At 47.4% G+C, this 144,179-nt stretch overlaps 1 protein-coding gene across 1 annotated transcript; it reads right to left on the bottom strand.

Annotated features, from left to right (window-relative positions):
• Window positions 1–45,464: 45,464 nt before the first annotated feature.
• On the bottom strand, window positions 45,465–136,938 carry AK7 (adenylate kinase 7). Its single transcript, XM_068254787.1, has 18 exons — window positions 136,726–136,938; window positions 126,920–127,105; window positions 123,204–123,312; window positions 110,049–110,143; window positions 89,508–89,618; window positions 87,746–87,829; window positions 84,702–84,790; window positions 82,234–82,324; window positions 82,067–82,144; window positions 79,747–79,896; window positions 73,488–73,616; window positions 72,497–72,605; window positions 66,725–66,853; window positions 66,569–66,640; window positions 64,511–64,708; window positions 57,441–57,661; window positions 55,522–55,680; window positions 45,465–46,036 (listed from the first exon to the last, which is right to left on the bottom strand). The coding sequence occupies exons 1-18, from the start codon at window positions 136,909–136,911 to the stop codon at window positions 45,998–46,000; spliced, it is 2,235 nt and encodes a 744-aa protein (XP_068110888.1). The 5' UTR covers window positions 136,912–136,938; the 3' UTR covers window positions 45,465–45,997.
• Window positions 136,939–144,179: the final 7,241 nt, after the last annotated feature.

Below are 144,179 nucleotides of genomic sequence, written 5' to 3'. Positions count from 1 at the left end.
GAGAGGAAGAATAATGGCGGCACTATAACAGGTGGCACTGTAACTAAGGAAAGAGGAAGAATAATGGGGGCACTATAACGGGGGGCACTGTAGCTGAGGAGACAGGAAGAATAATGGCGGCACTATAACGGGGGGCACTGTAGCTAAGGGGAGAGGAAGAATAATGGCGGCACTATAACGGGGGGCACTGTAGCTAAGGAGAGAGGAAGAATAATGGCGGCACTATAACGGGGGGCACTGTAGCTAAGGAGACAGGAAGAATAATGGGGGCACTATAACGGGGGGCACTGTAGCTAAGGAGACAGGAAGAATAATGGCGGCACTATAACAGGGGGCAATGTAACTAAGGAGACAGGAAGAATAATGGGGGCACTATAACGGGGGGCATTGTAGCTAAGGAGACAGGAAGAATAATGGCGGCACTATAACGGGGGGCACTGTAGCTAAGGAGACAGGAAGAATAATGGCGGCACTATAACGGGGGGCACTGTAGCTAAGGAGAGAGGAAGAATAATGGGGGCACTATAACGGGGGGCACTGTAGCTAAGGAGACAGGAAGAATAATGGGGGCACTATAACGGGGGGCACTGTAGCTAAGGAGAGAGGAAGAATAATGGCGGCACTATAACGGGGGGCACTGTAACTAAGGAGACAGGAAGAATAATGGCGGCACTATAACGGGGGGCTTTGTAACTAAGGAAAGAGGAAGAATAATGGCGGCACTATAACGGGGGGCACTGTAACTAAAGAGACAGGAAGAATAATGGCGGCACTATAACGGGGGGCACTGTAGCTAAGGAGAGAGGAAGAATAATGGCGGCACTATAACGGGGGGCACTGTAGCTAAGGAGACAGGAAGAATAATGGCGGCACTATAACGGGGGGCACTGTAGCTAAGGAGAGAGGAAGAATAATGGCGGCACTATAACAGGTGGCACTGTAACTAAGGAAAGAGGAAGAATAATGGGGGCACTATAACGGGGGGCACTGTAGCTAAGGAGACAGGAAGAATAATGGCGGCACTATAACGGGGGGCACTGTAGCTAAGGGGAGAGGAAGAATAATGGCGGCACTATAACGGGGGGCACTGTAGCTAAGGAGAGAGGAAGAATAATGTGGGCACTATAACGGGGGGCACTGTAGCTAAGGAGACAGGAAGAATAATGGGGGCACTATAACGGGGGGCACTGTAGCTAAGGAGACAGGAAGAATAATGGCGGCACTATAACAGGGGGCAATGTAACTAAGGAGACAGGAAGAATAATGGGGGCACTATAACGGGGGGCATTGTAGCTAAGGAGACAGGAAGAATAATGGCGGCACTATAACGGGGGGCACTGTAGCTAAGGAGACAGGAAGAATAATGGCGGCACTATAACGGGGGGCACTGTAGCTAAGGAGAGAGGAAGAATAATGGGGGCACTATAACGGGGGGCACTGTAGCTAAGGAGACAGGAAGAATAATGGGGGCACTATAACGGGGGGCACTGTAGCTAAGGAGAGAGGAAGAATAATGGCGGCACTATAACGGGGGGCACTGTAACTAAGGAGACAGGAAGAATAATGGCGGCACTATAACGGGGGGCACTGTAGCTAAGGAGAGAGGAAGAATAATGGCGGCACTATAACGGGGGGCACTGTAACTAAGGAAAGAGGAAGAATAATGGCGGCACTATAACGGGGGGCACTGTAACTAAAGAGACAGGAAGAATAATGGCGGCACTATAACGGGGGGCACTGTAGCTAAGGAGAGAGGAAGAATAATGGCGGCACTATAACGGGGGGCACTGTAGCTAAGGAGACAGGAAGAATAATGGCGGCACTATAACGGGGGGCACTGTAGCTAAGGAGACAGGAAGAATAATGGCGGCACTATAACGGGGGGCACTGTAGCTAAGGAGAGAGGAAGAATAATGGCGGCACTATAACAGGGGGCACTGTAGCTAAGGAGACCGGAAGAATAATGGCGGCACTATAACGAGGGGCACTGTAGCTAAGGAGACAGGAAGAATAAGGGCGGCACTATAACGGGGGGCAATGTAGCTAAGGAGACAGGAAGAATAATGTGGGCACTATAACGGGTGGCACTGTAGCTAAGGAGACAGGAAGAATAATGGGGGCACTATAACGGGGGGCACTGTAGCTAAGGAGACAGGAAGAATAATGGCGGCACTATAACAGGGGGCAATGTAACTAAGGAGACAGGAAGAATAATGGGGGCACTATAACGGGGGGCACTGTAGCTAAGGAGACAGGAAGAATAATGGGGGCACTATAACGGGGGGCACTGTAGCTAAGGAGACAGGAAGAATAATGGCGGCACTATAACGGGGGGCACTGTAACTAAGGAGACAGGAAGAATAATGGCGGCACTATAACGGGGGGCACTGTAGCTAAGGAGAGAGGAAGAATAATGGCGGCACTATAACAGGGGGCACTGTAGCTAAGGAGACAGGAAGAATAATGGGGGCACTATAACGGGGGGCACTGTAGCTAAGGAGACAGGAAGAATAATGGCGGCACTGTAACGGGGGGCAATGTAGCTAAGGAGACAGGAAGAATAATGGCGGCACTATAACGGGGGGCATTGTAGCTAAGGAGACAGGAAGAATAATGGGGGCACTATAACGGGGGGCATTGTAGCTAAGGAGACAGGAAGAATAATGGCGGCACTATAACGGGGGGCATTGTAGCTAAGGAGACAGGAAGAATAATGGGGGCACTATAACGGGTGGCACTGTAGCTAAGGAGAGAGGAAGAATAATGGGGGCACTATAACGGGTGGCACTGTAGCTAAGGAGAGAGGAAGAATAATGGGGGCACTATAACAGGGGGCACTGTAACTAAGGAGAGAGGAAGAATAATGGGGGCACTATAACGGGGGGCACTGTAGCTAAGGAGACAGGAAGAATAATGGGGGCACTATAACGGGGGGCATTGTAGCTAAGGAGACAGGAAGAATAATGGCGGCACTATAACGGGGGGCACTGTAGCTAAGGGGAGAGGAAGAATAATGGCGGCACTATAAAGGGGGGCATTGTAGCTAAGGAGAGAGGAAGAATAATGGGGGCACTATAACGGGGGGCACTGTAGCTAAGGAGACAGGAAGAATAATGGCGGCACTATAACGGGGGGCACTGTAGCTAAGGAGACAGGAAGAATAATGGGGGCACTATAACGGGGGGCACTGTAGCTAAGGGGAGAGGAAGAATAATGGGGGCACTATAACGGGGGGCATTGTAGCTAAGGAGACAGGAAGAATAATGGCGGCACTATAACAGGGGGCAATGTAACTAAGGAGACAGGAAGAATAATGGGGGCACTATAACGGGGGGCATTGTAGCTAAGGAGACAGGAAGAATAATGGCGGCACTATAACGGGGGGCACTGTAGCTAAGGAGACAGGAAGAATAATGGCGGCACTATAACGGGGGGCACTGTAGCTAAGGAGAGAGGAAGAATAATGGGGGCACTATAACGGGGGGCACTGTAGCTAAGGAGACAGGAAGAATAATGGGGGCACTATAACGGGGGGCACTGTAGCTAAGGAGAGAGGAAGAATAATGGCGGCACCATAACGGGGGGCACTGTAACTAAGGAGACAGGAAGAATAATGGCGGCACTATAACGGGGGGCTTTGTAACTAAGGAAAGAGGAAGAATAATGGCGGCACTATAACGGGGGGCACTGTAGCTAAGGAGACAGGAAGAATAATGGCGGCACTATAACGGGGGGCACTGTAACTAAAGAGACAGGAAGAATAATGGCGGCACTATAACGGGGGGCACTGTAGCTAAGGAGAGAGGAAGAATAATAGCGGCACTATAACGGGGGGCACTGTAGCTAAGGAGACAGGAAGAATAATGGCGGCACTATAACGGGGGGCACTGTAGCTAAGGAGACAGGAAGAATAATGGCGGCACTATAACGGGGGGCACTGTAGCTAAGGAGAGAGGAAGAATAATGGCGGCACTATAACAGGGGGCACTGTAGCTAAGGAGACAGGAAGAATAATGGCGGCACTATAACGGGGGGCACTGTAGCTAAGGAGACAGGAAGAATAAGGGCGGCACTATAACGGGGGGCAATGTAGCTAAGGAGACAGGAAGAATAATGTGGGCACTATAACGGGTGGCACTGTAGCTAAGGAGACAGGAAGAATAATGGGGGCACTATAACGGGGGGCACTGTAGCTAAGGAGACAGGAAGAATAATGGCGGCACTATAACGGGGGGCACTGTAGCTAAGGAGAGAGGAAGAATAATGGCGGCACTATAACGGGGGGCACTGTAGCTAAGGAGACAGGAAGAATAATGGGGGCACTATAACGGGTGGCATTGTAGCTAAGGAGACAGGAAGAATAATGGCGGCACTATAACGGGGGGCACTGTAGCTAAGGAGACAGGAAGAATAATGGGGGCACTATAACGGGTGGCATTGTAGCTAAGGAGAGAGGAAGAATAATGGCGGCACTATAACGGGGGGCACTGTAGCTAAGGAGAGAGGAAGTATAATGGCGGCACTATAACGGGGGGCATTGTAGCTAAGGAGACAGGAAGAATAATGGGGGCACTATAACGGGGGGCACTGTAGCTAAGGAGAGAGGAAGAATAATAGCGGCACTATAACGGGGGGCACTGTAGCTAAGGAGACAGGAAGAATAATGGCGGCACTATAACGGGGGGCACTGTAGCTAAGGAGACAGGAAGAATAATGGCGGCACTATAACGGGGGGCACTGTAGCTAAGGAGAGAGGAAGAATAATGGCGGCACTATAACAGGGGGCACTGTAGCTAAGGAGACAGGAAGAATAATGGCGGCACTATAACGGGGGGCACTGTAGCTAAGGAGACAGGAAGAATAAGGGCGGCACTATAACGGGGGGCAATGTAGCTAAGGAGACAGGAAGAATAATGTGGGCACTATAACGGGTGGCACTGTAGCTAAGGAGACAGGAAGAATAATGGGGGCACTATAACGGGGGGCACTGTAGCTAAGGAGACAGGAAGAATAATGGCGGCACTATAACGGGGGGCACTGTAGCTAAGGAGAGAGGAAGAATAATGGCGGCACTATAACGGGGGGCACTGTAGCTAAGGAGACAGGAAGAATAATGGGGGCACTATAACGGGTGGCATTGTAGCTAAGGAGACAGGAAGAATAATGGCGGCACTATAACGGGGGGCACTGTAGCTAAGGAGACAGGAAGAATAATGGGGGCACTATAACGGGTGGCATTGTAGCTAAGGAGAGAGGAAGAATAATGGCGGCACTATAACGGGGGGCACTGTAGCTAAGGAGAGAGGAAGTATAATGGCGGCACTATAACGGGGGGCATTGTAGCTAAGGAGACAGGAAGAATAATGGGGGCACTATAACGGGGGGCACTGTAGCTAAGGAGACAGGAAGAATAATGGCGGCACTATAACGGGGGGCACTGTAGCTAAGGAGACAGGAAGAATAATGGGGGCACTATAACGGGGGGCACTGTAGCTAAGGAGACAGGAAGAATAATGGGGGCACTATAACAGGGGGCAATGTAGCTAAGGAGAGAGGAAGAATAATGGGGGCACTATAACGGGGGGCACTGTAACTAAGGAGACAGGAAGAATAATGGGGGCACTATAACGGGGGGCATTGTAGCTAAGGAGAGAGGAAGTATAATGGGGGCACTATAACGGGGGGCACTGTAACTAAGGAGACAGGAAGAATAATGGGGGCACTATAACGGGGGGCACTGTAGCTAAGGAGAGAGGAAGAATAATGGGGGCACTATAACAGGGGGCACTGTAACTAAGGAGAGAGGAAGAATAATGGGGGCACTATAACAGGGGGCACTGTAGCTAAGGAGACAGGAAGAATAATGGCGGCACTATAACGGGGGGCAATGTAGCTAGGGAGAGAGGCAGAATAATGGCGGCACTATAACGGGGGGCACTGTAGCTAAGGAGACAGGAAGAATAATGGGGGCACTATAACGGGGGGCACTGTAGCTAAGGAGACAGGAAGAATAATGGGGGCACTATAACGGGGGGCACTGTAGCTAAGGAGAGAGGAAGAATAATGGGGGCACTATAACGGGGGGCACTGTAGCTAAGGAGACAGGAAGAATAATGGCGGCACTATAACAGGGGGCAATGTAACTAAGGAGACAGGAAGAATAATGGGGGCACTATAACGGGGGGCACTGTAGCTAAGGAGAGAGGAAGAATAATGGCGGCACTATAACGGGGGGCACTGTAGCTAAGGAGACAGGAAGAATAATGGGGGCACTATAACGGGTGGCATTGTAGCTAAGGAGACAGGAAGAATAATGGCGGCACTATAACGGGGGGCACTGTAGCTAAGGAGACAGGAAGAATAATGGGGGCACTATAACGGGTGGCATTGTAGCTAAGGAGAGAGGAAGAATAATGGCGGCACTATAACGGGGGGCACTGTAGCTAAGGAGAGAGGAAGTATAATGGCGGCACTATAACGGGGGGCATTGTAGCTAAGGAGACAGGAAGAATAATGGGGGCACTATAACGGGGGGCACTGTAGCTAAGGAGACAGGAAGAATAATGGGGGCACTATAACGGGGGGCACTGTAGCTAAGGAAAAAGGAAGAATAATGGCGGCACTATAACAGGGGGCAATGTAACTAAGGAGACAGGAAGAATAATGGGGGCACTATAACGGGGGGCATTGTAACTAAGGAGAGAGGAAGAATAATGGGGGCACTATAACGGGGGGCATTGTAACTAAGGAGAGAGGAAGAATAATGGGGGCACTATAACGGGGGGCACTGTAACTAAGGAGAGAGGAAGTATAATGGGGGCACTATAACGGGGGGCACTGTAACTAAGGAGACAGGAAGAATAATGGGGGCACTATAACGGGGGGCATTGTAACTAAGGAGAGAGGAAGAATAATGGCGGCACTATAACGGGGGGCACTGTAGCTAAGGAGACAGGAAGAATAATGATGGCACTATAACGGGGGGCACTGTAACTAAGGAGAGAGGAAGAATAATGGGGGCACTATAACGGGGGGCACTGTAAGGAGACAGGAAGAATAATGGCGGCACTATAACGGGGGGCACTGTAACTAAGGAGAGAGGAAGAATAATGGGGGCACTATAACGGGGGGCACTGTAGCTAAGGAGACAGGAAGAATAATGGGGGCACTATAACGGGGGGCACTGTAGCTAAGGAGAGAGGAAGAATAATGGCGGCACTATAACAGGTGGCACTGTAACTAAGGAAAGAGGAAGAATAATGGGGGCACTATAACGGGGGGCACTGTAGCTAAGGAGACAGGAAGAATAATGGCGGCACTATAACGGGGGGCACTGTAGCTAAGGGGAGAGGAAGAATAATGGCGGCACTATAACGGGGGGCACTGTAGCTAAGGAGAGAGGAAGAATAATGGCGGCACTATAACGGGGGGCACTGTAGCTAAGGAGACAGGAAGAATAATGGGGGCACTATAACGGGGGGCACTGTAGCTAAGGAGACAGGAAGAATAATGGCGGCACTATAACAGGGGGCAATGTAACTAAGGAGACAGGAAGAATAATGGGGGCACTATAACGGGGGGCATTGTAGCTAAGGAGACAGGAAGAATAATGGCGGCACTATAACGGGGGGCACTGTAGCTAAGGAGACAGGAAGAATAATGGCGGCACTATAACGGGGGGCACTGTAGCTAAGGAGAGAGGAAGAATAATGGGGGCACTATAACGGGGGGCACTGTAGCTAAGGAGACAGGAAGAATAATGGGGGCACTATAACGGGGGGCACTGTAGCTAAGGAGAGAGGAAGAATAATGGCGGCACTATAACGGGGGGCACTGTAACTAAGGAGACAGGAAGAATAATGGCGGCACTATAACGGGGGGCTTTGTAACTAAGGAAAGAGGAAGAATAATGGCGGCACTATAACGGGGGGCACTGTAACTAAAGAGACAGGAAGAATAATGGCGGCACTATATTGGGGGGCACTGTAGCTAAGGAGAGAGGAAGAATAATGGCGGCACTATAACGGGGGGCACTGTAGCTAAGGAGACAGGAAGAATAATGGCGGCACTATAACGGGGGGCACTGTAGCTAAGGAGAGAGGAAGAATAATGGCGGCACTATAACAGGTGGCACTGTAACTAAGGAAAGAGGAAGAATAATGGGGGCACTATAACGGGGGGCACTGTAGCTAAGGAGACAGGAAGAATAATGGCGGCACTATAACGGGGGGCACTGTAGCTAAGGGGAGAGGAAGAATAATGGCGGCACTATAACGGGGGGCACTGTAGCTAAGGAGAGAGGAAGAATAATGTGGGCACTATAACGGGGGGCACTGTAGCTAAGGAGACAGGAAGAATAATGGGGGCACTATAACGGGGGGCACTGTAGCTAAGGAGACAGGAAGAATAATGGCGGCACTATAACAGGGGGCAATGTAACTAAGGAGACAGGAAGAATAATGGGGGCACTATAACGGGGGGCATTGTAGCTAAGGAGACAGGAAGAATAATGGCGGCACTATAACGGGGGGCACTGTAGCTAAGGAGACAGGAAGAATTATGGCGGCACTATAACGGGGGGCACTGTAGCTAAGGAGAGAGGAAGAATAATGGGGGCACTATAACGGGGGGCACTGTAGCTAAGGAGACAGGAAGAATAATGGGGGCACTATAACGGGGGGCACTGTAGCTAAGGAGAGGGGAAGAATAATGGCGGCACTATAACGGGGGGCACTGTAACTAAGGAGACAGGAAGAATAATGGCGGCACTATAACGGGGGGCACTGTAGCTAAGGAGAGAGGAAGAATAATGGCGGCACTATAACGGGGGGCACTGTAACTAAGGAAAGAGGAAGAATAATGGCGGCACTATAACGGGGGGCACTGTAACTAAAGAGACAGGAAGAATAATGGCGGCACTATAACGGGGGGCACTGTAGCTAAGGAGAGAGGAAGAATAATGGCGGCACTATAACGGGGGGCACTGTAGCTAAGGAGACAGGAAGAATAATGGCGGCACTATAACGGGGGGCACTGTAGCTAAGGAGACAGGAAGAATAATGGCGGCACTATAACGGGGGGCACTGTAGCTAAGGAGAGAGGAAGAATAATGGCGGCACTATAACAGGGGGCACTGTAGCTAAGGAGACCGGAAGAATAATGGCGGCACTATAACGGGGGGCACTGTAGCTAAGGAGACAGGAAGAATAAGGGCGGCACTATAACGGGGGGCAATGTAGCTAAGGAGACAGGAAGAATAATGTGGGCACTATAACGGGTGGCACTGTAGCTAAGGAGACAGGAAGAATAATGGGGGCACTATAACGGGGGGCACTGTAGCTAAGGAGACAGGAAGAATAATGGCGGCACTATAACAGGGGGCAATGTAACTAAGGAGACAGGAAGAATAATGGGGGCACTATAACGGGGGGCACTGTAGCTAAGGAGACAGGAAGAATAATGGGGGCACTATAACGGGGGGCACTGTAGCTAAGGAGACAGGAAGAATAATGGCGGCACTATAACGGGGGGCACTGTAACTAAGGAGACAGGAAGAATAATGGCGGCACTATAACGGGGGGCACTGTAGCTAAGGAGAGAGGAAGAATAATGGCGGCACTATAACAGGGGGCACTGTAGCTAAGGAGACAGGAAGAATAATGGGGGCACTATAACGGGGGGCACTGTAGCTAAGGAGACAGGAAGAATAATGGCGGCACTGTAACGGGGGGCAATGTAGCTAAGGAGACAGGAAGAATAATGGCGGCACTATAACGGGGGGCATTGTAGCTAAGGAGACAGGAAGAATAATGGGGGCACTATAACGGGGGGCATTGTAGCTAAGGAGACAGGAAGAATAATGGCGGCACTATAACGGGGGGCATTGTAGCTAAGGAGACAGGAAGAATAATGGGGGCACTATAACGGGTGGCACTGTAGCTAAGGAGAGAGGAAGAATAATGGGGGCACTATAACGGGTGGCACTGTAGCTAAGGAGAGAGGAAGAATAATGGGGGCACTATAACAGGGGGCACTGTAACTAAGGAGAGAGGAAGAATAATGGGGGCACTATAACGGGGGGCACTGTAGCTAAGGAGACAGGAAGAATAATGGGGGCACTATAACGGGGGGCATTGTAGCTAAGGAGACAGGAAGAATAATGGCGGCACTATAACGGGGGGCACTGTAGCTAAGGGGAGAGGAAGAATAATGGCGGCACTATAACGGGGGGCATTGTAGCTAAGGAGAGAGGAAGAATAATGGGGGCACTATAACGGGGGGCACTGTAGCTAAGGAGACAGGAAGAATAATGGCGGCACTATAACGGGGGGCACTGTAGCTAAGGAGACAGGAAGAATAATGGGGGCACTATAACGGGGGGCACTGTAGCTAAGGGGAGAGGAAGAATAATGGGGGCACTATAACGGGGGGCATTGTAGCTAAGGAGACAGGAAGAATAATGGCGGCACTATAACAGGGGGCAATGTAACTAAGGAGACAGGAAGAATAATGGGGGCACTATAACGGGGGGCATTGTAGCTAAGGAGACAGGAAGAATAATGGCGGCACTATAACGGGGGGCACTGTAGCTAAGGAGACAGGAAGAATAATGGCGGCACTATAACGGGGGGCACTGTAGCTAAGGAGAGAGGAAGAATAATGGGGGCACTATAACGGGGGGCACTGTAGCTAAGGAGACAGGAAGAATAATGGGGGCACTATAACGGGGGGCACTGTAGCTAAGGAGAGAGGAAGAATAATGGCGGCACCATAACGGGGGGCACTGTAACTAAGGAGACAGGAAGAATAATGGCGGCACTATAACGGGGGGCTTTGTAACTAAGGAAAGAGGAAGAATAATGGCGGCACTATAACGGGGGGCACTGTAGCTAAGGAGACAGGAAGAATAATGGCGGCACTATAACGGGGGGCACTGTAACTAAAGAGACAGGAAGAATAATGGCGGCACTATAACGGGGGGCACTGTAGCTAAGGAGAGAGGAAGAATAATGGCGGCACTATAACGGGGGGCACTGTAGCTAAGGAGACAGGAAGAATAATGGCGGCACTATAACGGGGGGCACTGTAGCTAAGGAGACAGGAAGAATAATGGCGGCACTATAACGGGGGGCACTGTAGCTAAGGAGAGAGGAAGAATAATGGCGGCACTATAACAGGGGGCACTGTAGCTAAGGAGACAGGAAGAATAATGGCGGCACTATAACGGGGGGCACTGTAGCTAAGGAGACAGGAAGAATAAGGGCGGCACTATAACGGGGGGCAATGTAGCTAAGGAGACAAGAAGAATAATGTGGGCACTATAACGGGTGGCACTGTAGCTAAGGAGACAGGAAGAATAATGGGGGCACTATAACGGGGGGCACTGTAGCTAAGGAGACAGGAAGAATAATGGCGGCACTATAACAGGGGGCAATGTAACTAAGGAGACAGGAAGAATAATGGGGGCACTATAACGGGGGGCACTGTAGCTAAGGAGACAGGAAGAATAATGGGGGCACTATAACGGGGGGCATTGTAGCTAAGGAGACAGGAAGAATAATGGCGGCACTATAACAGGGGGCAATGTAACTAAGGAGACAGGAAGAATAATGGGGGCACTATAACGGGGGGCATTGTAGCTAAGGAGACAGGAAGAATAATGGCGGCACTATAACGGGGGGCACTGTAGCTAAGGAGACAGGAAGAATAATGGCGGCACTATAACGGGGGGCACTGTAGCTAAGGAGAGAGGAAGAATAATGGGGGCACTATAACGGGGGGCACTGTAGCTAAGGAGACAGGAAGAATAATGGGGGCACTATAACGGGGGGCACTGTAGCTAAGGAGAGAGGAAGAATAATGGCGGCACCATAACGGGGGGCACTGTAACTAAGGAGACAGGAAGAATAATGGCGGCACTATAACGGGGGGCTTTGTAACTAAGGAAAGAGGAAGAATAATGGCGGCACTATAACGGGGGGCACTGTAGCTAAGGAGACAGGAAGAATAATGGCGGCACTATAACGGGGGGCACTGTAACTAAAGAGACAGGAAGAATAATGGCGGCACTATAACGGGGGGCACTGTAGCTAAGGAGAGAGGAAGAATAATGGCGGCACTATAACGGGGGGCACTGTAGCTAAGGAGACAGGAAGAATAATGGCGGCACTATAACGGGGGGCACTGTAGCTAAGGAGACAGGAAGAATAATGGCGGCACTATAACGGGGGGCACTGTAGCTAAGGAGAGAGGAAGAATAATGGCGGCACTATAACAGGGGGCACTGTAGCTAAGGAGACAGGAAGAATAATGGCGGCACTATAACGGGGGGCACTGTAGCTAAGGAGACAGGAAGAATAAGGGCGGCACTATAACGGGGGGCAATGTAGCTAAGGAGACAAGAAGAATAATGTGGGCACTATAACGGGTGGCACTGTAGCTAAGGAGACAGGAAGAATAATGGGGGCACTATAACGGGGGGCACTGTAGCTAAGGAGACAGGAAGAATAATGGCGGCACTATAACAGGGGGCAATGTAACTAAGGAGACAGGAAGAATAATGGGGGCACTATAACGGGGGGCACTGTAGCTAAGGAGACAGGAAGAATAATGGGGGCACTATAACGGGGGGCACTGTAGCTAAGGAGACAGGAAGAATAATGGCGGCACTATAACGGGGGGCACTGTAACTAAGGAGACAGGAAGAATAATGGCGGCACTATAACGGGGGGCACTGTAGCTAAGGAGAGAGGAAGAATAATGGCGGCACTATAACAGGGGGCACTGTAGCTAAGGAGACAGGAAGAATGATGGGGGCACTATAACGGGGGGCACTGTAGCTAAGGAGACAGGAAGAATAATGGCGGCACTGTAACGGGGGGCAATGTAGCTAAGGAGACAGGAAGAATAATGGCGGCACTATAACGGGGGGCATTGTAGCTAAGGAGACAGGAAGAATAATGGGGGCACTATAACGGGGGGCATTGTAGCTAAGGAGACAGGAAGAATAATGGCGGCACTATAACGGGGGGCATTGTAGCTAAGGAGACAGGAAGAATAATGGGGGCACTATAACGGGTGGCACTGTAGCTAAGGAGAGAGGAAATATAATGGGGGCACTATAACGGGTGGCACTGTAGCTAAGGAGAGAGGAAGAATAATGGGGGCACTATAACGGGTGGCATTGTAGCTAAGGAGAGAGGAAGAATAATGGGGGCACTATAACAGGGGGCACTGTAACTAAGGAGAGAGGAAGAATAATGGGGGCACTATAACGGGGGGCACTGTAGCTAAGGAGACAGGAAGAATAATGGGGGCACTATAACGGGGGGCATTGTAGCTAAGGAGACAGGAAGAATAATGGCGGCACTATAACGGGGGGCACTGTAGCTAAGGGGAGAGGAAGAATAATGGCGGCACTATAACGGGGGGCATTGTAGCTAAGGAGAGAGGAAGAATAATGGGGGCACTATAACGGGGGGCACTGTAGCTAAGGAGACAGGAAGAATAATGGCGGCACTATAACGGGGGGCACTGTAGCTAAGGGGAGAGGAAGAATATTGGGGGCACTATAACGGGGGGCATTGTAGCTAAGGAGACAGGAAGAATAATGGGGGCACTATAACGGGGGGCATTGTAGCTAAGGAGACAGGAAGAATAATGGGGGCACTATAACGGGTGGCACTGTAGCTAAGGAGAGAGGAAGAAAAATGGGGGCACTATAACAGGGGGCAATGTAGCTAAGGAGAGAGGAAGAATAATGGCGGCACTATAACGGGGGGCACTGTAACTAAGGAGAGAGGAAGTATAATGGCGGCACTATAACAGGGGGCAATGTAGCTAAGGAGAGAGGAAGAATAATGGCGGCACTATAACGGGGGGCACTGTAGCTAAGGAGACAGGAAGAATAATGGGGGCACTATAACAGGGGGCAATGTAGCTAAGGAGACTGGAAGAATAATGACGGCACTATAACGGGGGGCAATGTAGCTAAGGAGAGAGGAAGAATAATGGGGGCTCTATAACGGGGGGCATTGTAGCTAAGGAGAGAGGAAGTATAATGGCGGCACTATAACAGGGGGCAATGTAGCTAAGGAGAGAGGAAGAATAATGGGGGCACTATAACGGGGGGCACTGTAGCTAAGGAGACAGGAAGAATAATGGGGGCACTATAACGGGGGGCACTGTAGCTAAGGAGACAGGAAGAATAATGGGGGCACTATAACGGGGGGCACTGTAGCTAAGGAGACAGGAAGAATAATGGGGGCACTATAACGGGGGGCACTGTAGCTAAGGAGAGAGGAAGAATAATGGGGGCACTATAACGGGTGGCACTGTAGCTAAGGAGACAGGAAGAATAATGGGGGCACTATAACGGGGGGCACTGTAGCTAAGGAGACAGGAAGAATAATGGGGGCACTATAACAGGGGGCAATGTAGCTAAGAAGAGAGGAAAAATAATGGGGGCACTATAACGGGGGGCACTGTAACTAAGGAGACAGGAAGAATAATGGGGGCACTATAACGGGGGGCATTGTAGCTAAGGAGAGAGGAAGTATAATGGCGGCACTATAACGGGGGGCACTGTAGCTAAGGAGACAGGAAGAATAATGGCGGCACTATAACGGGGGGCACTGTAGCTAAGGAGACAGGAAGAATAATGATGGCACTATAACGGGGGGCACTGTAACTAAGGAGAGAGGAAGAATAATGGGTGCACTATAACGGGGGGCACTGTAGCTAAGGAGACAGGAAGAATAATGGGGGCACTGTAACAGGGGGCAATGTAGCTAAGGAGAGAGGAAAAATAATGGGGGCACTATAACGGGGGGCACTGTAACTAAGGAGACAGGAAGAATAATGGGGGCACTATAACGGGGGGCATTGTAGCTAAGGAGAGAGGAAGTATAATGGCGGCACTATAACGGGGGGCACTGTAGCTAAGGAGACAGGAAGAATAATGATGGCACTATAACGGGGGGCACTGTAGCTAAGGAGACAGGAAGAATAATGGGGGCACTATAACGGGGGGCACTGTAGCTAAGGAGACAGGAAGAATAATGGCGGCACTATAACAGGGGGCAATGTAACTAAGGAGACAGGAAGAATAATGGGGGCACTATAACGGGGGGCACTGTAGCTAAGGAGACAGGAAGAATAATGGGGGCACTATAACGGGGGGCACTGTAGCTAAGGAGAGAGGAAGAATAATGGCGGCACTATAACGGGAAGCACTGTAGCTAAGGAGACAGGAAGAATAATGGGGGCACTATAACGGGTGGCATTGTAGCTAAGGAGATAGGAAGAATAATGGCGGCACTATAACGGGGGGCACTGTAGCTAAGGAGACAGGAAGAATAATGGGGGCACTATAACGGGTGGCATTGTAGCTAAGGAGAGAGGAAGAATAATGGCGGCACTATAACGGGGGGCACTGTAGCTAAGGAGAGAGGAAGTATAATGGCGGCACTATAACGGGGGGCATTGTAGCTAAGGAGACAGGAAGAATAATGGGGGCACTATAACGGGGGGCACTGTAGCTAAGGAGACAGGAAGAATAATGGCGGCACTATAACGGGGGGCACTGTAGCTAAGGAGACAGGAAGAATAATGGGGGCACTATAACGGGGGGCACTGTAGCTAAGGAGACAGGAAGAATAATGGGGGCACTATAACAGGGGGCAATGTAGCTAAGAAGAGAGGAAGAATAATGGGGGCACTATAACGGGGGGCACTGTAGCTAAGGAGACAGGAAGAATAATGGGGGCACTATAACGGGGGGCATTGTAGCTAAGGAGAGAGGAAGAATAATGGCGGCACTATAACGGGGGGCACTGTAACTAAGGAGACAGGAAGAATAATGGGGGCACTATAACGGGGGGCATTGTAACTAAGGAGAGAGGAAGAATAATGGCGGCACTATAACGGGGGGCACTGTAGCTAAGGAGACAGGAAGAATAATGATGGCACTATAACGGGGGGCACTGTAACTAAGGAGAGAGGAAGAATAATGGCAGCACTATAACAGGTGGCACTGTAACTAAGGAAAGAGGAAGAATAATGGGGGCACTATAACGGGTGGCACTGTAGCTAAGGAGACAGGAAGAATAATGGCGGCACTATAACGGGGGGCACTGTAGCTAAGGAGAGAGGAAGAATAATGTGGGCAGTATAACGGGGGGCACTGTAGCTAAGGAGACAGGAAGAATAATGGGGGCACTATAACGGGGGGCACTGTAGCTAAGGAGAGAGGAAGAATAATGGCGGCACTATAACGGGGGGCACTGTAGCTAAGGAGAGAGGAAGAATAATGGCGGCACTATAACGGGGGGCACTGTGGCTAAGGAGAGAGGAAGAATAATGGCGGCACTATAACAGGGGGCACTGTAGCTAAGGAGACAGGAAGAATAATGGGGGCACTATAACGGGGGGCACTGTAGCTAAGGAGACAGGAAGATTAATGGCGGCACTATAACGGGGGGCAATGTAGCTAAGGAGACAGGAAGAATAATGGGGGCACTATAACTGGGGGCACTGTAACTAAGGAGAGAGGAAGAATAATGGGGGCACTATAACGGGGGGCACTGTAACTAAGGAGACAGGAAGAATAATGGCGGCACTATAACGGGGGGCACTGTAGCTAAGGAGAGAGGAAGAATAATGGGGGCACTATAACGGGGGGCACTGTAGCTAAGGAGAGAGGAAGAATAATGGGGGCACTATAACGGGGGGCACGGTAGCTAAGGAGAGAGGAAGAATAATGGCGGCACTATAACGGGGGGCATTGTAGCTAAGGAGACAGGAAGAATAATGGCGGCACTATAACAGGGGGCACTGTAGCTAAGGAGAGAGGAAGAATAATGGGGCCACTATAACGGGGGGCACTGTAGCTAAGGAGACAGGCAGAATAATGGCGGCACTATAACGGGGGGCACTGTAACTAAGGAGAGAGGAAGAATAATGGCGGCACTATAACGGGTGGCACTGTAACTAAGGAGAGAGGAAGAATAATGGGGGCACTATAACGGGGGGCACTGTAGCTAAGGAGACAGGAAGAATAATGGGGGCACTATAACGGGGGGCACTGTAACTAAGGAGAGAGGAAGAATAATGGCGGCACTATAACAGGGGGCTTTGTAACTAAGGAGACAGGAAGAATAATGGGGGCACTATAACGGGGGGCACTGTAGCTAAGTAGAGAGGAAGAATAATGGTGGCACTATAACGGGGGGCACTGTAGCTAAGGAGACAGGAAGAATAATTGGGGCACTATAACGGGGGGCACTGTAACTAAGGAGACAGGAAGAATAATGGGGGCACTATAACGGGGGGCACTGTAACTAAGGAGACAGGAAGAATAATGGGGGCACTATAACGGGGGGCACTGTAACTAAGGAGAGAGGAAGAATAATGGGGGCACTATAACGGGGGGCACTGTAGCTAAGGAGAGAGGAAGAATAATGGGGGCACTATAACGGGGGGCAATGTAGCTAAGGAGACAGGAAGAATAATGGGGGCACTATAACGGGGGGCACTGTAACTAAGGAGACAGGAAGAATAATGGGGGCACTATAACGGGGGCATTGTAGCTAAGGAGACAGGAAGAATAATGGCGGCACTATAACAGGGGGCACTGTAGCTAAGGAGACAGGAAGAATAATGGGGCCACTATAACGGGGGGCACTGTAGCTAAGGAGACAGGAAGAATAATGGCGGCACTATAACAGGGGGCACTGTAGCTAAGGAGAGAGGAAGAATAATGGGGCCACTATAACGGGGGGGCACTGTAACTAAGGAGACAGGAAGAATAATGGCGGCACTATAACGGGGAGCACTGTAACTAAGGAGAGAGGAAGAATAATGGCGGCACTATAACGGGGGGCACTGTAGCTAAGGAGACAGGAAGAATAATGGCGGCACTATAACGGGGGGCACTGTAGCTAAGGAGACAGGAAGTATAATGGCGGCACTATAACGGGGGGCACTGTAGCTAAGGAGACAGGAAGAATAATGGCGGCACTATAACGGGGGGCACTGTAGCTAAGGAGACAGGAAGAATAATGGCGGCGCTATAACGGGGGGCAATGTAGCTAAGGGGAGAGGAAGAATAATGGCGGCACTATAACGGGGGGGGGGGGCACTGTAGCTAAGGAGACAGGAAGAATAATGGCGGCACTATAACGGGGGGCAATGTAGCTAAGGAAAGAGGAAGAATAATGGCGGCACTATAACGGGGGGCACTGTAGCTAAGGAGACAGGAAGAATAATGGCGGCACTATAACGGGGGGCAATGTAGCTAAGGGGAGAGGAAGAATAATGGCGGCACTATAACGGGGGGCACTGTAGCTAAGGAGGAAGAATAATGGGGGCACTATAACGGGGGGTACTGTAGCTAAGGAGAGAGGAAGAATAATGGCGGCACTATAACGGGGGGTACTGTAGCTAAGGAGAGAGGAAGAATAATGGCGGCACTATAACGGGGGGCACTGTAGCTAAGGAGACAGGAAGAATAATGGGGGCACTATAACGGGGGGCACTGTAGCTAAGGAGAGAGGAAGAATAATGGGGGCACTATAACGGGGGGCATTGTAACTAAGGAGAGAGGAAGAATAATGGGGGCACTATAACGGGGGGCATTGTAACTAAGGAGACAGGAAGAATAATGGGGGCACTATAACGGGGGGCAATGTAGCTAAGGAGAGAGGAAGAATAATAGCTAAGGAGGATGCCAGCAGCAGATTGATTTTCCTTCCTGTCAGATAGATCTGATCCATCGAATTTGGACGCAAATCGATCGATAGATTTTATAGAATTTCCGATTAATTCAATAGAATCGATCGATGGCTGAAATCGACCAGTGTATGGGCCCCTTTACTGGGTGTTGTTATCTGTTACTGGTGGATCATTGTGTGGCATCATCCGCCCTAATCTCAGTTCACAGCACCCACCAGACGGCCTCCTTCACACTGGGATTCACACATCGCTGGAAAATTCATTCGCGTTTTGCAGAGCGATTCTCCAGTGATTTTTAACTGTAAAGGAAAGCGATTTTGGAGCGATTGTATTTTGCGATTCTATTACATTGAAAAGCAATCGCTCCAAAATCGCTAAAAAAATGCAGCGCTTTTGTGATTGCAGCAAATCGCTGGCGATCGCTAAGTGTGAACACTGCCATACACATTACACTGCAGTCCTGTTTTTCAAAACTTTAGCAATTGCCAACGATTGAAAAAGCTGCTGAAATCTCTAGTAAAATACTCCAGTGTGAATGAGGCTGGGCATACAAGGCTCAATTTTACCGCTCGATTCTTCCGCTCTATCGATTCCCCGCTCGGTTCTGCAGGCGATTCTCTAATCTTCCGCTCGTTTTTCTTATATTTTTGCATTGTCCTCAATGCGGAATTGAGCGGCGAAACGATCGGGCGGGAGATCGGACGTGTCGGAAATTATCTATCGAGCAATCTAAATGACTCAGAATTGAGCCGTGTATTCCCAGCATTAGGCCTACACAGTGGAGTGTCATTATCTAAAATGCAACTTAGGCAGGTGTCTAGGGCCTGTAGAGCATCTAGGGGCCTGGTTTTTGCTAGCTCCCAACAAATCTTACCATAAGGGCCCATTCACGGACGATTCCCACTAATCGACAAAGCGCTGCCGCTTTTTAAAAACACTAATGCTTTTCTACCCTATGGCAGTGTTCTCACTGCTGCGATTGGTGCCAATCACGACCATTTTACGATTGCCGCCAATCGCAAACGAGTTACCTGCAGCATTTTTGGAGCGATTCTGGAGTGATCTCAGTACAGTGCTTATAAAGCGCTGACCGTGATCGCTCTGAAATCACGGAAGTCTCCAGTGATTTTTACCGCGCTAATCACGGTAAAATCACTCAAGCAAAATGCTATCGCTAAGCACTAGCGTTCTGCAATTTCTAGTGTGAATGGGCCTTAAAAGCCAGGTGGCCATCAAGGGTGGGCCCAAAGTTTTTGATTGCCCAGAGCCCCTCAATCCGCCAGTCTGTGTGCAGGGTTACTCTGATTACCTTACCTCAAGGAGTTCAAGGTGGTGGATTATTCCGTATCCAGCATGGTGGCAGCAGACAGGCAAATACGTAGAAAGAAATCTTTCAAAACTCTCCCAGAAATGCGTAGGCATTCGGTCAACAACTAGCAGTTACCCAACAAGCACAAAGCTATTCTGAGGAATGTGTCTGCCCAGGCATAGCCGGTACAGGCCAGACAGCAGAATGACAGTGTCAGAACCCTGGCTTCTGTCACCCAAGTTAGAGGGACCCAAATGCCCCATTCATTAGTCCAGACAGGCTCGGACAGATTTACCCCGGTGCCCATAGAGAGGAAAGATCTTGGCATCAACTCTCCCTCATTTATTAATTAAGAAGTTGGGTGTAGGGAAACCAGTTTAAATTTACCGTAAATAAGGGCCAACCATAAAAATGATTCAGGGATTCTAATCTATCCCTTCTACACAAACAATGTTTTATTTGTAGCTCTTCCACTTATGCTTGGATCAGAGGGGGGTGCAAAAAATGTCTTGTTCCCCGGGCACTGAAAACCCTAGCTATGCCTCTGGCTTGGATATATTTTTCCATTTCCTGTGTGCACAGGAAGTAAAAGAAATTCATACAGAAGGATATATAGGACAGAATAAGTTGTAATCATTTACCACACTACTCAAGAACATTTTTTTTCCTTAAGTAAACCTGAACCAAACTTTCAACCACATCTCTGACATATTCTAAATGCAGACGTAACACTGTTCATGAATGCACAGCAATGTCATCTCACCTCGCTGGCCTGAGCTCTAAAAATACCACTTCCTGCGTAGTTTATGCTTCTTAGTATCAGCTCCTTCTTGCTAGAAACATGAAAGGTCTATCTCTGCCTGTGACACTCCCCTGAGATCAGTGGCGTAACAAAATCCCCTGTGAACCCTGCCATTGCAGGGGGGTCCAGGGCTAAGGGGGCCCACTCCTGTGGCAATCTTGCAGAGCGTTGGCAATGGAACATCATAGTTGCTGAAATACATTCAAAAGAATAAAGAGGTGTGTGCTCAGACCAGGGATCACCTGACTTATATACAGTACTGGCTGCCAATTGTCTGCTGACAAATTTAGGGCACAACAAACGCATATTGCATCTGCTTGCCAGAATGTGCAGTATCTAAGCTACCTCACTGCTGTTCCCTGCAGGAGTGGCCCACACAAATGTATATATTTCACCTCAATCTGCTCACTGGAAACCAGTCCGATGTTAAACACTATCGATTAACATATTTTTTTAACCTGGGATTGAGAGAGTTCCTGAAGTGTTGGTAAATAATGATGTATACATTTAATTTGCTTATCTGTTTTGTTTACGGTATCAAATTCCTTTCACTCTTAACTGCCAGCAGTCTGCTCTAACCTGACTGCAGAGTGAGGGGAAGGGGGAATTTCCTCGCAGTGCATCTGTTCACCCTGTGTGTGAGAGAAAGTCCTGTGTCTCTGGCTGAAGTGTCTACAGAGAGCAGAGGAAATGTAACTTGTTATAAACATTTGAATTGTCTGTGACACCACAGCTTTTCATATTTTTTTTTTGCTTTTAGAGAAAAATACTCTGTTGTCTGATGTGCAAAAAAAAATGATTTGTTCCAATAGAGCTAAATCCTACACACCATGAATTGCAGCTTTTGCCTTTGATATTTAATATGAAATGTAGAAAAATGTTTACACAGCTTCTTAGACATGATTTGTACATTATCTTTGTAGAACACTTAGGGCCATATGCAATTCACTTTTTCACCCGAGTTTTCTCCCAGGTGATAATTTCACAACTTGTAAACAAAATGCCCTTTTCACCACCAGCAAGCAAATAAATACTCAAAATAATTTTGACAGTACTTTTTCACCAACTTTATAGTACTTTTCCATTGCAAAGTGCTAAAAGGTTAATCTAAACTGAAGATGAAAAATGATCCCCTAGGAGAAAACACAGGTGTGAAAGTGAATTGCATATGGCCCTTGGTTTGATAGTTTTCATTTAAAGGTCCTCTGTCTTATGGACAGGTGGCGCTGTGCTACGGGCAAGCACACATACATCATGAATATTTACACATTAAAATATAGTCCCAAAGGTATTAGGCTGGAGTCACACTGTACCGGATGAAAAATCGATCCTTCAAAATTCATTTTTTTTTTTTTTACGTTTCAACGGCTCAGTTTCTTACATTGCGCATCAGTTTTTCACCCAATTCTCTGATCCGTTATATACAGGCTCGCCGCACTCCCTAGCCGCTGCTGCTTTCATCCAATCGCGTCCGCAACTGCCACTGCCCATTCGGGTCCCTGCATGCTGGAAATGCCGGTATACCAATCCCAGAGCACCAGCAGAAGCATCTCAGGCTCCCATTGGGTTGCAATAGACCAATAAGGCTTGTCCTTCCCCAGGGAAGATTTTCATTGGTCCACTACTGAGTGAAGGGAGGGACAACTCCCCTTGGTTTATTGCAACCAATGGGATCCTGTGATGCTTCTGCTGAGGTTCTGGGATTGATAGGCTCTGGGAACGGTGTTTCCACTGTGCAGGGACCCGAATGGACAGCGGCAGGTGAGTATCTTCCAAAAGGCATGTGATGAGCAGCCTAGTGAGAGCGGACACTGTCCATTTTCATAGGATATTGTTGATTCCATTGGCCTCTGTCACCATCCGTTGCATCCTGTGGATCTGGAAAAAACTGTTATTTCAGAAAGCTGAAGCTGATTTTTTAATCATTTACAGAAATGACATTAAACAGATTACTCTTCCACAAGTATCTGGGCATCTATGATATATGGAAAGGCTATTCTGTGCCAGGCAAAGTTTTATTCATTTTGGTGAAGGAAGTGACAGCTTTACTTTGCGTCACCAGTAGCAGTAGGTTGCTCTTTGACTACAGGTCCACTTTAAAACACTAAAACAGTGAGCTCCCCATGGGGCATAGAGCGGTTCTGTTGCCGTGATGAAATATGGCGGAGTGCTTTGATTATCCAGCCAAACGACGTTAAACTCCATTGAATCTCATTAATGAAGTGTTAAAGTTCTTGTGTTCATCTACAAAGCTCAGAGTCACTGGGGTATATACAGCACATTAAGCCTGATAACTGAGGGTATGCATGCTATATAGACTACAGAATGCTTGTTTGGTTTGGCTTGTATAGGTTAAGCTACGTAAAGTACCCTGACTCCCACCGGCAGGAAGCGCCAGAGATATGTCATACCCATTGGTGCCACATTTGTAAGATTACTCTAGGTCAAGACCGGTTCTAGGCTTTTTGCCGCCTGAAGTAATATATTGTGAGTAGCCCCTCCCCCCCAACTGACGTGTGTGTGCAAAAGCCAGACCGGAGAGGGGAAACACATCAGGCTGTGCACTGCAGGCACTACGCTTACGTAGCATTTTACTCTACAAGGGGCGGGGCACAGACAACTCTCTGAAAATTGTAGGCTGCAGCTCTGTAAGTCTGAAGTACAGAAGGTGCTCCATGACGAGAATCCTGACCACGCCCTTTTAGAGTGACGCAAGCCCATTACACACGCTCAACATCGGTCTTTTATGCAGCACAATTATCAAACAACTTTTGCTGTGAAACAAGTTAAAACAACCAAAAACAAGTTGCTTGCTATTGTACACACAACTGATAACACTGATAAGACGTCAATCCAACAGATGGATTGACCTCTTATCAGTCTTATCAGTTGTGTGAACATTAGCAAGCAACTTGTTTTTGGTTGTTTCAACTTGTTTCACAGCAAAAGTTGCTTGACAGTTGTGCTGCATTAAAGACCGCTGTTGAGCGTGTGTAATGGGGACTTTATTTCAATCAAGGAAAGTCTACAGAGATAAAAATAACTGAAACCTCCTCAGCTGCTCCTCTATTGGCAATGATGCCATGGAATAGGCAACCATGTTGAGCTCTTTGGTTCTTGGATCTTGTCATTTTGGCAAATTTGTCCTTGCATTGTCACTGTTTGATTTTGTGGTCGCTCATCCCCTCTTTGGGATTTTCTCCTATTTACATATGATAGTTTTTGTGTACCACAACTTTTACTTTATGTCATTTAATTCTCGTATTTGTATGGATCTATATTAGTGGCATTTGATGCATGCAAAGAGTGTACAACTGGTTGGCCAAAGTTAGGCACCGGCTGGCTGTAAGGATGTTAACAGTTGAAAGGGAATTTCTGGCCAAATAGCAAATAGTATTTAAAAAATAGGAGAGGTAAATAGTAAGGTACATCAACCTGGGAATAAAAAGCCCTATCAAACCTTCTATGTCAATGTTGTCCAACTGCAGTCCTCAATGGCTGAGGTTCTCACACACTATTGATAGGACTAAATCAGGAAAGGTGTGGGACATCAAGTAGAACACCTTTCTCCATTTCTAAGTCCATCCCAAACACTGACATGGATATGGACCTCCAGGATTGGAGTTGGAAACCCCTGTACTGTGTAAACTAGTGGGAACCTGGGAGAAACCAAGGACAGATGTGCGCTCTTGCTAATGCTGGGGTCCCAAGCTGGCCTCGAGCTGATGAAGGCTGATACCACCCTGTCCAGGTCTTAGAAAAATAGAGATGTTTTGCAGAGAAAGAGAAACATTTTTTTCAAAGCATGACATTTATGATGACCAGTAAAAATATCCATGTTAAGCAATAACAAATTCTAGAGACCTATTTTGGAAGAACTTAAGAAGACGTTATAGGTGGATTTCACTGAAGAGTTAAAGAGCTGGTACTAAAGCCAGATGGCACTACAGTGGACACATGTACAAACAATCTGCCCAACTATTGTCTAAACTTGGTCTATTGGAAGATGGGCATGCGTACGGCTGGCGAACAACAAGACGACCAACCAGTGGCAGACAAAGCCAACGATGGGCCCCTGTGCCGAATAAATGGAGCAGGCCCAATATGAGTGGGCGTGGTCATAAAAGATTTAAAAAAACCTGAACTGAAAATTAAAAGTCAAAATAAGCATACACAAGTCATACTTACCTTCCATGTAGTCTACTCCTCAATCTCTTTCTCCTGTCCCGCGTCCTGTTTGTTCACTGTGATTAAGGGAATTTTCCGTCCTCCATTTTGATAATGGCCATTACCCATAACCACTTTCTGGTTAGCACACAGTTAAACTGTAATATTGCCCACTTGAGCCATACGGAAACATGGACATTACCTGGTACATCAGTTTTCCTCTCAGCTATAACTGACAGCAACTGATATTTTACTGACAGCAACTGATATATTTCAGATCTGACAAAATATTGTCAGAACTGGAAGGGATTATTGTCGGAAGAAAATAGTGAGCTTCTGAGAGGAACTGATGGCAAGGTAACTATGTAATGTTCATTTCAAGTTACCTCATGTGTTTATTTTAAATAATTTTACTCAGTACAGGTTCTCTTTAAAGAGAACCTGTACTGCGTGCTGACCAGAAAGCTGTTATGGGGTAATGGCCATTTTCTAAATGGAGGACGGAAAATTCCCTTGATCACAGTGAACAAATAGGAGGCAGGAGAGGAGAAAGACACTGAGGAGTAGACTACATGGAAGGTAAGTATGACTTGTGTATGCTTATTTTGACTTTAATTTTCAGTTCAGGTTTTCTTTAAGGTTGGATCCAAACAATGCTGATAACATAAAAGTACATGAACCTTGGTCACATTCTGTAGGCACTGTATTAATGTAGCACACATTTTAAACTTGTATATGACTGGCGCAAAAGTTATTATTACTGTTTCTCTTGCGTTTCAGAGAGAAATACATGGAGAAAAGGCCTAGAGGATAATCGGGCCCTAACTGGTGCAATTGCATGGGCCCTAGAGGACAGGGGGCCCCTGTGCGGCTGCACGGGCCTATGTCCGCCTCTGCGACCAAGTGATAACAGATTGTTTGCCAGATCCAACCAAAGATCAACCTGCCCAACTATCATGCAGGTTGGGGTGTGTGTACAAGTCTTTTGATCAACTTTGGTGTTTCTGAATGTTGTGCAGTTTGTTGTTTAGCTTGCACGCATAGTGTTTAAGTGAGTTGGCTGCTTAGTTGGTTGGCGTGTGTGTGTACATACTCAGGGGCGCCTCTGGCCATTTTGTCACTCCAGGCAAGGAAACCTGTGGCGCCTCTCCATGAAAATATTCGCAATGCGGCAGCTTTTCACCAGAAAATAATCGTAGTACAGTAGTGGTTCAGTGCAATACTACGAGCCGACGATCTATCGCCACTATACCACTGTGTCCAATTGTAAAAATGTACTGCTTGATTGTACTTTTGGTACATTTTTGCCATGGATTGATTGAAATTCTGATCGATGTGGTGGTTGATAATCACCAGATTCTATCATTTTGAAAGAATCTGTCTGTAAAAATGAATGCATGTATTGACAGCTATAGGCTAGGGTTACTAATAACAAGATTGGGTGATTCAATTGTAAGGGTAAGATTGGGGGGGCAAAGTAGAGAGTAACAAGGAACATTTATAATTACTTTTCTCCTGGCGGACTCAGTGCTGACTTGCTCAGTAGGCAGTAGCAGTGTTAGGGAGTCTTGCCCAAGGTCTTCTACTGAATAGGTGCTGGCTTACTGAGTAGAAAGAAGCAGAGATTTGAACCCAGGTTGCCTGCGCCAGAGCCCTTAACAATTACACTATCCAGAGAGAGGAGGAAAAGACAGCCAGCACTAGGGGAAGGGGGGGAAACAAAGGTGAATGAGGGAGAGAGGAGGAGTGGAGAGAGACTGAGAATAGCCTGACATGGAGCAGAGAACTTATCTGTATTGCAGCCACATAACACAGAGGCGACTTGCCTGTAATGTGACTCCTGTCCTGCCTGTCTCTCACACAAGGCTGCAGCAGCCCACATGGAGTCTAGGGACTGTCGAAAACTTTTCAACCTGTGTAATACCTTATCTAGCTGACTACATGCAGTCTTTACAATGATGAGAAAGCAGACAGAGTTTTTTTCTAAGGACACTGTAGGAGGCAAGCCTCTCTTTTCCATCATGCTGTGTACATTTACCAGCTTGCCATCAAATTGTACATTTATTTCCCTCAAACAGCCTAGTGCTTCACATTGCCTTATATATTGTACCAGCAGCCTGGGGGAAATCTCCCTCCTTCCTCCTGGCTAGTCCGTTCTGGAATGCACACAGAAGCCATCCTACTCTCTTCTTTTCATGTCATAAGGAGGGCAGGACAGGAGTCACACAGACACACTCTAGATCTCGAGATAGCACTAACATTAGGGAATGCCATACAAAGTGTTGTAGACAAACGGTTTGTAGATTCCTTATTTGAGGTTGAGCAACAGAGGCTTTCATTAGAAATTTTTATCTCCGTTCCCTAAGTTTTCAGTCTCTAAGGACAGGAAAAATAAACTTTTTTTTCCCTCAAAGCGCCCTGCCATAAATCTGCGCTCTAGGCAATTAGCTTATCAGCTGGTCTCTAGAGGCGCCTCTGTACATACTTGTCATGTAAACAACTCGTTGTGCGGTTGGTCATATTGGTCATGTTATGCGGCTGGTTGTGCATTATGGTGGATGTGTGTATGAGCCTTAACACTCCTCCAATGTCATGAGTAGATGAGTCAATAGAGAAGTTGGAACACCTAGAAACATGACCTCACTGGATCTTACAGTCGATACTGGCAAATACCCTTGGCCAAGGAGGCCAAGAATATAAATGCATTCTTCATTGTGAAGGTGGCCTTCAGTATAAAAGAGAGAATTTCTGCTCTGCTGAAGTCCCAGCCGAATAAGGTGAAACCCATGCAGAATTAGCTCCATGACCTTGACCATGACCATGAAGCTTGAATGACCAATGTGCTAATATAAACACAATATTTTATCATTTTGAAGGTAAGCTCACCTTCACTTCAACACATCAAATTTGAGGTGCCTTTCTACCCGACATTGTTTAGTAAGAGAAGTCCAATCCTTTTAGTTCAGTGCCTGCAGAACTGAAAAACATGTACAAACTTTAAAACAAGATTGAAAATACCGTAAAGAGGAAGTAACGATATCTTCTGTGCAGTTATCCATTCCTGAAGATGCTCCTCTACGGTGCTACCATCTCTGGACATCACCCAGATTCAGTCTCTTTGAAAAGTTTTGTTCTAGCATTTGGTGAGCTTTTATGCTTTATTTTACTATACTGAGCGTAGTTGTTAGGAGTCGTTCAGATGTAGCTAAATGATGTATTGGGCCAAACAACAAGCCCCCCGAATATCCCGTAGATAGATTATTTACATGTGTGGAAGTTTGGGAAGGGGTTTAGGTGTGTTTGTGTATTTATAGATGTATAGTATCCATATATAGAAGGATTGGGCTGGGGCAATGCATCATGCGCAGCACAGATTGCTAATGGTACACTTGGGAGGGGACGATGGGTCTCTCCAGAGTGGGGCTCCTACTAGAGCCTAAATGACGCCTGTATATTAGTCATTGTACTGCGCTGTGTCTGCCGCACCAGAGAGAGGAGGGAACCTACTTTACAGACTTTCCAAGATGTATAAATAGATTTCTCCAAGAAAATGTAGTGGCTCTGAGAATACAGAGGAGTGAGGAAGACACAAGGGGCTGTAACACTTCATCACAGAAGGGAAACTCCATTTAAGAAAAAAAATCTGCCATATATGCATTATTGCAGTTCATTTCCAAACATCTTTTTTTCCCTTTGCTTACATTCCCCACGGAGAGTCTCTTTAAGAGCTTTTTTTGTGCCCCTAAAAAGTTCTGTCTTGTCCTAAGTTTAAAGTGGAGCTGAACTCTTGCACAGGACAGAAGGAAAACAGAGAAATGCACCCTGTATGTATTTAGAGAGTTTAGCCTGTCTAATTCTAATCTGTCTAATTCCCCCTCATCTGTAACTAATCACAAGTTGTAATTTGACCCCACAGCTGTGTCATGCCTGCCATGACAATGAGCCAATTGATAAACACACTGCTTCCATGAAAGCAGGAAGTAGAAACACTGCACATTTATTGCATTTATTACTACAGCCCCCTTCCCCACTGATGCCCAATCCTAACCGATCCTTGGACACAAAATGTGCCGATATTTATGACTAACCCTAACCTACTCTCACATGAGCCCTCCCCCGACACATAACTCTAACCAAACCTTCGCAGCTAAATTCACCAATATTTACGGCTGACCCTAACCTACTTCCTCTACCGCCTCCTAATCCCTCCCTCTACCGATGCCTAACTCTAACTGATCTCCCAAAGCAAAATTCACCAATATTTACTCCTGACGGGCATCTAAGCTGAAATGATCTAGTGTTTATACCAGGCCTCATCCTTCAGCTCCTGCCTTGTCCATTCTGCTTTGTTCTAGTAGCTGGCTGTCCCGGTTCCTCAGCTTCTGATGTGGACCTTGTTAATCCGAGTTATGTCTGAGCCAGCATGACTCTCAAAGTTTATATTTTCTCATATTTGAGGTAAGCATTTTAAATATCAGGGAGTCAAGCAGGCATTGTGGTTGTAGGCAAGGACTAGAAGACACACTGATAATAGATGACCAGAACTTCAGGAATAAGAAGTAGGAGGAGATGGAGAAGAGAAACTGTGCCTAGAAGAGGAACTAGATTATTTGTGGAAGTTGAAGGCCAAAGTGGCCCCAGTAGTGACAGGAGTACTCTAAGCGGTGGGAAGAGAGGAGATTATGCTTGTTATATCTTAATATAAGGCAATAATGCACTTGTGTGTAGTGTGAGATCTGTAGAGCTTTGCAGGTGAAGGTTTGGTTTTCTCCTTTAGTTATCCTAGATTTAGGGACCTAAAACTAAGACTGAAATCTGCTTGGTAAGGATAAAATGGTAATAATTTTAAATGAAAGAAGACCATTGGTGAAAACTGCTGCAAGGATTTGCAGGTGGTGGAGCCCATTATTCATAAATGTAAAAAACTCTGCGCCCCCCTCCTCTTTTCAAAGTCCTCCGAAACTGTGGCGATTCGACCTGTGACACCTGGGCCCGACCCCCAGCTCTGCTGCCGTGGCCCAATTGGTTGCTGCCGAGCTGGGGTGGGATATTTAAGGCATATTTTTGCCACTTATGAGGCTCAGTGATGAACCAATCAAATCAGATAACTTACTTCCAAGGTGCGTAAATTTGCTTAGAATTAAAATATAACTTGCAACAACTCTAAATGATTATCATCTCACTGACCATCTCTGATTACCGCACACATCGTTACGCTCGTCTGTACGTTTCGCTGCATAAATCTGAGAGACGACAATAAGGACATAAAACTCTGCATAGATTAAATCCCCAAATGATTTTCCCTTCCGGCCTGTCAATACATATGTATATAAGCTGAGCGGCGGCAGCCTGTCCCGGCGGCGTATAGCATAACCGCGGCGTTAATATTTAGACAAGCGAGAAGCGAGCTGTTTGCCTTTAATTGATTAAATGTCGCTTTAAGAATTTGTCCTAAAATATCCATATGTATGCGTGCGGCTGGCCGCGCCACGCAGACAGCACATGGCCAGAGAGTCAGTTGGAAGGGATGCGGAAAGCAGCAGTGACATATGGAGTGCAAGGAGCGGATTGCGTACCATCGCTGCCATTCCTTCATTGTGGCTGAATAAAATTATCAGCCAGACCCGTGGCTAGAACACTCAACGCCTCCAGCCATCTGGGAGCCGCTTTGCTTCCAACGCTGTCATCCCAGGATTATTTTTTTTTCTAATGGACTAATGGCACCCTCGGCATGGCTGAGAATATCAGCGCTGTTATACTATCGCTTCAAGAGGACCTGTAACCATGGGAATGGTGCGAGCATTCAACCCGCCATTCTTAAATTATGAGAAGCTGCTCAGGCACACTCATGATTTACATTCTCTCCTTTCTCTAATGACGGGGCGAGGAATCTGCGGGGAGTGCTGCTGCTGGGACAGTGATGACCTGTTTGTATCGCACGCTTCGGTAGTCATCAGATGACGCACGCGCCTCACGGTGTAATCGTGCGCAATGTGCTTTATTAACATCATGGAATTCAGCACCATTAGAACCCAATTAAAGTGCATTCAAAAAGGGTGCCGGGCTGGAGAAAGTCCCTAGTGGAAAATCGTTAAAATTAGCAATATTGCAGATTTTACGCCGTAAACTGCCCCAACCGATGCCTAACCCTAACCAATCTCTGCCGCAAAATTCCAAACCAACCCCCCAACTGATGCCTAACCCTAATCAATCCCTACCACAAAATTCCTAACCAACCCCCAACCGATTCCTAACCCCAACCAATCCCTGCCACAAAATTCCTAACCAACCCCCCAACCGATTCCTAACTCTAACCAATCCGTCCGCAAAATTCCTAACCAACCCCCCAACTGATGCCTAACCCTAACCAATCCCTACCACAAAATTCCTAACCAACCCCCCAACCGATTCCTAACTCTAACCAATCCCACCGCAAAATTCCTAACGAACCCCCCAACCGATGCCTAACCCTAACCAATCCTTGCCGCAAAATTCCAAACCAACCCCCAAACCGATGCCTAACCCTAACCAATCCTCTGCTGAAAAACTCATAACTCTAACGAACCCCTTAACTGATGCCTAACTCTAACCAATACCTGCCACAAAATTCCTAACCTGCAAAACTCCATAACTGACCCCCAAACCGATGCCTAATTCTAACCAATCTTCTGCTAAAAAATTGCTAACTCTAACCAACTCCCCAACCGATGCCTAACTCTAACCAATCCCTGCCGCAAAATTCCTAACCAACCCCCTAACTGATGCCTAACCCCAGGGCCGGTTTAAGCAACAATGGGGCCCCAGGGCAAAATAAACCTGGGGGGCCCCCCCAACATATACCCCGGAACAAAAATTGGCATTAGGGGACCTTTTCTGCAGCTGGTATAGTCAGGGTGTGAAGTCCCAATCGGTCGGAGCTCCACATTCTGGCTATCCCAGCCTGCATGGGGGACAAGGGGTTAAAAAGTTTCAGGAGGGTGGACCCCACATATTTTTTTTTTTTAAATTCCCACACTCATAAAAAAAAAATTGGGAAAATAGGAAAAAATGCCAGGAATCTTCATACAGCCATATTGCGGCTGTATAGCGATTCCCTGGCCAAAGCGCTGTGGCTGCTTATAGACCCCCGGGAAACCCCGTCAGGAAATTTATTGTGCTTTCGTTTGATGCATGTAAAATTACACTACCGTTAGGTTTGATACTAAAAGTTACATTTACCGCATATAAAAGTATACTTTTTTCCTTCGAAACGTTAAAATCGATTTTCTCAAAAACTAGAAGGTCTTTTTGAAAAATAGTTTTTTCCTCTTATTTCTAATGATCCCCTTAACATATCCTGCAAATTTAGGGTTTCTAGCATTTAAGGTGGATTTGCTATTAACCATTAAAGTCGGCAGGTTTTTAAATGTGTATTTTTTTTCCTTTGAAACTTTAAAATCGATTTTCTCAAAAACTATAAGACCGATTTGAAATTTTTTTTTCCTCTTGTAGCCACTGGGGGCCCCTACAAGCTCTGGGGCCCTGGGGCAGCTGCCTCCTTTGCCTCTAGGGTAGCGCCGGCCCTGCCTAACCCTAACCAATCCCCCCACGCAATGTTCTTGACCGTAACCAACCAACCGATGCCTAATTCTAACCGGCACCGGCTGGCTGGGGGACGGTGATGTCAGTGCAGCTCCAGGAGGGTGAGCCAGGGCAATGGAAATGAACAAGCAAACCCACATTGGTGTCAGGATTGGCGGGTTCACCGATGCAGGAACGCCAGCTTACAGGTTCAACCAACAGCCAACGAACCAAAACGCAACAAGTTCCACCATCATGCTCCCCGGTGAACTGCACTGCAGCAAGCAACTTCAGCTTAACTCATTGACATGGTAAAACTCTGTGTGGCGAAGAAACAGAAAAGTTCACTATTTCATGATTTGTCTGTATGGGTGCTGAAAAATATTTTCGATTAAGGTTTGCTTTAAAGCAGTAGGATCAGCCATACTATGCCAGGGGAAAAAAACACATATGTAGATAAATACTTGATCTACTTACATAACACATCTATTGTACTGTCCACATTTTGATTTCAGTGAATGTTATATAGTAAATGAAGAGAATTCTGTTCCTGGTGGGGGCCATGTGTTTTGCCCACAGTTTGAGGCTAAATCCTGATGTAATTTCTTCCCTTTACATTTTTTTTTTCTCCTCCAATCCTGAGTCACCTCAGCCTTGCTTGTAAACACAAGTGAGCAGGGGATCGTGTTTCAGATAGGCAGCTAGTCAGGGAAATAAAGGGAAGAGGAGAAATATATATATTATAGATAAAAAGAACCCCCAGCATGCAACTGAATGGCAATGGCTATTAAAGGGCCAGTGCTCCTAAGGTATATATGGTGATAACTCCACACCATAACAGCAGAAAAAGTTTTGAAAGTTTTGAATGCAGGATTAGAATCTTTATCACTTAATACACTTGGACCAGTTGCTGTTGAAATTTGATTTTTATGGTGACGATCCCGCTTTAAGTCTAACGTTTATCAAGGCAAATTGTGATGCCAATCAGGAAGATATGCAAATATATACAGTGTATAGAAGTAAGTGGTGGACAATAGACTTGTCTTGTGGACGAAATGAGATTTCAAAACTCCTTTTCTTTTTACCTCTATATGGTGGGTGATTATGTGACTCTCAAAGTAAGAAGAACAATAGGTTCCAGGCTACATTTCTCAGCATCCCTACATTACAGTATAAAAACATGTGGCAGAAGGTGATGGCAACGGGTGGTGACTGAAGTAGTGAGTATGGAACTTGCACCTGCATCATGCTGGAGAGGTGATCAGAGCTTATCTGTGCCCTTGCCAGTTGTTTCACTGTTCCATAATGTACATTAAGTAGATCATACTGATGAGGTAACCGCACTCAAAGAGCAACTGCAGTGAAAATAATGCAATAAATGATGATGTCGCGAGGTGGCCGGCGTGGTGACGACTGACGTCATCTTTCTGGAAGAGGGAGCCCGACGCTCAGTCCGAGTGTCGCCGGGAGCCATCTCTGAGCAGGCACCGGGAGAGGAGCCAGAAGGACGTCGAGGGACCTCCCGACCTGCGGTGGGCTGGAGAAAGCCCCAGGTAAGTTCAGATTTGTATTTATTTACTGCTCGGAGTCCCTTTAAATCTACTTTTAAGTTTTAACTGTTTTAATGTTTTTGCTCAATGACACATTCATTGAAGTATGCCAGAGCTAAAATCTATGAACTGTTGACCCTTTTGATCTCTTTCCTGCTCTTAGAAGCCATTTTCTGCTAGGAAAGTGTTTTATAGTTGGAATTTCTCATCAGTGAGGGTCACACTGTAGTTACTTCCTGTCTGAGTCAGGACTGAGTCAGCCACTTACATACCTGATATTTAACTCTTTCAGGCAGAGAAAGAAAAAAAGGAACACAGCATAGTTATTTGTGTGCTAGGCACTGTACATACCCATGTCTATCTCATCATGTCACATGTCACTTCGGGTATTCTTTAATCATCTTAGCAGCACACCCTGGTTGAGGCAGAGTGTACCACTCACCTGCAATAAAAGTTGGATGCAGTGTCGTGCGCTGGTCTAGCAATATTTCCAGGGACAGATCCTCTATGCCACGGGCGGTCCCTGGACATTGGGGGGTGGCTGGCACTTGGCTCAGGCCGCGCTGTCCACAACATGTACAGAACGAGGGATCAGCCATTATTATTCATGAAGGCAGAAGCACAGTATTAATAGAGATACGAAAGCTTGTCTTTCCTCCTGCTACTTCTAACAGTCTTGGCACGGTGTCCAGGCACTGTCGGCACACTGCTGGAGGCGGCGTTCTTGGCTGCGAACGCAGGGCATGCCCTCTGTCACTCATGGAGAGCTGCCTTCTCCAACTGTCTCTTTTCAACAACTTTATCATCAATCTCATTATTAACAGCTTCACTGCAGACAGAAAATGCAAACAAGGGCTGCCGTCCGTGCCAAATCTCTGCCACATACAAGACACCAGGCACCGCGCAATGGGAGGTTCTGGAACAGGGGCCGCGTGCCAGATAGCAAAACATTTCAAGGAATCGGAGAGAGGTTTTCGGTCAGCGGCGTTATGTGTTTTCAGGAGTTTACAGATGCATGATTTATATCTGTGTTTAATTATTGGGGATAAAAGTTTTACGAATCGGCAGGGTGCAGCCATACTGCGAGCGCAGAAAAGTATTCTGGGTTTTCTATGAGGAAAGGCCAGCACTCTGAGTGCCTTGAGGCATCTGGGACACTGGCAAACCTCCCAACTGTCCCGGTTTTGGAAGCCAATCCCCGCGCCCCTCTCCTTGACCCTTTTATCCCTCTGTTAAGTTTTATGTACAGATCTAGGGCATTAAAGGTGCCATTTATTAATTAAAAGTGTAAGAACTTTATGGGAAACAAGAGCCGTTCAGACGGAGGGCATCCATCTCCATCGTTCAAGACAAACACAGAACATTTATATCGCGCTTTTCTCCTGGCGGACTCAAAGCGCCAGAGCAGCAGCCACTAGGACGCGCTCTATAAGCAGTAGCAGTGTTAGGGAGACTTGCCTAAGGTCTCCTACTGAATAGGTGCTGGCTTACTGAACAGGCAGAGCCGAGATTCGAACCCGGGTCTCCTGTGTCAGAGGCAGAGCCCTTAACCATTACACTATCCAGCCACTGCCGGTATCCACCGAACAGGAGCGTTCATCTCAATACGTTTACCGTAGATGGCAGAAGCACCGCAGCACGGGATGAGGAATTGACAGGAATCAATGCCAACCGTGCAAAACAATCCGCCAGCAGCTGATCATGTGAACCTGCGCCCTTCATTTTGTGTTGGAGTACTGTGACACTGAAGCGGAAAATAAACGTATGAATTCTATGCATAGTACAGATAATTAATAGAATATTAATAGCAAAGTAAAGAGTCTCATATTTTTATTTTCAGGTATTTAGCTTTTTGTTTTTATAACATTGCATCATTCTTTAATATGTGCAGTTTACACAATACACTCAGCATTCTACATGGTTTCACATAGCAGGCTAATGACTTTTTGAGCTTTCCTCTACAGGAAAATCATAAACAAACAAGAAACAATGAGAGACATTTGAGATAAGGGCTTCAAAAGACAGTGCTGTCCAGGACTTTTTGGGTCATGGAGCTCAGAGAAGCTCTTTTGCATAGATAACAAATGAAATTTCTTAACTCTTCCTGTACTGGAAACAATATGAGACTCATATCTTTGTTACTAATGTTCTATTTCTTAGCTGTACTACACATACAATGCATTACATCATACGTTTATTTTCAGTTCAGATTCCCTTTAAATCCAGTATAGTTATCACCAGTATATTGTTTTTTGTTGTTGTGGATCATTCTATAAATACACGAAAGTCTTCTTTCTTTTCTTTCTATTATGACAAGTTGGGTACTTACATCATTCGGGGGAAGCCTCTGGTTCATTCAGAGGTTTTTGATCCCCACCGTTGCCGTGCCGGGACCGTCTAAACATATCCGCTGATGAGAGCTGGCTGTTCATGCGCAGCTCTGTGCTTCCGTGCACTGCAGCTGTACTCACACATGTACAGTGTGCCCGCACTTGTACATGGAGGGGAGCGCAGCCGTACTCACACATGTACAGTGTGCCCGCACTTGTACATGGAGGGGAGCGCAGCCGTACTCACACATGTACAGTGTGCCCGCACTTGTACATGGAGGGGAGCGCAGCCGTACTCACACATGTACAGTGTGCCCGCACTTGTACATGGAGGGGAGCGCAGCCGTACTCACACATGTACAGTGTGCCCGCACTTGTACATGGAGGGGAGCGCAGCCGTACTCACACATGTACAGTGTGCCCGCACTTGTACATGGAGGGGAGCACAGCCGTACTCACACATGTACAGTGTGCCCGCACTTGTACATGGAGGGGAGCGCAGCCGTACTCACACATGTACAGTGTGCCCGCACTTGTACATGGAGGGGAGCGCAGCTGTACTCACACATGTACAGTGTGCCCGCACTTGTACATGGAGGGGAGCGCAGCCTTACTCACACATGTACAGTGTGCCCGCACTTGTACATGGAGGGGAGCGCAGCTGTACTCACACATGTACAGTGTGCCCGCACTTGTACATGGAGGGGAGCGCAGCCGTACTCACACATGTACAGTGTGCCCGCACTTGTACATGGAGGGGAGCGCAGCTGTACTCACACATGTACAGTGTGCCCGCACTTGTACATGGAAGGGGGCGCAGCCGTACTCACACATGTACAGTGTGCCCGCACTTGTACATGGAGGGGAGCGCAGCCTTACTCACACATGTACAGTGTGCCCGCACTTGTACATGGAGGGGAGCGCAGCTGTACTCACACATGTACAGTGTGCCCGCACTTGTACATGGAGGGGAGCGCAGCCGTACTCACACATGTACAGTGTGCCCGCACTTGTACATGGAGGGGAGCGCAGCTGTACTCACACATGTACAGTGTGCCCGCACTTGTACATGGAAGGGGGCACAGTCATAATAAAGAGGAAGAAGGTCCGGCAAGCAGCGGTGGGCTTGAGAAGGAGAAGGGAAGCTTACTCTACAGAGGCTTTCGTTACTTAGGAAAAGCAAGAAGTTTTGAATCAGGATGATACCATTTATTGGCTAACTTAGAGATGGATAAACAGTGAGCTTTCAGCTTATAAAAAGCCTTCGTAGGACTGGTTCCTGACCAGAACTGAAAAACACAGCTTATATACACTGACATACAGAGGAGAAACATTCTTTAGCAAACATGAATGTAATTAGATGCCTCAACTGTTACTGAGGAGGCTTTGCCAGGCATCCTGGCTAACATGATAAGATCAATATCAACATGACATAAAGCAGACTCTGGTGATGGGGAGACATCGTAAATTCCGAGTTCAAATTGTAACTGGCCTGGTTACATGCACCATTAATTCTAAGCTTAAGAGAATTGTGGCATTTAAAGCCAGCACCTGAAAGCAAATAAACTGAATAGTGACAGTGAATACCATCTTACACAGCAAAGTAACAGTAGGAAAGTAACCATTGCCTAGGGCCTGGAGAGAGTCTAGGGGCTCCAGAGGATGCTACTTTGTTCTTTTTTTATCTGTGACCCCAGCCATAGAGAACTAATGAAAACTGTCAGGAAAGGACAGGACTGGACTGGAATGGGACTGTACACCTTTAATGTGTGACCCCAGCCATAGAAAACTGCTGCAAACTGACAGGGCTAGAATGGAACTGTACATTTGTAATATGTAGAGTGTAGAGGTGCAGTTGGGCGTATCTTAAAGTGCCCCTTTGTCTTATCTCAGAAAGCCGGGAGTCATGGGTATTTGTTAGGGAGAAGCATGTGATCTGTATGATCAGGTGACAGATTTGCAGGCTCTGATTGGCTGCTCCTGATCACGTGTCCTTTCTGTGTAGGAGAAAGAAGGGAGTGATTACAGCAAATCGGTGACTCACACATCAGTCACGTGATCACATGCTTCTCCATCCACACCCCCTCCAACAATGCGCCCTGAGGCTGGAGCCTCTCTCGCCTCTGCCTCGGCCCGGCCCTGCACACAGGCAACACTACTAGTCTTCCCCTTTAAAGTGAATGATAAGAAATACATTTCCCTTTTTTCCCCTCCTTCTTTATTCCCTTCTAACAGCTTTATTAGAATATCCAGTTCCTGTAGCCTCCAGCCTTAATTTAGGAATAATCGAAAGCTCCAGCTGATTCGGAAAATCAATTTTGAAACTTGCAGTGGAAGAAAGTTCACAAACTATCCCCTAATCCGTTCCTGCATCAAACTCATTCTGCAGAAATCATATTAGTCAGGGATACATTATCTAATATAGCGTTTGGCTTTAATAATTCAGCATCTCTATGAAGGGAAAAAAAGGTATTTTATATGTTTTAAGTGCCGGAGGAATGCGGACGATTGCGGGGAGCGGGAGAGGGGGGTGCAGATAATTGGCAGCATCGAGGGGGGCGAATCTGCAGGTCTGGGGACAAATAACGCTCTATGGAACCCCTCTGGAGAGACTTGTTATCAGCAAAGTCGGGGAAATGCAGAAACTCTTCTCTGACTGACACACAGAGAGCTTTATCCTGACAGCGGATATTGTCTCACCCAATATATGGGCAGATCGGCCAAGAGACAGATCTTTGTGTGATCCAATCTGATCAGAGACAGATCTGTTGCCAGCCATACACCGCAGACCGATTCTCGATAGGGAATGCCAGGGACAAAATTCTCCCCAGCAGCTGAGCGAGATTCTTGTCAAAATCCCAATCAGTCCGCGAGAATCTTGCAAATCAGTTTTTTGTAAGCTGAAGGGAAACAATCGATAAATCCTGTTTTTGATTGCAATTAACAGCTAAAAAGATCTAAAGATCGTACTAACATTTAATATTCACAGTTGTTGTCACTTCTACCTAATCTTTTACGGAAGATCCTTATTCTCGCCTGATATGGCTTCATGGTGAAAACGGGCTGCTGATGTCACCAGAATGTCACTAAGCGAGGTTGGGGGCGATTCGCTGCAAGACTGATCTTGAAAACTTTGCTCATTTATCCCTAGTGTGTAGTGCATATCTTGGCCAGGACATCACCTGCATGGGAGTTGTATGGGCAGTGGTGCAGCAATAAGCACGTTGCACATTTTCTGCAGCTCAAAGATGGTGAGTATGGATTTGCAAACCAACAACAGCCACCTCTCGGCACACTGGTGCCTCTAGGCTCCTGCCTAGGGTGCCTAATGCTAAAAACGGCCCTGGCATGTGCATCTTTACTAAAGCCCTGTCCACATGCTCACCCAACAACACTTGATCGTCAGGTCAACAATGCAGGGAACAAGTCCTGAACATACTGTTCTGAACAGATGGTAGGGGGGCGACTAGCACTGCACACGGATTGGCATTCTGCGGCGTGGGCAAGTAACTGAGACAATGCACTTCTTTGTTATTTGACTTTGGGAAAGTGAATAGTTCACCACTGAGGGTTTTTTCCGCCTAAGGACCAGAGCAATTTTCACCTGTCAGTACCTCTCCCAATCATTCACCAATAACTTTATCGCTACTCATCACAACAAAATGATCTATATCCTTTTTTTTGCCATCAATTAGGCTTTCTTTGGGTGGTACATTATGCTAAGAATTGTTTTATTCTAAATGCATTTTAATGGGAATAATAATAAATAAATTGAAAAAAAATGTTCTCAGTTTCCTCTATTATAGCTTTAAATAATACATGCTACATTAATTAAAACTCACGTATTTTATTTGACCATTTGTCCCAGTTATTACACCATTTAAATTATGTCCTTATCACAATGCATGGCGACAATATTTTATTTGGAAATAAAGGTGTATTTTATCAATTTTTCATCCATCACTAATTACAAGCACTTTTTTGTGTGCAAATAAAGCAGTAATATACACACTTGACATACATATTAAAAAGTTTAGTCCCTAAGGTAACTATTTATGTATTTTTTTTAAATGTAACTTTTTTTTTTAATTAAAAGTTTTATTTGGGTAACTATGGGAGGGGTTAATCAATGCTATTTTAAATGTATTTAAAACAGCATTGACATTTTAAGGTGAAATTTTACTTTTTGGCCACTAGATGCCCCCACACTTTATTTTGATTTTACTTTTGACGGCGGGCACGCGTTACAGGGAGTAACGCATGTACGCAATACATTGATTTTTTAAACTGAACTCCGGCATACATGTGCAGTAGCCTCCGACCCGTACATCAAAAAAGGGCGCCTGGAAAAAAGGGCGCATGGTGTAGCCAAAATTTAATGATTTTGTCAAGAACCATATTTTATTGTTTCTTGTTGTATAAAAAAATCTGAAAATATCGTTTATAACACTGGAAATGATAAGATATGTATATTTGTATAATATTGTGTATAACCTTTTTTTATCCTTTCTTCATGTAATAAAATCTGAAAATATTGTTAACACTGAAAACGATAATAAATGTATAATAGTTATAATTGTATAATATCATATATAACCTTCATTTATCGTTTCTTTACGTAATGAAATGTGAAAATATCGTTTGTAACAATGAAAAAATATATATAAGTACTTTCCTAACCCTAAGACCCCCTGGGTGGTTTCTAACCTTAAGACCCCCCTGGTGGTGCATAACCCTAAATCCCCTCTGGTGGTGCCTTAGCCTAAGACTTCCCCTGGTGGTGCCTAACCCTAAGACCCCCCTGGGGGAACCTAACCCTAAATCCCCTCTGGTGGAGCCTAACCCTAAATCTCCCCTGATGGTGCCTAACCCTAAGACCCCCTGGTGGTGCCTAACCCTAAATCCCCTCTGGTGGTGCCTAACCCTAAATCCGCTCTGGTGGAACCTAACCCTAAGACCCTGCTGGTGGTGCCTAACCCTAAATCCGCTCTGGTGGAACCTAACCCTAAGACCCCGCTGGTGGTGCCTAACCCTAAATCCGCTCTGGTGGAACCTAACCCTAAGACCCCGCTGGTGGTGCCTAACCCTAAATCCGCTCTGGTGGAACCTAACCCTAAATCCCCTCTGGTGGTGCCTACCCCTAAAACTCCCCTAGTATTGCCTAACCCTAAAACACCCATATCGTTTAAATATATTGATTTGAAAAATAATTTGATAGTTATTTGAGGAATTTTGTATTTTCCACTAAATATCTTTTTATTATGTTTATCAACGTTATTATATGGTATGTTTGTAAACGTTATTATTTACCAGGCGCCCAAATTTCCCGTTGGGCGCCCATCAAACCATATTTAGCATGAGAGTGAATGGCGGCGCCCTTTTTGTCCACTTGCCTCATGCGCCCACATTTCCTGCTTCTGCCTCCGACTGGCTGTGACCGGCCAGCTTTGAGGTCGCCGCTGCTGACTGGAGGGTCGCCGAAGGACAGCGCAAGCACAGGATGACTGCCGGGGGCTGCAAGAAGCCCCAGATAAGTTACTTTTTTCCGCTTAAATAACCCTTTAAATTGCCTGTAAGAGACTGCAGTCACTCAATAACGGATTTACTAACCTTTGAGCAACCTTACTGTGGTCCAGTATGTTCCAGGTGAGTCTATTATCACCTAATACCATTCAGATCCAGTCCAGGAGACCCCCTGTGGGTACCGCCAGCCTCCCATCTCTGCTCCCCATCAATGCAAACCGGCCAGTTCTCTCAGCTCAGACAAGACTCCAGATGTGTCGCTGATTACACAATCACTTAGCGCCATCTTGTGGACAATAAGCAGCACTGCGGCTGCTCAACCTCTCAGAAGCAATTAAGATGATTTTTAAGCTGGTGATAAAAGCCATAAAATGTTCCTGAACTGTCTCAGTGAAAGTATCTTTACAAATTAAAACAGATCGCAGATCAGAAGGCTGTCTCTGGCGATCAGCGGAGAGAGTATCGCGCAGGGGCTTCATCAGTAGCGATGTAAAGTGGTGATTTCTGGGGAATAACACAACTTGGGTTTATTTTCTGTTGTTTTAGCTGATTTTCTATGCAACATAATTCCGTTATTACTCTGAAAACAGCATGGTGAAAAAGCAAACAAACACCGGGTGTATACAGTCACACTGCGCCATTGTGGCTTACAGGACAATAAGGGCTGCGCTCAACAGCAGAGCAGAGGCAAGTGCTACACGGGTGAGGTCAGCCACTAGTGATAAAGACATCTAGGCCTCATTCACATAGGAGGTTAGGTGCTCATTTTCCTGCCCATTGTAACCATAGTACTCTGTTGGCAGAGAAATTACTATGTACTCTGTACAGTGGTTCAGCCTGCAGATGTCAGTGTTATATAAATACATAATAATAATATGGTAGGACATTAGACTATGAGTATGTTAGGATTAGAGTGTGAGCTCCTCTGAGGACAGTCAGTGACATGACTATGTACTCTGTAATGTGCTGCAGAAGATGTCAGTGCTATATAAATACATAATAATAATATGGTAGGACATTAGACTATGACTATGGTAGGATTAGAGTGTGAGCTCCTCTGGGGACAGTCAGTGACATGACTATGTACTCTGTAATGTGCTGCAGAAGATGTCAGTGCTATATAAATACATAATAATAATAATATGGTAGGACATTAGACTATGACTATGGTAGGGATTAGATTGTGTGCTCCTCTGAGGACAGTCAGTGACATGACAATGTACTCTGTAATGTGCTGCAGGAGATGTCAGTGCTATATAAATACATAATAATAATATGGTAGGATATTAGACTATGATTATGGTAGGATTAGATTGTGTGCTCCTCTGAGGACAGTCAGTGACATGACTATGTGCTCTGTAATGTGCTGCAGAAGATGTCAGTGCTATTTAAATACATAATAATAATATGGTAGGACATTAGACTATGACTATGGTAGGATTAGAGTGTGAGCTCCTCTGAGGACAGTCAGTGACATGACTATGTACTCTGTAATGTGCAGCAGAAGATGTCAGTGCTATATAAATACATAATAATAATATGGTAGGACATTAGACTATGAGTATGGTAGGATTAGATTGTGAGCTCCTCTGAGGACAGTCAGTGACATGGCTATGTACTCTGTAATGTGCTGCAGAAGAGATCAGTGCTATATAAATACATAATAATAATATGGTAGGACATTAGACTAGGACTATGGTAGGATTAGAGTGTGAGCTCCTCTGAGGACAGTCAATGACATGACTATGTACTCTGTAAAGTGCTGCAGGAGATGTCAGTGCTATATAAATACATAATAATAATATGGTAGGACATTAGACTAGGACTATGGTAGGATTAGATTGTGAACTCCTCTGAGGACAGTCAGTGACATGACTATGTACTCTGTAATGTGCTGCAGAAGATGTCACTGCTATATAAATACATAATAATAATAATATGGTAGGACATTAGACTATAGCTATGGTAGGATTAGATTGTGAGCTCCTCTGAGGACAGTCAGTGACATGACTATGTACTCTGTAAAGTGCTGCAGAAGATGTCAGTGCTATATAAATACATAATAATATTATGGTAGGACATTGGACTATGGCTATGTTAGGATTAGATTGTCAGCTCCTCTGAGGACAGTCAGTGACATGATTATGTACTCTGTACAGTGCTGCAGAAGATGTCAGTGCTATATAAATACATAATAATAAAATGGTAGGACATTACACTATGACTATGGTAGGATTAGATTGTGAACTCCTCTGAGGACAGTCAGTGACAGAATTATGTACTCTGTAATGTGCTGCAGAAGATGTCAGTGCTATATAAATACATAATAATAACCGAACCGGACCAAAGCAGTACGAATCTACGTCCAGCAGGTGGTGCTGTGGTTCTGACTGGATGTAGATTCTATTGCTTCAGTATTCCACATCCCCGCCACAGTTTTCACGCTTCAATTCGCTCGTTCTGCCGTCTATAAGATGGCAGAGCTCTGTGAGCAGGTCAGGTCAACTGCTTTCATTGGCACCTGACCACGTGATCACGGAGAGCCAGTCACATTAGATAGACAGTGTCAGGAGCCAATGAAAGCGGCTCCTGACAGCGTTTTGGCGTCATAGAGAGAGGAGCCTGCGGCAATGGGACAGCGTTGTGACCGGTGAGTATGTATGGCGATTTGTCGGGAAGTGGCGTTTTGCGGTACCAGCAGTCCGCCCTGGGGGGTACTCACCTGGGGGTGGGGAAGCCACCGGATCCTATTGAAGCTTCTCCCGTCCTCCTCGGTCCCACGGAGACGGCGATAAAGCTGCCAGAACAGCGGGGATGTAAATATTTACCTTCCCGGCTCCAGCGCAGGCGCAGTATCTGTTCTCCGCTCGGAGATAGGCAGAAATAGCCGATCGCTGTCGGGCCGCTCTACTGCAGAGGTGCAAGTCTCCTGCAAGTCTCCTGCGCAGTAGAGCGGACCCGACAGAGATCAGCTATTTTCGCCTATCTCCGAGCAGAGAGCCGCAACAGCGCCCCCGCTGGAGCCGGGAAGGTAAATAAATCAGCGCTTGTCAGGCTTGTTGGGGAGGATTCCGGGATACTTCGGGGGAGCCAGCGCTGGACTGCCTGCAGCTACAGGGGTGGGGGAAGTCTCATTGGGACCCTGAGACTTTCCCCTCCCGAGGTGAGTACCCCCCAGGGGAACTTTTTTTTTTGTTACAGGTTCTCTTTAAGGGACAAGAGACTGCTGGCACAGAAGTGGTTAATAGGAAGATCAAAATATTTATTGTGCAATAAGGCCAGACAATGTGTTTTGCGGCCTAACAGCTGTTTTGTAGGTGTCCCCATAAAGTGGCTGTTAGGCCAGCATCTCTGGTGCCTGTTTTGTATGTCTTGTACACGCTGGATTGCTGAATGAATCATAAAGAGCAGTGGATGGAGCCTTGTCTATCTTCTCATTTGCACAGATAAAAAAGATCAATAGTTCATATATTTTAGCTCTGTACACTTGAAAGACTGTGTCATTGAGACAATAAAAACATTTAATATATTTTTCATGTTTTAAAACTGTGGCATGTCTAAGAAAAAGTCATTTTTAGGAGTAGGAGGATAGATACAATTATCTCATCAGGTTTTTTTTTTTTTCATCTCAGGTGCTCTGAGAGTTGTGCTCTTCCTCTACACCCCTTCCTATTCTGAAGGGCGGAGCTCTGTCGCAAGTCAGTGACACAGCACACCTTTGCCTCCTGCAGGGCTTTATGGGAATGGGTGTGGTCAAGCCAGCCAGGCTCTCTCCTCTTCAGTACAGTCTAGAAGAGGGGGGTGTGGCAGAGACTTCCAAACTCTTGGAGAATTCAGTCCCCTCTGTTCCTGGCTGCAGAGGGGAACTTGATGTTGGTTATGTGACTGTGGGCTCCTAAAGCTGAGATAGCCATTTTATGGTACATTTATTTTTAACTAAAGACGTTCCAGTATTATGTGTATGTTGAAAGGGAGCATTAGAATTTTTTTTACAACAGGCAATGTAAAAACTTGGAAGATGTCTTCACTCCAGTTGGGGGTTATTCTTGAAGAGATATTCCGCCTTTAGGAAAAACAAAAACATGGCAGGAGATTAAAGAGTATCACCAATAAAAAGGGGCCTCTAATAATGCTGCCAGGATCAACGGGTGTCAACGGCAATAACTAGTCCCTAAATCATTAGAGGTATGCCACTCTGCCCCGTCTATCAGCAAAACCGCAGTGCCATTCTTTTACCAGTGATGTCACGTAACTAAGTAGCTTGGGGTCCCGTTGCGAGTTTTACATGGGGCCCCAAGCATTCTATTGATATGGAGCACCAAAACCTACCAAGGACAGCTGCAGTGTCAGAGGGGTGTAAGCAGGGGAGGAGACAGACGCAGTATCGGAGAGGTGTAAGCAGGGGAGGGGACAGCTGCAGTGTCAGAGAGGTGTAAGCAGGGGAGGGGACAGCCGCAGTGTCAGAGAGGTGTAAGCAGGGGAGGAGACAGACGCAGTATCGGAGAGGTGTAAGCAGGGGAGGGGACAGCTGCAGTGTGAGAGAGGTGTAAGCAGGGGAGGGGACAGCTGCAGTGTCAGAGAGGTGTAAGCAGGGGAGGGGACAGCTGCAGTGTCAGAGAGGTGTAAGCGGGGGAGGAGACAGCTGCAGTGTCAGAGAGGTGTAAGCAGGGGAGGGGACAGCTGCAGTGTCAGAGAGGTATAAGCAGGGGAGGGGGGTAGCTGCAGTGTCAGAGGGGTGTAAGCAGGGGAGGGGACAGCTGCAGTGTCAGAGAGGTGTAAGCAGGGGAGGGGGGTAGCTGCAGTGTCAGAAAGGTGTAAGCAGGGGAGGGGACAGCTGCAGTGTCAGAGAGGTGTAAGCAGGGGAGGGGACAGCTGCAGTATCAGAGAGGTGTAAGCGGGGGAGGAGACAGCTGCAGTGTCAGAGAGGTGTAAGCAGGGGAGGGGGCAGCCGCAGTGTCAGAGGTGTAAGCAGGGGAGAGGACAGCTGCAGTGTCAGAGAGGTGTAAGCAAGGGAGGGGACAGCTGCAGTGTCAGAGGTGTAAGCAGGGGAGGGGACAGCTGCAGAGTCAGAGAGGTGTAAGCAGGGGAGAGGACAGCTGCAGTGTCAGAGAGGTGTAAGCAGGGGAGGGGACAGCTGCAGTGTCAGAGAGGTGAAAGCAGGGGAGGGGACAGCAGCAGTGTCAGAGAGGTGTAAGCAGGGGAGGGGACAGCTGCAGTGTCAGAGAGGTGTAAGCAGGGGAGGGGACAGCTGCAGTGTCAGAGAGGTGTAAGCGGGGGAGGAGACAGCTGCAGTGTCAGAGAGGTGTAAGCAGGGGAGGGGACAGCCGCAGTGTCAGAGAGGTGTAAGCAGGGGAGGGGACAGCCGTAGTGTCAGAGAGGTGTAAGCAGGGGAGGGGACAGCTGCAGTGTCAGAGAGGTGTAAGCGGGGGAGGAGACAGCTGCAGTGTCAGAGTGGTGTAAGCGGGGGAGGAGACAGCTGCAGTGTCAGAGGTGTAAGCAGGGGAGGGGACAGCTGCAGTGTCAGAGAGGTGTAAGCAGGGGAGGGGACAGCTGCAGTGGCAGAGAGGTGTAAGCAGAGGAGGGGACAGCAGCAGTGTCAGAGAGGTGTAAGCAGGGGAGGGGACAGCTGCAGTGTCAGAGAGGTGTAAGCAGGGGAGGGGACAGCAGCAGTGTCAGAGAGGTGTAAGCAGGGGAGGGGACAGCTGCAGTGTCAGAGAAGTGTAATCAGATTAAGAAAATAGATTGTTAAGGATTATCACTATGCACATATAGAGGTGTTAATGATTTGTATAGCACCAATAAAAAAAGCTAATAAGATGGATGAAGGAGGACCCCCAGTGGGCTCCAATGCAGTTGCAACCTCTGCATCCCCTATTGCTACGCCACTGGTTGAATCCATGCTTTCCCCTCGCCATTGGTTATTCTGTATCACATGATGCAGAGACCCTGGAAGTAGGTAAACCTCACAAGATTGTGAAAACAGTATTTATTACCTATCTCCACCAACGATTAGATTGTAAGCCTATTTGGCAAGGCCCTCCTCCCCGAGCGCTCTTCTCCCCCACCATACAGACTCAGGGCTGGTGCACACCAAGGTCTTGATTCACAAAGCTGTGATAACTTATCACGGTCGCGCTATAACGTGAATTTTCCCACTCAAACACGAATTTTCACTCGAAAACGGAGGCGATTGCACACGAAACTTCGCAATTGCGTGTGGAAACAGTTACGCGCATCATAGCGCGCAAAACGCTAGCACAACCGTGAGCAAAGTTAGCACGGCTTTGTGAATCAAGCCCCAAGAGCGGTTCTGAGCGTTTTTTAAAAACGCTTGCGAGCTGAAAACTGCTTGGCTAATGAAAGTGAATGGGATGGTGCACACCGGAGCGGCTCGTTTTTCCCCAAACGCAAACTCCCGGGCTGCAGCATTATTTAGATTTCTGAGGCGTTTCTGCCTCAATATAAAGTATAGGAAAGTGGAAAACTGCTCTGAGAAACGCCAGATCAGAGCGGCTTTCCAGGCGTTTTGTTACAGGAGCTGTTCAGTAACAGCTTTACTGTAACAATATTTGAAATCTGCTACACAAAAACGCTCCAAAACCGCTAGGTATGTTTAGGAAACCTCTCTACATGCCTAGAATCGCACTGAAAAACAGCTCCATAAACCTCTAGCGTTTGCAGATACGCTAGCGGTTTTTGGTGTGCACTGCCTTAGTGACTGTTCTACGTATATCCCTACTTTGCAATCTGCGCACCATCGATTATTGTGACATCACTATCCTGTGTGCACTATTGTTTATCAAAAGTCCCTGTGTAACATTGTCTAATGCTGTAATGCCCCCCCCCCCCCCCCAATATATTGTACAGGGCTCAGAAATATGTTAGCTCCTCTTTATAAATAAATACCGTAAGTAATAATCTTCACTCATAGGCTACCATTCATAAAGTGTTCCTGCATGCGGAAATGCTAAAAATAGCCGACTTTACCGAGCACTGAGCAAAATGTGTATTCATAAAGGCTGTTTCCGCTTGCGAAGCTGACTTTTCCGAGCAGAGCGGTAAATCACCGCCTTGTGCGGTGATTCCATGCGGAAATGTAACAAAATGTCAATTCATAAAACTTTACGCAAGCGGTATGCGGACGGGGATTACCGCTCCCCTGGATGTAGCGATAAGCATGCGGAGTACATGTAAGTGAATGGGACAGACCTCCCAAGCAGCAGCAGAGAGAACAGCGCAAGGAGGGACTCGGCCAGCTTCTCCTGTTTCTGCATGCCTACCGACAGCCTACAGCGGGATATCTCCGCACTCCTATCGCAACAGGCAACTTTTTTATGAATGACCACCCAGGAGGCTGAAATACCGACAGCGGTATTTTCCTGCACGGATTATAGTTACCGACAGCACTTTTATGAATGATAGCCATAGTGTCAGGAAAGACCTGTGAGATACCCATTTTGTCCAGTAGATGGCAGCAGAGTTCAGAAATCTACCATGTGCCAATACAGACACAGCTCTTCAAATAGCTCACAGCTCCCTGCAGAATGTTTGTGCCATTGCAGCTCCCCATGAAAAATACTCAGGGGAAGGGGCCGGATTCATCAAGGTAAGTATATAAACTTGGAGCAAAAATGGAAAGGATTATAGAGTCAGACTTTAGTCTAAAATAAAGCTGTTCTAGGCAACTATAGGACTTATAATTCAGTATTTGAGTCTTAAAAAATCAGCCTCTGTCCTGAAAATGCTATTGAAGAGTTATTGTCATAGTTACACTATGAGGCCGTAGTCAAGTACAGCAGTAGCTTTATGTCCTCCTGCTGGTCCTTTTAATAAGCTGAGGTGAGAAAGGGGTAAAGGAGGTGGTAGAAGGGCCCCTTGACCTCTGCTAGGCCCCAGGCACCTACCTAGGTTGTCTTGTGCATGATCCTGTTCTGGTTCACATCAAAGTAGTTTTTTGCATGGCAAACCAATGTACAGTGTCCTGGAACTATATGGCAGCAGAGTACCGCAGTCAGGCACTCGCCTGATCTCATTGCATTGCAGCATTTGCAAGCTTTCAAATGCTGCACCAGTTTAGCCTGCTGCTTTGGTGCCCTTGCTGCTGTGGTGCCCTAGGCCATGGCCTAAATCCGGCCCTGCCTCCCCCTTCTGCGGAGTAGCACAGTGGAGCAGTTTAATATTTACCTGCTTCAGGTCTCCTCTCCTCTGATCATGTGACAGTGTCATACCTTATGTTGTATATCTCTGGCTCCTGAGGCATGTCATGTGATCAGACTCTGTGCTGCATACCTCTGGCTCCTGAGGCATGATTGGGAGCTGGAGGTATGGACGTACAGAGCGTGCAGCTGCTGGGATGAACAGAAGAGACACGACGCATCGTTGGAGAAGGTAAGTATTGTACTGCTGCGCTAGGCTTCTTTGCACGGTGAGGAGAGGGTGTTGAGGGGTAGTAGTGTGTCGATGTGCGTGTTGTACCAGCCACAAGGGGAGTTTGGATCCCAGGAGGGGTCCCCATGATAAATATGCTGCAGGGTCATGTGGGTGGTTTCTGCACCTGGGCTGACACTGACAATGTTTCAGCTAAGAGCACTGCCACCGGTGGGCTCCTCTGGAGGGGAAGGCATGTGCTGTCATTCTGTTACTGCTTACAGTGATGGACATTGGAAACTCTGGAGGCACCTGCGTAGCCACCGGGGATGCGACCCCCTCAGCCGCAGGGGTGCCCGGGGCCGCTCCGGGGCCCTCCAGCCATGTGCGGGGGGGGGGGGGGGTCGGGGAGCGCTGCCGCCCGCCCGATTCTAGGACCCCCCAGCCAGGTGTGGAACTGGCCGCAGCATCTAATAGACGCCCAGCCAGTTCATTCCCCGCAGCCGCAGTCTCCCGGGAGGCAGAGCAGGGCTACGGCAAGATGGCTGCCGAAGCCCTGCTCTGGCGACTATTTGTGTCTCCTGTACAGGGCTTCGGGAACCATCTTGCCGTAGCCCTGCACTCTGCCTGTCAGCGCGGGAGATGTGCTGCAGGAGTATCGTCGGGGGATCTGAGGCCAGGAGAGGAGACTTCTGCCAGGCAGCTGCGTGAATTGTTTTTTGTTTTTTTTTTCTTACAGGTGCTGCCCACTGTACTATTTTCTGTTGACTGCTGCCCACATTGTGATTTTCTGGTGCCTGCTGACCACATTGCGTTTTTCTGGTGCCTGCTGCCCACATTGTGATTTTCTGGTAACTGCTACCCACATTGCGTTTTTCTGGTGCCTGCTGCCCACATTGCGATTTTCTGGTGACTGCTGCCCACATTGCGTTTTTCTGGTGACTGCTGCCCACATTGTGATTTTCTGGTAACTGCTACCCACATTGCGATTTTCTGGTAACTGCTACCCACATTGCGATTTTCTGGTGCCTGCTGCCCACATTGCGATTTTCTGGTGACTGCTGCCCACATTGCGATTTTCTGGTAACTGCTACCCACACTGCGATTTTCTGGTGCCTGCTGCCCACATTGCGATTTTCTGGTGCCTGCTGCCCACATTGCGATTTTCTGGTGACTGCTGCCCACATTGCGATTTTCTGGTGACTGCTGCCCAGACCCACATTGCGATTTTTATGGTGACTGCTGCCCACTGTACGATTTTCTGGTGACTGCTGCCCACTGTACAATTTTCTGGTGACTGCTGCCCACTGTACAATTTTCTGGTGCCTGCTGCCCACTGTATGATTTTCTGGTGAACGCTGCCCACTGTACGATTTTCTGGTGAACAGGGATGAGCAGAAACTATGCCAGTGCGAATTTACGCATCGTAGTTCGCATCTACGCATCGTAGTTCGTAGGTGAAGTTTCAAAAGTACGCTTACGAATTTACGCGTAGCGAAGTACCGATACGCGTAGCTTACACCCACTATGTGTAGTTAACATGTGTATTGCGTAGTGAACTACGAATGCGTTACTCGCGTCTAATTTTCCGCGTGCGATTGTATGCTTACAAATTTACGCATTGGAAAGGGGAATGTACACATAGAAGAGTTCCCGGTATAAGCATTTAAAGAGAAATTCATGCGTAAAATTTTCTGCATACGGGCATAAGCATCCGCATACACTACGCTTCGCACTACGCGTGATTGCGTAATTTAACGCGTAGTCTACGAAATGCATACGAAGCGAATATTTGATTTCGAAGCAGTAGTTTGGCGAAGCGTAATTGCGTAAAACTACGCCTAGTTCCAGCGTAGCGAAGTTGGCTGACTACGACCATCCCTGCTGGTGAACACTGCCCACATTGCGATTTTCTGGTGACTGCTGCCCACTGTACGATGTTCTAGTGACTGCTGCCCACATTGCGATTTTCTGATGACTGCTGCCCACTGTACAATTTTCTGGTGAATGCTGCCCACATTGCGATTTTCTGGTGCTGCTGCCCACTTTACGATTATTTTATGGTGAAATGCTGCCCACTTTAAGATTAGTGTATGGTGAAATGCTGCCCACTTTAAGATTAGTGTATGGTGAAATGCTGCCCACTTTACAATTATTTAATGGTGAAATGCTGCCCACTTGACAATTAATTTCTGGAGAAACGCTGCCCACTTTACAATTATTTTATGATGAAATCCTGCCCACTTTACGATTAATTTCTGGTGAAATGCTGCCCACTTTACGATTATTTTACGGTGAAATGCTGCCCAATTTACGATTAATTTCTGGTGAAATGCTGCCCACTTTATGATGAATTTCTGGTGCATTATGATTATTTTATGGTGAAACACTGCCCCATTACAATTATTTGGTACCTATGGGGGGGGGGGGCCCATCCAAATTTTCGCAGGGGGCCCAGTGATTTCTAGTTACGCATAGAAGAGTTCCCGGTATAAGCATTTAAAGAGGAATTAATGCGTAAAATGTTCTGCATGCGGGCATAAGCATCCGCATACACTACGCTTCGCACAACGCGTAATTGCGTAATTTACCGCGTAGTCTACAAAATGCATACGAAGCGAATATTTGATTTCGAAGCAGTAGTTTGGCGAAGCGTAATTGCGTAAAACTACGCCTAGTTCCAGTGTAGCGAAGTTGGTTGACTATGACCATCCCTGCTGGTGAACACTGCCCACATTGCGATTTTCTGGTGACTGCTGCCCACTGTACGATGTTCTAGTGAATGCTGCCCACATTGCGATTTTCTGATGACTGCTGCCCACTGTACAATTTTCTGGTGAATGCTGCCCACATTGCGATTTTCTGCTGCTGCTGCCCACTTTACGATTAGTTTATGGTGAAATGCTGCCCACTTTACGATTATTTTATGTCGAAATACTGCCCACTTTACGATTATTTTATGGTGAAATGCTGCCCACTTTACGATTAGTTTATGGTGAAATGCTGCCCACTTTACGATTATTTAATTGTGAAATGCTGCCCACTTGACAATTAATTTCTGGAGAAACGCTGCCCACTTTACAATTATTTTATGATGAAATCCTGCCCACTTTACGATTAATTTCTGGTGAAATGCTGCCCACTTTACGATTATTTTATTGTGAAATGCTGCCCAATTTACGATTAATTTCTGGTGAAATGCTGCCCACTTTACGATGAATTTCTGGTGCATTATGATTATTTTATGGTGAAACGCTGCTGGAATTAATGCGTAAAATTTTCTGCATGCGGGCATAAGCTTCCGCATACACTACGCTTCGCACTACGCGTATTTTAACGCGTAGTCTACGAAATGCATACGAAGCGAATATTTGATTTTGAAGCAGTAGTTTGGCGAAGCGTAATTGCGTAAAACTACGCCTAGTTCCAGTGTAGCGAAGTTGGCTGACTACGACCATCCCTGCTGGTGAACCCTGCCCACATTGCGATTTTCTGGTGACTGCTGCCCACTGTACGATGTTCTAGTGAATGCTGCCCACATTGCGATTTTCTGATGACTGCTGCCCACTGTACAATTTTCTGGTGAATGCTGCCCACATTGCGATTTTCTGGTGCTGCTGCCCACTTTACGATTAGTTTATGGTGAAATGCTGCGCACTTTACGATTATTTTATGCCGAAATACTGCCCACTTTACGATTATTTTATGGTGAAATGCTGCCCACTTTACGATTAGTTTATGGTGAAATGCTGCCCACTTTACGATTATTTAATGGTGAAATGCTGTCCACTTGACAATTAATTTCTGGAGAAACGCTGCCCACTTTACAATTATTTTATGATGAAATCCTGCCCACTTTACGATTAATTTCTGGTGAAATGCTGCCCACTTTACGATTATTTTACAGTGAAATGCTGCCCAATTTACGATTAATTTCTGGTGAAATGCTGCCCACTTTACGATGAATTTCTGGTGCATTATGATTATTTTCTGGTGAAACGCTGCCCCATTACAATTATTTGGTACCTATGGGGGGGGGCCCCATCCAAATTTTCGCAGGGGGCCCAGTGATTTCTAGTTACGCATAGAAGAGTTCCCGGTATAAGCATTTAAAGAGGAATTAATGCGTAAAATTTTCTGCATGCGGGCATAAGCATCCGCATACACTACGCTTCGCACTACGCGTAATTGCGTAATTTAACGCGTAGTCTACGAAATGCATACGAAGCGAATATTTGATTTCGAAGCAGTAGTTTGGCGATGCGTAATTGCGTAAAACTACGCCTAGTTCCAGTGTAGCGAAGTTGGCTGACTACGACCATCCCTGCTGGTGAACACTGCCCACATTGCGATTTTCTGGTGACTGCTGCCCACTGTACGATGTTCTAGTGAATGCTGCCCACATTGCGATTTTCTGATGACTGCTGCCCACTGTACAATTTTCTGGTGAATGCTGCCCACATTGCGATTTTCTGCTGCTGCTGCCCACTTTACGATTAGTTTATGGTGAAATGCTGCCCACTTTACGATTATTTTATGCTGAAATGCTGCCCACTTTACGATTATTTTATGGTGAAATGCTGCCCACTTTACGATTATTTTATGCCGAAATACTGCCCACTTTACGATTAGTTTATGGTGAAATGCTGCCCACTTTACGATTATTTAATGGTGAAATGCTGCCCACTTGACAATTTCTGGTGAAACGCTGCCCACTTTACAATTATTTTATGATGAAATCCTGCCCACTTTACGATTAATTTCTGGTGAAATGCTGCCCACTTTACGATTATTTTACGGTGAAATGCTGCCCAATTTACGATTAATTTCTGGTGAAATGCTGCCCACTTTACGATGAATTTCTGGTGCATTATGATTATTTTATGGTGAAACGCTGCCCCATTACAATTATTTGGTACCTATGGGGGGGGGGGGGGGGCATCCAAATTTTCGCAGGGGGCCCAGTGATTTCTAGTTACGCCCCTGTCTGGAGGGCCACATAAAATGGCAAGGAGGGCCGCATTCAGCCCGCGGGCCTCGAGTTTGACACCTGGGCACTAACCCATGACCGTAAGTTTACCCAGAAAAGTGCCAGTTATTTGATGAATTATATGTGAAAGAACTTGATACAGCCAATCATGGCCAATCTTCACAAGCGAAGCCTCCACCAGCCCCTCTTACCAGGAAATCCACGGGGTCATCGGGGCGAGCCTTACAGCATTCGTTCAGCCCCTGGATCAGGGTCGGCATGACGTTCTTCATGAGATAATTCCTCAAAGGCACAGACTGGGCCTCCAGTAACTCCCGTTCTTGGTTCTTTACCTCTTCCAGGCGGCTGTTCTGTAATATAACCGAGAGGTGAGACCTTCACATGGAATAACGGTGGGCTTAACTCCGCCCAAACAGTAAGAATACAATCATAGCTGCTCCTTCTGCTCCCGCGTTTCACCCAAACGTACTCTGTGATGAATGATCTCATGTTTTACAAATATTAACAACTCCCGATCCATAAGCTGGCTGCACAGGCTAGACACATTCATGAGTGTTCAGATGACAGTCTGGCCTGTGTAAAGTGTCCCCAGACATTGGTGGCCTCCCCTTCTGCAGCCCAATAACTTGAATGAATCCTCAGCTGACTAATATGTAAAGAGGAACTGTAACCCAGGACTGAACTCCATCCCAATCAGCAGCTGATACCCCCTTTCCCACCAGAAATATTTACCTTTTTCTTAAATAGATCATCAGGGATGTCTGTATGGCTGATATTGTGGTGAAACCCCTCCCACAATGTGATGTCATGACCATGGTTCTGACAGTTTCCGGTCTGTGAACCCTGTTGCATTGTGGGACATAATGGCAGCTTTTACCATCTGCCAAGCAAGCGGTATCTCCCTCTGTACAAATGCACATCTATAAAAAAACCTTTTAGCCTATCGCATTGTTAGGGGGCGTGGTTATAGATAACAGCAGTTGGTGCTAATTTTTTTCATGTCTGCCAGTAGTAAAGATGATGACCTGCAGGCTGATTGTGGATCAAACAATGTGAACACATTACATGGTGAATATCGATCATTTCTTGATCTCTCTTCTATTTTGTAACTCCTCACTTTGCAATGTATGGATTTATTTTCCCCCTTTTCCTCTATAAGTGTCTGCTGAGAGCTAGTGAAATCCCTCATGTGTACCGACCTCTCCCCATAAGGCACAATGGGCCCATAAACTCATCTGTACACCGATTCAAAGGTAAACAGTCACCCGAAGCGTTCACAAAAAAATCACTTTGTGGCAACATTTATTCTGGGTATAGACGATGCTTAGAAGACCTAAACCACCCCCTGGGCAACACTACAAGACTGAACTGCAGGATCACCCAAATTCACTCTAGACTGCATCTCCATGGTAATCCCTCCAGTGAGACCTCAGCCATTCTACACAGATGGAGACGCCGAGCTCACCGAGGGTACCCCTGAGTTCAGATACATCCTGAGGAAGCAGGTGTGTCCCGCAAAACGCATGTGGAATTTTCTGACAAAAGCTGTGTCTTCTATTGGGAGGTAAGTCCACCGCTATCTTCTTCTTAAACTGTTTTTAGTGTAATCTGGTTAGCACCTCTGGTTCTACCTACAGTTACATTCTAAAATGTTGAAGAGAACAGAAGGTTGTTTATATTATACCCAAATATAATCCATTTCAAACATAATCTAAGTCTTGAATGCTGGAGTTCCACTTTAAAGCAAACCTGTGACTTTTGTAAAAGTTAGCTATTAACCTCAGGAGACGCCTCTGGGTCCTTCAGAAGCCTCCCTCGTCCTTCTCCAGACCCCTCCTACACGCGGGGACCCCCTGGAACTTTGCGGCCATGCTCCCCGATGCGAATGAGTGCGAACGCACAGCGCCTGTGCAGTAGCATGGACCCGGTCTGGCTTCATAAGGGAAAAGCCAAGCTTGGTCAGGTCCAGCGACTATGCAAACATGGCTTGTAGGGTTAGGAGACGATTGTACAGACGGCTGTTCTGGTGTCAGAGGTTGGTTAGAAGAGGAGAAGACTGACTGGATTGGATATTTCCAGAAGTTATAAAGCATACTTGTAGCCAACGTACCCACTCCTCCCAGCGAGCCACCCTCTCCGCCTCCTCCTCCGCCTCTCTGCGCTCTAACTCCGCCTTCTTCCTGGCTTCCTGACTGAGACTTTGCTCCGCCTCTCTGAACTCCATCTCTGCTTGTTCTTCTGAAGTCAAGCCGTAGTTTCGGGGTTCTCCCACAGCTTTCCTGATCTGCTTTAAGACATCTCTGTACAGAGGATCCTCGTCTTTGGAGACATCTGTGGGGACAAAAAGTTGGGGTGATAATTTTCGGGGTTCAGTGGATCATTTTCCTGGGAGACTGACAACAGCCGCCCCCCTCAAAGATCTCAGGACTTACATGAACTGGTTGTTGTACAGACTTTATAGTTAAAGTTATAGTTAAAAATGGTAAATGGTAAACCACATACATATACAATGTACATATCTCCCAGAGTGAAATACACTTTAAAGTGAACCTCCAGACTAAAAATCTACTCAGCAGCACTGAAATGGCTTTGTGTTTCTTTAACAGTTTCACAGCATCAGAACTTTGTTTTTCTTACCCAAGCTTCATTTTTAGCTGCACAGAAGCCAAGCTCCGCCCCATCAAAGAAAACTGCCCGGGCATTTTTCCCCTGATGCTGTGCAGAGCATGATGGGATTTCCTATGTTATTCAGGTTGCCTAGCAGCTGGGAGGGGTGATCAGCACACAGGACAGTTGGAACTGTGTCTCATGCTCCCTGTCACCTCCTTTAAACCAAAAAGATGTCTGCCATCATTAAATCAAACATTTGCCTTTTCTTTTAAAACAGGGTGGGTAAGAGATTATATTACCTATCTATTTTCATTAACATAACTAATGTAACTTAATGACAGTATGTTTGCTTAGGCTGAAGTTCCTCTTTAAATGACTTTTTTCCTATGTTGCTGTCATTTACAGTAGGTAATGAAAAGCTGACAGATCTGACAGGTTTTGGACTAGTCCATCTCCCCCGGGACAATCTCAGTATTACCTTCATTCTTTACAAAATCACTCTCTGGAAAGGATTATACAAAGATGTCAGCCAATTTCCCTAGTTTGCACACTATTCTTGCAGTTGGACGGAGCAACTGCAGTTCAGTAAGTGCTCTTGTGGATAAAGAAATACCTGAGAATCCTTAAGAGGTGACGAACTAGTCCAAAACCTGTCAGATCTGTTAGATTTTTACTGCCTACTGTAAGTGACAGCAACATAGGGAAAAAGTAATTTACAGTGCATTTTACTATGAGAAAAATGTACATTTACATGTATGTATTTTTCACGGTAGTTGTTCTTTACAATACATTTTCAGTTGTATCATATGTGCTCCGGTTTTAGTCATGGAGAGAGCCGCACACGCGTCACATTCATCTGCTGCTCCGGCCATTGCCACTCGGGTCCAATGGAGAAATGGAGGTATATGGACCTCAGGAGCATTGTGACTCCCACTAGATTGCATGCAGGCCCGGATTTACCTCACAGGAGCCTATAGGCACAGATGTCCTGGCACCCTAGACTCCGCCCTCCATGCATGCAGGCCCGGATTTACCTCACAGGAGCCTATAGGCACAGATGTCCTGGCACCCTAGACTCCGCCCTCCATGCATGCAGGCCCAGATTTACCTCACAGGAGCCTATAGGCACAGATGTCCTGGCACCCTAGACTCCGCCCTCCATGCATGCAGGCCCAGATTTACCTCACAGGAGCCTATAGGCACAGATGTCCTGGCACCCTAGACTCCTCCCTCCATGCATGCAGGCCCGGATTTACATCACAGGAGCCTATAGGCACAGATGTCCTGGCACCCTAGACTCCGCCCTCCATGCATGCAGGCCCGGATTTACCTCACAGGAGCCTATAGGCACAGATGTCCTGGCACCCTAGACTCCGCCCTCCATGCATGCAGGCCCGGATTTACCTCACAGGAGCCTATAGGCACAGATGTCCTGGCACCCTAGACTCCGCCCTCCATGCATGCAGGCCTGGATTTACCTCACAGGAGCCTATAGGCACAGATGTCCTGGCACCCTAGACTCCTCCCTCCATGCATGCAGGCCCGGATTTACATCACAGGAGCCTATAGGCACAGATGTCCTGGCACCCTAGACTCCGCCCTCCATGAATCTACAACCCCCGCCGAACCGCACCGCAAGTGTGCTGGCTGTCCCAGCTGTCACTTCTCCCATACTTCCCTTGCCTGTTTTAGGCAGCTGCAGGTGTCCCTTAGTATTAGGGAACATCATACAAGAGAAAAGCTGGTTTGGCACTGTAGCTTTAATTGATATCAGCAAGCGTACAATGGTGGAAACAGTGATGTGGCAAAGTAATACATATGTCTCACAAGTACTTATCGTGCTGCTGCTGAGGTGGGGGAGACGTCTGTGGGCGCCAGTGGGTGCACAGCCTTACGACCGTTTCGCTGTGGAATGAGCCTTGCTTCTTCGGAGGCCTGTGTGCACACTGGCGCCCACAGACGTCTCCTACACCTCAGCAGCAGCACGATAAGTACTTGTGAGACATATGTATTACTTTGCCACATCACTGTTTCCACCATTGTATGCTTGCTGATATCAATTAAAGCTACAGTGCCAGACCAGCTTTTCTCTTGTATGATGTTCCATGACACTGCCCTACACAGTCTAGAGCACGTAGCACCTGCTGAGGGACAACTTTACAGCTAACAATAGTTTTGAATCCACGGGCTACATTGAGAGCCTGCCTAACCTTTCTTCCATTGATAAACATTTCCCTTAGTATTAGGTAGCCAGAGCTATCCTCAGTATTAATTAGCTAGAGGTGCCCCCCAAGCATTAGGTGGCCAGAGGTACCCTCAGTATTAGGTAGTTATTGGTGCCCTCTGGCTGAAGGGAGATCTCAGCAGTAGAATGCAGAGAGCAGAGTGAGTAACTTCTCATTTACATTCTTATCAGGACTCTGCACAGGGAAGGAGGGAGGGAGGCGCTCGGGGAGGGGAATGAGCCCCTTTTCCATCATGAGGCGCCTGTAGGCACGTGCCTATAGTGCCTTATGGTAAATCCGGCCCTGACTGCAAGAGACCAATGGGAATCCTCCCTCAAACCATGGCTCTCATTGGCCTGATGCTCCTGATGGGGCTCAGATCCGTATATTGGCGCTTCTCTTGTGCGGTGGACCAAGCGGCCCAGCAGCAGCGGAGGAATGAGATTGTGACAGCGACGGGTGAGTAAGAACTGGGGAAACGTACACGGCGACCAGCCTAGTGACAGCGGTCACTGTCCATTCTCATAGCTAGCCGCTGATTCCGGCCGATCTGGAGTCCTGCAGGACACACACTGGCATTCCGCTCATTGGAACAGACTGAAGAGATGTGTTACAAACTGACTAATTCCTTTGCAAAGGATCTGTTTGCTTCTGTTTTACTCTGTTTGCGGTGTTATGCTGGGCATACACGGATGCAATTCCGCGTCGGATCGAGCTGCTGGCTCAATGCCAGCGTGTCCCCGCGTGCGCCCGGATCGATTCCCGCGGGCGCTTCCTTATCTTCCACTCGATTCTGTCCATTGTCCGCCCGCAGGGATCGAGCGGCGAATTGATCCGCGTGGTGATCGGACCTGTCGGAAATTATCAGTCGAGCCATCAGCGGCTCGATTGATAAGGAAAAACTGTCCGTGTATTCCCAGCATAATAGTGCGATACAGAAGCTGCCTTTATATACAGATTCCATGCTGTACTTGGCTGGACATACCAATGGGTTATAGTGCGATACAGAAGACTGCCTTTATACACATATTTCATGCTGTACTTAGCTGGGTGTACTGATGTTTAGCGGTAAGGGCTTGTTTCCACTGTTGCGACGCGATTTCGCCGGCATCCCGACGCTTGTAAAAACGCATGCAGATGCGTTTCCGCCTGCGTTTTTACCCGCGATTTCGCGTGCGAAATTAACCATGACACTGCCAGGGCAAAATAACATTGAAAAAGGTGCGAAATCGCACGCGAATCGCGGGTAAAAACGCATGTAAAAAACGCATGTGTTTTTCCTATTAAATACATTAGCGGCGATTCGCACGGATTCCCGACGCAGGCGAATTCGGTGGGTCCCGTCGTGCAGATTTGGCCCGCCGCCAAATCGCTCCCGCACGCCGCACATATGGAAACAGCCCCGGCCACTTCAATGTACCAAGCGAATCCGCATGTCGGCGCTGCATGCGGATTCGCTATGGTGGAAACGAGCCCTAAAAGGAGCGCGGTGTAATAGTGCGATACAGAAGCTGCCTTTATATACAGATTCTGTGCTATACTTTGCTGGGCGTACTGATGTGTAGAGGTAAAGGAAGCGCAGTGTAATAGTGCGATACAGAACCTGCCTTTATATACAGATTTTATGCTGTATTTTGCTGGGCGTACCAATGTGTAGCGGTAAAGAAAGCGCGGTGTAATAGTGCGATACAGAAACCTGCCTTTATGTACAGATTCATGCTGCACTTAGCTGGGTGTACCGATGTGTAGCGGTAAGGGGAGCACAGTGTAATAGTGCGATACAGAAGGATGCATTTAAATACAGATTTTGATGAGCATACAGATGTGTAGCGGTAAGGGGAGCGCGGTGTAATAGCGCGATACAGAAGCTGCCTTTATATACAGATTTTGCTGGGCACACCGATGTGCAGCAGTAAAGGGGGCGCGGTGTAATAGTGCGATACAGAAGCTGCCTCTATATACAGATTTCGCTGGGCGCACCGATGTGCAGCAGTAAAGGGAGCGCGGTGTAATAGCGCGATACAGAAGCTGCCTTTATATACAGATTTCGCTGGGCACACCGATGTGCAGCAGTAAAGGGAGCGCGGTGTAATAGTGCGATACAGAAGCTGCCTCTATATACAGATTTCGCTGGGCGCACCGATGTGCAGCAGTAAAGGGGGCGCGGTGTAATAGTGCGATACAGAAGCTGGCTCTATATACAGATTCCGCTGGGCGCACCGATGTGCAGCAGTAAAGGGAGCACGGTGTAATAGTGCGATACAGAAGCCTGCCTCTATATACAGATTTCGCTGGGCGTACAGATGTGCAGCAGTAAAGGGAGGGCAGTGTAATAGTGCGATACAGAAGTTGCCTCTATATACAGATTTTGCTGGGTGCACCGATGTGCAGCAGTAAAGGGGACACGGTGTAATAGTGCGATACAGAAGCTGCCTTTATATAAAGATTTCATGCTGGGCATACCGAAGCATGCCCCCACTCCACCCCCACAGCACATTGGAGGAACGGTGGTGGAAAAAGTGTCCTGTGTCCGCCTCCTGGGCACCACCATCTCCAACACCCTGAAGTGGAAGGAAAACGCTGTCTTCACCCAGAGGAAAGCTCAGCAGAGGCTTTACTTCCTCCGCCAACTGAAGAAGTTCGGCATGTCACAGAATCTCTTGACGAACTTCTATACCGCAACTATCGAATCCGTCCTCTGTTCCTCCATCCTTGTCTGGTATGCTGGCTCCACCGAAAGCGACAGACGCAAACTACAGAGGGTGATCAGGTCAGCGGAAAGGGTCATAGGGAACACACCTAGACCACCTCTATAATGCCAGGTTACGCTCCAGAGCATTGAAGATTGCAAATGATCCCTCTCACCCTGGCCACCAGTTTTTCAGTCAGCTCCCCTGGGGGCGGAGGTATCTGAGGTACCGGTCCATCTCCACTAAGACCACGAGACACAAAAATAGCTTCTTCCCCTCAGCCGTAAAGTTCTGAACTCTACAAACGCTGCTTATTCTCTCCCCCCTTAGGCTGCCCCCTCCAGGCCGATCTTCTGCCTACAACTCACATGGCTGGGGTAAATGTGCTATGCATATGCTTTGAAATGATGTGATGTCTAACATGTTCTATGTCTCTTATGTTTCTATGTAATGCCCTGTATCTATGTGCCAAACCCAATTCCGGGCACGATTCAGTCGTGCTTGGCGAAATGAAAGCGATTCTGATTCTGATGTGCAGCAGTAAAGGGGCACGGTGTAATAGTGAGATACTGAAGCCTGCCTCTATATACAGATTTCGCTGGGCGTACTGATGTGTAGCAGTAAGGGGAGCGCGGTGTAATAGTGCAATACAGAAGCTGCCTCTATATACAGATTTCGCTGGGCGTACCGATGTGCAGCAGTAAAGAGAGGGCAGTGTAATAGTGCGATACAGAAGCTGCCTCTATATACAGATTTCGCTGGGCGTACCGATGTGCAGCAGTAAAGAGAGGGCAGTGTAATAGTGCGATACAGAAGTTGCCTCTATATACAGATTTCGCTGGGCGTACCGATGTGCAGCAGTAAAGGGAGGGCAGTGTAATAGTGCGATACAGAAGTTGCCTCTATATACAGATTTCGCTGGGCGTACCGATGTGCAGCAGTAAAGGGAGGGCAGTGTAATAGTGCGATACAGAAGCCTGCCTCTATATACAGATTTCGCTGGGCGTACAGATGTGCAGCAGTAAAGGGAGGGCAGTGTAATAGTGCGATACAGAAGCCTGCCTCTATATACAGATTTCGCTGGGCGTACAGATGTGCAGCAGTAAAGGGAGGGCAGTGTAATAGTGCGATACAGAAGTTGCCTCTATATACAGATTTCGCTGGGCGCACCGATGTGCAGCAGTAAAGGGAGCGCGGTGTAATAGTGCGATACAGAAGCTGCTTCTATATACAGATTTCGCTGGGCGTACAGATGTGCAGCAGTAAAGGGAGGGCAGTGTAATAGTGCGATACAGAAGCCTGCCTCTATATACAGATTTCGCTGGGCGTACAGATGTGCAGCAGTAAAGGGAGGGCAGTGTAATAGTGCGATACAGAAGTTGCCTCTATATACAGATTTCGCTGGGCGCACCGATGTGCAGCAGTAAAGGGAGCGCGGTGTAATAGTGCGATACAGAAGCCTGCCTCTATTTACAGATTTCGCTGGGCATACCGATGTGCAGCAGTAAAGGGAGGGCAGTGTAATAGTGTGATACAGAAGCCTGCCTTTATATAAAGATTTCATGCTGGGCGTACAGATGTGTAGCGTTAAGGGGAGCACAGTGTAATAGTGCGATACAGAAGCTGCCTCTATATAAAGATTTCGCTGGGCGTACCGATGTGTAGCGGATGAATTTCGGCCTCATCGAAGTAGTTGAGAACGGTTTCATCCTCGGTGTTGAGTTCGCGGAACATGGCGAGGGCGCGCACGAAGCGCTCCTGGCTGTAATGTGTTCCGGCCACCACGCTCTCCGGGAGATTAATCACTCGATTTTTAAGGAATTCATCAGATGCATCCAGAGAAATAACGTAATCTGTAAAAGAAGGAAGGAACAAGTATCACACACAGCTCATTCTGCTGCATGGACTGAGCTGCAGTCACACCTTATACTGGATGTCAGGCAGAGATTCCCGTTATCAGATTTTATTTCTGTTCTGGTCCCTGTTTCCAGGCTGCACTGCTGATCCGCTGGATGCACTACTTCCTAATGACTCACCATGTACCAGCCTGCAGTGACCGTCCTCAGAGTCAGGGCAAGGCTTCATTCACAGTCACAGGATATGGCGGTGCTCAGGAGGATACCAGCTCAAGATCCAAACCGGCGAACTATGTTACCATCTGTGTGTTTGCTGCTTGCTATGGGCAGCAACTGAAAGCTTGGATTTTACTTGAGGTTTTTAAGCAGGCATAATCCTTGGCATTAAAAGACAAATCCTTGCGCTCTTTCCTGGAAGCTACAGACACTCTCACGATCCCTTCTTCCTCCTTGACTCTTTCCACTATGCTGCTCCGTTATTCAAAAGGCAGAGTAAACAGATCTAGATACAAATGGAGCGCTCAATGGTGAAATAACAAGGGGTAACTTTATTCGCAAGGTGATGAGGTACTCACAAGATTAAGATGAACTCTCGCATATCAGCGGTACAGCCAACCGCTTCCAACCCTGGCAGGCAGATGACAACGCGCTGTGGCCAGCAGCGTGAGCTCCGATGGACCGGGATGTCGTCTCGCTGGGGGGGTGGGCGTGGCTGTGGGCAGCATGCGTCTAACTTCATTACGCGTTTCGGTGCTCTGCGCCTTCATCACTTTGCGAATAAAGTTACCCCTTATTTCACCATTGAGCGCTCCATTTGTATCTAGATCTGTATAACCCTTGGCATTATTGCTTTTATTAGCACTGCAATACAAGGGGCTGCTGTGAGTGTTCAACACATTTGGAAGTCAGGAAGTCATTTTTCTTTAGTATTAACCTCCTTAGTGGCTCCCCCGAGTCAGGCTCAGGCTGGAAATCTGCAGCTCAGAGCGTTATCCCGAGCCTGACTCGGTGGAGCCGCCAGAGAGTGATGCAGTCTTTGCACAATAGGCGTTTGCAGCTCACCTCCACATGATCCAGATGCTGGCAAGCCATTCTTCTTCCCGTCCTCTGAGGCTCTCGATCTCTCTGATCCTCTCACTATAGGGGTAGACCGCCACCCGCTGGACGGAGACAGTATTGGATCCAGGTCAGGTAAGTGCAGGGCTGCTGCAGATCTATCCAGCTGTATCATTTTTTCGTTTTTTTACAGTCTAAAAGCTTATGAAAAATTGCACCACTTTTAGGCCCTAAAAACCGGAAGTAATCATACTGCCAGGGGGGTTATTACCTGTAATCTGCCTTTATACGGAGTAATGTATCACTCTACCGATCTTTCATAGGATTAAGTAGTCACATTTCAGCTGTGTATTAAAGAGGCCCAGTAGTGACACATATTATTCAGGATTCCCACTTTTATGTTAATTTTCCTAGTTTCAGCATCAGAAACGCTTCATATATATTTATATATTGCTGTATATTGGCATGTAACCCCGCCTTCCCAGTGATGTCACAGCCTAGGCAGAATTAGTCTATCAGAGCATTCTGGGAGACAAGGTATATTATGTACTGGCTTAGGAACTCCATACACAATCATTCTGCAGAGGAAAGATGTCGCCACCTGTGTACATTTCAGGATGTAAATCTTTTACAGTGGGCAAACACTGACTAAATAACTTCAATGTAAATATTAAAAAAAAAATAAGCGATTGTATTCATGAGGTTATTTTCACTAGAGTCCCTCTTTACTAATCACTTTGCCTGGAACAGTCCAGCACAGGGCACTCCCCTCCCCCACGTCCCGTCATAGTGATGCGGCACCTGGAGTGATGGTCTTGTCGAAGCGCGGCGCCTTACTCCGGCTCTCCTCCTCCTCCTCCTCTCCGTCTTCCGCTGAAAGCACAGGAACAGCGGTTATTCCACACCTCATACTGACACCTACAGCAGTCTGCCTACTGACAAGGGGGAGGAGCTTACCGCTGAAGAGTTCCTTGGCTTGCTCGTACGTCTTGGGGTACCCGTCAAGGACGTAGCCCTGGTTCTGGCATGGCATAGACTTCAGCCTCTCCTTCATGAACCTGATGACGTAGCTGTCGTCCAGACGCCCTGCATGCACACACTCCATCAGTCTAATCACAGTCCAAGCTGATGTCATCTTATGCACAGCTCATTAAAGACATAATACCTGGTTCTGAGGGCCCCGCTCCCACTGAACAGCTAGCGTTAAAGGGAACCTTAACTGAGAGTGATATGGATGTTTCCTGTTAAACAATACCAGTTGCCTGGCAGTCCAGCTGATCTCTGTGCCTGCAATAGTGGTTGAATCACACCCTGAAACAAGCATGCAGCTAATCCAGTCTGACTTCAGTCAGAGCACCTGATCTGCATGCTTGTTGAGGGGCTGTGGCTAAAAGTATTAGAGACACAGGCAGTGGCGTACCTAGGGCATTTGACACCCGGTGCTGGGTATTAAAAAGACACCCCCCCCCCCCCCCCATAAAAAAACCAAAAAACAGCAAATGTGGCATGCTAAACGTGACACGGCGGGTAATGCCAGGTGTAGGCTCGCTCCCCCCCTAAAGTTGTCCTTAGTATAGTATAGTGGCACCAGTATAGCTAACAAAAAATGGGTGCGGCTATAACATGCGGCGCGCATTGCGCGCCGCGGCGAAAAATGGGCGTGGCCATGACCGGATGAGGGCAGAGCTAACTAATTTAAAGTGAACCCGGGATAAGAGTGATATGGAGGCTGCCATATTCATTTCCTTTTAAACAATAGGCAGCCCTGCTGATCTATTTGGCTGCAGTAGTGAACTGAATTACACCAGAAACAAGCCATGCAGCTAATCTTGTCAGTTCTGACAATATTGTCAGAAACCCCTGACCTGCTGCATGCTTATTCAGGGTCTATGGTTGAAAGAATTAGATGCAGAGGACCAGCACAGCAGCCAGGCAGCTGGTATTGCTTAAAAGGAGATAAATATTGCAGCCCAATATTATTCTCACCTCGGGTTCCCCTTAAAAGTGCAACACAAAGACAGTGGGCCTTTCCCCAGAAAATTCACATAATTGTTCAGGTTTTCTCAAGAAAATACACGTAATGTGAACAGATTTGACCAGAAAATAGTTCAATCATGTCGGCAGATTTGCCCAAAAAACACGTTCAATCACGTCGGCAGATTTGCCCAAAAAACACGTTCAATCATGTCGGCAGATTTGCCCAAAAAACACGTTCAATCATGTCGGCAGATTTGCCCAAAAAACACGTTCAATCATGTCGGCAGATTTGCCCAAAAAACACGTTCCATCATGTCGGCAGATTTGCCCAGAAAATACATGCAATCATGTCGGCAGATTTGCCCAGAAAATACATGCAATCATGTCGGCAGATTTGCCCAGAAAATACATGCAATCATGTCGGCAGATTTGCCCTGAAAATACATGCAATCATGTCGGCAGATTTGCCCAGAAAATACATGCAATCATGTCGGCAGATTTGCCCAGAAAATACATGCAATCATGTCGGCAGATTTGCCCAGAAAATACATGCAATCATGTCGGCAGATTTGCCCAGAAAATACATGCAATCATGTCGGCAGATTTGCCCAGAAAATACATGCAATCATGTTGGCAGATTTGCCCAGAAAATATATGCAATCATGTGGCCAACCTGGCCAGAAAACACTTCAATCATGTAGCAGACCTGGCCAGAACAGTCGATACACCTGCTAATATAAATTAAATAAAAGTTTACTCACCTGAAGCAGCAGCAGACCTCCTGTCCCGGCCTCCGTCCGGCGCGCAGCTCTCACGATCCTCTGCAGCCAGCCAGCAACTGAAACTCCCGCGCTGAGAGCAGGGCTACGGGAAAATGGCGCTCGAAGCCCTGCATTGCAGACTCCGTCTCCAGAGCAGGGCTTCGGACGCCATTTTACTGTAGCCCTGCTCTGCCGCTGTTGGAGCTGCGGGCTGCTGCTGTCAGTGAACTGACACAGCGTCTATTAGACGCCGAATAGCAGTTCACGCTGGGGGTGCTTCAGCACCCAAACCACCCCCCTGGCACCGCCACTGCCCCAGTATAGCTAGTATAGTTGCCCCAGTATAGCATAGTGGCCCCAGTATAGTTTAGTGTAGCATAGTGGCCCCAGTGTAGCATAGTGGCCCCAGTGTAGCATAGTGGCCCCCAGTGTAGCATAGGTGCCCCCAGTGTAGCATAGGTGCCCCCAGTGTAGCATAGGTGCCCCCAGTGTAGCATAGGTGCCCCCAGTGTAGCATAGGTGCCCCCAGTGTAGCATAGTGGCCCCCAGTGTAGCATAGGTGCCCCCAGTGTAGCATAGTGGCCCCCAGTGTAGCATAGTGGCCCCCAGTGTAGCATAGTGGCCCCCAGTGTAGCATAGTGGCCCCCAGTGTAGCATAGTGGCCCCCAGTGTAGCATAGTGGCCCCCAGTGTAGCATAGTGGCCCCCAGTGTAGCATAGTGGCCCCCAGTGTAGCATAGTGGCCCCCAGTGTAGCATAGTGGCCCCCAGTGTAGCATAGTGGCCCCCGGTGTAGCATAGTGGCCCCCGGTGTAGCATAGTGGCCCCCGGTGTAGCATAGTGGCCCCCGGTGTACACATAGTGGCCCCCGGTGTACACATAGTGGCCCCCGGTGTAGCATAGGTGCCCCCGGTGTAGCATAGGTGCCCCCCGGTGTAGCATAGTGGCCCCCGGTGTAGCATAGTGGCCCCCGGTGTAGCCAAGGTGCCCCCGGTATGAGGGAAGCTTGGAAGGTGGGGTGGCGGGGTCCCCTCCTTCCGGCGCTTCCCCCTCCTAATTAGCAGCAGCCAGCAGCTTAGCGAAGCGGGCGGGGAGGACTTACTCACCTGCTCCAGGCGATGGCGCATAACGTTATCCTCACGTGACGCTGGTCTCTCTGTCGCTCACTGTGCTTCCGCAAATCAGGAAGCACAGTGGGCGGTGGAGAAGGTGGAGACCAGCGTCAGGTGACGATGACGCTATGCGCCATCGCCTGGAACGCAGGAAGTAGGTGAGTAAGGCCCGCTCCTGCCCGCTCATCAAGCTGCTGCTAATTAGGAGGGGGAAGCGCCAGAAGGAGGGGACCCAGGTGAGGGAGGTGGGGGGTCCGGCCCCCCTCCCCGCCGCTTTCCCCGCCACCCCTCCTTTCCGGGTTGCTTCCCCCTCCTGTCCTGCCTGCATAGTGCCCAGGCCTCTGTGGGAGGCCTTGGTGACACCCCCTGGGGCACCCGACACCCGGTGCGGGGCGCCCCATGCCGCCCTATGGTAGGAACGCCACTGGACACAGGATCAGCAGGCGATTCAGGCAACTGGGATTATTTTAAAAGGAAAAATCCATATCCTTCTCCGTTTAGGTTCCCTTTAAGGTGCATACACATTTTCTGTCACCTGAAGGTGTCAGGACTGCATCGCATAGCCAACAGTATTGCTCGAGAATTTTCGCATCAAACATGGAATTTTAGAATTCAAGAACATGCGAAAAATCGCTATTTTTACCACGATTAATCACAAAGTATTACAAAAGGATTTTTGATGGTATTTTCGCTCAAAAGTCGAACTTAACATTATTTTTGGGAAAATTAATGTGAAAAGAATATCGGCATTTTTGCTCATCATTGATTGGCCCAATGTTGTACAAAAGCATCGCTAGCCTCCCGGTTGCGTTGCTATGGAGAGGAGTGGAGGGCTGATGTTGTGAACAATAGAGTGGGCACAGCTAGTAGAAGGACAATCCCCTCGGCCCGCCAGGCTGATCACTAGCTGATGCATCAAGGTAAATCGAGGGCCGCTGTACACCTTCTAGATTCCATCTAACGTGTGTACGAGGCTTAAATCTATGGAATCACTGAAACTAAATGCTTGAATGCTCCAGTACTATTTCCTGTGGTGTTCTTGACGAAGAGGACAAGCGAAACCAGTCGGATGAGGTGGACGGTGACTGGACAGCAGTGGTGTTTCATATGTGTGATTTGTACATTGGCTCCATATAACGTGGACCTTGATGTGAGCGACCTTTTAATGTTATGGATTATTTTTAGAGATTGAAGTTTCTATTTTCCATGGTATACACTTGGAGGTCTCTCCTCGTTTTTTGGTGCTATTGCACTTTTAATCTGATTAAGCTCAGGCGCTTGGCTTTGATTTAGACCTGCGTTTGTTATATGCTCCACCTTATTGCCTGAGGAAGCAGGCTCAATCCTGTGAAATGCGTTGTACTGAACCTGGAGTGTGCAAATAAAATTTATTTGTTGAAACATCAACAATATCTTTTGTCTACTTGGACGAGGTAATTCCACCACTGCCTCCTCTATTTTTAAACTTTTTAGCTATTTTTATCCTTCTTGTGCCTTTGTTTATATGAACATTATATAAGTCCACTTCTGGTGGAGTGGTGTTACCCCCCCTTTTTTCCTAATCTACGGAGAGCAACTTCTTAAAGAGACTCTGAAGCGAGAATAAATCTCGCTTCAGAGCTCATAGTTAGCAGGGGCATGTGTGCCCCTGCTAAACCGCCGCAATAGCGCCGCTAAACAGGGGGTTCCTTGACCCCCAAACCCCCCACTGCGACACTTGGTCGCAGACTTGGTCGCTCCTGGAGGCAGGGCTAACGGCTGCAGCCCTGCCTCCAGTCGCGTCTATCAGCGGCGGATCTCCGCCTCTCCCCCGCCCCTCTCAGTGAAGGAAGACTGAGAGGGGCGGGGGAGAGGCGGAGATACGCGCTGACAGACGCGCGTGGGGCAGGGCTGCGGCGGTTAGCCCTGCCCCAACCAGGAAGCGCTCCCCCACATTACGGAGGGGATTTGGGGGATCAGGGACCCCCGGTAAGCCGCGGAATTGCGGCGGTTTAGCAGGGGCACACATGCCCCTGCTATCTATGAGGTCTGAAGCGAGATTTATTCTCGCTTCAGACTCTCTTTAACTACTTGCGGACCACAGTGTTAAACCCCCAAAAGACCAGGCCTTTTTTTTTTGTAAAATAGGCCACTGCAGCTTTAAGGCCAAGCTACAGGGTCGCACAACACAGCACACAAGTGATCCCCCCCTTTTCTCCCCACCAACACAGCTCTCTGTTAGTGGGGTCAGATTGCCCCCCAAATATTTGTTTGTTTATTTATTGTCATGTGTTTGTTTTTTTTATAAAAAAATTTCTGTTTCTTTATGTGTATATCCCCCCTCCCTCCCCCCCGCCAGTCAATCCCCGTGATCAGCTGTCATAGGCTTCTGCCTATGACAACCGATCACCGCCGAGACTCAGGAAGAGACAGCCGTGTCACACAGCTGTCACCAGTACAGCGCTGCTGCAGATCGCAGCGCTGTATGGGTAATTAGACATCGGTTTTGCCGTCTAACAGCTCCACTCAGCCCACCAAGCAGGAGATACGTGCGCAGCCTGTGCGCAATCTCCTGCAAAACAGAGCCCCAGGACTTTACACCGATCGGCATTAGGCGGTCCTTTGAGGCTGCCGGCGTGGCCACGCCCATGGGCGTGACGCAGTAGGCTAGAGGTTAATCCTGAGTGGGGTCAGGATTAATCTCACCTGCATTTACAGTGGTTGCTTGAGAGGTAACCCATGTTTGTGAGTACAACTACACTTGCTTTGTCAATATTCCTTTTATAACCAGTACTTACTACACTATATTGGGCTCTCAGTGCTCTCTTTTATATTTCTGATTACGCTCAGTGCTACATGGCAACCCCAGGCACCTACCTCTATGGTAACACCGGGCACTCACCTCCATTCTGCTCCATGTTCTCTTTCACAGAGTCCAGCAGCTCCTGCCAGGATTCTGGACCCTCTTCTGCCTCCTCTTCCTCCTCCGGAGGAGACTTCAGTAGCCTTTCCTGCATGCAGAGAGATATGAGAGCACAGAGGTGATGGTGAACCAAACCTGACCAAACTAGCGGCATTTCCAAAACTCAAAATCTTAGTAAGGGCTTAGATGTGTGTAGTGTGTGTAGTGTGTGTGTGTTTAGTGTGTGTGTGCGTGCGTGAGTGTGTGTAGAGTGTGTGTGCGTGTGTGTGCGTGTGTAGTGTGTGTGTGTGTGTGTGTGTGTGTAGTGTGTATGTGGTGTGTGCGTGTGTGTAGTGCGTGCGTGTGTGTAGTGTGTGTGTATGTGTGGTGTGTGTGTGTGTAGTGTGTGCGTGTGTGTGTGTACAGTGTGTGTGTGCGTGTGTATACAGTGTGTGTGTGTGTGTGGGGGGGGGGGGGACGGATTTAGGCACCTATGGGGGGTTAGGCATTAGAAGGGGGGTTTATGTTAGGCATTAGGAGGTAGGGGGCGGGATTAAGCATCAAGAGGTGGGAGGCAGGGTTAGGCACCTACAGGAGGGGTTGGGGTTAAGTATTATATAAGGGTTTAGGGTTAGGCATTGACAGCACAGGGTTCAAGTGTGAATGATTCCCGGTTAGTGCATAGTACAAAGTACAATCTCAGTAATCTGAATTACGGATATTTTACTACTAGCGACACCACCTGGCGTCCAACTCATGCAGCGGTGCTGCAATACAAACTCCTTGTAAAGGGGTACAAACTTTTGTTGCCCAATAATAAAATGTAAAAAAAAATCCATGGTTGTTGGATTATGTTGCCCAGTTTTCGACGACGATCTCCAGACCTAATAAACAACCCCCCACAGACATCAGCTGCCTGGTGACATTGCCGGGTGACACTGCTGGGTGACATGCAGGAGAGATCCGGGATCACCGAGAATCCAGCACATACCAGATTATCGATGGCTTCTGTGATGACATCCTTTATATGGATGTGATGCAGCTTGTAGTGCTGGCAGAGCAGTTTGGACACGGTTGTCTTGCCCACGGCTGGGGGACCCAGAATACAGATCCGGATGGGCTGAAAGAAAGAGGATGAATATGGTAAAAAAAAAATGTATATGGTATTATAACGAGATTATACTATTATTATTATTATCAGCTTTTCACCTCGAAACTCCTTTATCGCATTTTCACAGCAACGTTCATGGTACCCATGTGCTGCGGGTCGAGCTAACTGTGCAACGTGCGGTACTCTGCTGGCGGCAGTACTGGTAATATTACTCAGCACTGCCTGCGTACTGCAATATTACCAGCAGTTTGTGCATCAAGCCCTTTGTCACCAGTTACATGCTGGCAAAGGAAACATCTGTTTTCTTTTACTAATCTTGTTCATTTGATAATATTGCTGTATGTATGCTTCATTTTAGTCTGCTAATGTCATCCTGGGTCATCCTAGCAGGTCTCAGGAGCTCCGTCCAGCAGCTGGACACCTCCCTGTTGCATCATTGGTAACTCTGTATCACATGATGCAAGGAACCCAGCTCTACAGTTGACTCCTTTAGGGCCAATCAGATTAATTCAAGAACCATTTTTACGGCTACTCTTGAAAAAGGCCCCTAAAACTTATCTGGCTTTTACTTCGCAATAAAAAAAAATTCCTTCCAAAATGACTGACTGCGCTGAAATATGAAAACTGAAATGGATTATACAGCTTGTATCATAATAAATAACAAACCCCTGACAAAGCTAAAGCGAAACCAGTTGGGCGGAGTGTAGGCAGCTGTAGTAATGTATACAATTTGCTTTACACATGCATGTTTTCTGTTCGGGTCCATTGCTTTATGGGCCCATGATGCAAGTTGTGTTATTAAAGAGAATCTGTACCTAAGAAAAGTGAATAAAATAAACATATCACCCTGTCTGTAGCGCTCTCCTCTCCTCCTCTGTAAACAACCAATATGGCCGCCAAAGCAGGAAGTACATCGGGCAGAGATTGCCGGTGTAATGTCTGATTGCGCTGCCCGGAAGCTCCCTTCCACACTGAGTAGCACACATGCTCAGTGTGAAGTTAATGACGCTGCTGGAGGTAAAATACTAAATATCTCCGCTCCCACACCTCTTACACTCCCCAAATTTTCAGGGTAAGGAGGGAACCCCCCAAACAACCTCTATGCCAAATTGCAGCCCCCGAGACCCGCTGGTTCAGAAGATAGATTACAGAAACCTATCTCGGGAACCAGCGGGTCTCGGGGGCTGCAATTTGGCATATAGGTCGTTCGGGTGGTCCCCTCTCTACCCTGAAAATTTGGGGAGTGTAAGAGGTGTGGGAGCGGAGATATTTCGTATTTTATCCCCAGCAGCATCATTCTATAGGAAATGTGTCCGCACAGTCTCCTACTGCGCATGCGGGGCAGTGCAAATCCACAGGCAGCGTAATCAGACACAACACCTGCTTTCAGTCAGTGTGCACGAGATGTATAGGTTGCTGTACAGTATGCCAACACATAAAAAAAAAGAAACATCTATACACAAGCAGGCTGTATGCAGGCTTTGTTTTGAACAGCAAGAGATTGAATCTCAAGAGGTCATTAGTTTGTTTACCTTCTTTCTCCCAGCCTCTCTGATGCACTGCAGAATGACAGGCTGTTTCATCCCAGCCTGCAGACTGGAGCCCTCTGCCTGTGTCAGGAATCACTCACCATGTAAAAAGCCCCAGGAGCTCCTTCTAAAGCCAGAGGAAGATATCACACTGGCAAAGATTGTAATCACCTCTCTCCCTGGTCAGCAGCCTAGCAGCCAGAGAGAGCAGAGACTGCCTAATGTAACTAAACTCTCACAGAGGGAGCATAGAGGGGCGTGGAAGGGGGGGCCTGCCTAACAGATGAACAACACTGAAGAGCCAGCCCCTTCCAGAGACAGGGGGACAAGTCCACAGAAGACAGATAAGTTGATTTATTACACTGACTCTGCAACTACAAAGGGCTGCAGTAAGCCAGATCACATTAGATTAGGTTTAGGAACCTGTAGGATAGAAGAAATAGGGCTGAAAATTTTGTTACAGAGCCTCTTTAAGAATGATGTGAATAAATCGTGCCCCTTATTTATGCATACGGTGTGCACTTCATGTTTTTTCTATTTTTATGCCCCTTGCCAATTTATTACCGACTATGCAGCAAATGGGAGAGCTGTTTGCTGAGGGGGAAAATGTATAGTAGTAAGAGCCACTGCACCAATGGTAAAATGAATATGTGAAGAAAGATGGGATATTGACCACTGACCTGTATGTGAAAGATACGGATAGAAATTCTATCCTCCATTTTGAATCCTTTCACCTCATACCCTATATAACATACCAAAGGGCCAATTTAAGCGTAAAGAAAGAATAGTGGGGGATCCTATGGTGAGAGATAAACGAATGGAGGAGATGAAATATAAATTTCTAGCGAGAAAATATCCTATATCATGTTTGAAGGAAGATTTCAAATTTAGATCGAAAGGTTATACCTGTGGGAAACGAGGAACAATCAAGCTGGGGATTTCTGAGAGGATACCCTGTGTAATGACCTACAATATATTATCTGACAAAATTGCACATATCATTAATAGACATTGGCCGATTCTGAGACAGGGGCTTCCTACAGTGAAAGAATTCCATGACTATCCTCTCTTTTCTTATAAAAGAGCTCCATCATTAAGGGATAAATTGGTGAAAAATGACCTGGGCCCAACGGAAGCTATTGGCAGTAAAAGAAATGGGAATTATCCATGCCTTAATTGTCATTTGTGTAGTTATATGGTCAAAGGAGATGTTTTCACCCACCCCAGCTGGGGGACTAAATATAAGATCAAAGGTCTTTATAATTGTGATTCGAAATTTGTTATTTATTTATTGAAATGTCCCAGCGGCTTGGGGTAAGTGAGGAAGACAACTCAACCGTTAAAAGACCGTATGGCTTCCCACAAATCCAACATTAGGAATAAAAATAGGGATCTAGCTGTGTCTGACCATTTTTGCAGTAAAAACCATTCCCTATCCCAATTGTGAGTCCAGGTTATAGAAGGGATACCTCACCCATGGAGGGGGGGGGGGGGGAGATAGACATAGATTGCTAGCTTTGAGGGAATTTTATTGGATAAACAAACTGGAAACTTGTGAACCTAAGGGCCTCAATAGGGACTATGATCTTACTGCTATTATTTAATACTAATGTGCATTACTCTTTTTCTCCACTAGAGGCCACCGTGTGCCGGGACAAGTTGGTGAGATTTGTATTTTTATTATATTTTTCCACTATTCTGTGTATTATGTTCTTGCCTCCTTTACCCGACATATGGTTGCCTGTTGGTGGATATTCATGTGGTCTCAAGTTTATACACATAGTTCATATGATTTAATCTCGTAGGGGTTGTCTAAAAGGCTTCCACATGGCTAATTTAAATATTAGTGTTGATTGGCCAAGTGCGCTCGTCTTTATAGTTATACGCTCTGTCCTCTTTGTTTATTATGCGGACGTTATAGGCTACTTTCTGATTGGTCTAAGGGAGCATGTGACGCGGACTTCCGCGATCACGTGTTCCTAGGACTGCGGGTAGTGGACGCTGTATGCTGTCACGCTGTTGGTTATGGCGTGCAGTCTTTGTTCCCTTTGCGGATGGTGTCGGCGGGTACACTATTGGTTGGGAGATGTGTTCTCCCTATTGGCTGATGCTTCTGACAGTTTTTCTGTCTTGCCATATTAGACGGTAGCGGCGTATTCTATTGGCCAGCATACACGCTCTGTTGCCAGTGTGGAGGGCAGCTTTTCAGGCATCCCCACTTGTATTGAATCAAGTCCTACGGCGGACGTTGTAGGCACTCCTGTGACTGGTTACTATGATCCGTCTTTACAACTTTGCTTTTGCGTGTATTTATACATGTAAGGCACCTTGGTGAGTACCCATTACACAGGTAGTTTGATGAGATTATAATATTTTGTGTTATGGACTGTGTGTTATGAGACTTTGTGGATATGTATAACAAACTTATATTGCGATTTTGATTGGTGGTTTAGGTTACATGAATATGCATATATGCTAATGTTGTAGTCTTCTGTGTGGTCCTCTTTGGGACTTTAAATGAACTGCTCTGTGGACTGGTTACCATTGTGGGCTGGTCATGATTTGATAAAGGACCTGCTACGGCCTGAAACGCCTGTGTGTCATCATATTGCACAGACCCACTTATGGATTTTAATCTGTTTATTATATTTTAAACTGAGCTAATAAAAAATCTATTTTTGATGGTGCGGATCGTATGGAATATATTGCTGAGGGGGAAAAGACATCTGGGACATCATCTATAGAGAGAAATGACTAATGTGCTCTTGACCTGATAATCTGGGTCACTACAATTGGGGTCAGAGTTTATGGCTGCTCCTGGTGAGGGGACACGGGTTTATGCCTGAGGCCATCATCATAGCCGGCCTTTGACCTGAGTGACTGGAGCGGTCGCTCAGGGCGCCGGCTTCCAAGTGGGTGCCTATAGCTGGCTAACTATACTGAGGGCACCTATAGCTGATTTCCTATACTGGGGGCACCTATAGCTGGCAGCCTATACTGAGGGCACCAACACCTGGCTATCTATACTGGGGGCACCTATAGCTGGCTACCTATAATGGGGGCACCTACACCTGACTTCCTAATACTGGGGGCACCTATAGCTGGTTTACCTATACTTAGGGCACCTATAGCTGATTTCCTATACTGGGGGCACCTATAGCTGGCAGCCTATACTGAGGGCACCAACACCTGGCTATCTATACTGGGGGCACCTATAGCTGGCTACCTATAATGGGGGCACCTACACCTGACTTCCTAATACTGGGGGCACCTATAGCTGGCAGCCTATACTGAGGGCACCAACACCTGACTTCCTAATACTGGGGGCACCTATAGCTGGCTACCTATACTGAGGGCAGCAACACCTGACTTCCTAATACTGGGGGCACCTATAGCTGGCAGCCTATACTGAGGGCACCAACACCTGACTTCCTAATACTGGGGGCACCTATAGCTGGCAGCCTATACTGAGGGCACCAACACCTGGCTATCTATACTGGGGGCACCTATAGCTGGCTACCTATACTGGGGGCATCTACACCTGACTTCCTAATACTGGGGGCACCTATAGCTGGCTACCTATACTGAGGGCAGCAACACCTGACTTCCTAATACTGGGGGCACCTATAGCTGGCTACCTATACTGAGGGCAGCAACACCTGACTTCCTAATACTGGGGGCACCTATAGCTGGCAGCCTATACTGAGGGCACCAACACCTGACTTCCTAATACTGGGGGCACCTATAGCTGGCAGCCTATACTGAGGGCACCAACACCTGGCTATCTATACTGGGGGCACCTATAGCTGGCTACCTATACTGGGGGCACCTACACCTGACTTCCTAATACTGGGGGCACCTATAGCTGGCTACCTATACTGAGGGCAGCAACACCTAGCTACCTATATTGGAGGCACCTACGCCTGGCTACCTATGGGGGCGATGGAGACTTTCAATTGACTTCCTATACTGGGTGCACCTATGCTTGGCAACCTATATTGAGGGCACCTACACATGAGACCCTATACTGGGGCACCTATACCTGGCTGCCTACCTATACTGAGTCTGAGGGCGGTTTTTTTGCGGGGGCGCACTGAGGCTATACAGTAATACATGGTGCAAATTATCAGTGCTGTGCTATCATTGTAAATGAGGGGATAACTGCCCCACTGATTGTTTTTATTAATATTCCTGAAAGGTTCCAGCCTTAATTTTTAAGTGTATTCAGGATAATGCACTCTTTCCCTCCATTCGTGGTTATTAATAGTATTTTTTCTACTATACATATGTGACGTGTCACGGAGATCTGAGCATTTGGCGTGATGTGTCATGACGCCAAAAAGGTTGGGAACCGCTGTCCTAGGAGATATCTCAGGAGAAAAAGGGAATTGCATATGGGCCTGTGTGTGCGTGCATGTGTGTGTGCGTGCGTGCGTGTGTGCGCATGTGGGAAGAGGATGAAGGGGGGGACACAAAAATCAGGTTTCGCTCAGGGCGATGTGAAACCTAAAGCCGGCCCTGGCCACCATGGTGTGAGAAGAACTAAGCCCGGAGTCTTTTTGTATTCTAAATAACACAAATATCTCTGTTCTCCTTCTGGAGCCACGTACCAGAAGTCCCCGGCTTTCTTTGAACTCCTTTACCACGGCTTCCACATTTTCCACCAGGCCGCTCTGAGACACCCAGTTAATGTTAAAGTTTTCCTTTAGGAATACGGCCTCCATCCTCAGATTCACCAGTAAGTGGTCAATCTCCGTTTGCTGAAAGGAAAACAGAATATTCATGAGAGATAATGAGGGGCTCTGTATGGTTACAGCTGAATATACAGTGTTCTGTCGCTGGTCACTGAGAATTTCCCGTCACTGCGCCCCCATACATATTCATGATAAAGTATTGTATCGCTATCTTAAACGGAACAAGTCACCGCAGGTTACCACTTCCTACATGTGTCCAGGAATCACTAAAAGCACAACTAGAATTATAAACTAAGCACAGAGGTACAGTATGTTCTGTTTGCTGGTACATACCTTTGTCCATTGCCCTGCGCACCAAGCCCCCCCCCCCCCCCCATCATGGCAGAAAAGTGTGACTTTCAGAGAAAGTCAAATATTTATGGTAAACAGGAAGAGGCGGGCTTCCCACTTTGTCCGTCCCACTTCATCACACTAAGTAAATCCAGTCACATTACTGCAGGATCTGCACAAAAAATGATGGAGTTCTCCTTAAGCCAATTTAATTACAGGATTGCAAGTGCTGCAGGCCAATTGTTTCCTAGCTCAATATTTTGTCCCTTCTAAGTAGCACACATAGGTAGGGTGCAAACATGGCAAAACTTTGCCTATTTTGCTGCCTAGTGTGAAATCACATACCGCTGCAAATATAATGAAAGTCAATGGACCCGTCCCGATTCAGGATTTTTATCCATTCCATTTTTTATTAATGCGCAGGAAACGCAAAAGAGAAAGATTCTGCCTTCTCCTTCCCGCATAACATGTATGTTGCTAATCCTATTGCAGTTGAGCATAATTTCAAAACCACACATGAAATGAAAAATCGCACATGGAAAAGACAAATAAAAACTAAAAACTATCCGTGAACTGTGATATCACAAAGTCAAGCTACAATTCTTGGATAGTAGCATAAAAACCCCCTAAGCTGTGGGCAATGTAATACTGCTTCCCCCCACTAGATGGCAGTATTGAAAGCAGGATGGATAGTAGAGGACTTGGACTATCTATCCCTATTTAGCCTAAAGTCATGTGATCAGAAGATCTGCTCTAAGACAACTGCTGTACGGAGCACAAAAGGTTAATTGTGAAACACCCACAACTGTCCTGGGGAGGAAAGGGTGGCTGTTATCTAATCTAGAAGTCAAATGACTCAGAACTAGGAATAGTAATTTGCAGAAAACTGCCATTTTTCTATAGCTGATAATGCTGGAATCTGTCGGTGACCACGCCGACCCTGCTTCATGTGAAATTTACTAATGAGCGAGTTTTATGCGAAGTAACGTATATCCTCAAATATAAGTCGACCTCGTGTATAAGACGACTCTAATATTTGTCCCTCTAAAGCTGGAATTTTTTTATTGACTCAAGTATAAGTCTACCCATCAAAGTTAATGGCTGCACTTGGGAACAAGGGGGCATTAACTGCTGCACTTGGAGGAGGGGTTGATGACTGCACTGCATACAGTATTGCAGCCATTAACCCCTCCTGTCCCTTAAAGCGGACCCAAACCAAACATTGTTTAAATTCAAAATATTTAGTTGCACCACATACAAATATAAATAAACACTCCTTCAAGCCTATGAGCATTTCAGTGCATGCTTTTCACCCTACTCTTTTCATAACTAGGGTTATACAGGTGGCAGCAATTAGCAATTCCTTTGCCGGACACCACCTACTCCACAAGTTTGCTGGATTCTGTCCCGGCAATATGAAAGGAAGGGAGGGGTTCCTCCATTAAATGTAAAATATTTTATATTTGTCATCATGCAGCTGAAAAAAGGCTGCTATTTATTATAATAATTTAGAAAATAGATTTTATTTCTGAAATCTTGTATTTTTAATTTCGGGTCCACTTTAAGTGCAGCCAGTACCTCCTCCAGGCCCTGAAGTGCTGCAATTATTCACTCTCCTTCTTGCAGCCCAGCATCCCCCCCCCCCCCCCCTTCCTTGTTAATTGCTGTGGCCTGGACTTTCACACCTGTGTTTTCTTGGTATTTCCTTTATCAAGAAAGTGTCACTTACCCCAGGGTACATTGCTGCAAATGGGAGTGTCACTATTAGTACACACATTACTCAGTGTGCTCAGTGTTGACTTATACGCCCATGACTCGCGTATAAGTCGCCCCCCTATACTTTTATTTAGTGAGTCAGAATTACATTTCTAGACTTCTAGTCAAGTATATACAGTAATTTACTGACCGTTAGCTCTTTATTGAGGAAAGCGGCTTCTCTGGAGACCTTCTGCACTTTGCCGGGGCCGAGGTGTGTGCTGATACTCTGCCGGGGGACACAGAGGAACACCGTCAGGTAATACATATTATATTATATAATTATATTATGTCAGAGAGTAGTATTATAATTCACACCTTCACCACTTCCTCCAGTGTGAGAGCCGACTCATCCGTGGCGAGCAGGTAGTGGGTCCGCGGCCGGTGGTCCACAATGTTCTGCACCACGCTACAACCAGTCCACAGGAATACACGTTACACCTCAGATAGGCAACTTGTACACTTTACATTTCAGCTAGGCAGGCAGGACTGATGTTATACAACACATGGAGCATCTGCCACATTGTCACACTCAGGATCTGATGTCACTCGCACTGCCTGATGCACTACAAAGCTAATGCAGCCCCAGTCTTGCACTGTCCTTCCCCAGTAAATAGCTAGAGGCCACAGAGGAGGAGGAGCAGGCAGCAAGGGGTTGCAGAGGAGCAGGAAGCTAGGGGCCGCAGAGGAGCAGGAAGCTATGGATCGCAGAGGAGCAGGCAGCTAGGGGCCGCAGAGAAGCAGGAGCAGGCAGCTATGGATCGCAGAGGAGCAGGAGCAGGCAGCTAGGGGCCGCAGAGAAGCAGGAGCAGGCATCTAGGGGCCGCAGAGAAGCAGGAGCAGGAAGCTAGGGGTCGAAGAGAAGCAGGAGCAGGCAGCTATGGATCGCAGAGGAGCAAAAGCAGGAAGCTAGGGGTCGCAGAGGAGCAGGAGCAGGCAGCTAGGGGTCACAAAGGAGCAGGTAACTAGGGGTTGCAGAGAAGCAGGCAGCTAGGGGTCGCAGAGGACCAGGAGCAGGCAGCTAGGGGTCACAAAGGAGCAGGCAAGTAGGGGTTGCAGAGAAGCAGGCAGCTAGGGGTCGCAGAGAAGAAGGAGCAGGCAGCTAGGGGTCGCAGAAGAGCAGGCAGCTAGAAGTCCCAGAGGAGCAGGCAGCTAGGGGTCGCAGAGGACCAGGAGCAGGCAGCTAGGGGTCACAAAGGAGCAGGCAACTAGGGGCTGCAGAGAAGAACACAGCTAGGGGTTGCAGAAGACCAGGAGCAGGCAGCTAGGGGTCACAAAGGAGCAGGCAACTAGGGGTTGCAGAGAAGTAGGCAGCTAGGGGTCGCAGAGAAGCAGGAGCAGGCAGCTAGGGGTCGCAGAGAAGCAGGAGCAGGCAGCTAGGGGTCGCAGAGAAGCAGGAGCAGGCAGCTAGGGGTCGCAGAGGAGCAGGCAGCTAGGGGTCGCAGAGGAGAAGGAAGCTGGGGTTGCAGAGGAGCAGGAAGCTAGGAATTGCAGAGGAACAGGAAGCTAGGGTTGCAGAGGAGCAGGAAGCTGGGGTTGCAGAGAAGCAGGAGCAGGAAGCTAAAGATCGCAGTGCAGCAGGAGCAGGAAGCTAGGAATTGCAGAGAAGCAGGAAGCTGGGATTGCAGAGGAGCAGGAATTGTAGAGGAGCAGGAAGCTGGGGTTGCAGAGGAGAGGAGCAGGAAGCTGGGGTTGCAGAGGAGCAGGAGGAGGCAACTGGGGTTGCAGAGGAGCAGGAGCAGGCAGCTGGGGTTGCAGAGGAGCAGGAGCAAGAAGCTGGGGTTGCAGAGGAGCAAGCAGCTTGGGGTTACAGAGGAGCAGGAGCAGAAAGCTGGGGTTGCAGAGAAGCAGGCAGCTAGGGGTTACAGAGGAGCAGGAAGCTAGCGGCCGCAGAGGAGCAGGAAGCTAGGAATTGCAGAGGAGCAGGAAGCTGGGGTTGCAGAGGAGAGGAGCAGGAAGCTGGGGTTGCAGAGGAGCAGGAGCAGGAAACTGGGGTTGCAGAGGAGCAGGAAGCTGGGGTTGCAGAGGAGCAGGAGGAGGAAACTGGGGTTGCAGAGGAGCAGGAGCAGACAGCTGGGGTTGCAGAGGAGCAGGAGCAGGAAGCTGGGGTTGCAGAGGAGCAGGAAGCTGGGGTTGCAGAGGAGCAGGAAGCTTGGGGTTACAGAGGAGCAGGAGCAGGAAGCTGGGGTTGCAGAAGAGCAGGCAGCTAGGGGTTACAGAGGAGCAGGAAGCTAGCGGCCGCAGAGGAGCAGGAAGCTAGGAATTGCAGAGGAGCAGGAAGCTGGGGTTGCAGAGGAGAGGAGCAGGAAGATGGGGTTGCAGAGGAGCAGGAGCAGGAAACGGGTTGCAGAGGAGCAGGAAGCTGGGGTTGCAGAGGAGCAGGAGCAGGAAGCTGGGGTTGCAGAGGAGCAGGCAGCTAGGGGTTACAGAGGAGCAGGAAGCTAGCGGCCGCAGAGGAGCAGGAAGCTAGGAATTGCAGAGGAGCAGGAAGCTGGGGTTACAGAGGAGAGGAGCAGGAAGCTGGGGTTGCAGAGGAGCAGGAGCAGGAAACTGGGGTTGCAGAGGAGCAGGAAGCTGGGGTTGCAGAGGAGCAGGAGCAGGAAGCTAGGGGGTTACAAAGGTATAATAAACTGGAGCAATTATTTTACAAAAATAGCAACTTTTTGTCAATGTCATTGACTCCTGACCCTGTGGTCATTGTGAGCCAGTGATCACAGAGGGAGAATTATTATACTTGTGAAATCAATGCAGATTTCCCGCCGTAACACGCTGGCAGATACACTTACCTGGCCAGATCTCTGATGTGTATCAGCGGGAGGATGTTCTGGCCGTCACCAAATACTGGTAGGGCGGGGGTTTCTCCAAGCCACGCCTCCTGCACGCAGGAAACACAAACGCCATAATAAGCAAATCTGTATGGAAACGGTGCTGGATAATCTAGATAGATAGTCTAAACTGTTACTTTTAGTGCTTTTAAAGTCTCCTAAAATAAGTCCATGATTAGTAATGCAATATGCATTGTATTACGGTGACCATACGTCCCGCTTTACCCGGGACGCGTCCCGCCTTCGGGGGGCGCTGTCCCAGGCTGCATGAGGTCCCGGGAAACGTCCCGCTTTTAGCAGTGGGACGTCCCGGCCTCGGGACTCTGGCCACCGTACAATGAACTAGCCGCAGCGTCTCCTAGACGCTGCGCTAGTTCATTCCCCGCAGCCCCGCTCCAGCCTGCATTGTCCTCCACCGGCAGGCACAGGCAGAGCAGGGCTACGGGAAGATGGCGTCCGGAGGCGGAGCCCTGTACTGGAGACTATTTGTGTCTCCAGTACAGGGCTCCGCCTCCGGACGCCATCTTGCCGTAGCCCTGCTCTGCCTGTGAGAGGCTGAGCGGGAGATTGAAGATCGTCCAGGCCAGGGGGAGCTGCACACACCAGAGGCACCAGAGGCCGGCTGCGTGAGGGGACGTCTTCTGCCAGGTGAGTAAATGCTTTTTCTTGCAGGTGAAGTGTTTGCCCACATTGTGTACTTTTTGTACTGACATGTTTGCCCGCAGTGCGTTTATCTTGTACTGACATGTATGCCCGCAGTGTGTTTATCTTGTACTGACATGTATGCCCGCAGTGCGTTTATCTTGTACTGACATGTTTGCCCGCAGTGTGTTTATTTTGTGCTGACATGTATGCCCGCAGTGCGTTTATCTTGTACTGACATGTTTGCCCGCAGTGCGTTTATCTTGTACTGACATGTTTGCCCGCAGTGTGTTTATTTTGTGCTGACATATATGCCCGCAGTGCGTTTATCTTGTACTGACATGTTTGCCCGCAGTGCGTTTATCTTGTACTGACATGTTTGCCCGCAGTGTGTTTATTTTGTGCTGACATGTATGCCCGCAGTGCGTTTATCTTGTACTGACATGTTTGCCCGCAGTGCGTTTATCTTGTACTGACATGTTTGCCCGCAGTGCGTTTATCTTGTACTGACATGTTTGCCCGCAGTGCGTTTATCTTGTACTGACATGTTTGCCCGCAGTGCGTTTATCTTGTACTGACATGTTTGCCCGCTGTGCGTTTATTTTGTACTGACATGTTTGCCCCCATTGCGTTTATTTTATGCTGACATGTTGCCCGCAATGCGATTATTTTGTGCTGAAATGTTGCCCGCAATGCGTTTATTTTGTGCTGAAATGTTGCCTGCAATGCGTTTATTTTGTGCTGACATGTTGCCCATTGCGTTTATTTTGTGGTGTCTGGGGTAACTGTTGCTGCATTTATTATTTAATGGTCATAGTTGGCTGTGTTTGCTGCTTTGGGGTTATAGCATACTATTAAATAGCATCACACAGTTTCTGCACACCCATGATGTGAATCCACGTTTGACCACATCACGGCGTAAACACTGCTTTCTTATGCCTCGCTGTTGCATCATTACGTTAGCTCCGCCCATAAAATGTCATGGCCACGCCCATTTTTCGCGCACGCTGCAGACAACACATTTTTCGCCGCCGCACCCCCTATTTTTCGGCACGGCGCGCTCCGCGCGACGCAGCCGCCCCCCCCCCCCCCGTCCCAGGTTGAGCCTACAAAAATCTGGTCACTGTAATTGTATACTTGTTGCTATATACATTGCAGCCATGCCAGCAATGATAAGAGGAGTCATTTCTCCCAGGAAGGACCTGTTGTCTGAAACATGAACTCTACCATCATTGCTTCCTGGCTTATAGTCACACACTATCAGAGGTCCACAGGTCCCCAGCGCTCCCACCACCTGGTCCGGCGTCCGCAATCTACACCCGGAGGGCAGGCAGTCCACCAGGGAGACCACTCACAACCAGGAATGCTATCACGAGTGTGTAAACACCTGTATTCGTAATTTAAATGAGCTTTAATTAGTTTAGGAGTGTGGCGGGGACATAAGGGGCTATTTACCCATAAATCCGCGTCCTGCCTGCTTTCCAAATACCTAGCACGCGTCCCATTGGTTGCGTTACAAGCCTCGCCAACCCGCACTTCCTCCTTCCGGCTTGAAGGAGGAAATGCGAACAGTGAGGCTTGTAACGCAACCAATGATGTTTAAAGAATAAAACACCATCATCCAACAGCTCTGGATAGAGTTCTGCTTTAGCCAGTGTGGGAGGCATATATGACAGTCATGTGATGTAATGTGACAGTCATGTGATGTAATGTGACAGTCATGTGACGTAATGTGACAGTCATGTGATGTAATGTAATGTGACAGTCATGTGATGTAATGTGACAGTCATGTGATATAATGTGACAGTGATGTGATGTAATGTGACAGTCATGTGATATAATGTGACAGTCATGTGATGTAATGTGACAGTCATGTGATATAATGTGACAGTCATGTGATATAATGTGACAGTCATGTGATATAATGTGACAGTCATGTGATATGCTGCAGTCCTTTTTATTCTTTTTCAAAATTGGCATGCTAACATTGAAATCCCTACACCTAGGCCCCGAACACCTGAAGGATTTGTTGCAAGTTACTGCGTCACACCTCTCACAACCTCAGATCAAAAGAATCCATTAACTTGACCACGCCCAGAGTTCAACTAAACACCTTGGGAGCCAGAGCTTTCTGTCATGCTGCCCCTACCCTGTGGAATGCCTTGCCAAACTTAATCAAGACAGCTCCAACCCTGGACACGTTTAAATCATCAAAACTAAAAAAAAACCTGGTTAGTCTGGCATTTATGATCACATAACATTTCCCCTGTACACATCACTATGTACTGATCTGAGACATAACTATGCGTTTTGGGTCCTCGGGGAGAAAAGCGCTTTTTTTCGTTGCTGTTGCAAAAGCCCACCTTGAAGAAAGTGTGCAGGATTCCTTCTTCTGCCCCATATGGGAGGCCGGCAGCAATCACATAGGTGGAGAACTTGCCTTTATTCTAGGAAAGAAACACAACAAAGCTGCTCACATGTAGATAACACCTCCTGACAGCCTGTGGTCCAGCAGAATTCTCACATTCCTGGACCTAAATCATCTGTAAAGGGCACTTTCCCTTCCATTATAAAACAGCCATGAACAAGGACGGCTTCTTCCTGCTGGACGCACACTGGGGAAAATCACGGCTGTTTAGCTGCTACACAATGAACACTGAGAGGTGGGCACACAATGCATTCCTGATGGCCGCTCACAAATTGGCAATTTTCTTGCATTCGTTCACATTTCTATTTTTTGCGCCTGGAAAAATACTGCTTATGTTTTGCTCTCTTCTGCATGACTCAAGCGTTTTAACGTCAATGCCACAAACTTGTGTAAAAATCACACTTGTAAATGCAAATACAGTGAAATGTGATTTCAGTTCTTTGTAACCACAGCAATAGCTCTCTGTTTGGTGTACAGACTGCCCAGAAAATCCCACCTTGCAGCATGTATAATAAGCCACATAGAGCAGAAGCAAAAATTTCCAGAGAAATTCCAGTGGAAAAGACAAAGGGCTTGATTCACAAAGCTTTACGCGCGCACTGCACAGAGCGCAGGGCGCTCCGCGCAAAGTACCCATTACAGCCTATGGGACTTAGCGCGCAAAGCTTAGCGAGCTATCTAATGGAGAAATTCGGTGCTAACCTACTTAGCACCCTGGTTAGCACATCTAAAGACTATAGACGTGCTAAGTAGGTTAGCACCGCTTTGTGAACCAAGCCCATAGCCTGCCATGAAAGGCCCTGTCCTAATGCTGCCAAGACTGGTGGGTCTCAGGGTATAAAAAGTAGGGAAGCAAGTTGCAATAATGTTTGGCATTGGCCAAACTAAACCGAGAGAACTTAAAGGACAACTGAAGCGAGAGGGACATGGAGGCTGCCATGTTTATTTCCTTTTAAGCAATACCAGTTACCTGGCTATCCTGCTGATCCTCTGCCTCTAATGTGTTTAGCTATAGACCCTGAACAACCATGCAGAAAATCAGGTGTTTCTGACATTAATGTCAGTTCTGACATGATTATCTGCATGCTTGTTTCGGGTGTGATTCGGATACTACAGCAGCCAAACAGACCAGCAGGGCTGCTAGGCAACTGGTATTGTTTAAAAGGAAATAACTATGGCAGCCTCCATATACTTCTCACTTCAGTTGTCCTTTAAAGAGAAACAGTAACCAAGAATTGAACTTTATCCCAATCAGTAGCTGATACCCTCTTTTACATGAGAAATCTTTTCCTTTCCTCAAATGGATCATCAGGGGGCGCTGTATGGCTGATATTGTGGTGAGACCCCTCCCACCGTGTGATGTCAGGGCCATGGTCCTGGCAGTTTCCTGTCTGTGAACCTCACTGCATTGTGGAAAATATCTGTTTACAGCTGTTTCCAACTGCCAAAAAAGCAAGCAGCATCTCCTTCCACTGACATCACATGCTAGCAGTAAAAATGTCACCACCAGTGATAAATGTCAGAATGTAAATCAGGGAGAGGAAAGATTTTACAATGGGCAAACACTGACTAAATCATTTATACATAATTATTGTAAAAATGAAGCACTTTTTTTATTACATTATATTCACTGGAGTTCCGCTTTAACTAAAGGGATAATAGTATTGTGTTGCAGCATTGACTCTGCAGGTACTCACTGACTTCCCCATCTTAATGACGAGCTTTTCAACATTGATGTGATCCTTAAAGTTTAAGTGGCATTTCCTTCTCCGATAATCATCTTCAGTGAACGGGATTTCCGGATCATCCTGTAAAGAGAAGGCAGACGCTATTGTACATTGCATGTCACAGACACAAGGCAATACTGAGACAACACTCAATATTACGCAAAATCTCCCGCCAATCGGACCGATTCCCATCTGCATGAAATCACAACACGCGTATGATTCCCATAGACTGATAGCCGGTGCCGGTAGTCTATGGTGGGCGACACGCGCATGGAAACACGCTAAGGATGCAAAAAATTGTGCACAGGAAACCGCTGGTGTTTTCTGCAGACACTAGAGTGGCCTCTCCCTCTCTTACTGCTGTTCTGTTACCTCACATCTGTGTTCTGAGGTGACAGGAGCTGCTGTGAGGGGTGTGGCCTCTCCCTCTCTCACTGCTGTTCTGTGTTACCTCACATCTGTGTTCTGAGGTGACAGGAGCTGCTGTGAGGGGTGTGGCCTCTCCCTCTCTCACTGCAGTTCTGTGTTACCTCACATCTGTGTTCTGAGGTGACAGGAGCTGCTGTGAGGGGTGTGGCCTCTCCCTCTCTCACTGCAGTTCTGTGTTACCTCACATCTGTGTTCTGAGGTGACAGGAGCTGCTGTGAGGGGTGTGGCCTCTCCCTCTCTCACTGCAGTTCTGTGTTACCTCACATCTGTGATCTGAGGTGACAGGAGCTGCTGTGAGGGGTGTGGCCTCTCCCTCTCTCACTGTTCTGTGTTACCTCACATCTGTGATCTGAGGTGACAGGAGCTGCTGTGAGGGGTGTGGCCTCTCTCACTGCAGTTCTGTGTTACCTCACATCTGTGTTCTGAGGTGACAGGAGCTGCTGTGAGGGGTGTGGCCTCTCCCTCTCTCACTGCAGTTCTGTGTTACCTCACATCTGTGATCTGAGGTGACAGGAGCTGCTGTGAGGGGTGTGGCCTCTCCCTCTCTCACTGTTCTGTGTTACCTCACATCTGTGATCTGAGGTGACAGGAGCTGCTGTGAGGGGTGTGGCCTCTCTCACTGCAGTTCTGTGTTACCTCACATCTGTGATCTGAGGTGACAGGAGCTGCTGTGAGGGGTGTGCCTCTCCCTCTCTCACTGCTGTTCTGTGTTACCTCACATCTGTGATCTGAGGTGACAGGAGCTGCTGTGAGGGGTGTGGCCTCTCCCTCTCTCACTGCAGTTCTGTGTTACCTCACATCTGTGATCTGAGGTGACAGGAGCTGCTGTGAGGGGTGTGGCCTCTCCCTCTCTCACTGCAGTTCTGTGTTACCTCACATCTGTGTTCTGAGGTGACAGGAGCTGCTGTGAGGGGTGTGGCCTCTCCCTCTCTCACTGCTGTTCTGTGTTACCTCACATCTGTGATCTGAGGTGACAGGAGCTGCTGTGAGGGGTGTGGCCTCTCCCTCTCTCACTGTTCTGTGTTACCTCACATCTGTGATCTGAGGTGACAGGAGCTGCTGTGAGGGGTGTGGCCTCTCTCACTGCAGTTCTGTGTTACCTCACATCTGTGATCTGAGGTGACAGGAGCTGCTGTGAGGGGTGTGCCTCTCCCTCTCTCACTGCAGTTCTGTGTTACCTCACATCTGTGTTCTGAGGTGACAGGAGCTGCTGTGAGGGGTGTGGCCTCTCCCTCTCTCACTGCAGTTCTGTGTTACCTCACATCTGTGATCTGAGGTGACAGGAACTGCTGTGAGGTGTGTGGCCTCTCCCTCTCTCACTGCTGTTCTGTATTACCTCACATCTGTGATCTGAGGTGACAGGAGCTGCTGTGAGGGGTGTGGCCTCTCCCTCTCTCACTGCTGTTCTGTGTTACCTCACATCTGTGATCTGAGGTGACAGGAGCTGCTGTGAGGGGTGTGGCCTCTCCCTCTCTCACTGCTGTTCTGTATTACCTCACATCTGTGATCTGAGGTGACAGGAGCTGCAGTGAGGGTGTGGCCTCTCCCTCTCTCACTGCTGTTCTGTGTTACCTCACATCTGTGTTCTGAGGTGACAGGAGCTGCTGTGAGGGGTGTGGCCTCTCCCTCTCTCACTGCAGTTCTGTGTTACCTCACATCTGTGTTCTGAGGTGACAGGAGCTGCTGTGAGGGGTGTGGCCTCTCCCTCTCTCACTGCAGTTCTGTGTTACCTCACATCTGTGATCTGAGGTGACAGGAGCAGCTGTGAGGGGTGTGGCCTCTCCCTCTCTCACTGCTGTTCTGTGTTACCTCACATCTGTGATCTGAGGTGACAGGAGCTGCTGTGAGGGGTGTGGCCTCTCCCTCTCTCACTGCAGTTCTGTGTTACCTCACATCTGTGATCTGAGGTGACAGGAGCTGCTGTGAGGGGTGTGGCCTCTCCCTCTCTCACTGCTGTTCTGTGTTAGCTCACATCTGTGTTCTGAGGTGACAGGAGCTGCTGTGAGGGGTGTGGCCTCTCCCTCTCTCACTGCAGTTCTGTGTTACCTCACATCTGTGATCTGAGGTGACAGGAGCTGCTGTGAGGGGTGTGGCCTCTCCCTCTCTCACTGTTCTGTGTTACCTCACATCTGTGATCTGAGGTGACAGGAGCTGCTGTGAGGGGTGTGGCCTCTCTCACTGCAGTTCTGTGTTACCTCACATCTGTGATCTGAGGTGACAGGAGCTGCTGTGAGGGGTGTGGCCTCTCCCTCTCTCACTGCTGTTCTGTGTTACCTCACATCTGTGTTCTGAGGTGACAGGAGCTGCTGTGAGGGGTGTGGCCTCTCCCTCTCTCACTGCAGTTCTGTGTTACCTCACATCTGTGATCTGAGGTGACAGGAGCTGCTGTGAGGGGTGTGGCCTCTCCCTCTCTCACTGTTCTGTGTTACCTCACATCTGTGATCTGAGGTGACAGGAGCTGCTGTGAGGGGTGTGGCCTCTCTCACTGCAGTTCTGTGTTACCTCACATCTGTGATCTGAGGTGACAGGAGCTGCTGTGAGGGGTGTGCCTCTCCCTCTCTCACTGCTGTTCTGTGTTACCTCACATCTGTGATCTGAGGTGACAGGAGCTGCTGTGAGGGGTGTGGCCTCTCCCTCTCTCACTGCAGTTCTGTGTTACCTCACATCTGTGTTCTGAGGTGACAGGAGCTGCTGTGAGGGGTGTGGCCTCTCCCTCTCTCACTGCAGTTCTGTGTTACCTCACATCTGTGTTCTGAGGTGACAGGAGCTGCTGTGAGGGGTGTGGCCTCTCCCTCTCTCACTGCAGTTCTGTGTTACCTCACATCTGTGATCTGAGGTGACAGGAGCTGCTGTGAGGGGTGTGGCCTCTCCCTCTCTCACTGCTGTTCTGTGTTACCTCACATCTGTGATCTGAGGTGACAGGAGCTGCTGTGAGGGGTGTGGCCTCTCCCTCTCTCACTGCTGTTCTGTATTACCTCACATCTGTGATCTGAGGTGACAGGAGCTGCTGTGAGGGGTGTGGCCTCTCCCTCTCTCACTGCTGTTCTGTGTTACCTCACATCTGTGATCTGAGGTGACAGGAGCTGCTGTGAGGGGTGTGGCCTCTCCCTCTCTCACTGCTGTTCTGTATTACCTCACATCTGTGATCTGAGGTGACAGGAGCTGCAGTGAGGGTGTGGCCTCTCCCTCTCTCACTGCTGTTCTGTGTTACCTCACATCTGTGTTCTGAGGTGACAGGAGCTGCTGTGAGGGGTGTGGCCTCTCCCTCTCTCACTGCAGTTCTGTGTTACCTCACATCTGTGTTCTGAGGTGACAGGAGCTGCTGTGAGGGGTGTGGCCTCTCCCTCTCTCACTGCAGTTCTGTGTTACCTCACATCTGTGATCTGAGGTGACAGGAGCAGCTGTGAGGGGTGTGGCCTCTCCCTCTCTCACTGCTGTTCTGTGTTACCTCACATCTGTGATCTGAGGTGACAGGAGCTGCTGTGAGGGGTGTGGCCTCTCCCTCTCTCACTGCAGTTCTGTGTTACCTCACATCTGTGATCTGAGGTGACAGGAGCTGCTGTGAGGGGTGTGGCCTCTCCCTCTCTCACTGCTGTTCTGTGTTAGCTCACATCTGTGTTCTGAGGTGACAGGAGCTGCTGTGAGGGGTGTGGCCTCTCCCTCTCTCACTGCAGTTCTGTGTTACCTCACATCTGTGATCTGAGGTGACAGGAGCTGCTGTGAGGGGTGTGGCCTCTCCCTCTCTCACTGTTCTGTGTTACCTCACATCTGTGATCTGAGGTGACAGGAGCTGCTGTGAGGGGTGTGCCTCTCTCACTGCTGTACTGTGTTACCTTACATCTGTGTTCTGAGGTGACAGGAGCTGCTGTGAGGGGTGTGGCCTCTCCCTCTCTAACTGCAGTTCTGTGTTACCTCACATCTGTGTTCTGAGGTGACAGGAGCTGCTGTGAGGGGTGTGGCCTCTCTCACTGCTGTTCTGTGTTACCTCACATCTGTGATCTGAGGTGACAGGAGCTGCTGTGAGGGGTGTGCCTCTCCCTCTCTCACTGCTGTTCTGTGTTACCTCACATCTGTGATCTGAGGTGACAGGAGCTGATGTGAGGGGTGTGGCCTCTCCCTCTCTCACTGCAGTTCTGTGTTACCTCACATCTGTGTTCTGAGGTGACAGGAGCTGCTGTGAGGGGTGTGGCCTCTCTCACTGCTGTTCTGTGTTACCTCACATCTGTGATCTGAGGTGACAGGAGCTGCTGTGAGGGGTGTGGCCTCTCCCTCTCTCACTGCAGTTCTGTGTTACCTCACATCTGTGTTCTGAGGTGACAGGAGCTGCTGTGAGGGGTGTGCCTCTCTCACTGCTGTTCTGTGTTACCTCACATCTGTGATCTGAGGTGACAGGAGCTGCTGTGAGGGGTGTGGCCTCTCCCTCTCTCACTGCTGTTCTGTGTTACCTCACATCTGTGATCTGAGGTGACAGGAGCTGCTGTGAGGGGTGTGGCCTCTCTCACTGCTGTTCTGTGTTACCTCACATCTGTGATCTTAGGTGACAGGAGCTGCTGTGAGGGGTGTGGCCTCTCCCTCTCTCACTGCTGTTCTGTGTTACCTCACATCTGTGTTCTGAGGTGACAGGAGCTGCTGTGAGGGGTGTGGCCTCTCTCACTGCTGTTCTGTGTTACCTCACATCTGTGTTCTGAGGTGACAGGAGCTGCTGTGAGCGGTGTGCCTCTCTCACTGCTGTTCTGTGTTATCTCACATCTGTGTTCTGAGGTGACAGGAGGTGCTGTGAGGGGTGTGGCCTCTCCCTCTCTCACAGCTGTTCTGTGTTACCTCACATCTGTGATCTGAGGTGACAGGAGCTGCTGTGAGCGGTGTGCCTCTCTCACTGCTGTGCTGTGTTACCTCACATCTGTGTTCTGAGGTGACAGGAGCTGCTGTGAGGGGTGTGGCCTCTCCCTCTCTCACTGCTGTTCTGTGTTACCTCACATCTGTGTTCTGAGGTGGCAGGAGCTGCTGTGAGGGGTGTGGCCTCTCCCTCTCTCACTGCTGTTCTGTGTTACCTCACATCTGTGTTCTGAGGTGGCAGGAGCTGCTGTGAGGGGTGTGGCCTCTCCCTCTCTCACTGTTCTGTGTTACCTCACATCTGTGATCTGAGGTGACAGGAGCTGCTGTGAGGGGTGTGCCTCTCTCACTGCTGTTCTGTGTTACCTTACATCTGTGTTCTGAGGTGACAGGAGCTGCTGTGAGGGGTGTGGCCTCTCCCTCTCTCACTGCTGTTCTGTGTTACCTCACATCTGTGTTCTGAGGTGACAGGAGCTGCTGTGAGGGGTGTGCCTCTCTCACTGCTGTTCTGTGTTACCTCACATCTGTGATCTGAGGTGACAGGAGCTGCTGTGAGGGGTCACATAAATATGGGCGCAGTGCGCACTGATATACTTGGGAGTCGCTCGATAAAATTGCAGGCCATGCAGGGGCGGATTTATGGAACGGCGGCTCCCCTCCCCCAGAGCCTCCCCCCTTCCCTATGCAGAGTCTCGAGCAGAGCGTAAATAAGAGGTTACTCCCCCAGCTCTCTACATTCCACTGACCAGATCTCCCTTCAGTCGGGGCATCTTTAGCTACCTAATACTTGGAGGTAACTCAAGCTACTTAATATTGAGGGTACTTCTTGTTACCTAATACTAAGGGGCACCTGTGGCTACCTAGGCCGGGAAGGGGAAGTAGGGAGAAGGTGAAAGCTGGACCAGACAGCACAATTATAGTGCGATTTGGCGGGGGTTTGTAGGTTCATGGTGGGCGGAGTCTAGGGTGCCAGAAAACCTGTGCCTGTGATGTAAATCTGGGCCTGAGGCCATGGGACTGCACACTATAGAAACTGTGACTATACATATAAAATTAGCGGACGCCACGGCACCTGCTATTGATAGCTGCAGTTTTCTATAGTGGGCGGTACCGGCACCTGCTATTTATAGCTGCAGTTTTCTATAGTGGGCGGTCCCGGTACCTGCTATTTTGTCAGGCGAGTCCGGGGCCCAACTTTACTGTTACACCCGCTATTAGCAACATTTCACTACATGGATGGGTATGGCGGCACCCATTAGTGTTAGGTATAGATTGGGGAGGATTAGTGTTAGGAGTCTGTGTGGGGTGGCTGGGGTTAGGCATATATAGGAGAGTTAGTGTTAATGGAAACTATCAATACCTAAGTGCTCTACAATGACAATGTACAAATAATGTCCAAGTAGCAGTGTAAACATTTTCCTACTACTGAAAGTAAGCAGATGCAGGCAGTCATAAGAAAGCAGAGCAGAAAGTAAGCAGATGCAGGCAGTCATAAGAAAGCAGAGCAGAAAGTAAGCAGATGCAGGTAGTCATAAGAAAGCAGAGCAGAAAGTAAGCAGATGCGGCAGTCATAAGAAAGCAGAGCAGAAAGTAAGCAGATGCGGCAGTCATAAGAAAGCAGAGCAGAAAGTAAGCAGATGCAGGCAGTCATAAGAAAGCAGAGCAGAAAGTAAGCAGATGTGGCAGTCGTAAGAAAGAAGAGCTGAAGGTAAGCAGATGCGGCAGTCATAAGACAGCAGAGCAGAAAGTAAGCAGATGCAGGCAGTCATAAGAAAGCAGAGCAGAAAGTAAGCAGATGCAGGTAGTCATAAGAAAGCAGAGCAGAAAGTAAGCAGATGCAGGTAGTCATAAGAAAGCAGAGCAGAAAGTAAGCAGATGCAGGTAGTCATAAGAAAGCAGAGCAGAAAGTAAGCAGATGCGGCAGTCATAAGAAAGCAGAGCAGAAAGTAAGCAGATGCAGGCAGTCATAAGAAAGCAGAGCAGAAAGTAAGCAGATGCGGCAGTCGTAAGAAAGAAGAGCTGAAGGTAAGCAGATGCGGCAGTCATAAGACAGCAGAGCAGAAAGTAAGCAGATGCAGGCAGTCATAAGAAAGCAGAGCAGAAAGTAAGCAGATGCGGCAGTCATAAGAAAGAAGAGCTGAAGGTAAGCAGATGCGGCAGTCATAAGAAAGCAGGAATGAAAGTAAGCAGATGCGAAAGTCATAAGAAAGCAGAGCTGAAAGTAAGCAGATGCGGGCAGTCATAAGAAAGCAGGAATGAAAGTAAACAGATGCAGGCAGTCATAAGAAAGCAGAGCTGAAAGTAAGCAGATGCAGGCAGCCATAAGAAAGCAGGAATGAAAGTAAGCAGATGTGGCAGCCATAAGAAAGCAGGAATGAAAGTAAGCAGATGCGGCAGTCATAAGAAAGCTGGAATGAAAGTAAGCAGATGCAGCAGTCATAAGAAAGCAGGAATGAAAGTAAGCAGATGCAGGCACTCATAAGAAAGCAGGAATGAAAGTAAGCAGATGCAGGCAGTCATAAGAAAGCAGGAATGAAAGTAAGCAGATGCAGGCAGTCATAAGAAAGCAGGAATGAAAGTAAGCAGATGCAGGCACTCATAAGAAAGCAGGAATGAAAGTAAGCAGATGCAGGCAGTCATAAGAAAGCTGGAATGAAAGTAAACAGATGCAGGCAGTCATAAGAAAGCAGGAATGAAAGTAAGCAGATGCAAGCAGTCATAAGAAAGCAGGAATGAAAGTAAATAGATGCAGGCAGTCATAAGAAAGCAGGAATGAAAGTAAGCAGATGCCAGCAGTCATAAGAAAGCAGGAATGAAAGTAAATAGATGCAGGCATTCATAAGAAAGCAGGAATGAAAGTAAGCAGATGCGGCAGTCAAAAGAAAGCAGAGCTGAAGGTAAGCAGATGCAGGCAGTCATAAGAAAGCAGGAATGAAAGTAAGCAGATGCAGGCAGTCATAAGAAAGCAGAGCTGAAAGTAAGCAGATGCAGGCAGTCATAAGAAAGCAGGAATGAAAGTAAGCAGATGCGGCAGTCATAAGAAAGCAGGAATGAAAGTAAGCAGATGTGGCAGTCATAAGAAAGCAGGAATGAAAGTAAGCAGATGCAGGCAGTCATAAGAAAGCAGGAATGAAAGTAAGCAGATGCAGGCAGTCATAAGAAAGAAGAGCTGAAGGTAAGCAGATGCAGGCAGTCATAACAAAGCAGAATGAAAGTAAGTAGATGCAGGCAGTCATAAGAAAGCAGGAATGAAAGTAAACAGATGCATGCAGTCATAAGAAAGCAGAGCTGAAGGTAAGCAGATGCAGCAGTCATAAGAAAGCAGGAATGAAAGTAAGCAGATGCAGGCAGTCATAAGAAAGCAGGAATGAAAGTAAGCAGATGCAGGCAGTCATAAGAAAGCAGGAATGAAAGTAAACAGATGCAGGCAGTCATAAGAAAGCAGCGCTGAAGGTAAGCAGATGCGGGCAGTCATAAGAAAGCAGGAATGAAAGTAAGCAGATGCGGACAGTCATAAGAAACTGGAATGAAAGTAAGCAGATGCAGGCAGTCATAAGAAAGCAGGAATGAAAGTAAGCAGATGCGGCAGTCATAAGAAAGCAGGAATGAAAGTAAGCAGATGCGGACAGTCATAAGAAACTGGAATGAAAGTAAGCAGATGCAGGCAGTCATAAGAAAGCAGGAATGAAAGTAAGCAGATGCAGGCAGTCATAAGAAAGCAGGAATGAAAGTAAGCAGATGCAGGCAGTCATAAGAAAGCAGCGCTGAAGGTAAGCAGATGCGGGCAGTCATAAGAAAGCAGGAATGAAAGTAAGCAGATGCAGGCAGTCATAAGAAAGCAGGAATGAAAGTAAGCAGATGCGGCAGTCATAAGAAAGCAGAAATGAAAGTAAGCAGATGCGGCAGTCATAAGAAAGCAGGAATGAAAGTAAGCAGATGCGGACAGTCATAAGAAACTGGAATGAAAGTAAGCAGATGCAGGCAGTCATAAGAAAGCAGGAATGAAAGTAAGCAGATGCAGGCAGTCATAAGAAAGCAGGAATGAAAGTAAGCAGATGCAGGCAGTCATAAGAAAGCAGCGCTGAAGGTAAGCAGATGCGGGCAGTCATAAGAAAGCAGGAATGAAAGTAAGCAGATGCGGACAGTCATAAGAAACTGGAATGAAAGTAAGCAGATGCAGGCAGTCATAAGAAAGCAGGAATGAAAGTAAGCAGATGCGGCAGTCATAAGAAAGCAGAAATGAAAGTAAGCAGATGCGGCAGTCATAAGAAAGCAGGAATGAAAGTAAGCAGATGCAGGCAGTCCTAAGAAAGAATGAATGAAAGTAAGCAGATGCAGGCACTCATAAGAAAGCAGGAATGAAAGTAAGCAGATGCAGGCAGTCATAAGAAAGCTGGAATGAAAGTAAACAGATGCAGGCAGTCATAAGAAAGCAGGAATGAAAGTAAGCAGATGCAAGCAGTCATAAGAAAGCAGGAATGAAAGTAAATAGATGCAGGCAGTCATAAGAAAGCAGGAATGAAAGTAAGCAGATGCCAGCAGTCATAAGAAAGCAGGAATGAAAGTAAATAGATGCAGGCATTCATAAGAAAGCAGGAATGAAAGTAAGCAGATGCGGCAGTCAAAAGAAAGCAGAGCTGAAGGTAAGCAGATGCAGGCAGTCATAAGAAAGCAGGAATGAAAGTAAGCAGATGCAGGCAGTCATAAGAAAGCAGAGCTGAAAGTAAGCAGATGCAGGCAGTCATAAGAAAGCAGGAATGAAAGTAAGCAGATGCGGCAGTCATAAGAAAGCAGGAATGAAAGTAAGCAGATGTGGCAGTCATAAGAAAGCAGGAATGAAAGTAAGCAGATGCAGGCAGTCATAAGAAAGCAGGAATGAAAGTAAGCAGATGCAGGCAGTCATAAGAAAGAAGAGCTGAAGGTAAGCAGATGCAGGCAGTCATAACAAAGCAGAATGAAAGTAAGTAGATGCAGGCAGTCATAAGAAAGCAGGAATGAAAGTAAACAGATGCATGCAGTCATAAGAAAGCAGAGCTGAAGGTAAGCAGATGCAGCAGTCATAAGAAAGCAGGAATGAAAGTAAGCAGATGCAGGCAGTCATAAGAAAGCAGGAATGAAAGTAAGCAGATGCAGGCAGTCATAAGAAAGCAGGAATGAAAGTAAACAGATGCAGGCAGTCATAAGAAAGCAGCGCTGAAGGTAAGCAGATGCGGGCAGTCATAAGAAAGCAGGAATGAAAGTAAGCAGATGCGGACAGTCATAAGAAACTGGAATGAAAGTAAGCAGATGCAGGCAGTCATAAGAAAGCAGGAATGAAAGTAAGCAGATGCGGCAGTCATAAGAAAGCAGAAATGAAAGTAAGCAGATGCGGCAGTCATAAGAAAGCAGGAATGAAAGTAAGCAGATGCAGGCAGTCCTAAGAAAGAATGAATGAAAGTAAGCAGATGCAGGCAGTCATAAGAAAGCAGGAATGAAAGTAAGCAGATGCAGGCAGTCACAAGAAAGCAGAGCTGAAGGTAAGCAGATGCAGGCAGTCATAACAAAGCAGGAATGAAAGTAAACAGATGCAGGCAGTCATAAGAAAGCAGGAATGAAAGTAAGCAGATGCCGGCACTCATAAGAAAGCAGGAATGAAAGTAAGCAGATGCGGCAGTCATAAGAAAGCAGGAATGAAATTAAGCAGATGCGGACAGTTATAAGAAAGCAGGAATGAAAGTAAGCAGATGCCGGCAGTCATAAGAAAGCAGGAATGAAAGTAAGCAGATGCAGGGATTCATAAGAAAGCAGGAATGAAAGTAAGCAGATGCAGGCAGTCATAAGAAAGCAGGAATGAAAGTAAGCAGATGTGGCAGTCATAAGAAAGCAGGAATGAAAGTAAGCAGATGCAGGCAGTCATAAGAAATCAGGAATGAAAGTAAGCAGATGCAGGCAGTCATAAGAAAGCAGGAATGAAAGTAAGCAGATGCAGGCAGTCATAAGAAAGCAGGAATGAAAGTATGCAGATGCAGGCAGTCATAAAAAAGCAGGAATGAAAGTAAGCAGATGCAGGCAGTCATAAGAAAGCAGGAATGAAAGTAATCAGATGCAGGCAGTCATAAGAAAGCAGGAATGAAAGTAATCAGATGCAGGCAGTCATAAGAAAGAAGAGCTGAAGGTAAGCAGATGCAGGCAGTCATAACAAAGCAGAATGAAAGTAAGTAGATGCAGGCAGTCATAAGAAAGCAGGAATGAAAGTAAACAGATGCATGCAGTCATAAGAAAGCAGAGCTGAAGGTAAGCAGATGCAGCAGTCATAAGAAAGCAGGAATGAAAGTAAGCAGATGCAGGCAGTCATAAGAAAGCAGGAATGAAAGTAAGCAGATGCAGGCAGTCATAAGAAAGCAGGAATGAAAGTAAACAGATGCAGGCAGTCATAAGAAAGCAGCGCTGAAGGTAAGCAGATGCGGGCAGTCATAAGAAAGCAGGAATGAAAGTAAGCAGATGCGGACAGTCATAAGAAACTGGAATGAAAGTAAGCAGATGCAGGCAGTCATAAGAAAGCAGGAATGAAAGTAAGCAGATGCGGCAGTCATAAGAAAGCAGAAATGAAAGTAAGCAGATGCGGCAGTCATAAGAAAGCAGGAATGAAAGTAAGCAGATGCAGGCAGTCATAAGAAAAAATGAATGAAAGTAAGCAGATGCAGGCAGTCATAAGAAAGCATGAATGAAAGTAAGCAGATGCAGGCAGTCACAAGAAAGCAGAGCTGAAGGTAAGCAGATGCAGGCAGTCATAACAAAGCAGGAATGAAAGTAAACAGATGCAGGCAGTCATAAGAAAGCAGGAATGAAAGTAAGCAGATGCCGGCACTCATAAGAAAGCAGGAATGAAAGTAAGCAGATGCGGCAGTCATAAGAAAGCAGGAATGAAAGTAAGCAGATGCGGACAGTCATAAGAAAGCAGGAATGAAAGTAAGCAGATGCCGGCAGTCATAAGAAAGCAGGAATGAAAGTAAGCAGATGCAGGGATTCATAAGAAAGCAGGAATGAAAGTAAGCAGATGCAGGCAGTCATAAGAAAGCAGGAATGAAAGTAAGCAGATGTGGCAGTCATAAGAAAGCAGGAATGAAAGTAAGCAGATGCAGGCAGTCATAAGAAATCAGGAATGAAAGTAAGCAGATGCAGGCAGTCATAAGAAAGCAGGAATGAAAGTAAGCAGATGCAGGCACTCATAAGAAAGCAGGAATGAAAGTAAGCAGATGCAGGCAGTCATAAGAAAGCAGAGCAGAAAGTAAGCAGATGCAGGCAGTCATAAGAAAGCAGGAATGAAAGTAAGCAGATGTGGCAGTCATAAGAAAGCAGAGCTGAAAGTAAGCAGATGCAGGCAGCCATAAGAAAGCAGGAATGAAAGTAAGCAGATGTGGCAGTCATAAGAAAGAAGGAATGAAAGTAAGCAGATGCGGGCAGTTATAAGAAAGCAGGAATGAAAGTAAGCAGATGCGGGCAGTCATAAGAAAGCAGGAATGAAATTAAGCAGATGCAGGCAGTCATAAGAAAGCAGGAATGAAAGTAAGCAGATGCAGGCAGTCATAAGAAAGCAGGAATGAAAGTAAGCAGATGCAGGCAGTCATAAGAAAGCAGGAATGAAAGTAAGCAGATGCATGCAGTCATAAGAAAGCAGGAATGAAAATAAGCATATCGGGCAGTCATAAGAAAGCAGGAATGAAAGTAAGCAGATGCGGCAGTCATAAGAAAGCAGGAATGAAAGTAAGCAGATGCGGACAGTCATAAGAAAGCAGGAATGAAAGTAAGCAGATGCAGGCAGTCATAAGAAAGCAGGAATGAAAGTAAGCAGATGCCGGCACTCATAAGAAAGCAGGAATGAAAGTAAGCAGATGCGGCAGTCATAAGAAAGCAGGAATGAAAGTAAGCAGATGCGGACAGTCATAAGAAAGCAGGAATGAAAGTAAGCAGATGCCGGCAGTCATAAGAAAGCAGGAATGAAAGTAAGCAGATGTGGCAGTCATAAGAAAGCAGGAATGAAAGTAAGCAGATGCAGGCAGTCATAAGAAATCAGGTATGAAAGTAAGCAGATGCAGGCAGTCATAAGAAAGCAGGAATGAAAGTAATCAGATGCAGGCACTCATAAGAAAGCAGAAATGAAAGTAAGCAGATGCAGGCAGTCATAAGAAAGCAGAGCAGAAAGTAAGCAGATGCAGGCAGTCATAAGAAAGCAGGAATGAAAGTAAGCAGATGTGGCAGTCATAAGAAAGCAGAGCTGAAAGTAAGCAGATGCAGGCAGCCATAAGAAAGCAGGAATGAAAGTAAGCAGGTGCGGGCAGTTATAAGAAAGCAGGAATGAAAGTAAGCAGATGCGGGCAGTCATAAGAAAGCAGGAATGAAATTAAGCAGATGCAGGCAGTCATAAGAAAGCAGGAATGAAAGTAAGCAGATGCAGGCAGTCATAAGAAAGCAGGAATGAAAGTAAGCAGATGCAGGCAGTCATAAGAAAGCAGGAATGAAAGTAAGCAGATGCAGGCAGTCATAAGAAAGCAGGAATGAAAGTAAGCAGATGCAGGCAGTCATAAGAAAGCAGGAACGAAAGTAAGCAGATGCAGGCAGTCATAAGAAAGCAGGAATGAAAGTAAGCAGATGCATGCAGTCATAAGAAAGCAGGAATGAAAGTAAGCATATCAGGCAGTCATAAGAAAGCAGGAATGAAAGTAAGCAGATGTGGCAGTCATAAGAAAGCAGGAATGAAAGTAAGCAGATGCGGCAGTCATAAGAAAGCTGGAATGAAAGTAAGCAGATGCCGCAGTCATAAGAAAGCAGGAATGAAAGTAAGCAGATGCAGGCAGTCATAGGAAAGCAGGAATGAAAGTAAGCAGATGCGGGCAGTTATAAGAAAGCAGGAATGAAAGTAAGCAGATGCAGGCAGTCATAAGAAAGCAGGAATGAAATTAAGCAGATGCAGGCAGTCATAAGAAAGCAGGAATGAAATTAAGCAGATGCAGGCAGTCATAAGAAAGCAGGAATGAAAGTAAGCAGATGCAGGCAGTCATAAGAAAGCAGGAATGAAAGTAAGCAGATGCAGGCAGTCATAAGAAAGCAGGAATGAAAGTAAGCAGATGCAGGCAGTCATAAGAAAGCAGGAATGGAAGTAAGCAGATGCATGCAGTCATAAGAAAGCAGGAATGAAAGTAAGCATATCAGGCAGTCATAAGAAAGCAGGAATGAAAGTAAGCAGATGCGGCAGTCATAAGAAAGCAGGAATGAAAGTAAGCAGATGCGGACAGTCATAAGAAAGCAGGAATGAAAGTAAGCAGATGCAGGCAGTCATAAAAAAGCAGGAATGAAAGTAAGCAGATGCAGGCAGTCATAAGAAAGCAGGAATGAAAGTAAGCAGATGCAGGCAGTCATAAGAAAGCAGGAATGAAAGTAAACAGATGCAGGCAGTCATAAGAAAGCAGGAATGAAAGTAAGCAGATGCAGGCAGTCATAAGAAATCAGGATTGAAAGTAAGCAGATGCAGGCAGTCATAAGAAATCAGGATTGAAAGTAAGCAGATGCAGGCAGCCATAAGAAAGCAGGAATGAAAGTAAGCAGATGCGGCAGTCATAAGAAAGCAGGAATGAAAGTAAGCAGATGCGGCAGTCATAAGAAAGCAGGAATTAAAGTAAGTAAGTGCAGGCAGTCATAAGAAAGCAGGAATGAAAGTAAGCAGATGCCGGCAGTCATAAGAAAGCAGGAATGAAAGTAAGCAGATGCAGGCAGCCATAAGAAAGCAGGAATGAAAGTAAGCAGATGCGGGCAGTCATAAGAAAGCAGGAATGAAAGTAAGCAGATGCATGCAGTCATAAGAAAGCAGGAATGAAAGTAAGCATATCAGGCAGTCATAAGAAAGCAGGAATGAAAGTAAGCAGATGCGGCAGTCATAAGAAAGCTGGAATGAAAGTAAGCAGATGCCGCAGTCATAAGAAAGCAGGAATGAAAGTAAGCAGATGCGGGCAGTCATAAGAAAGCAGGAATGAAAGTAAGCAGATGCATGCAGTCATAAGAAAGCAGGAATGAAAGTAAGCATATCAGGCAGTCATAAGAAAGCAGGAATGAAAGTAAGCAGATGCAGGCAGTCATAAGAAAGCAGGAATGAAAGTAAGCAGATGCGGCAGTCATAAGAAAGCAGGAATGAAAGTAAGCAGATGCGGACAGTCATAAGAAACTGGAATGAAAGTAAGCAGATGCAGGCAGTCATAAGAAAGCAGGAATGAAAGTAAGCAGATGCGGCAGTCATAAGAAAGCAGAAATGAAAGTAAGCAGATGCGGCAGTCATAAGAAAGCAGGAATGAAAGTAAGCAGATGCAGGCAGTCCTAAGAAAGAATGAATGAAAGTAAGCAGATGCAGGCAGTCATAAGAAAGCAGGAATGAAAGTAAGCAGATGCAGGCAGTCACAAGAAAGCAGAGCTGAAGGTAAGCAGATGCAGGCAGTCATAACAAAGCAGGAATGAAAGTAAACAGATGCAGGCAGTCATAAGAAAGCAGGAATGAAAGTAAGCAGATGCCGGCACTCATAAGAAAGCAGGAATGAAAGTAAGCAGATGCGGCAGTCATAAGAAAGCAGGAATGAAATTAAGCAGATGCGGACAGTTATAAGAAAGCAGGAATGAAAGTAAGCAGATGCCGGCAGTCATAAGAAAGCAGGAATGAAAGTAAGCAGATGCAGGGATTCATAAGAAAGCAGGAATGAAAGTAAGCAGATGCAGGCAGTCATAAGAAAGCAGGAATGAAAGTAAGCAGATGTGGCAGTCATAAGAAAGCAGGAATGAAAGTAAGCAGATGCAGGCAGTCATAAGAAATCAGGAATGAAAGTAAGCAGATGCAGGCAGTCATAAGAAAGCAGGAATGAAAGTAAGCAGATGCAGGCAGTCATAAGAAAGCAGGAATGAAAGTATGCAGATGCAGGCAGTCATAAAAAAGCAGGAATGAAAGTAAGCAGATGCAGGCAGTCATAAGAAAGCAGGAATGAAAGTAATCAGATGCAGGCAGTCATAAGAAAGCAGGAATGAAAGTAATCAGATGCAGGCAGTCATAAGAAAGAAGAGCTGAAGGTAAGCAGATGCAGGCAGTCATAACAAAGCAGAATGAAAGTAAGTAGATGCAGGCAGTCATAAGAAAGCAGGAATGAAAGTAAACAGATGCATGCAGTCATAAGAAAGCAGAGCTGAAGGTAAGCAGATGCAGCAGTCATAAGAAAGCAGGAATGAAAGTAAGCAGATGCAGGCAGTCATAAGAAAGCAGGAATGAAAGTAAGCAGATGCAGGCAGTCATAAGAAAGCAGGAATGAAAGTAAACAGATGCAGGCAGTCATAAGAAAGCAGCGCTGAAGGTAAGCAGATGCGGGCAGTCATAAGAAAGCAGGAATGAAAGTAAGCAGATGCGGACAGTCATAAGAAACTGGAATGAAAGTAAGCAGATGCAGGCAGTCATAAGAAAGCAGGAATGAAAGTAAGCAGATGCGGCAGTCATAAGAAAGCAGAAATGAAAGTAAGCAGATGCGGCAGTCATAAGAAAGCAGGAATGAAAGTAAGCAGATGCAGGCAGTCATAAGAAAAAATGAATGAAAGTAAGCAGATGCAGGCAGTCATAAGAAAGCATGAATGAAAGTAAGCAGATGCAGGCAGTCACAAGAAAGCAGAGCTGAAGGTAAGCAGATGCAGGCAGTCATAACAAAGCAGGAATGAAAGTAAACAGATGCAGGCAGTCATAAGAAAGCAGGAATGAAAGTAAGCAGATGCCGGCACTCATAAGAAAGCAGGAATGAAAGTAAGCAGATGCGGCAGTCATAAGAAAGCAGGAATGAAAGTAAGCAGATGCGGACAGTCATAAGAAAGCAGGAATGAAAGTAAGCAGATGCCGGCAGTCATAAGAAAGCAGGAATGAAAGTAAGCAGATGCAGGGATTCATAAGAAAGCAGGAATGAAAGTAAGCAGATGCAGGCAGTCATAAGAAAGCAGGAATGAAAGTAAGCAGATGTGGCAGTCATAAGAAAGCAGGAATGAAAGTAAGCAGATGCAGGCAGTCATAAGAAATCAGGAATGAAAGTAAGCAGATGCAGGCAGTCATAAGAAAGCAGGAATGAAAGTAAGCAGATGCAGGCACTCATAAGAAAGCAGGAATGAAAGTAAGCAGATGCAGGCAGTCATAAGAAAGCAGAGCAGAAAGTAAGCAGATGCAGGCAGTCATAAGAAAGCAGGAATGAAAGTAAGCAGATGTGGCAGTCATAAGAAAGCAGAGCTGAAAGTAAGCAGATGCAGGCAGCCATAAGAAAGCAGGAATGAAAGTAAGCAGATGTGGCAGTCATAAGAAAGAAGGAATGAAAGTAAGCAGATGCGGGCAGTTATAAGAAAGCAGGAATGAAAGTAAGCAGATGCGGGCAGTCATAAGAAAGCAGGAATGAAATTAAGCAGATGCAGGCAGTCATAAGAAAGCAGGAATGAAAGTAAGCAGATGCAGGCAGTCATAAGAAAGCAGGAATGAAAGTAAGCAGATGCAGGCAGTCATAAGAAAGCAGGAATGAAAGTAAGCAGATGCATGCAGTCATAAGAAAGCAGGAATGAAAATAAGCATATCGGGCAGTCATAAGAAAGCAGGAATGAAAGTAAGCAGATGCGGCAGTCATAAGAAAGCAGGAATGAAAGTAAGCAGATGCGGACAGTCATAAGAAAGCAGGAATGAAAGTAAGCAGATGCAGGCAGTCATAAGAAAGCAGGAATGAAAGTAAGCAGATGCCGGCACTCATAAGAAAGCAGGAATGAAAGTAAGCAGATGCGGCAGTCATAAGAAAGCAGGAATGAAAGTAAGCAGATGCGGACAGTCATAAGAAAGCAGGAATGAAAGTAAGCAGATGCCGGCAGTCATAAGAAAGCAGGAATGAAAGTAAGCAGATGTGGCAGTCATAAGAAAGCAGGAATGAAAGTAAGCAGATGCAGGCAGTCATAAGAAATCAGGTATGAAAGTAAGCAGATGCAGGCAGTCATAAGAAAGCAGGAATGAAAGTAATCAGATGCAGGCACTCATAAGAAAGCAGAAATGAAAGTAAGCAGATGCAGGCAGTCATAAGAAAGCAGAGCAGAAAGTAAGCAGATGCAGGCAGTCATAAGAAAGCAGGAATGAAAGTAAGCAGATGTGGCAGTCATAAGAAAGCAGAGCTGAAAGTAAGCAGATGCAGGCAGCCATAAGAAAGCAGGAATGAAAGTAAGCAGGTGCGGGCAGTTATAAGAAAGCAGGAATGAAAGTAAGCAGATGCGGGCAGTCATAAGAAAGCAGGAATGAAATTAAGCAGATGCAGGCAGTCATAAGAAAGCAGGAATGAAAGTAAGCAGATGCAGGCAGTCATAAGAAAGCAGGAATGAAAGTAAGCAGATGCAGGCAGTCATAAGAAAGCAGGAATGAAAGTAAGCAGATGCAGGCAGTCATAAGAAAGCAGGAATGAAAGTAAGCAGATGCAGGCAGTCATAAGAAAGCAGGAACGAAAGTAAGCAGATGCAGGCAGTCATAAGAAAGCAGGAATGAAAGTAAGCAGATGCATGCAGTCATAAGAAAGCAGGAATGAAAGTAAGCATATCAGGCAGTCATAAGAAAGCAGGAATGAAAGTAAGCAGATGTGGCAGTCATAAGAAAGCAGGAATGAAAGTAAGCAGATGCGGCAGTCATAAGAAAGCTGGAATGAAAGTAAGCAGATGCCGCAGTCATAAGAAAGCAGGAATGAAAGTAAGCAGATGCAGGCAGTCATAGGAAAGCAGGAATGAAAGTAAGCAGATGCGGGCAGTTATAAGAAAGCAGGAATGAAAGTAAGCAGATGCAGGCAGTCATAAGAAAGCAGGAATGAAATTAAGCAGATGCAGGCAGTCATAAGAAAGCAGGAATGAAATTAAGCAGATGCAGGCAGTCATAAGAAAGCAGGAATGAAAGTAAGCAGATGCAGGCAGTCATAAGAAAGCAGGAATGAAAGTAAGCAGATGCAGGCAGTCATAAGAAAGCAGGAATGAAAGTAAGCAGATGCAGGCAGTCATAAGAAAGCAGGAATGGAAGTAAGCAGATGCATGCAGTCATAAGAAAGCAGGAATGAAAGTAAGCATATCAGGCAGTCATAAGAAAGCAGGAATGAAAGTAAGCAGATGCGGCAGTCATAAGAAAGCAGGAATGAAAGTAAGCAGATGCGGACAGTCATAAGAAAGCAGGAATGAAAGTAAGCAGATGCAGGCAGTCATAAAAAAGCAGGAATGAAAGTAAGCAGATGCAGGCAGTCATAAGAAAGCAGGAATGAAAGTAAGCAGATGCAGGCAGTCATAAGAAAGCAGGAATGAAAGTAAACAGATGCAGGCAGTCATAAGAAAGCAGGAATGAAAGTAAGCAGATGCAGGCAGTCATAAGAAATCAGGATTGAAAGTAAGCAGATGCAGGCAGTCATAAGAAATCAGGATTGAAAGTAAGCAGATGCAGGCAGCCATAAGAAAGCAGGAATGAAAGTAAGCAGATGCGGCAGTCATAAGAAAGCAGGAATGAAAGTAAGCAGATGCGGCAGTCATAAGAAAGCAGGAATTAAAGTAAGTAAGTGCAGGCAGTCATAAGAAAGCAGGAATGAAAGTAAGCAGATGCCGGCAGTCATAAGAAAGCAGGAATGAAAGTAAGCAGATGCAGGCAGCCATAAGAAAGCAGGAATGAAAGTAAGCAGATGCGGGCAGTCATAAGAAAGCAGGAATGAAAGTAAGCAGATGCATGCAGTCATAAGAAAGCAGGAATGAAAGTAAGCATATCAGGCAGTCATAAGAAAGCAGGAATGAAAGTAAGCAGATGCAGGCAGTCATAAGAAAGCAGGAATGAAAGTAAGCAGATGCGGCAGTCATAAGAAAGCAGGAATGAAAGTAAGCAGATGCGGACAGTCATAAGAAAGCAGGAATGAAAGTAAGCAGATGCAGGCGGTCATAAGAAAGCAGGAATGAAAGTAAGCAGATGCAGGCAGTCATAAGAAAGCAGGAATGAAAGTAAGCAGATGCAGGCAGTCATAAGAGAGCAGGAATGAAAGTAAGCAGATGCAGGCAGTCATAAGAAAGCAGGAATGAAAGTAAGCAGATGCAGGCAGTCATAAGAAAGCAGGAATGAAAGTAAGCAGATGCAGGCAGTCATAAGAAAGCAGGAATGAAAGTAAGCAGATGCAGGCAGTCATAAGAGAGCAGGAATGAAAGTAAGCAGATGCAGGCAGTCATGGCACGTACCGGGTCCAGGGGCTTGCTGCGGGCCCACGTCATCACTGTACTTATCAATATGAACAATTTTTGGCTCTCAAAGTTTTCGATCTCCGTGTGAAGTGCTACATGAGGAAGTAATAAATGTCAGGTCAATAAATGTACAGCCAGACTGATGATGCAATGATGATTTTCAAGCAGCTATGATGAAATACAATTAATACTTTTTAATAAGGAAAATAATAAAGAATGATCATGTGATTTTTGCTTAGAGCTCCCCCTGTTGGTCAGACTGGGAAACATTGTAAATTGGCATTTGGTTTTCTCGCTACAACAGTTGTTAATAATGAGTAAGTCTTGGTTCCCCACTTGGGGCGATTAAGGTGCGCTTGTTGATCACCAGCGATCAGCAGAGCGATAGTGCAGAGTCATCCTAGGAGGGGGCTTCCACAGCAGGAAAAAACACATTCCTCTGAAAATTGCTCTGAATATTGCAGCATAAAGCAATTACATTTGGCAGAGTGAAATAAAAGGGAACCTAAACTGTGAGGGATATGGATGTTTCTTTTTAAACAATACCAGTTGCCTGGCTGTCCTGCTGATCTCTTTGGCTGCAGTAGTGTCTGAATTACACAGCTGGAACAAGCATGCAGCTCAGGGCCGGATTTACCGTAAGGCACTGTAGGCACCTGCCTACAGGCGCCTGATGATGGAAAGACAGCTCAATCCCTTCCCAGAGCGCCTCCCCCCTCCTTCCCTATGCAGAGTCCTGATGAGAGTGTAAATAGAATGCTTCCCACCCTGCTCATGGAATTCCACTGACCAGATCTCCCTTCAGTCAGGAGCACCTCAAGCTACTTAATACTGAGGTAATTTTAGCTACGTAATACTAGGGGGCACCTCTAGCTACTTAATACTGAGGGTACTTCCAGCTACCTAATACTAAGGAGCATGTGTAGCTTACTATGAAGGGCAAAGGAAGTAAGGGAGGAGTGACAGCTGGACAGCCAGCACTCTTGCGGTACAGTTTCGAGGAGGGTGGAGTCTAGGGTGCCAGGACATCTGTGCCTAAAAGGCTTCTGTGAGGTAAATCCGGGCCTGATGCAGCTAATCCAGTCTGACTTCAGTCAGAGCACCTGATCTGCATGCTTGTTCAGGGGCTGTGGCTAAAAGTATTAGAGACACAGGATCAGCAGGGAAGACAGGCAACTGGAAAAATCCATATCCTTCTCAGTTTAGGTTCCCTTTAAGCCTTAAAGGCAACTGAACATCTGAACCTAAAAATATATAAAATTAATCTCCACATAAGGGAGATTGGTAATAGAGCATGCTGTTAGGAGGGCGGGGGTTGGGGTAATCGTCAATACTTACCTATGGGGTAGCTGCTCCTCTGATTCCCCTCTGTCTGGACGGGCTCCACCATCTTCTCCAGGTGAGCCCCCAGCTGTGCTGAAATTTCAAGTTCCCAGTGAAGTCATGTGCCTGACGCAATGCATGCTGGGATATGTAGTCCGTGGATGGGAGTACATCTCTGCCGTCCTGCGTGTCACTTCAGCTATGCTTTAAATCGTTGGATCTCGAGTGATTCAAATTGCCTGTGTGGCCCTGGAGCAAAGCGAGATCCTCTTTTGTGTACAAATATAATTTTTTTTGTGCAAGTGCCAAGTACAAAAAAAAAATGTATAAAACAAATACACTAAAATCGGTTAAAGGAGAACCGACACAACCCCCGCCCAAGACCCCCCCCCCGCCCCTCCCACACACACACAAAGAGTTTCACTTGCCTGGGGCTTCTACCAGCCCCCTGCAGAGGTCCTGTGCAAGCCGGGACAAAACGATCCTCTGATCCCCCACCTCAGCGTTTTGAGTTTTTGTGTGCTTTTGTTCCCCTCCCCCCCCCTCCCGATGCTCCACTGCCAGCTGCGTTTTTGGTAAAAGCACTTTTCGAAGCGCTTTTCAGAGCGGTTTTGAGGAGATTCACTCACTGACGCAAGTCAGGAAGTGAATGCTTTGACCCAAAAAAGAATACATACAATGTATTTATTCTAAAAAACATGCAAATGCAGCCGCCGCATAAAGCGATTTTGTCAGCGTTCAGAACTCTTCCTATACCTTCCATTATAGCAAAATCGCCCCAAAAATTGTACAGGCACCGCTTTGCTGAATGCACAGCACACGAACCGCGCTGATATGAACCTTCTCATGGACATTCGTTGTACAAGAGTTTTGTGGGCGATTTTCAAAATCGCCTGTGCTTGAAAAAAGACCGAAAGCGCCCCTAGTGTGAACGTGCCCTCTATGTTGTGGGCCACTGCGCCTGCACGGCCCGGGCCGCGTGAGTCCTCGCTCCTGTACTGCGCACAGGAAGCTCCCCGCCGCAGGGACAGGGCGTCTGCGGGGGACCGGTACATGCCCCAGGTAAGTTAAACACTTTTTGTTTTGGAGAAGGGCTTATAGTTCTCCTTTAAGTCTCCAACCCTTTATAAAACTGCAATGCTGAGGGTGATGCCCACCCATAAGTTGCTGTGAATTTCCAATAGTGCGCTGCTTTCTTTAGCCACAAGAGGGGGCAAGATATTACTAAACACTGGCCCTTATGCAATTTACTTTTTCTCCTGAGTTTTCTATTAACCACTTCCCGACCGCCTAACGCACAGAGGCGGCCGGGAAGTGGAGCCCTGAAGGACCGGCTCACCCACAGAGGCGGCGGTCCTTCTAAGGGCATGGACGGAGCGATCGCGTCATCCGTGACGCGATCCTCCGCCGGCGCCTGTCACTGCTCGCCCGCCGCAACATCCCGCCGGCTGTACGGAAGCGCCGGCGGGATGTTAACCCCGCGATCGCCGCATACAAAGTGTATAATACACTTTGTAATGTTTACAAAGTGTATTATACAGGCTGCCTCCTGCCCTGGTGGTCCCAGTGTCCGAGGGACCACCAGGGCAGGCTGCAGCCACCCTAGTCTGCACCCAAGCACACTGATTTCTCCCCCCCCTGCCCCAGATCGCCCACAGCACCCATCAGACCCCCCCCTGCCCACCCCCCAGACCCCTGTTTGCACCCAATCACCCCCCTAATCACCCATCAATCACTCCCTGTCACTATTTGTCAACGCTATTTTTTTTTTATCCCCCCCCTGCTCCCTGCCCCCTCCTGATCACCCCCCACCCCTCAGATTCTCCCCAGACCCTCCCCCCCCAGACCACCCCCCCTGTTTACTGTATGCATCTATCCCCCTGATCACCTGTCAATCACCTGTCAATCACCCGTCAATCACCCGTCAATCACCCGTCAATCACCCGTCAATCACCCGTCAATCACCCGTCAATCACCCGTCAATCACCCGTCAATCACCCGTCAATCACCCCCTGTCACTGCCACCCATCAATCAGCCCCTAACCTGCCCCTTGCGGGCAATCTGATCACCCCCCCCCCACACCAATAGATCGCCCGCAGATCCGACATCAGATCACCTCCCAAATCCATTGTTTACATCTATTCTCTCCTCTAAACACCCACTAATTACCCATCAATCACCCATCAATCACCCCCTATCACCACCTGTCACTTTTACCTATCAGATCAGACCCTAATCTGCCCCTTGCGGGCACCCAATCACCTGCCCACACGCTCAGATTGCCCTCTGACCCCCCCTTATCAATTCGCCAGTGCATTAATTACATCTGTTCTTCCCTGTAATAACCCACTGATCACCTGTCAATCACCTGCCAATCACCTATCACCCATCAATCACCCCCTGTCACCCCCTGTCACTGCCACCCATCAATCAGCCCCTAACCTGCCCCTTGCGGGCAATGTGATCACCCACCCACACCATTAGATCGCCCGCAAACCCGCCGTCAGATTACCTCCCAAATGTATCGTTTACATCTGTTATCTTCTCTAAACACCCACTAATTACCCATCAATCACCCATCAATCACCCCCTATCACCACCTGTCACTGTTACCCATCAGATCAGACCCTAATCTGCCCCTTGCGGGCACTCAATCACCCGCCCACACGCTCAGATTGCCCTCAGACCCCCCCCCCTTATCAATTCGCCAGTGCATTAATTACATCTGTCCTTCCCTGTAATAACCCACTGATCACCTGTCAATCACCTGCCAATCACCTATCACCCATCAATCACCCTCTGTCACTGCCACCCAACAATCAGCCCCTAACCTGCCCCTTGCGGGCAAACTGATCACCCACCCACACCAATAGATCGCCCGCAGATCCGACATCAGATCACCATCCAAGCGCAGTGTTTCCATCTATTCTCTCCTCTAAACACCCACTAATTACCCATCAATCACCCATCAATCACCCCCTATCACCACCTGTCACTGTTACCCATCAGATCAGACCCTAATCTGCCCCTTGCGGGCACCCAATCGCCCGCCTACACGCTCAGATTGCCCTCAAACACCCACTAATTACCCATCAATCACCCCCTGTCACTGCTACCTATCAGATTAGACCCCTATCTGCCCCTAGGGCACTCAATCACCCGCCCACACCCTCAGAATGCCCTCAGACCCCAGCCCTGATCACCTCGCCAGTGCATTGCTTGCATCTATTCCCCCCTCTAATCACACCTTGAGACACCCATCAATCACCTCCTGTCACCCCCTAGCACACCTACCCATCAGATCAGGCCCCAATTTGCCCCGTGTGGGCTCCTGATCACTCGGCCAAACCCTCAGATCCCCCTCAGACCCCCTTCCGATCACCTCCCCAGTGCATTGATTGCATCTATTTTCCCCTCTAACCACCCCCTGAGACACCCATCAATCACCTCCTGTCACCCCCCTAGCACATCAGATCAGGACCAATACAACCTGTCATCTAAAAGGCCACCCTGCTTATGACCGGTTCCACAAAATTCGCCCCCTCATAGACCACCTGTCATCAAAATTTGCAGATGCTTATACCACTGAACAGTCATTTTGAGACATTTGGTTTCCAGACTACTCACGGTTTTGGGCCTGTAAAATGCCAGGGCGGTATAGGAACCCCACAGTGACCCCATTTTAGAAAAAAAGACACCCCAAGGTATTCTGTTAGGTGTATGACGAGTTCATAGAAGATTTTATTTTTTGTCAAAAGTTAGCGGAAATTAATTTTTATTGGTTTTTTTTCACAAAGTGTCATTTTTCACTAACTTGTGACAAAAAATAAAATCTTCTATGAACTCGCCATACACCTAACGGAATACCTTGGGGTGTCTTCTTTCTAAAATGGGGTCACTTGTGGGGTTCCTATACTGCCCTGGCATTTTAGGGGCCCTAAACCGTGAGGAGTAGGAGTAGAAAACAAATGCTTCAAAATGACCCGTGAATAGGACGTTGGGCCCCTTAGCGCACCTAGGCTGCAAAAAAGTGTCACACATGTGGTACCGCCGTACTCAGGAAAGTCCCAGCTGCTTACCGGTAGCCGTGTTTCGGCGAGTCCTCCAGGATGGCTGCTGCTGAGACATTGCTTGTCCCTCCCCGAACGGAAACACCTGTAAGAGTAATCAATTTAAAAGAACCCCGCCCTTATATAAGGACTCCTCCTCCCTCACCAACTCAGTTATTAAGAGTATATCACCTTTAACATAAATCAAACTTAGCAACTATATTACAATAGGGATGGGAACTCAGGAGCCATCCTGGAGGACTCGCCGAAACACGGCTACCGGTAAGCAGCTGGGGTTTTCTCCCATCGTCCTCCAGGATGGCTGCTGCTGAGACCAGCGAGAAATTTTCATTAGGGAGGGATGATGGCTTGTAATACTTTCTTCCAAAAGAAACTCTGAACCTGGCTTAACAGTAGTTCAACTCTGTAGCGTTTCACAAAAGTTGTGTGTGACGACCAGGTAGCTGCTTTACATATCTGTTCCAGGCTTGCTCACGACCTCTCTGCCCAAGAGGCTGCCAAGGATAGAGTAGAATGTGTTGCAATTCTAGTATGGAATATTTCCTGCGATTCCCTGTAAGCCCAACCTATTAGCTCCTTAACCCGTCTAGCTATGGCGCTTCTTGATGCCTGCAATCCCTTTGAGGCTCCCTTATATGATACAAATAAATGGCTAGATCTTCTCCACCGAGCTGTCCTTTCTAAATAAACTATAATAGCTCTTCTCACATTAATCTGTTTCACTGCTCCTCTAGCATCCTGCGGCTTGGGAGAAGAAGACGGTAAAACAATCTCCAGTGAACGATGAAAGAAGATGAAGAGATCTTTGGAAGATAGACTAGGTCAGGTCTGAACACAATTCTGAATGAATAACCATATCAAAAGGACGTTAATGGATAGTGCCTGAATATCCCCAATTCTTCTAGCTGACGTTATTGCTACTTTTAATGTTAGATTCTTTAAAGGGGTCTGAGCAATAGGTTCAAATTTATCAGAAGTCAAGAAATTTAGAATTAAAGATAAATCCCAAGGGGGAACTAATTTCCCTGGCATTGGTCGGAAATTCGCTACTGAAAATAAGACTTAACAAAAACCTTCTTAGACAATTGTGTATGAAGAAAAACCCAATAAGGCCGATACGTGGACTCTTAGGGCGCTTACCTTCAGCCCCATATCAATTCCACTCTGTAAAAAATTCCCAAAATAATCTTAAGGTCATCCGTCTGTATATTATTCCTTTCCTTTCAGGAAGAATATGCGTTCCGAATTTTTGCATATTTCCTCGTTATGGAAATCTTTCTGCAGTTAACTAAAGTAGATGCCACCTCTTTAGAAAACCAGTCTTACCAGGATTCTTTCCTCAATACCCAGGCTATCGACTTTTACATCTGGAGAGTAGGGTGAACATTTGACCCCTGAACTAACAGGTCTTGTCTTTCCCAGATGCCATGGGCCTTTCAGGACTAGAGACAACAGATAAGGAACCATGCCCTTCTCAGCCACCAGGGACCTATGAATATCACTGTTGCCCTTCAACCTCCATCTTTCTCAGCACCTTGGGAGTGAAGTTGAATGGTGGAAATGTGTAGAGGAGACCGCTCAGCCAGTCCACTGATAACTCATCCAATCTGTTCCCTGACACCGATGGGTGGAGAGAGCAGAAATCCTCCACCTTCGTATCAAAAGGTAAACAGATCTGAACCCAACGCAAAGGCAAAACAGATCTGCAACACATGAAAAACATTTCAGACAAACGCCAAAGCAAAACAGATCTGAGACCAACGCCAAAGCAAAACAGATCTGAGACAAACGCCAAGCAAAACAGATCTGAGACCAACGCCAAAGCAAAACAGATCTGAGACCAACGCCAAAGCAAAACAGATCTGAGACCAACGCCAAAGCAAAACAGATCTGAGACCAACGCATAAGCGAAACCGATCTGAGACCAACGCATAAGCGAAACCGATCTGAGACCAACGCATAAGCGAAACCGATCTGAGACCAACGCATAAGCGAAACCGATCTGAGACCAACGCATAAGCGAAACAGATCTGAGACCAACTCATAAGCGAAACAGATCTGAGACCAACGCATAAGCGAAACAGATCTGAGACCAACGCATAAGCGAAACAGATCTGAGACCAACTCATAAGCGAAACAGATCTGAGACCAACGCATAAGCGAAACAGATCTGAGACCAACGCATAAGCGAAACAGATCTGAGACCAACGCATAAGCGAAAACAGATCTGAGACCAACGCATAAGCGAAACAGATCTGAGACCAACGCATAAGTGAAACAGATCTGAGACCAACTCATAAGCGAAACAGATCTGAGACCAACGCATAAGCGAAACAGATCTGAGACCAATACAGATGCTAAACAGGTCTAGAACCAAAGCAAAATGCAAAAAACAGATCTGAAACAAATTCAAAGCAAAACAGATCTAGAACAAATGCAAACATTAGATCCAAAGCTAAACAGATCTGACACCAATGCAAAAGAAAAACAGATCTGAACTAACGCAAATGCAAAACCGATCTGAACTAACGCAAATGCAAAACAGATCTTAACCAATGCAAATGCAACACAGATCGGATACCAAATGCAAAAGCAAAACATATTTGAACCAATGCAAATGCAAAACAGATCTGACACCAATGCAAAAGCTAAACAGATCTGACACCAATGCAAAAGCTAACAGATCTGACACCAATGTAAAAGTAAAACAGATCTGACACCAATGCAAAAGCAAAAGAGATCTGAACCAATGAAATGCAACACAGATCTGAACCAATGCCAATGCAGAACAGAACTGACACCAATGCAAATGCAAAACAGATCTGACACCAATGCAAATGCAAAACAGATCTGAACCAATGCAAATGCAAAACCGATCTGAACCAATGCAAACCAGATCTGACACCAATGTAAATGCAAACCAGATCTGACACCAATGCAAATGCAAAACAGTTCTGAACCAATGCAAATGCAAAACAGATCTGAACCAATGCAAATGCAAAACAGATCTGACACCAATGTAAATGCAAAACAGATCTGACACCAATGTAAATGCAAACCAGATCTGACACCAATGTAAATGCAAACCAGATCTGACACCAATGCAAAACAGATCTGACACTAATGCAATGCAAAACAGATCTGACACCAATGCAAATGCAAAACAGATCTGACCAATGCAAACATATCTGAACCAATGGAAATGCAAACAGATCTGACACAAATGCAAATGCATAACAGTTCTGAACCAATGCAATGCAAAACAGATCTGACACCAATGCAATGCAAAACAGATCTGACACCAATGCAAATGCAAAACAGATCTGACCAATGCAAATGCAAAACAGATCTGACCAATGCAAACATATCCAAAAGCAAAACAGATCTGACACAAATGCAAATGACACAAATGCAAATGCAAAACAGTTCTGAACCAATGCAAATGCAAACAGATCTGAAAGAAAAAAGAACTCCTTGAAACTACCCAGAGTTTCACTTCTTGAAAAGTTCTATTTCTCATTTACATAGATTGTCAATCACCATCGCTCCAGTTCAGGCTTGACCAATCTTATTATAACCCTGGGGAAACATACTGCCGCAATGGCAACAATTCCCCTTCACTCATGCTTTGCACCCACTGTTACATTGCATGGACACAGAGGATAAGGGAAAGTATAAACCATACAAGGGAAAAACCACTAACAATCAATCATGTAAGTGCATATTCCAGCAAACAATCCTCAGTCTCTACAGCTAGTATAGGTTTACTGCAAACCTAACAATCAAAAATGGGAAACCAATAACTCCCTGAAACTGCTCAGGGATTCCTTATTACCCTGAAAGTTTCCATTAGCTGTTTATGTAAATTGTCAACCACTAGTTACCACAGATTTCGTGCAGGCTTGACAATTCTTTGTTATATTGCTGGGGAAGCCCAATGTTGCAGTAGCAACATTTCTAAGATGTTAGCTTCTCCAACCCTATCCGATACCCCCTCTGCTTTGCCTGCACTTTTAGCTTGCTAGGTTATAGAGGGAAAGGGAAAAGGTAAAACACAGGGGAAATCACACTGCAATCTCAACCATAGGAGTGTATATTCCTGCAAAAAATGCACCATCAGTGCACTCACCTTTGCTGCTGGAACAGGCTGGGATGCCTATTGTCTGTGATCCCATCTTTCCAGCATAGTGGAGAACGTGAGGAGCAGTTCCATTTCTTATGTAATCTAATGTTACACTTTTGGCATCTCTATCTCTCAGGCTGTTGCAAGTTTTGCAAAACCATGAAAGAAGAGTCACTGCTCAGAAAACATTTTGCTAGAGGTATTTATAGATAGCAATCGTTTTCTCATATATGTACCTGTGCCAATTCCTCCGAGAGAGAAAGTCTCGGTCGGGCATCAGAGGCTGCTGTTGCGGAGGACTGCTTCTCTCCATGGCAGCGTCGCTGGCGTCCCACGTGTAGAGAGCGCGGAATTCGCGCTTCTCTTGGCTCTTGAAGACACCGCCCCACTTCCTGTCCTCATTGGCCAAACAGCGGCTAGCAGAAGTGACACCTGCGGGACCAGGAGATCCTATGTCATAACTTCTGACATCTCTAGCTGCTCTGTAACACATGGACGCAGCAAGAAGGGCGGTAATGGCGGCGATCCTTTTGGACAACCTGCAGCCAGGTAACATTCCGCCCCCACCGCACACAGGTTAAAACTGGAGCATCCTACTCACAGTTTCCACCGCCATCCAGGAAAAACCCCTGCCTGACAACATAGGCGCCCCAGGCCAACCTATGCTTTAAAACAAGAAAGGTCTACAGGTGTATCCTCAGGTGATGGGAAACAAACAAAAACTGAGTTGGTGAGGGAGGAGGAGTCCTTATATAAGGGCGGGGTTCTTTTAAATTGATTACTCTTACAGGTGTTTCCGTTCGGGGAGGGACAAGCAATGTCTCAGCAGCAGCCATCCTGGAGGACGATGGGAGAAAAGTAGTATAATGTGTTTTGGGGTGTATTTTTACACATACCCATGCTGGGTGGGAGAAATTTCTATGTAAATGGACAATTGTGTGTAAAAAAAAATCAAACAATTGTCATTTACAGAGATATTTCTCCCACTTAGCATGGGTATGTGTAAAAATACACCCCAAAACGCATTATACTACTTCTCCTGAGTACGGCGGTACCACATGTGTGGCACTTTTTTACACCCTAAGTACGCTAAGGGGCCCAAAGTCCAATGAGTACCTTTAGGATTTCACAGGTCATTTTGCGACATTTGGTTTCAAGACTACTCCTCACGGTTTAGGGCCCCTAAAATGCCAGGGCAGTATAGGAACCCCACAAATGACCCCATTCTAGAAAGAAGACACCCAAAGGTATTCCGTACGGAGTATGGTGAGTTCATAGAAGATTTTATTTTTTGTCACAAGTTAGCGGAAAATGACACTTTGTGAAAAAAAACTGTTAAAATCAATTTCCGCTAACTTGTGACAAAAAAATAAAAACTTCTATGAACTCACCATACTCCTAACGGAATACCTTGGGGTGTCTTCTTTCTAAAATGGGGTCATTAGTGGGGTTCCTATACTGCCCTGGCATTTTAGGGGCCCTAAACCGTGAGGAGTAGTCTTGAAACAAAAATGACCTGTGAAATCCTAAAGGTACTCATTGGACTTTGGGCCCTTTAGCGCAGTTAGGGTGCAAAAAAGTGCCACACATGTGGTATCGCCGTACTCGGGAGAAGTAGTACAATGTGTTTTGGGGTGTATTTTTACACATACCCATGCTGGGTGGGAGAAATACCTCTGTAAATGACAATCTTTTGATTTTTTTACACACAATTGTCCATTTACAGAGGTATTTCTCCCACCCAGCATGGGTATGTGTAAAAATACACCCCAAAACACATTGTACTACTTCTCCCGAGTATGGGGATACCACATGTGTGGCACTTTTTTGCACCCTAACTGCGCTAAAGGGCCCAAAGTCTAATGAGTACCTTTAGGATTTCACAGGTCGTTTTGAGAAATTTCGTTTCAAGACTACTCCTCACGGTTTAGGGCCCCTAAAATGCCAGGGCAGTATAGGAACCCCACAAATGACCCCATTTTAGAAAGAAGACACCCCAAGGTATTCCGTTAGGAGTATGGTGAGTTCATAGAAGATTTTATTTTTTGTCAAAAGTTAGCGGAAATTGATTTTAATTGTGTTTTTTCACAAAGTGGCATTTTCCGCTAACTTTTGACAAAAAATAAAATCTTCTATGAACTCACCATACTCCTAACGGAATACCTTGGGGTGTCTTCTTTCTAAAATGGGGTCATTTGTGGGGTTCCTATACTGCCCTGGCATTTTAGGGGCCCTAAACCGTGAGGAGTAGTCTTGAAACGAAATTTCTCAAAATGACCTGTGAAATACTAAAGGTACTCATTGGACTTTGGGCCCTTTAGCGCAGTTAGGGTGCAAAAAAGTGCCACACATGTGGTATCGCCGTACTCAGGAGAAGTAGTATAATGTGTTTTGTGGTGTATTTTTACACATACCCATGCTGAGTGGGAGAAATATCTCTGTAAATGGACAATTGTGTGTAAAAAAAATTAACAAATTGTCATTTACAGAGATATTTCTCCCACCCAGCATGGGTATGTGTAAAAATACACCCCAAAACACATTATACTACTTCTCCTGAGTACGGCAATACCACATGTGTGGCACTTTTTTGCAGCCTAACTGCGCTAAGGGGTCCAAAGTCCAATGAGCACCTTTAGGCTTTACAGGGGTGCTTACAATTTAGCACCCCCCAAAATGTCAGGACAGTAAACACACCCCACAAATGACCCCATTTTGGAAAGTAGACCCTTCAAGGTATTCAGAGAGGGGCATGGTGAGTCCGTGGCAGATTTCATTTTTTTTTGTCGCAAGTTAGAAGAAATGGAAACTTTTTTTTTTTTTTTTTTCTCACAAAGTGTCATTTTCCGCTTACTTGTGACAAAAAATAATATCTTCTATGAACTCACTATGCCTCTCAGTGAATACTTTGGGATGTCTTCTTTCCAAAATGGGGTCATTTGGGGGGTATTTATACTATCCTGGAATTCTAGCCCCTCATGAAACATGACAGGGGGTCAGAAAAGTCAGAGATGCTTGAAAATGGGAAAATTCACTTTTTGCACCATAGTTTGTAAACGCTATAACTTTTACCCAAACCAATAAATATACACTGAATGGGGTTTTTTTTTTATCAAAAACATGTTTGTCCACATTTTTCGCGCTGCATGTATACAGAAATTTTACTTTATTTGAAAAATGTCAGCACAGAAAGTTAAAAAAATCATTTTTTTGCCAGGAGGATCGCAGGAGCAATCAAATAGCACCAAAAGAAAGCTTTATTAGTGACAAGAAAAGGAGCCAAAATTCATTTAGGTGGTAGGTTGTATGAGCGAGCAATAAACCGTGAAAGCTGCAGTGGTCTGAATGGAAAAAAAGTGGCCGGTCCTTAAGGGGTAGAAAGCCCTAGGTCCTCAAGTGGTTAAGTGATGTTTTCACAACTTATCGACAAAATACCTTTTAAGTCACCAGCAAACAAGAAAACACTTAGAATAATTTTGGCAGTACTGTTTTACCTACTTTTTGGTACCTTTCCAATTGCTGACTGCTGAAAAGTTATTTTAAACAGAAGATGAAAATGATCTCTTACCGTAGGAGAAAACTCAGGAGAAACAGTGAATTGAATAATGGCCTAATATATATGAAGCATCACCCACCAGAAGCTGCCCAGGAGGCCTCCTCCAGCTGAGACGGGTCCTCTGTGATATTATATACGATGACATCGCTCTCCAAAAGGTGATTTAAGAGATCGTCTCTGTTTGAAATCTGTGGAAACAAAAACAGCCGATTATTGGCGCCTTGTTGGTTGAAAAAGCAAACACAAAAATGGACTGGGCTCCTCTCAATGCCCAATTAACGTGACAGCAGCTGCTATCTGTGGCATTGATTGGTTATCCTTGTTCCAGGGTCCGCAGTCCACTTTACCCCAAGTCACCGTTGCTGAAGACCCCATCCCCCATGTCAGCATCTCACTGTGTCCTCACTCCTACCTATCATGGGGGTTCCTACAGATCTCCAAGCGCATTGTGTATGACCAATTACTTGTGGTTTTAATTAACTAAAATTAATCTATAAAATATTTATTATTTTTAATCTTAAAGGACCACTATCGCGAAAATTGTAAAATTTGAAATACACGTAAACACAAACAAATAAGAAGTACATTTCTTCCAGAGATTAGTGACCATCACTAGGAGACTTACATATCTATCACCTGACCAGACTGATCACATGCTTCTCCATGACTTCTCCTAGACACGACCATCACTAATCAGAGACTTACATATCTATCACCTGACCACACTGATCACATGCTTCTCCATGACTTCTCCTAGACACGCCCATCACTAATCAGAGACTTACATATCTATCACCTGACCACACTGATCACATGCTTCTCCATGACTTCTCCTAGACACGCCCATCACTAATCAGAGACTTACATATCTATCACCTGACCACACTGATCACATGCTTCTCCATGACTTCTCCCAGACATGACCATCACTAATCAGAGACTTACATATCTATCACCTGACCACACTGATCACATGCTTCTCCATGACTTCTCCTAGACATGACCATCACTAATCAGAGACTTACATATCTATCACCTGACCACACTGATCACATGCTTCTCCATGACTTCTCCTAGACATGACCATCACTAATCAGAGACTTACATATCTATCACCTGACCAGACTGATCACATGCTTCTCCATGACTTCTCCTAGACATGACCATCACTAATCAGAGACTTACATATCTATCACCTGACCAGACTGATCACATGCTTCTCCATGACTTCTCCTAGACATGACCATCACTAATCAGAGACTTACATATCTATCACCTGACCAGACTGATCACATGCTTCTCCATGACTTCTCCTAGACATGACCATCACTAATCAGAGACTTACATATCTATCACCTGACCAGACTGATCACATGCTTCTCCATGACTTCTCCTAGACATGACTGTCACGGGCGGTTGCTGGGCCACAGACGCGTCCTGGAATCGCCCGTGAAGAAAACGCAATCGCACTCGATTCTCTGCATCGATTGCGCTTCAGATCGATAGAATCTGGATTGATTGTATAGGAGCAGCTGAGTCTTTTCTCAGCAGAGAGATAGCATCAGCTTAACTGCAGGATGGCTCTTTTGATATGCTAATGAGCCTGGGCCAGGCCTGTGTCCGAGAGGATGTTTGTGCTCAATTACTTCCATTTGGTGGTCCTTTTCATACAGGGAGATCCCAGGAAGCTAGTCACAGCTTGACACCAGCCAGCCTGGCTCCAGCCTTACCAGGAAGAAATGAATGTACTATATAATCTTTTGCCCATTTACAGAATACAATAAATAGGGTAGTTATGAGAGCGGTATCATTGGATCCGTAAGGTCATGCTGAATCGCTTGATACCAGTCGAGAGGGGCCCGGGGCCCCTACAACCCAGGTATGAATCTTCTCAGGAACCTGATCCGCTGCACTAGCCATGTCTGATATCATATTAATCGGTAGGTTCTGGGGATCGATAATATGTAATTATTATTTGTGTGCCGGCCGCGTAGGTCGGCCTAGGGAACATGTCAGGATTATGAGGTTGCTGAAAGCCCCTGCCCAGATGTGATTACCATAATCCGGCCTGGGGGCTGACTCTGGAAGCCCGCCTCTGAACTCAGCTCCATTAAAAGTGAATGAGCTGCCCGGGCAATTGAGTCCTCCCAATTCCATCTCCCTGAGAGCACCTTGCCAGCCAGAGGACACAGGGCTGGCGGCCATCTTGTCTAAGCTGAAGCACAGGACACATGGCTAGCGACCATCTTGATTGGCCATCTTCTGTAACCTGGAACAAAGAATTCTGCTGAACTTGAAACCAAGGACTTGATGATTTTCCCACAAAAGGACATATTTCCACAAACCCTAAGTATTTTCTCCCTTTTATTTTTCATACTGGCTATTACTGTTTTAATAATTGTTGATTTTAATAATTGTCTGTATATATTAATTATTTATATTGCTTTCAATAAACCGACGCTATCGTCAGTTGTTGTTCTAGCTACCCTACTATTCAGCACGCACAGAACTGATCCCGGGTCTCTGAAGAGACGCTACTATTGGTTGTTGTTGGCTAGACAGAATAGAGTGTGTTTAACCGTTTTTATTCGCAGGACTAGTCAGTCAGCGGGCTCCTCGGGCCCATGGTAACCGAGGTGGTGGCAGTTATACCCTGAATTAGTGTGTATTTTGTAATTACCGTATCTCACAGGCTCCCTTCTGGTTTGTCTGCGGCTAATTCCCAACGGTTCCTGCGCATTGACTGCGACCAGAGTTCGCACGATCCGTGCACTGGCACCGTTTGGAAGGCCGTTTGAGGTCTGACCACTAGGGCCTCCTGTGACAATGACCATCACTAATCAGAGACTTACATATCTATCACCTGACCAGACTGATCACATGCTTCTCCATGACTTCTCCTAGACATGACCATCACTAATCAGAGACTTACATATCTATCACCTGACCACACTGATCACATGCTTCTCCATGACTTCTCCTAGACATGACCATCACTAATCAGAGACTTACATATCTATCACCTGACCAGACTGATCACATGCTTCTCCATGACTTCTCCTAGACACGACCATCACTAATCAGAGACTTACATATCTATCACCTGACCACACTGATCACATGCTTCTCCATGACTTCTCCTAGACACAACCATCACTAATCAGAGACTTACATATCTATCACCTGACCAGACTGATCACATGCTTCTCCATGACTTCTCCTAGACATGACCATCACTAATCAGAGACTTACATATCTTTCACCTGACCACACTGACCACATGCTTCTCCATGACTTCTATTAGACATAGCCATCACTAATCAAATACTTACATATCTATCACCTGCCAGACTGATCACATGCTTCTCCATGACTTCTCCTAGACATGACCATCACTAATCAGAGACTTACATATCTATCACCTGACCAGACTGATCACATGCTTCTCCATGACTTCTCCTAGACACAACCATCACTAATCAGAGACTTACATATCTATCACCTGACCACACTGATCACATGCTTCTCCATGACTTCTCCTAGACACGACCATCACTAACCATCATCAGTAATCTTAGAATGTTTTGCTTGTCGTTAGACATGGCCAGCCAATCAGAGACTTTCTAATTATTCGCCTGATTATAGGGATGGTCAATGGCATGCTAATCATTTTGAAGTTATGCAACATTTATGCAAATTTGTCCAGCTTGGAAATGGATCAATCAGACGCAGCTGCTGCAGAAAGAAGGCGTGTGCAGCTGCTGGGACAGGTGAGGCTATGAAGTTTCAGCTTACCGCATACGTCTCCACAGGAAAGCCCAGCTTCTTGCCCAGAGGATTGGACAGAGTCCCGACTATCTGGAAGAGACCTTGCTTGGATTTACTGGCAGCCTCCTCCTCCTGAGCTGACAGGTTCTCTTCTTCCTCTCCTCCCTCTCCAACCTCCTCCAGGGAAGCTCCGGCCAAACAGGTGGACAGATACTGCAATACAAAGCAGCCAATGAGAGGACAGGATTACTGCAATACAAGGCAGCCAATGATAGGACAGGATTACGGCAATACAAGGCAGCCAATGAGAGGACAGGATTACTGCAATACAAGGCAGCCAATGAGAAGACAGGATCACCACCTCCTCTCCTCCCTCCTCCAGGAAAGCTCGGCCACACAGGTGGACAGGCGGCCAATGAGAGGACAGGATTACTGCAATACAAGGCAGCCAATGAGAGGACAGGATTACTGCAATGCAAGGCAGCCAATGAGAGGACAGGATTACTGCAATACAAGGCAGCCAATGAGAAGACAGGATTACTGCAATACAAGGCAGCCAATGAGAGGACAGGATTACTGCAATACAAGGCAGCCAACGAGAAGACAGGATCACCACCTCCTCTCCTCCCTCCTCCAGGAAAGCTCGGCCACACAGGTGGACAGGCGGCCAATGAGAGGACAGGATTACTGCAATACAAGGCAGCCAATGAGAGGACAGGATCACCACTTCCCATAATACAAGCTGGCAGTGTACATATCTCATGGTTCCTTATGCATTATGGATTCAGAGCCCCTGTCCTTGTTCCAGAGCCTCTCTCCCTGTTCCTGAGCAGTAGTAAGTTTAAAGCACTACTGTAGGGGAAAAAAGTGCCCTTTTAAAGACAACTGAAGTGAGAGGGATATGGAGGTTGCCATATTTATTTCCTTTTAAACAATACCAGTTGCCTGGTGTAACGATCGGTGAAGCACAGAGAGGTCTGATTACCGGTGATCTGCAGTATCACGGGGAATACAGACGTATACCAGATTATAAGTGATCTGCAGTCTCACCGATAATCCGATATACTAGCTAACCTCTGTTCACCTGAGTAGAGTGTAGTGTTTGGTGTAACAATAACACTTAGAGGACTAGGCCTCAGTGCAGCAAGGAGTACTGCACAGATTCCTTCCGCAGACCTGAGCTCTCCAAGACGGGAGGAGTCAGACTGACAGTAGGAAGGATAGTCTGAGAGTGACACTCAGGAGGAGATGTAACTGACAGGACGAGGAACCGCCTTCAAGCGTAAGGTCGGTTCTCGAGGTCGGACAAGCCAGGTCGTACACACACGGACAGACAAAGTACAAGATCATAAGGCAGAGGCGGAGTCTAGGTACAGGCAGAGTTCGGCAACAGGGTATCAGAAATAACGAGGTACAAGATCAGGAGGCAGAAGCAGAGTCTAAGGACGAGCCGGGGTTCGGCAACAGAGTATCAGAAATATCGAGGTACAAGATCAGAGTTCAGGAGGATAGTCAGGCAAGCAGGAAGTCATAACAGATAATCACAATCAAACTAGTACTTTAGCTATCAACAGAATCTAGCTAAGTGTAGGATTACAGCTCCAGCTGGTCCCGGCACACTTACGGATCTGACTACGGATCTGGGTGCTCCCACATGTGTGATCGCACGCCAGACAAGGAACAAGTGAACAGCCAGCAGTATATATACTCAAGGACCTTTCCAGGACCTCCCTAATTGCTGGACCAATGAAAGTTGTGGAAAATGTCAGCTGACCAGCCTGGTCAGCTGACTACTTCTGGCTGTTATATAAGCTCTGTCTCTGTGCGCGCGCGTCACTCTGAATCCTGGTGGACTATCAGTCCCAGCCACACCAGAACTGTCTTGCAATGTATCTTGAGCACCGCGTGTGGGGGCTGCTTCCAATGCGGATTCCGCCGTTTTCAATGCGGATTCCGCCGTTCCCAATGCGGATTCCGCCGCTCTGCCTAAGCGGCATGCGGCGGTTTTTCCGCGTTGTGATGCCCTGCTGGACGCGGAAACAGCCGCCTCACTTTGAGAGACAGCGCCTTTTCCGCGTTTCATCACACCTGGCTGGCTATCGGGGTCTATAGCTGAAAGTATTAGAGGCAGAGGATCAGCAGGATAGCCAGGCAACTGGTATTGCTTAAAAGGAAATAAGCCAGACAGCCAGGGCTGTTTCTAGGCTTTTTGTCACTCCACGCAAGAAGTCCTGTGTTACCTCCCCCCTCCCCCCAAGAAAAAAACATTATACACTAAGGAATATATGAACCATGTGGCGTATAAGGTTAATGCTTAATACAAGGAGTCCCCGAGGTACAAACAACCCGCCGATCCTTGTCGCACTTCATTGCACTTCACCCTTACTGCACTACTCCAGCTTAGTGTGTAAATGCAGAATATAGTGCAGCAGAAGCTGTGCTCTCACCTCTCTGCTGGAGTCCAGTGCTGTGCCTGTGTGACCATCCAGTCTGTCCCCATCCCCTCCTGCACTCCCCCAGCTTAGTGTGTAAATGCAGAGTGTAGTGCAGCAGAAGCTGTTCTCTCACCTCTCTGCTGGAGTCCAGTGCTGTGCCTGTGTGACTATCCTGTCTGTCCCCATCCCCCTCCTGCACTACTCCAGCTTAGTGTGTAAATGCAGAATATAGTGCAGCAGAAGCTGTGCTCTCACCTCTCTGCTGGAGTCCAGTGCTGTGCCTGTGTGACTATCCTGTCTGCCCCCATCCCCCTCCTGCACACCCCCAGCTTAGTGTGTAAATGCAGAGTGTAGTGCAGCAGAAACTGTTCTCTCACCTCTCCACTGGAGTCCAGTGCTGTGCCTGTGTGACCATCCTGTCTGTCCCCATCCCCCTCCTGCACACCCCCGGCTTAGTGTGTAAATGCAGAGTATAGTGCAGCAGAAGCTGTGCTCTCACCTCTCTGCTGGAGTCCAGTGCTGTGCCTGTGTGACCATCCTGTCTGCCCCTATCCCCTTCCTGCACACCCCCAGCTTAGTGTGTATATGCAGAGTATAGTGCAGCAAAAGCTGTGCTCTCACCTCTCCACTGGAGTCCAGTGCTGTGCCTGTGCGACCATCTTGTCTGTCCCCATCCCCCTCCTGCACTCATCCAGCTTAGTGTGTAAATGCAGAGTATAGTGCAGCAGAAGCTGTGCTCTCACCTCTCTGCTGGAGTCCAGTGCTGTGCCTGTGCAACCATCCTGTCTGTCCCCATCCCCCTCCTGCACTACCCCAGCTTAGTGTGTAAATGCAGAGTATAGTGCAGCAGAGGCTGTGCTCTCACCTCTCCGCTGGAGTCCAGTGTTGTGCCTTGTGACCATCCTGTCTGTCCCCATCCCCCTCCTGCACTACCCCAGCTTAGTGCGTAAATGCAGAGTATAGTGCAGCAGAAGCTGGGCTCTCACCTCTTCGCTGGAGTCCAGTGCTGTGCCTGTGTGACCATCCTGTCTGCCCCCATCCCCCTCCTGCACTCCTCCAGCTTAGTGTGTAAATGCAGAGTATAGTGCAGCAGAAGCTGTGCTCTCACCTCTCTGCTGGAGTCCAGTGCTGTGCCTGTGCAACCATCCTGTCTGTCCCCATCCCCCTCCTGCACTCCTCCAGCTTAGTGTGTAAATGCAGAGTATAGTGCAGCAGAAGCTGTGCTCTCACCTCTCTGCTGGAGTCCAGTGCTGTGCCTGTGTGACCATCCTGTCTGTCCCCATCCCCCTCCTGCACTAATCCAGATTAGTGTGTGAATGCAGAGTATAGTGCAGCAGAGGCTGTGCTCTCACCTCTCTGCTGGAGTCCAGTGCTGTGCCTGTGTGACCATCCTGTCTGTCCCCACCCCCCTCCTGCACTACCCCAGCTTAGTGTGTAAATGCAGAGTATAGTGCAGCAGAGGCTGTGCTCTCACCTCTCCGCTGGAGTCCAGTGCTGTGCCTTGTGACCATCCTGTCTGTCCCCATCACCCTCCTGCACTCCCCCAGCTTAGTGTGTAAATGCAGAGTATAGTGCAGCAGAGGCTGTGCTCTCACCTCTCTGCTGGAGTCCAGTGTTGTGCCTGTGTGACCTGTCTGTCCCCATCCCCCTCCTGCACTAATCCAGATTAGTGTGTAAATGCAGAGTATAGTGCAGCAGAGGCTGTGCTCTCACCTCTCTGCTGGAGTCCAGTGCTGTGCCTGTGTGACCATCCTGTCTGTCCCCACCCCCCTCCTGCACTACCCCAGCTTAGTGTGTAAATGCAGAGTATAGTGCAGCAGAAGCTGTGCTCTCACCTCTCTGCTGGAGTCCAGTGCTGTGCCTGTGTGACCATCCTGTCTGCCCCTATCCCCTTCCTGCACTTCCCCAGCCTAGTGTGTAAATGCAGAGTATAGTGCAGCAGAAGCTGTGCTCTCACCTCTCCTCTGGAGTCCGGTGCTGTTCCTGTGTGACTATCCTGTCTGTCCCCATCCCCCTCCTGCACTACCCCAGCTTAGTGTGTAAATGCAGAGTATAGTGCAGCAGAGGCTGTGCTCTCACCTCTCCGCTGGAGTCCAGTGCTGTGCCTGTGTGACCATCCTGTCTGCCCCTATCCCCTTCCTGCACTTCCCCAGCCTAGTGTGTAAATGCAGAGTATAGTGCAGCAGAAGCTGTGCTCTCACCTCTCCACTGGAGTCCGGTGCTGTTCCTGTGTGACCATCCTGTCTGTCCCCATCCCCCTCCTGCACTACCCCAGCTTAGTGTGTAAATGCAGAGTATAGTGCAGCAGAGGCTGTGCTCTCACCTCTCTGCTGGAGTCCAGTGCTGTGCCTTGTGACCATCCTGTCTGTCCCCATCTCCCTCCTGCACTCCCCAAGCTTAGTGTGTAAATGCAGAGTATAGTGCAGCAGAAGCTGTGCTCTCACCTCTCTCCTGGAGTCCAGTGCATTGCCCAGTTGAAGCCGCAGTCGGCGGCGAATCGCGAAGGCTCGTCCAGGCACACCGCGCTTCCAGTGTACCCGTTCTCTTTGGTAAGCCCAGTCACGGGTGACTAGCACTTCTGTTTGATCTAGCTGGCGCCGTCCAGCCCTTTATCTCCATGCACTTTACTTGACACTATTCTTTACTATCACGGTATATACGCACTGTGTCACTTTCTCCCTCTGCTGCATTCAGCATCACCACTTTCCCATGCCCTGCAGGGATCAGGTTTCCATATGCACCAGCACTTTCTTGCAGCCATAGAGGGGTGGTATTTATTTATTTATAACCATTACACTGTGTTAGAAGCGTTTTTTATTGCACATGTATTACAACATATACAGATTGGTGTGAGCCTGGAGTGACATTTTAATTGATTTTAATTATTTGGAATCTATGGTATATTATAAATAAAAGCTTGTTATTTTGTTATGTGTGGTGCGGTTTTATGGGGATAGTCTTTCAATTTGTTGTTGCCTTTCCATAATCAGGCGCCTGTAGGCACGTGCCTACACTGCCTTATGGTAAATCCGGCCCTGGGTTGTGTAGATCTGTTGGGCGGCTAGCTCTTGGATTGGGGGGCCACTGTACTCACGCCTGATTATCAGCTGAAGTGGTCATTATAGGCCTCCTCAGACAACTTACATCTGGCGTGTATACAGGCCTTAAAAGTATAAGAGGCAGAGGATCAGCAGGGCTGCCAGGCAACTGGTATTGCGTAAATGGGAATAAATATGGCAGCTTCCATCCTCTTCCTTCAGTTGTCCTTTAAAGGTAACCTGAACTGAGAGGTGTATGGAGGCTGCCATATTTATTTCCTTTTAAGCAATGCCAGTTGCCTGGCTGTCCTGCTGATCCTCTGCCTCTAATACTTTTAACCCCTGAACAAGCATGCAGTAGATCAGGTGACGAGCAGATGAAGTGTGACTGGATTAGCTGCAAGCTTGATTAAGGTGTGTGAATCAGACACTACTGCAGCCAAAGAGATCAGCAGGACTGCCAGGCAACTGGTATTGTTTAAAGGAAATAAATATGGCAGCCTCCATATCCCTTACACCACAACACACCACTGTAAATGTAGCTGTAAAGGACAACCTGAAGTGAGCGGTCACGGCTACGTTTACAGTGGTGTGTTGTGGTTTAAGGGCCGCTTTGTAACGTGGCTTACCGCACCACGATTGCATTACCTTTGCGACATTCACAGTGCGGCGGGTGCATTCACAGTGTGGCAGTGAAAGTGAAGCATACTTTCCATTGATTGTATGCTTCACTGTACCTGATGCAATGGAAGCATAATGTGCGGTGCTGCTTTTCCCGATCCGTTGCATTGCTGCAGTCATAACAAACGCAACAACCACTGAGGACGTGGCCACAATCACCCCGGAAAAGTGTAATTTGTTAGAGAAACAAGACAATATAGCCGTCTCTGTTGTGAAACTGACATTCAGTAGCTATCAGTGTTCTAAATAGTTTTGCTCCATACTGAGCCTTTCATCTTCAGAACGCAGTGTATGTTTTCTCTGTGCTTCTGCTCCGGGGTATAACTACAGGAGAGCAGTCACTGAAACTGAAGGGGGCTCAGAGATGTCAGGGGACCCCAGCTACTAGTCCACTCCCTCTGATACAGGAGTCCGGGGTACAACTACAGGGGAGCAGTCACTGCGACTGCAGGGGGCTCAGAGATGTCAGGGGACCCCAGATACTACTGCACTCCCTCTGATACAGGAGTCCGGGGTATAACTACAGGGGAGCAGTCACTGCGGCTGCAGGGGGCTCAGAGATGTCAGGGGACCCCAGCTACTACTTCCCTCCCTCTGATACAGGAGTCCGGGGTATAACTACAGGGGAGCAGTCACTGCGACTGCAGGGGGCTCAGAGATGTCAGGGGACCCCAGCTACTACTCCACTCCCTCTGATACAGGAGTCCGGGGTATCACTACAGGGGAGCAGTCACTGCGACTGCAGGGGGCTCAGAGATGTCAGGGGACCCCAGCTACTACTCCACTCCCTCTGATACAGGAGTCCGGGGTATCACTACAGGGGAGCAGTCACTGCGACTGCAGGGGGCTCAGAGATGTCAGGGGACCCCAGCTACTACTTCCCTCCCTCTGATACAGGAGTCCGGGGTATAACTACAGGGGAGCAGTCACTGCGACTGCAGGGGGCTCAGAGATGTCAGGGGACCCCAGATACTACTGCACTCCCTCTGATACAGGAGTCCGGGGTATAACTACAGGGGAGCAGTCACTGCGGCTGCAGGGGGCTCAGAGATGTCAGGGGACCCCAGCTACTACTTCCCTCCCTCTGATACAGGAGTCCGGGGTATAACTACAGGGGAGCAGTCACTGCGACTGCAGGGGGCTCAGAGATGTCAGGGGACCCCAGCTACTACTTCCCTCCCTCTGATACAGGAGTCCGGGGTATAACTACAGGGGAGCAGTCACTGCGACTGCAGAGGGCTCAGAGATGTCAGGGGACCCCAGCTACTACTCCACTCCCTCTGATACAGGAGCCTATCCTCCACGTCAGGCGTTTTTTGTGGCTAGTTATGGGTGTATAGAAGTTGGGGTGATAAAAAATTGCACCCTACAGGAAGAAAAAACCCAGAGACAACAGGAGCGCAAATGCTGCAGCATGTCACAGTAGTGGGGGAATGTTGTGAAGATTATACTCACAGAGGTGGGTTGCAGAAGGGCAGCCAACCACTGCCGGCAGGTGGAGATGTATAACCCCGACTCCGCTCGGGTACCAGGCAGAGCTGGGGGTGGTCAGACTCTTGATAAAAAACCACAACCACCTAAAGTGACCTGTAAATGGTCCAAGAGGGATGATTTCCCTCCAAAAGGAGGGTGACGGCACAAGATACAGGGGGAAGAGGCGCCAGGGAGTGATGAATACTTTAAAAACAAGTACAATGAAAAAAGGTGAGGTGGCCTACCTCAAGGAAGACAAATTCACTTAAAGAGACTCCGTAACAAAAATTGCATCCTGTTTTTTATCATCCTACAAGTTCCAAAAGCTATTCTAATGTGTTCTGGCTTACTGCAGCATGTTTTACTATCACCATCTCTGTAATAAATCAACTTATCTCTCTCTTGTCAGACTTGTCAGCCTGTGTCTGGAAGGCTGCCAAGTTCTTCAGTGTTGTGGTTCTGTGATGCATCTCCCCCCTCCAGGCCGCTCTCTGCACACTGCCTGTGTATTATTTAGATTAGGACAGCTTCTCTCTTCTCTCTTATCTTTTACAAGCTGGATAAATCCTCCTCTGAGCTGGCTGGGCTTTCACATACTGAGGAATTACATACAGGCACAGCTGTCTGCACTCTGCAGGAAGAAACAGCCTGACACTTCAGTGGAAGATAGCTGCAGGGGGAAAGAAACACACAAATGATCTCTTGAGATTCAAAAGGAAGGGTGTATACGGCCTGCTTGTGTATGGGTGTATTTTCTATGTGTGGACATACTGTACATCTACCTACTTCCTGTTTTGGTGGCCATTTTGTTTGTTTATAAACAAACTTTTTAAAACTGTTTTTAACCACTTTTAATGCGGCGAGGAGCGGCAAAATTGTGACAGAGGGTAATAGGAGATGTCCCCTAACGCACTGGTATGTTTACTTTTGTGCGATTTTAACAATACAGATTCTCTTTAATAGAAGAGTTTATTGCATTGGCTCACCCTTTTTCATTTTATTTGTTTCGTAAAGAGAACCTGTATTGAAAAAACTCCTTTGGGGTCCCAATGAGGCTTCACCCACCCCTGTAGCTGCAGGCAGTCCAGCGCTGGCTCCTTCGAAGCCTCCTGCAATCCTCCCTCCACAAGCCTGACAAGGGATGATATATTTACCTCTCTGGGATCCTGCGCAGGTGCAGCTGCGGCTCTTCCTTTGGGTTAGGCAGAAATTGCAGAGCCGGTCGTATCCACTCTACTGCGCAGGAGCTAAAGGACTCGCGCCTGCACAGTAGATCGGATCGATCGGGTTCGGCTATTTCTGCCTAGTCCGCCAGCGCTGGATCCCGGAGAGGTAAATATTTACATCTCTGCACTTCGGAGGACCCTGGCAGGCTGACGGAGGGATGAAGGAGGACGGGGGAAGCCGCGTTAGGATAAGGAGGTGAGTACCCCCCAGGGGACGTTTTTCTCCTTACAGTGTCTCTTTAAAGCGTTTTATTACTCCTGGGCGCCTCTTTCCCCCTATATCTTGTTATGGGTGTGAAGATTACAAACACAGAACAAACAAACAAACACAGAACATTTATATAGCGCTTTTCTCCTGGAGGACTCAAAGCGCCAGAGCTGCAGCCACTAGGACGCGCTCTATAGCCAGTAGCAGTGTTAGGGAGACTTGCCCAAGGTCTCCTACCGAATAGGTGCTGGCTTACTGAACAGGCAGAGCCGAGATTCAAACCCAGGTCTCAATAATGACACTTGTTTTATGGCTCCTTAAAGATGCCTCCCCCCCCCCCAGCTTAGAGTGTCACCAGGAGTTGGCAAAGGAAAGGTTCAGAACATTGGAGGACCCCATCAAAGTTTTGCAAGGGGGGGGGGGGGATGATTTCTGGTCACACCCCGGCAGTTCTGCCTGATATCACTTTCTCTCCTTGCGCTCCCACTGAAAACATCAGGTCAGAGCAATGCAGCGCTAGCTTCACCTCTTACATGATATCTCTGACCTGAGCAGCACTTTCTTTATCCTTGCAGAAACCTCAGCTGTCAGTTGGGGGGGGGGGGGGGAGTACACTCCCAGATAGAAGCCTTCTGCACTTTCCTGTTATTATTATGTAATATAAACTGTATTTCTCTGCAGCTTCCAGCTTATATAGCCCCTCCCCCCTAACCATCTGCAGAGAACTACATCTCCCAGCGTGCCTGGCCCGGATCACGTGCAGCCCCCTCACCTGGCCGAGGTTCCGGGCCACATACGAGTCCAGGCCATTGATGAACACCCGCTTGGCTCTGACCGGCCTCGCCGCTTCCTCCGCCATGTCCCCGCGCGCTGGCTTGCTGCTGGTTGCTAAGGTGACGGCCCGGTTGCTGTGGGCGGGTCCTGTCTGGAGACGCGCTGCTTGTTGCCATGGCGACATTGTAGCTGGTACTAGAATGCGGAGTCAGGAGGACAGGCAGCGCCGTAGACACCTAAAGCCGAGCCATAGAGATTGCTGAGGGGAGAGGCCCCCCCCCCTGGGGTGTCTAGAGGGATGCCTGCCTCTTTATTGCGTATATTCGCTGTCCTAAACTCTACTCTGTATAGATTATAACTGCACATATCTAGTCAATGATAGATTTTTTTTAATAGAAAAGTTTAGTAAAAGATTCCAGTTGACTGTTTCCCAAGGAACACACACAGCAGACCAGTTCTCAGTTGTTGATTTTTTTTATATTATTATTGTTTTTTTAGTTGGGGTCCTAAATATCCAGAGTTATAATTTCAAAGCAATAAGAAATGAGATTAAAAAAGGGGGCAGGGGGAGGTGAAAGGACGTTTACCCCCAAAATTTATGTAGAGCAGTAGATTTTCATTTTTCCAATTTGATGCAAATTTTGTTGCAATTTATATGCAACGTGAAATTGGACCAATCGATTGCTGTTCGTGCCAATTTGGATTGACCCAATTCCAAGCTAGGAATTGCAACACAAATTTGTTTAAGGAACCAATTTGCCTTTTTATCCATGAAGAATGCTTTGTGTTTTCTACACACTTTAGCCAACAGCAGCTCAGTGTCGGCAATAAAAATTGCACGCCACGCAAGGGCAAAAAAATCAACAAAGTCAGTATTGTTTTCCTGCATCGACAGTGAACACACGTTGTCCAAAACCACCCTGCATGCTTTGTAGTATGCCGCCGGATTCCACCGTACTGCACTGTTAATGTGACAATGTGATTGTACCATTGTTATATAGAGTGGGATGCGAAAATTTGGGCAATGTTGTTAATTGTCATGATTTTCCTGTATAAATCGTTGTTACTATAAAAGTTAAATATATCATATAGGAGACACACACGGTGATATTAAGTTTATTGGATTTACAGGAAGTGTATTAATTTGGGCACCACAAAAAAATAAATAAAATCAATATTTAGTCCATCCTCTTTTTGCAGAAATAACAGCCTCTGAACACTTCCTGTAGGTTCCAATGAGAGTCTAGATTCTGGTTGAAGGTATTTTGGACCATTCCTCTTTACAAAACATCTCTAGTTCATTCAGGTTTGATGGCTTCCGATCATGGACAGCTCTCTTTAACTCACACCACAGATTTTTAATAATATTCAGGTCTGGGGACTAAAATGGCCATTCCAGAACGTTGTACTTGTTTCTCTGCATCAATGCCTTGGTGGATTTTGAGCAGTGTTTAGGGTCGTTGTATTGTTGAAAGATTTCAGCCCCGGCGCAGCTTCAGCTTTGTCACTGATTCCTGGACATTGGTCTCCAGAATCTGCTGATACTGAGTGGAATCCATGCGTCCCTCAACTGTGACAAGATTCCCAGTCCCTGCACTGGCCACACAGCCCCACAGCATGATGGAACCACCACCATATTTTACTGTAGGTAGCAGGTGTTTTTCTTGAAATGCTGTGTTGTTTTTCCTCTATGCATAACGCCCCTTGTGGCTATGAATAAGGACACAATTGCCTGAAACGTCAGCCTCTCTTTGCTGTTTTATGGATGTCTAATAAAGCGTATGGAAGCTACTTGTTGGTGAGGGCGGACATTTTCCCTTTGCCCAGTGTTGCTGCTTGTAGTCCAGCACCCCAACACGGATGCGAAGAGTGCAGTGGTGTTTTTCTTGTAAATAACGCCCCTTGGTATGCCCAAATAACTCCATTTTAGTTTCAGCAGTCCACAGCACCTCATCCAAAATGAAGCTTGCTTGTCCAAATGTGCATTAGCATACCTCCAGAGGCTCTGTTTTTGCTGTGGGCGGAGAAAAGGCTTCCTCTGCATACTGCATCTCCTTGTGTAAAGTGTGCCGAATGGTTGAACGATGCAGTGACCCTAGCTGCAGCAAGATGATGTTATAGGTTTTTGGTGCTGGTCTGTGGGTTGCTGTTCTCACCATTCGTCGCTTCTGTTTTTCTGAGATTATTCTTGATCTGCCACTTTGAGCATTAACTTGAACTGAGCCTGTGGTCTTCCATTTCTTCAATATGTTCCTAACCGTGTAAACAGACAGCTGAAATCTCTGAGACAGCTTTCTATATCCTTCCCCTAAAACATGATGGTGAACAATCTTTCTCATCAGGTCATTTGAGAGTTGTTTTGAGACCCCCATGTTGCTACTTTTCAGAGAAAATTAAAAGAGGAGAAAAACTTATCATTGACCCGCTTAAAGGAGTAATCAGGCAAACTGGTGGTGAAAATGAGCTTTACTCGCCTGGGGCTTTCTCCAACCCCTTGCAGCCGGCTGTCCCATGCCGACCGCTCCGCTCCCTGTCGCTGTCCCGGTTCTCTGTGCAACGGTGCAGAGGCCGACCGTGGGGTCGGCCTTACTGCGCCTGCGCAAAGCACCGGGGAGCGGAGTGGTCGACGTGGGACAGTCGGCTGCAAGGGGCTAGAGAAAGCACCATTTTTCACCACTTTGCCCGATAACTCCTTTAAATACTCTCTCATAATTGGGGTCACCTGGGGTCCAGGGGTCACTGAGCTTACCAAGCCAATTTGAGTTCCAATAATTAGTTCTAAAGGTTTTGGAATCAATAAAATGACAACAGTGCCCACATTTATGCACCTGCCTAATTTTATTTAAACAATTATTGCACTTTCTGTAAATCCAATAAACTTCATTTCACTTCTCAAACATCACTGTGTGTGTTTCCTATATGATAAATTTAAATTAACTGACATTTTCTATCGTAACAACCAACGATTTATACAGAAAATCATGACCATTAACAACGTTGCCCAAACTTTCGCATCCCACTGTAATTGTAATAGTATATTCAAATGCTCGACTATGGGGATTCAGACGCGTTGTGCGAGAAAACTGCAGCAAGCAGTACGTTTTTGCCCTGCATGGGATTCAGAAGCAGCCTATTGATATCAGCAGGCTGCGATTCTGCATGCAAATTGGCATTGGGGGGGGGGCGAAATCGCTGCAATTTGGCTGCAGTGGAAAAAGGGTCCTGAGGGCTTCTGAATCGTATGCCAATAATAAACATCAACAGCTTAGTTTGAGGTGCTAGTCTAGTTTAAAGCGGAATATAACCCTGCATTTCAACTTTGCTCTAAAACATTATTTACAGTATATTATATGCAACCAGCATTTTTTTTTTACTAGACCAGCATTGGAAGGGTTACACAGGGCTTTAAAGTTCCTGGAGATTTCTGCAGACCATCCGAAGCTGACATAGATACATTTTGTTTACATAAATGTATCTAAGTGTTGAATGTGACTCACTCTCTCTGACTGAGAAGAGCTGGAGGACAGCCAAAGAGTGTGTAACATTTCTCAATAGATACATTTCACTAAATAGAATGTAACAATCTGAACTTCTGCATATCTCTCCAAGGAACTTTAAACCTCTGTGTTTAACCTTTCCAATGCTGGTCTAGTAAAAAAAAAATGCTTTTTGCATATAATATGCTGTAAATAATATTTTAGAGCAAAGTTGAAATGCAGGGTTATATTCCGCTTTAAGGGACTCAGCAGGAAACCTCATAGGGACAATTCCATTGGGTGAGCATCTCCCTCTTGAACTGCTAGATTTTTAATAGGTTGTAGTAAACTCCGCCCACACTATTCAGCCAATCACAATGCTCTGTGCTGTAGAGGGTGCTGTAATTGGAGACAAAGTTTTCTATGAGGCATCCTGCTGGGTCCCCTAAACTAGACTAGGGCCTAATTGGATTGGTCAGGTTCAAAGCTGCCTACAGGGCATAAAATCTCCATCAATACAATGATCAGCACCTTATTGACCATCGCTATCCCTGCATTACTTGGGATTGGCTGAGCCAACATTTTTTTATTTTCATTTTTATAAGTGAAAGTGAGCTCACCCCGCAAGCAGCACAAATTCACTTTTGGGGCAGGTTGGGGCAGACTTATGGATGGGGAAAACAGCAGTGTTTTCCTGCGGCCGAATCACTCTTGTCTGGCAGTCGGCTGAGAACAGCTGGCTGTTGGCAAACAGGAAACGCATGCGCTGTGCGGTAAAAAGCAGCAGTGCCGACCAGAGCCGGGACAAGGTCCTCCAGCAGCCAAAGCTGAGACACCAAAGTGCGCCCCTCCATCCCCCTCACCCGTCACACACTGATTGCTATTAGACAAAGAGGTGCCCTTGGACCTCCAACACTCTAATCTCTAGTTATCTGGCTTGCAGTCACTGCCATGTATCCCCTTTTCTTATTTCTCTCTGCTTCAAACACAATAGGGGAATGATAGCTGAGTGAGTTGTGCACCCCCTCCTACGCTGCGCCCTGAGTCTGTAGCCTCTCTTGCCTCTGCCTCACCCTGTGTCCCCTCCTACACTGCGCCCTGAGGCTGGAGCCTCTCTCGCCTCTGCCTCACCCTGTGTCCCCTTCTACACTGCGCCCTGAGGCTGGAGCCTCTCTCGCCTCTGCCTCACCCTGTGTCCCCTCCTACACTGCGCCCTGAGGCTGGAGCCTCTCTCCCTTCTGCCTCACCCTGTGTCCCCTCCTACACTGCGCCCTGAGTCTGGAGCCTCTCTTGCCTCTGCCTCACCCTGTGTCCCCTCCTACGCTGCGCCCTGAGTCTGGAGCCTCTCTTGCCTCTGCCTCACCCTGTGTCCCCTCCTACACTGCGCCCTGAGGCTGGAGCCTCTCTCGCCTCTGCCTCACCCTGTGTCCCCTCCTACACTGCGCCCTGAGGCTGGAGCCTCTCTCCCTTCTGCCTCGGCCCGCCCTGCGCCCCCTCCTACACTGCGCCCTGTGGCTGGAGCCACTCTCGCCTCTGCCCGCCCTGCGCCTCTCCTACACTGCGCCCTGAGGCTGGAGCCACTCTCGCCTCTGCCCGCCCTGCGCCCCTCCTACACTGCGCCCTGAGGCTGGAGCCACTCTCGCCTCTGCCCGCCCTGCACCCCTCCTACACTGCGCCCTGAGGCTGGAGCCACTCTCGCCTCAGCCCTGCTGCCGACTTTCCCGCAAAACCGCACATTGCTCCTGGTGCACTGTGATTGCACATTGAGAAGCATTATGTGCATTCTTGTGTTACAGAACACAGCCACAATTTTTTTCCAAGTGTAACCCTAGCCAAACGTACTACAAACAGACACAGAACATTTATATCGCGCTTTTCTCCAGGCGGACTCAAAGCGCCAGAGCTGCAGCCACTAGGATGCGCTCTATAGGCAGTAGCAGTGTTAGGGAGACTTGCCCAAGGTCTCCTACTGAATAGGTGCTGGCTTACTGAACAGGCAGAGCCGAGATTCGAACCCAGATCTCCTGTGTCAGAGGCAGAGCCCTTAACCCTTACACCAGCCAGCCACTAGCGTGCACAATGTGCATGCTCATTTGAAAATAAATTTTGATGAGAAATGAATCTTATTTTAAGTTGCTGAAAAAATAATCTCTCCAAATCCGAGTTTGCAGCCAGCTGGTACACACATCCTAGTTTGATTGGCCAATTTTGGCACTTCTATGTAGTATGAGAAAATGCATACACAATCTGTTCACAGTGTTCAAAGTCTGTTGGCCCCCATTTCACATGGTGGTGGTAAAATTGGTCAATCAAAATTGGATGTGTGCATGCAAATGCAGGAGTGACAGCACAGCTGCAGCCATAGGTAGTGACAGGAGAGGAGTGACAGCACAGCTGCAGCCAGAGGTAGTGACAGGAGAGGAGTGACAGCACAGCTGCAGCCAGAGGTAGTGACAGGAGAGGAGTGACAGCACAGCTGCAGCCATAGGTAGTGACAGGAGAGGAGTGACAGCACAGCTGCAGCCAGAGGTAGTGACAGGAGAGGAGTGACAGCACAGCTGCAGCCAGAGGTAGTGGCAGGAGAGGCGTGATGGCACAGCTGCAGCCGGAGTTTGTGACAGGAGAGGAGTGACTGCTCACCTGCAGCCAGATGTAGTCACAGGAGAGGAGTGACGGCTCACCTGCAGCCAGAGGTAATGACAGGACAGGAGTGACAGCACAGCTGCAGCCAGAGGTAGTGACAGGAGAGGAATGACAGCACAGCTGTAGCCAGAGGTAGTGACAGGAGAGGAGTGATGGCACAGCTGCAGCCAGAGTTAGTGACAGGAGAGGAATGACAGCACAGCTGCAGCCAGAGGTAGTGAAAGGACAGGAGTGACAGCACAGCTGCAGCCAGAGGTAGTGACAGGAGAGGAGTGACAGCACACCAGCAGCCAGAGTTAGTGACAGGAGAGGCGTGACGGCACAGCTGCAGCCAGAGTTAGTGACAGGAGAGGAGTGACTGCTCACCTGCAGCCAGATGTAGTCACAGGAGCGGAGTGACAGCACAGCTGCAGCCAGAGGTAGTGACAGGAGAGGCGTGATGGCACAGCTGCAGCCAGAGGTAGTGACAGTAGAGGAGTGACAGCACACCTGCAGCCAGAGGTAGTGACAGGAGAGGAGTGAAAGCACAGCTGCAGCCAGAGGTAGTGAGAGAAGAGGAGTGACAGCACACCTTCAGCCAGAGGTAGTGACAGTAGAGGAGTGACTGCTCACCTGCAGCCAGAGGTAGTGACAGGAGTGATGGCACAGATGCAGCCAGAGGTAGTGACAGGAGAGGAGTGAGAGCACACCTGCAGCCAGAGGTAGTGACAGGAGAGGAGTGAGAGTACAGCTGCAGCCAGATGTAGTGACAGGAGAGGCGTGATGGCACAGCTGCAGCAAGAGTTAGTGACAGGAGAGGAGTGACTGCTCACCTGCAGCCAGAGGTAGTGACAGGAGTGATGGCACAGCTGCAGCCAGAGGTAGTGACAGGAGAGGAGTGACAGCACACCTGCAGCCAGAGGTAGTGATAGGAGAGGAGTGACAGCACACCTGCAGCCAGAGGTAGTGACAGGAGAGGAGTGACAGCACAGCTGCAGCCAGAGGTAGTGACAGGAGAGGCGTGATGGCACAGCTGCAGCCAGAGTTAGTGACAGGAGAGGAGTGACAGCACACCTGCAGCCAGAGGTAGTGACAGGAGAGGAGTGAAAGCACAGCTGCAGCCAGAGGTAGTGAGAGAAGAGGAGTGACAGCACACCTTCAGCCAGAGGTAGTGACAGTAGAGGAGTGACTGCTCACCTGCAGCCAGAGGTAGTGACAGGAGTGATGGCACAGATGCAGCCAGAGGTAGTGACAGGAGAGGAGTGAGAGCACACCTGCAGCCAGAGGTAGTGACAGGAGAGGAGTGAGAGTACAGCTGCAGCCAGATGTAGTGACAGGAGAGGCGTGATGGCAC

This window comes from Hyperolius riggenbachi, chromosome 9 (genome assembly GCF_040937935.1).
Source record: "Hyperolius riggenbachi isolate aHypRig1 chromosome 9, aHypRig1.pri, whole genome shotgun sequence".
NCBI lineage: Eukaryota > Metazoa > Chordata > Amphibia > Anura > Hyperoliidae > Hyperolius > Hyperolius riggenbachi.
The sequence above is the reverse complement of the archived record's forward strand: the minus strand, read 5'-3'. Positions and strand labels throughout refer to the sequence as shown.

Coding starts and splice junctions, on each gene's coding strand:
- AK7 (XM_068254787.1), bottom strand. CDS start 136,911: ATGTCGCCATGGCAACAAGCAGCGCGTCTCCAGACAGGACCCGCCCAC. Junction 82,325..84,701: donor CACATCAGAGATCTGGCCAG/GTAAGTGTATCT, acceptor GACTGGTTGTAG/CGTGGTGCAGAACATTGTGG. Junction 79,897..82,066: donor TCCTCAATAAAGAGCTAACG/GTCAGTAAATTA, acceptor TTTTCCTTTCAG/CAAACGGAGATTGACCACTT.